A 125,839-nucleotide genomic window follows, 5' to 3' on the forward strand; every position below is an offset into this window, starting at 1 on the left:
TAGGATATTAGGAGGAAGTTGTTGGCAGAGAGAGTGATTGGCATTGGAATGGGCTGCTCAGGGAGGTGGTGGAGTCACTGTCCCTGGAGGTGTTGAAGAAAAGCCTGGCTGAGGCACTTAGTGCCATGGTCTGGTTGATTGTCTAGGGCTGGGTGCTAGGTTGGACTGAACGATCTTGGAGGTCTCTTCCAACCTGGTTGATTCTATGATGCTATGTAACAGGCAGCAATAACATTGGTGTTACTAACCAAAATGGTCTGCAAAGCTGTTTACTCAGAGTGGTATATTTTATTTGACTGACTTCTGATTGACAGATTGAGGGAGCTTTCAGGTTTTAGGCCTGTGGAGTTTCATGGATGTTAGTTCATTCAAGTGCTTTGCAGTCTCATAGAGACAATGTGTTGCCAATTCAAACAAAATCTGTAGTTCAGAAGCGTTTTTTCCACCCTTTAGCTGTATAAACCAAAAGCAGTTTTGAGGGAGAAAGCCATGAGCCTGTAACAAGGCATGGATTTTTGTGCCAAATTCCATGATTCTGCAAGTGGATAATATTTGAAGTCCCTTTTTAATGTTCAAAGCAGGAAAGAATGAGTGAGACCTCCTGCCCCCACCCCAATCACTCCATTTTATTTTATTTCCTAGGGAGATCCAAAGTATGTTGGCATGGAATAAAAGAACTTTGAGAGGACTTTATAGGTGCTGGATTCTTCTGCAAAGGATACCTTCTAGTATTTCATTGCAGCTGCTTGGATGTGAATCCCTTCTGCGTTAGTCAGAGGTAAATATATTGTTTCATATAGCCAGCAACATTATTTCTCTGTTGATAGACTGGGAAAGAGCAATCTTGCAAAGCAGTACAGGCTTGGGAACTGGGGTTGTTTAGCCTGGAGAAGAGGAGGCTCAGGGGTGATCTCATTGCTATCTGCAACTACCTGAAGGGAGGATGTAGCCAGGTGAGGGTTGGTCTCTTCTCCCAGGCAAGTAGCAACAGAAGAAGGGGACAGAGTCTCAAGTTGTGCCAGGGTAGGTCTAGGCTGGATGTTAGGAGAAAGTTGTTACCAGAGAGAGTGATATGCCTTTGAAGAACTGGGAAAGTGAAGAGTGCTTCTAAAGCAGGGCTGGGGGAAGGTTTGGGATGACAGTGGTTGGGGAGAGGATGCACACTGTGTGCACAGAGAGCCTTGTGGCAACAGTGAGGTTAACAAGCAGGGTTTGAGCACTGAAACAGAAAGGAAATTACTGTTAGCTTTTGACAGTGCAGAAACTGGTGGTGCTCAGCTGTGTCTTTGAAATCTTTCCATGATGCAGCTCTGCTTCACAAATCATTGAGCCCACTCCCCAGGTGACTAAGGTGACATGGTATGTGGCAGAAACAAGCCCACCCTGGTGATGCTCTGAGCCAGCTGAGAGCTACATCACTGGATAAGTGTGGTACTTCTTGGTAAGTTCTGAAGAGAAACAAGTCTATTAGTATGGGCTCTGTGCCATGCTCGTGCTGTCAGATAGCTTTTAGATCAGGGCTGGCTTGTGTCTTGCCACTCCAGGGCCCAAGCAGAGCTGGCTTTGAGTGCTACATGCTGGTAAAAGATGATTTGTTTATCAAACTGTAAAAATGATGGGAAGCTCTCAGGTGTCTATATATACCTTAATTCTCCTGAAGCAATTGGCTGTGTAGTTCCTGCAAACCCCTTGCTGTAGGAGTTTGGCTCTTGGCATATCATAAAGAGTTGCAATCCAGGGTATCTAAAATCTTTAACAGCACTAAGGGATGAAAAGCCAGATCCTTGTAGCATGGGAAGTAAAGAAAGTGCTGTACATATTAATTTCACAGAGTTCAGAGTTTTCATTTCCTTCTGGAATTTTCTTTAAGTGGAATTTTTCTTCAAGCAGAGGAAGAGGTGCCCATTTTCAGGTGCTTAAATAACGTGTCAGAAGAGCACAGGCATATGGATGGAGTAGGGGTGTGATTGATGAGTGGGTGGGGGTCCTAACTATTACTCTGATGTTGCAATACAGGCTAGCAGAAACCAGAGATGGATGATTTCATTACATTTTCTATCTTCCAACGATGGTAAGTTAAGGATGATCCTAGACAGCAAGGTGCTTTTCAAAAACAATCAAGGGAACAGCACTGCTCTTGATGTATTAGTCATTCCTTGTGCTCTGAGCAATGAAAATGCAGCATGCTGCATTATGAAACTCTGCTTAGGGTGGAATTTGTCATGAAAAAACTGTTCTTCCTTTCTCCACCACCTTTGTTAATAATTGATACCTATTCTAAGACCTAAATGCTCAGCATTTGTGTAGTGACAGAAAATAAAGCCAGCAGTAGAGAGCCATAGATAATAAAACAACCTTTCCTTATGCCTTTTTTTTTTTCCTTTTTAACTGATTTTGATCAGAATTGTCACTCCTGGAGGAAATCCTTACAAAAACATTTTCGAGTGAACAGTTAAGGATGCAATATATCTGGGAACAGTAACTACAGTGAGCAGGTGATGTTCCCAGGTTGGAGACACAGCAGTATAGACAGCCCTTTATAGTAGCTTTGCCATAGTAGTTCAGAATATCTGCAGGGTAGGGCAGAATCATAGAATCAAGCAGGTTGGAAGACACCTCCAAGATCATCCAGTCCAACCTAGCACCCAGCCCTAGACAATCAACCAGACCACGGCACTAAGTGCCTCAGCCAGGCTTTTCTTCAACACCTCCACAGACAGTGACTCCACCACCTCCCTGGGCAGCCCATTCCAATGCCAATCACTCTCTCTGCCAACAACTTCCTCCTAACATCCAGCCTAGACCTCTCCTGGCACAACTTGAGACTGTGTCCCCTTGTTCTGTTGCTGGTTGCCTGGCAGAAGAGACCAACCCCACCTGGCTACAACCTCTCTTTGGGTAGTTGTAGACAGCAATGAGGTCTGCCCTGAGCCTCTTCTTCTCCAGGCTGCACACTCCCAGCTCCCTCAGCCTCTCCTCATAGGGTTTGTATTCCAGGCCCCTCACCAGCTTTGTTGCCCTTCTCTGGACACATTCCAGCACCTCAACATCTCTCTTGAATTGAGGAGCCCAGAACTGGACACAGGTGTAGCCTGACCAGTGCTGAGTACAGGAGAAGAATCCCTTGTCCTACTGGCCACACTGTTCCTGATCCAGGCTAGGATGCCACTGGCTCTCTTGGCCCCCTGGGCACACTGTTGGCTGATGTTCAGCTATCTGCCAGCACCCCCACGTATCTCTCTGCCTGGCTACTTCTCCAGCCACTTTGTTTCCACCCTGTAGCACTGCTTGGGGTTGTTGTGGCCAAAGTGTAGAACCCTGCACTTGGCCTTGTTAAATCTCATTCCATTGGCCTCTGCCCTCCCATCCAGCCTGGCAAGGTCCCTCTGTAGGGCTCTCCAGATCCCCCATGTAGTCTCTGTCATGCAGAAAAGGGCCTGAAAGTTCAGACACCCTGGTAATTCTCCTGGCAAAAAGATTTTTGCCAGTCAAAGGGATACAGCAAAAGTGCTTTGAAGAAAGGTTTGGGATGATGCTGTTGCAGTCATTGGCTTTCTCTCTCTCTCTCTTTCTTTCTGTCTTTCTCTCTTTCTTTCTGTCTTTCTCTCTTTCTCTCTTTATTTCTCTCTTTCTTATCTCTCACCACCATCTGAGGCTCAGCATCCTGAATTGGCAATCAGTACCAGAGAGTAGAATAAACCCTTGCATATTGCACCTCTGTAGGCTGCTCCTTTTACTAAGTCTTTAGCTATATATTATTTCTCTTCCACATTTCATCCACACAAAGTGTCACAGCAATAATGATCAAGAGGTCTCTATATGCCCACTGTAGAAAACAAGCAAACAAAGAACTAAAAGCCACAAAAGCCAAACACCTCTGTCTTGCTTTCTTTATCAAGCCAGAACACAGCTCTCAGATTCTGTGTTTGGGGCAGCATGTTGTCTTGCCCTCCTGAAAATCTCCACACCCCTTCATGTATCAATGTAATGGTTAATGCTTTCATTTCAGTTGGTGTGATGGTTTGGGAGTTACCTGCCCCCCCTCCACTCTTATAAAATCACCCAGACTAGACTCAGCCAGCTGGAGGTTAAGGAATGAAGCTTTATACTTACAGCTTAGCACAATATGCAAGCAGATATCTACAATATCTGCCCAGGGAGGTGGTGGAGGCACCATCCCTGGGGGTCTTCAAGAAAAGACTGGATGAGGCACTCAGTGACATGGTCTAGTTGATTGGTTAGGGCTGGGTGATAGGTTGGACTGGATGATTTTGGAGGCCTCTTCCAACCTGGCTGATTCTATGATTCTATGAATATTTACAGCTATATACAGAAATAGACAAAAGTAATACAGCCTGAAACTAGCACAGTAGTTCAGCCTAGATCTTCAGGGTAAGCAGGGTGCTGCACATTCTTGTAGGACAGCTTCTCCGTGCTCCTGCTCTGAGCCTACTCACCCCAGCACAGTAACACAAGTAGCAAACTTCTGCTCCCATTCCTGGCTCTGATGTGCCTTTGCTCCTGTGCTAGTTTGAAGCAGGCTAGAATGTTTTGGTGAAAAGAACTAGATTACAGGCTGTGGAAAGAAAACAATGGTGATGCCTACTGCACTCACAGCCTTGCTGAGAAGTATAGGAACAAGAAATAAAAACATTAGATAACCACTCTCACTCGGGCTGCTGGCTGAGCTGCATCTCTCTAACCTCACCCTCCCACCCAAAGTGGGCTAACCCACTTTGCTTCTTAACCTCTGGCCGAACCTCCATTCTTCCTTGGGACTGGGGTAAGGTTGAGAGGGGTAGGGGGAAGGTGAAGGGGTGGTTGAGAGCCCCTCCTGGGGACTCAGGTTTTTGTGAGGGCTGTTGTGTTTCTGTATTACCTTTTCACTTTGTGTATTTCTGTCTATAACTGCCTATACTGTAACTATCTGCTTGTTTATTGTGCTAGCTGTAAATATAAGCTTCATTCATGCTTCCAGAGCTGGTTGAGTCTAGTCTGGGTGATTTCTAAAGTGGGGGGGGGAACACCCAAACCATCACAGCTCCTGATCACTATTTCTAGCACATTCCACTACCTGCATAGTGAAAGAAATACTTTAATTTTTGTAACTGGCTGCAACCTCAGGCATCCAGAGCCTCAGAAAGAGAGAGTTCCAGGCTCTCTGATCTGATTCCTCAGCCTTTTAGAATCTAGTATAACTAACTCATTTCTCATCTCCTCCTGAGTCAAGTTTTTCAGCCTCCCAAAGGATCTAGCTCCAGGCTGTGGTCAGAAATTATGAAGACTACAGGAACCTTTTATGCAGCTGCATTTGCTCAACTACTATGAGTACTGAAAACCACCTGCATTAAACACTACAGCTGATATGTTGCCCAAATTACTGAACCTCAAACCACACAATTCTCAAGCTGTGACCCTTGTCACCTAGTCCTCAACATACAAGTACTCTTGGCTAACTCCACAATTCAAAATCATAATCCCATGAGTCCAATGTTCCTCAGCACTTAGCTGTGCAATACAGCTTGGGAAGAGAGACATGAAGAAAGAAAAAAAATAATCAGAACTACTATCTAGGAACTTTGCCTTACTCACAACATGTTCTTGTTGGCCACAAGTCATTTAGGGCAACTGCAAACCAGCAACCAATGCAACCAAGCACAAAGTCTGAGTGGATGCAGATGACACACCACTGAACAGCCACAGATCTCTAAATTAGCTAATTCATAGAATCACAGAAAGGTTTAGCTTGGAAGGGAACTCAAGGATCATCCAGTTCCACCCCAGCCATAGGCAGGGACACCTCCCACTAGAATAGGTCACTCAAGGTCTCATCCAACCTGGCCTTGAACACCTCCAGGGAGGGAGTGGCCACAGCCTCCCTGTGAAACCTGTGCCAGTGTCTCACCACCCACACTGCAAACGACCCTTTCCTAACATCTCCACCCATTACTCCTTGTCCTGTCATTGCAAGACCTTGTCAGTAGTCCCCCCCTAGCATTGCTGCAGGCTCTCTTCAGATACTGGAAGGCCACAACAAGGTCTCCTTGAAGCCTTCTCTTCTCCAGGCTGAAGAGCCCCAACTCTTGTAGCCTGTCCTCAGCAGAGCTGCTGCAGCCCTCTGAGCATCCTTGTGGCCTCCTCTGGACTCGCTCTAACTGTTCCATGTCCTTCTTGTGTTGGGGGAACTGCACACAGGACTGCAGGTTGGGCCTGAGGAGAGCAGAGCCAAGGGGCAGAATCCCCTCCCTTGCCCTGCTGCCCACACTGCTCTTGCTGCAGCCCAACACACAGTTGCTGTCTGGGCTGCACTCACACTGCAGGCTCCTGTTGAGCTTTTCATCAGCCCAGACCCCCAGGTCCTTTTCCTCCGGGCTGCTCTCAGCCATTCCCCACCCAGCCTGGATTCCTTTCAATGCATTGATTCTTAAATTAGTAAACCTTGCACTTGCTTCGGCAAAGGCTGCTGAGTTGCAGCTCCGGGTCGCTGTTGCCCTCCAGTGGGCTGAGGAAAGGGAGAGGTGAACTTCTTCACACCTGCACTATGTCGAAAGAAATATGGGCACAGTCAGCTCCTCTCCAGCTGAGATGAAGTAAGCATAAACAAGCAGAATCCTAGTGAGTCATGCAACTATAACTCTGCTCTCCAGCTTTAAGCACTTCTGGACTACTTTTGGTACAAGTCTGTCCCAAATCAGCCATAGGAATAAACATCAGCACCGTGACAAACAGGCAGAGTTTAAAATGAGGTATCTATTCTTCACTGAATCCTGATCTGTTGGGGGTTGGAAGGGACCTCAGAAGTTCTTCTAGTCCAACCATTGTGCTAAAGCACGATCACCTATAGCAGGTTGCCCAGGATCACAAAGTCCAGGTATGTTTGGAATCCTTCCACAGTTGGAGACTCCACAATCTCTCTGGGCCATCTGCTCCAGGGCTCCAGTACCCTGACAGCAAGGACCAAATTAGAGAAGCCCAGTTTAAAGACCTGTGAGATGTCTTCTCCACATCAAAAGAAGCAGTGAAAAATTTGTGAAAGGAAAACAATGGTGATGTCTACTTGGCTCACAGGCTTGCTGAGAAGTATAGGAACAAGAAATAAAAACATCAGATAACCACTCTCACTCTGGGCATCACTCTTGCTGGGGCTGCTGGCTGAGCTGCATCTCTCTAACCTCACTCTCTATTTTAGGCTAACCCACTTTGCTTCTGAACCTCCATTCTTCCTTGGGACTGGGGTAAGGTTGAGAGGGGTAGGGGGAAGGTGAAGGGGTGGTTGAGAGCCCCTCCTAGGGACTCAGGTTTCTGGGAGGGATGTTGTGTTTCTGTATTACCTTTTATCTTATATATTTCTGTCTATAACTGTATATACTGTAACTATCTGCTTGTCTATTGTGCCAGCTGTAAATATAAGCTTCATTCATATTTCCAGAGCTGGCTGAGTCTAGTCTGGGTGATTTCTAATGCGTGGGGGAGTGGGAAACACCCAAACTATCACAGCTGGTTTGGTTTTATCCTTTCTTTCCTGCTAGTATGGATGCCTGAAAATGGAATCTTCACTCTTGAAGGATCCCCAGGCATAAACCATTTTTTTTCCCAATCTGATGAAGGCCTCTCCCTTCCTTAGGCTGGAGTGGATTTGTGTGCTACAGACACAGTTAAGGGTTTGTCACTCATGGGACACTTCCCATGTTTCGGTCACTTGGGGACTGTAAGTTCCCATTGCTCTAACAGACTGATTTTGGGACCCGTCTGAGTTCTCTGTAGTGGTTGAATTGATTTGGGGATGACATGTAGTTACACTGCTCTCCCCTTAGTTTTACACTTCCCAAGCACAGGATAAAGGGGAAGATTCCCTACCAGGAGGAGGAAGGACATGCTCCAAAACCAGTGACTTGTGAAACAGACAGCACTTAAAGACTGGGAAGCTAATAACTGATCTCTTCATGCCTAAAGCAACAGCCAGGAGTACTCAGAGGAGATGAGAGTAGGTGAGTTGTGTAAGAAAAGGCCATGCTCCTTTTCTTGGCCATACTCAGAAACATATAATCATCAGTCAGGGTTGGAAGGGACCAGTTCAAATCCCCCTTGCCATGGGCAGGGGACACCCTACCCTAGATCAGGCTGCCCACAGCCTCAGCCAGCCTGGCCTTAAACACCTCCAGGCATGGGACCTCAACCACCTCCCTGGGCAGCCCATTCCAGCCTCTCACCTCTTTCATGCTGAACAACTTCCTCCTCATGTTCAGGTTGAATCTCCCCACCTCCAGCTTTGCTCCATTCCCCCCAGTCCTGTCACTCCCTGACAGCCTAAAAAGTCCCTCCCCAGCTTTTTTGTAGCACCCTTCATATACTGGAAGGCCAAAAGAAGGTCACTTGAGAGCCTCCTCCACACTGAACAGCCCCAACACTCTCAGTCTGTCCTCATAGCTGAGCAGCTCCAGCTCTCTCAGCATCCTCACGGCCCTGACTTCTTTCTTTGTGTGTGATACCTGAGTAGTGAGAGCTGTGAGGAACACAGTGTAGTAAAGCTTATTTTGTTATTTACCTTGTCAATTACTTCATCCTGCATCAAAGCCTCCAGGGAAATATTCATAGTGTTGGCACAGCTGTCACTCCAGCACAGGTTGACTCCCTTGAGACTTTGCCAGGACCTGTGCAGTGCTAAGGGAAGGCACAGATGTTAGAGGCAGCCACAGGCAGAAAGTGAGCTTCAATTCCTCATAGCAGAGCAGCACATTTCAGGTCTGTGCCAAGGTTACTGCCGACCTCAGAGAGTGATGGTCTCACTTTCAGCCTATGAAGTGAGACTGCTCTGATTCCTGAGACAATATTTATGGCACTCTGGAGCAAAATTACATCAAGCTGAGATTTCCAGGTCATTTATTTTTACTGGAGATGAAAACTGCCCACAACTTCATTCCAAATAAAAAAAGAGGGTTAAATCTTTAGCAATAGTTTGACTCCACACGTAGCCAACATGAAGCAGTAAGTTGTGTAGTTTTGCATCACTGGTAAAAAAACCAAAATCAACCTCCAGATTCAGGAATGAGCTTTGTGGCTAGGCTTGACTGTTGCCATAGGCCAAAACAACATCTCAAATCCAAGCATAACCTCAAGCTGAGGAAGCGGAGATCAGACAGTTGTGGCTTGGGTTCATGTCTAGTTGCTACCAAGTCAAAGGCTTACCTCTCTAAACCAGAGTGCTAATGATCAAGTGACACTCCAAATGCAAACAAGAAAGAACCACACAGAAAACATCTGGAAGCAATATTGGTAGGAAGAGAACATAGAGACGTGGCCAAATGCTTCACTGACAAAGAGAGGGGGGGAAATAAAGTAGGAGTTAATGACAAGGAGCTTTTCCCTGCCTGCATTCAAGGATCATCAACAGAGCATCTGTGTAGATTAAAAGACTAGGGAAGAGAGTACATATGTGGTTGGGGAAAGAGGAAAGAAGAAACTGCTAGAAAAGCAACTCCAGAGTAGCTAAAGAAAAGGAGAGCTTATTAGAATGCAGTCTGCTGAGATCTACACAACAAACAGCATAGTGGCCATTCACATACATCTGTGCAACACAGCTTCTAAGACTGTGGTGGTTTGGCTCTGGCTGGTGGCCAGGTACCCAACAAAGTCACTCTATGACTCCCCTTCTCAGACAGGGAAGAGGGAAAATGTAGGAAGAGGCTTGTGGCTCAAGATAAGAGCAGTTTAAAAGCAAAGGCTGTGCACAGAAGCAAGAACAAACAAAGATGTTATTCTCTACCTTCCATCAAAAGACAATGTTTGGTCCCTTCCTGGGATGCAGGACTATCAGTAGGCACAGTGGGTGCTCTGGAGGACAGATGCTATCTGATGGTGATCACAGGCTCACAGGATATTAGGGGTTGGAGGGGACCCAAGGAAATCATCAAGTCCAATTCCCTGCCAGAGCAGGACCACACAATCTAGCATATGTCACAGAGGAATGCACCCAGACAGCTCTTGACAGTCTCCAGAGAAGGAGACCCCACAACCTCTCTGGGGAGCCTGTGCCAGTGCTCTGTGACCCTTACAGGAAAGAAGTTCCCCCTTGTGTTGAGGCAGAACCTCTTGTGCTGCAACTCACACCCTTTGCTCCTTGTCCTACCACAGAGAGCAAGTGAGCAGAGCCTGTCCTCCCCTTTTGACCAGCCCTCAGGTGTTTATAAACATTTATTAAATGCCCCTTTCATCTTCTCTTCTCCAGACTGAACAGCCCCAGGTCCCTCAGCCTCTTCTCATCAGCCACGCCCTCCAGTCCCCTAATCAGCCTTGTAGCTCTCCACTGGACCCTCTCCAGCAGATCCCTGTCCCTCTTAAACTGGGGGGGCCCAAAACTGAATGCAGTATTCAAGATGAGATCTCAGCAGGGCAGAGTAGAGGGGAAGGAGAACCTCCCTTGATCTGCTGGACACACTCTTCCTAATAACACCCCAAGATCCCCTTGGCCTTTTTGGCCACAAGGGCACACTGGAACAGGCTGCCCAGGGGGGTTGTGGAGTCTCACTCTCTGGAGATATTTGAGCCCCACCTGGATGCATTCTTGTGTGATCTGGTATAGGTGATCCTGCTCTGTGGGTGATTGGACTGGATGATCTTTCAAGGTCCCTTTCAGCCCCATACCTTCTGTGATTCTGTGACTCTGTGATCAAGGAATGTTCCCACATTGCCTTCCTTCTCTTAGCCTTTATATCTGAGCTGACATCATATGATATGGAACACCCCTTTGGGCCAGCTGACCCAAACTGACCAGTTGCATCCCCTCCCAAGATCTTGCCCTCTGCTTGGCTTACTTTTGGAAGGGAAATGTTGGAAAAGCACAGCCTGGGTGCTGTTGTGTGAGCACTGCTCAGCAGCAGTCAAAAGCACCAATGTGTTACCAACACCCTTCCAGCTACCACTACAAAACATAGCACTATTGAAAGGTGCTCAGTGGAGAAGTAACTGTCTCAGCCAAACCCAGATACAAAGACTCACCATTTTTTCTTAACAGTCAGTAGGCTTGCACCACAAAGTTCTGAAATCTTCCTTGCCACAACCCATCTGTTGGTTAAGAATCAGAATAATGCAAGAAGTGAAATTAATGAAAGCCTTTGGAAACCTCTTTCATTAATGCTTAGCCCACAGTAGTTGCTGACATAGTTTAAATTAATTTGAAGACTGCTTGGCCAAGAAAAGGAAGGGGAAGGAAAAAAAATTAAATAAATCTATGCATTTCTTGACAAGTTAATTTTGCTGGGGCTTGTTTCTAAAAGTAAAACAAATAAACAACCCCAAACAACCACCAAAACACCCACAGAAGAAAAACAAAATAACAAAACTCAAGCATCCACCAAAACCGAGCCACTTCTCACTCTTTTGCAGCAGCATTAACTTCAACAGAATCATTGTTCCTTATTCCCCTGCCAGTTCTTACACACATGGCCATTCAGAACAGAAATTCCAAACAAAAGGAGACAAAAATGCAGCCCAAATATTTATTCCACAAGGTAGAAAGTGAGAGCAAGCAAAATACAGGTTTGCTATGTCTTATAAAGAGAGAGATAAGTCTTGCCAAGAGCACCTATCTCTAGGTTTCCCTTTTACCCAGCTCCCAACACCTCTCTGCTGAGGCTGAGGCCCCCACCAAAGTAAGGAGAGTCCACTTGCTCATCTGAAGTCAGGGCTTATGGTCTGTGTTCATAGAATCAACCAGGCTGGAAGAGACCTCCAAGATCATCCAGGCCAACCTAGCACCCAGCCCTAGCCAATCAACTAGACCATGGCACCAAGTGCCTCAGCCAGGCTTTTCTTCAACACCTCCAGGGATGGCGACTCCACCACCTCCCTGGGCAGCCCATTCCAATGCCAATCACTCTCTCTGGCAACAATTTCCTCCTAACATCCAGCCTAGACCTCCCCTGGCACAACTTGAGACTGTGTCTCCTTGTTCTATTGCTGGTTGCCTGGCAGAAGAGACCAACTCCAGCTGGCTACAACCTCCCTTCAGGTAGTTGTAGGCAACAATGAGATCTGCCCTGAGCCTCCTCTTCTGCAGGCTGCACACCCCCAGCTCCCTCAGCCTCTCCTCACAGGGCTGTATTCCAGGCCCCTCACCAGCTTTGTTGCCCTTCTCTGGACACGTTCCAGCACCTCAACATCTCTCTTGAATTGAGGAGCTCAGAACTGGACACAGCACTCAAGGTGTGGCCTGACCAGCGTTGAGTACAAGGGAAGAATAACCTCCCTTGTCCTACTGGCCACACTGTTCCTGATCCAGGCCAGGATGCCATTGGCTCTCCTGGCCACCTAGGCACACTGCTGGCTGATGTTCAGCTACTATCTACCAAAACACCTAGGTCTCTTTCTGCCTGGCTCTCTCCCCAGCCTGCAGCAGTTCTTGGGGTTGCTGTGGCTAAAGAGCAGAACCCTGCACTTTGTGTTCACAGGGTAAGCTTTGGCACATGTGTTTGAGGCAAGCCTCCTCCTCGAAAGGTACAAATACAGGAGTCATCATCCCTCACAAAAGCTAGGATTCAGGGAACTCTGTTGTCCTTATGAAGTATTTGTAGAAGAACTGTTTCTGCAGATGAAAGCACTTTTAACCTGTCAAACTAGGTAATGGAACAAGGGACAAATTACTGCCTCTCTTCAGCCCTGCTCAAAGGGAGTTTCACATGCTTTGTTCTCCCTCTGAATCACTTCAGCTCTAACACAGTCTTCCTCTTAAAAGGCCATTTCTGAAAGTGCCTTCATCCAAATGACAATTCCAATAAAATATACCACATGCAGACATTTATTTGTCCTTAATAGCACCTTCCTTGATGGATATATACTTTCCATACATCTAGGAAATGAAACCTGATGAGAGATGCAAAGAATTTGTGAGGAGGTGAGATCCGATGAGTAAGCAACTGCTTTATCATCAGCTGTAGAGCTCTTGATTTAGTGGCTTCATTCACTCAGAGCTGAGAAACAGCTTCTGTGCCTGACACTATAAATGCCTGTCGGGGCTAAAAATGGCAATGGGACATTTTTGTTGCTGTACAAGCCAAGAACCACAAAGCTGAATGGATGATAAAAGAAGCAGATGCTCCAGCAGCAGGGTAGCAGTCCTGCAGGAGGGACAGTTGTGGAGGGAAAGCAGAGGCATGAAAACAAATGGGTCTCCCAGTGACCACCCAGCAGCCTCATATGTGCACAGAGGCTGCTCTGCATCTCTAGACTTTCCACCAGTATGATGAAAGCCTGGTCTCACCACAACTGCTCCACACTTTCAAAACTATCTGGACTGTCAGATCTGTAGTCACTCCTGGCCAAGTATGATCTCTTAAGATAAATACAGCCTAAGTTACTCAGCTGGAGTGCCATAGAATAACCAGGGGGACACTGGAGAAGACAAACACTGTGGTACTCACGTAAGAATCCTGAGATGTGGCACAAGAGTAACTCCATGAACCTTCATATTTCCAGCAACCTGTTTTCTTTTAAAAGAAGGCTGTTCCTTCCCCCTCCCCCCAGAAATCTGCTCTGCCTCTGCACAAGCCAACTACCTAAGTCCCTGGGTAAGCAAACAGATGCTTGCTACATTTTCCATTCTTACAGGAAAGAAGGTTCTTAACATTTCCTGATCCTTCAGCTTTTCACAGTATCACAGTATCAACAAGGTTGGAAGAGACCTCACAGATCATCAAGTCCAACCCTTTACCACAGAGCTCAAGGCTAGACCATGGCACCAAGTGCCACGTCCAATCCTGCCTTGAACAGCTCCAGGGACTGCGACTCCACCACCTCCCCGGGCAGCCCATTCCAGTGTCCAATGACTCTCTCAGTGAAGAACTTTCTCCTCACCTCCAGCCTAAATTTCCCCTGGCGCAGCCTGAGGCTGTGTCCTCTTGTTCTGGTGCTGGCCACCTGAGAGAAGAGAGCAACCTCCTCCTGGCCACAACTACCCCTCAGGTAGTTGCATTTAGAAGGAGCAGAAGCATAAGTAGCCACAAAACAACATGATTTTCACCCCCTGTACTTATCTGTAAGGTTAGTTTAGGAATTTATTTCCAGTTACTACTTTAAAACCCCTCTTCCCTCTCACCACACCTAGAAAGGAAATCCCACAGCATGAAAAGACTTCATGTGGTTCAAAACTGCAACGGTTCAACTCACACAGAAGTTAATAACCTCTAATAGGGAAACAGTTCTGCAGTCATAGTCTGTGATCTGTCACCCCCATGAATTCCAGCACCAATCCAAACAACTCAAACTGCTTTACTTACTAAGAAATTGCCTCCTCTGATAATGACTTCCTTTGACAACAAAATTACACTGAAACAATTGAACTTTGCCAGCAGAGAATTTATGAGCTAGAAAGGGAGTTCTCTATGCTATCGGTCAGCAGCACAAGATGTAGTCCAGAGTTTTTAAGGGAAATAGAATTAACAACAAATATTTACAAAACATAGCAGCCTTAGCATTTTAGTTTTAAGGTGTGACATGCAAATCCTTTCTCTGTCTCTTCCTTTGCAGCCTACAAAAACCCTATGAAGAGAGGCTGAGGGAGCTGGGGGTGTGCAGCCTGCAGAAGAGGAGGCTCAGGGCAGACCTCATTGCTGTCTACAACTGCCTGAAGGGAGGCTGTAGCCAGGTGGGGTTGGTCTCTTCTCCAGGCAACCAGCAACAGAACAAGGGGACACAGTCTCAAGTTGTGCCAGAGGAGGTCTAGGCTGGATGTTAGGAGGAAGTTCTTGAGAGAGAGTGATTGGCATTGGAATGGGCTGCCCAGGGAGGTGGTGGAGTCTCCATCCCTGGAGGTGTTGAAGAAAAGCCTGGCTGAGGCACTTAGTGCCATGGTCTGGTTGACTGGCTAGGGCTGGGTGCTAGGTTGGACTGGATGATCTTGGAGGTCTATTCCAACCTGGTTGACTCTATGATTCTAACTAATGAACTTGCTGAAATATACAGATTACTTCAATTTATTATTTCCTATTTGACTAAAAACAGTAGCTTTAGAGCAGTTTGGTTTGGTTTGTGGTTTGTTGGCATTGTGGGGACAGGGAATTAACCTGGGCAAGTCATGAAATATAAAAAATAGAATTAATTTGCATTCCTGGAACCCTGCCCCCAAAACTATATACAAAGTTAGTTTAGTTTATTAGCAGACTCAGTTTGATTTGGAATATCTTAAGAAAAAATAGATAAATTCAGATATTTAGGCAGTCAGGAAATGGAAAAGGCTAAGCTATAAACACAGCTTTACCCCACAGTCAATCAGGCTGAGCAGAAGATTAAGGGAAAAGCTACTCATGAAGGTGAGACAGGCTGTGCTAGTTTGAAGCAAGCTAGAATGTTTTGGTGAGAAGAACTAGATCATAGGCTGTGAAAGGAAAACAAAGGTGATGGCTACTCCCCTCAGAGTCTTGCTGAAGAAGAAACAAAAACATTAGATAACACTCTCCCCATTTTGTCTGGCACTCTGCCTTGGGCTGCTGACTGAACTGCATCTCCCTAACCTCACCTGCCATTTGGACTAACCCACCTTTGCTTCATAACCTATCGGCTGAACCTCTATTCTTCTTTAGGACTGGGGTAAGGTTGAGAGGGGTAGGGGGAAGGTGCAGGGGTGGTTGAGAGCACCTCCTGGGGACTCAGGTTTCTGGGAGGGCTGTTGTGTTTCTGTCTTACTTTGTACCTTGTCTATTTCTGTCTATAACTGTATATATACTGTAAATCTCTGCTTGTCTATTGTGCCAGCTGTAAATATAAGCTTCATTCATATTCCCAGAGCCGACTGAGCCTAGTCTGGGTGATTTCTAAAGTGGAGGGGCGGGGAGGGAAGGGAACACCCAAACCATCACACAGGCATTCGGCAAAGACCTTTTACTGAACTCCTCTGCAGGAGCAGCCTTCTGACGCTGCAGCCTATATTCAACAACAGAGATCCCCTCCACAGAAGTCCAAGACGAGTCACAGAGCCACCAATCTTGGAAATATCTCAATCACTTCTTCCCGAGTGGGATGGTCACGGGATGATGCTGCCCTCACAGTGGCAGGGGAGGGCCAAAACCTGCTTAGGGTCCCCCAGTCCAGGAAGCAGACCAGGACATTAGCTACTGATAGGGTCTGAGAGCACACAGTCTGCCGGTGGCTCTCTGTGCTAGTTTGAAGCAGGCTAGAATGTTTTGGTGAGAAAAAGTAGATAATTGGCTATGAAAGGAAAACATTGGTGATGTCTCCTTCCCTCAGAGTCTCACTGAAGAAGAATGTAAACATTAGATAACACTTTTTGCCATTTTGTCTTTTCTCTTTCTGGCTGGCTCCTGGACTCAGCTGCAGCTCCCTAACCTCACTGCCACTAACCTTGCTTCTTAACCTCTTGGCTGAACCTCTTTTCTTCCTAGGACTGAAGTAAGGTTGAGAGGGGCAGGGAGAAGGTGAAGGGGTGGTTGAGAGCCCCTCCTGGGGACTCAGGTTTCTGGGAGGGGAGTTGTGTTTCTGTATTACTTTTTACTTGTATATTTCTGTATATAGCTGTATATACTGTAACTATCTGCTTGTATATTGTGCTAGCTGTAAATAAATAGATCATTTATACACCCAGACTCCCACTGAGTTAGCTGGGGTACCTTCTAAAGCGTGGGGGGGTGGATAACAGCCAAATCACCACACTCTCTAAGGACCCCAGGCTTCACACGCCTGCTGGTTTGCAGAGAAGAGAGCAAAAGTGGGGAGAGCTGTCCAAAGAGGGACAGGATAAAACCAAGAGCTGTACAAAGGTAGGAGCCGTCCAAAAGTGGGGATGGTCCAGACTTTTGCAGGAGTCTTTTGCAGTGGCAGAGGACTCACAAGACAGGAGCTATCAAGGCAGGAACCCAAGCTCTATTGATCTTTGTGTTTTCTAGGCAAAGTGTCCAATTTACCTTTTACACTGGGCACAAAACCACAGCCAATCGCCAGCCCAATTTCAGTGCAGGCATCTACACAGGTCAGCCTGTGTGCAGCAAGAGAGCCTTTTGCTGCCCCGCTTCAAGCCTGCAGGGCAAGGACAGGAGGAAACAGGTTTTTGTGCCTTTCTTCTCCCATGGAGAGGAAGAAGTGGAGAATTTGTGGTATCACAGGACAGTTGGGTATTTTGTTGTTATTTTGGGATTGGGTTTTTTGGGGTTACAGGAGGAGGGATTTTTTGGAGGGCAGGGGAAGGTGTTGGGGGCATTTTTTTTCATTGTTTGGGGGAGTGGGGAGTTTTGTTTTTTGTCAGTTTTTAACCTGACTTTGACAAGCAACCAAACATTGTCATGGTCACTTCAAACACAGTGTTTTTGTAAGGACTGGAAATGCTAAGCTAAAACAACCCCACCAAAGCCAAGTGTAAGGTCCTGCACCTGGGTCAGTACAATCTCAAGCACAAATCCAGGCTGGGTAGGGAATGGCTGAGAGCAGCCCTGAGGAAAAGGACCTGGGGTGTCTGGGGTGATGAAAAGCTCAACAGGAGCCTGCAGCGTGAGTGCAGCCCAGACAGCAACTGTGTGCTGGGCTGCAGCAAGAGCAGTGTGGGCAGCAGGGCAAGGGAGGGGATTCTGCCCCTTGGCTCTGCTCTCCTCAGACCCCACCTGCAGTCCTGTGTGCAGTTCTGGAGCCCCCAGCACAAGAAGGACATGGAACTGTTGGAGCAAGTCCCGAGGACGGCCACAAAGATACTCAGAGGACTGCAGCAGCTCTGCTATGAGGACAGGCTACAAGAGTTGGGGCTCTGCAGCCTGGAGAAGAGAAGGCTTCGAGGAGACCTTATAGTGGCCTTCCAGTACCTGAAGTGGACCTACAGGAAGGCTGGGGAGGGACTGTTGACAAGGACTTGTAATGACAGGACAAGGGGGAATGGGTTTGAACTGGCAGAGAGGAGACTGAAAGTAGATCTTAGGAAAGGGTTCTTTGCAGTGAGGGTGATGAGACAATGGCACAGGTTGCCCAGGACAGTTGTGGCTGCTTCATCCCTGGAGATGTTCCAGGTTGGATGAGGCCTTGAGTGACCTGCTCCAGTGGGAGGTGTCCCTGCCTATGGCAGGGGGTTGGATCTGGATGATCCTTGAGGTCCCTTCCAACCTAAACCATTCTATGATTCTATTAATCAAGCAAACACCCAAAATAACATCAGGTTTCAATCTTTAGAACAGTAGGTTATATCAACAAAACAAGATGCAATTTCCCTTTTCATTCCAGGAGGTAACAGTGTCTCAGATCCAAACAGCTAGCAGCAGGGCTTGCAAAAGGGGCCTTGCCCCTCTGGGTACTACATACCATGTGCACCACACTGAACTGGCACATCCAACCCACAGCTAGGAAAGCAATATAGAATTTATCTGCTCCATCATGCATTAACGCACCTGCTGTACATCAATATTCAAACCACAGCCTGAGAGTCACAAGAGAAAACATACACCTGTGGCACTGCATTGGCTGCTGTTGCTCCTGGCTCCTTCTGCCTGGGAGATTTTGGTTTCATACCAGAAGACATTTTTAGGAAGGCAGAGAATAGGAGCAGGAATGAGATCCTGCACTAGACATCAGCTTGTTGAGAGAGTTTTGTCTTACTGCTCTGCACGTGGAGCTGGCAGAGAGCTTTGTCTGGAATTCGAAGCATGTCCCTCCTCACAGACCCTTCCTATCCTGCCATCCCCAGCCCCCAGACTTCGGAGGAGCTTCCAGGAAGGCAGTCAGATGAATTACGGGTGCTTGCCTGGCTACTGAGTCACTCAGCTGGAGGTTAAAGCCAAGAGTGCAAGCTGAGACTGCAATCTTTTCCCAGACCTGTTGCCAAGCAGGACGAACGAAGCCATTTTCCTGAGCCTCGATTTTCCCACCTCCTCATAAACTACTTTGAGAAATTTAAAAGAAAGGTTATACAAGCTCTGCTCTATTCCCAGACACCATTTCACCCCTTCTCAGGTTTTAATTTGCCACTGCAACCTAAAAATGTGAGCATGAAGTTATTTCCCACGGGGCTTTTTTGGGTGTGTGTGTACAAATGCACAATGCCCAAACACGAACATATCGCTGGACTTGAAACCTAATACTGTATCTTAAGCACTAAGTAACTGTGTAGTTGTTATGTCTAGGCTAATTTCTATTATCCAGGCTGCATCCTGTCCTTAATAACCATGTGTAGAATTCAATTCTGGCCACAGGATGGCAGGCAGAATATAATGGGACTGGTGAAAGGCCTGGAACACAAACCCTATGAGGAGAGGCTGAGGGAGCTCGGGGTGTGTAGCCTGGAGAAGAGGAGGCTCAGGGGTGACCTCATTGCTCTCTACAACTACCTGAAGGGAGGCTGTAGCCAGGTGGGGTTGGTCTGTTCTCCCAGGCAAGCAGCAACAGAACAAGGGGACACAGTCTCAAGTTGTGCCAGGGGAGGTCTGGGCTGGATGTTAGGAGGAAGTTGTTGCCAGAGGGAGTGATTGGCATTGGAATGGGCTGCCCAGGGAGGTGGTGGAGTTGCTGTCCCTAGAGGTGCTAAACAAAAGCCTGGCTGGGGCACTTAGTGCCATGGTCTAGTTGACTGGCTAGGGCTGGGTGCTAGGTTGGACTGGATGATCTTGGAGGTCTCTTCCAACCTGTTTGATTCTACGATTTCATCTTCAACTTCTACTCATCAGGGTAAAGGTACATACATGAGGTAAAGCTCTTCTTTCCCCTCTCTGTGTTTGCTTATACTTTAATTAACAAGATTAAATGCTTTGACCTCTCCAGCAAATTAAAGAAGAGAGTTTATGGAACAAAGATAGGAACTTAGCTTTGGAAAGGTTAATTGCAGGAAGAAGCTTAAGTCAGATGCGTGGCGATTGAGCAAGTTGCAGGCATGGCTCTAAACACAGAGATCCAGTTCTAGGGCCTAAAAACAGGCCTTAGGTATTAGTATTTCAATGCTCATATATAAATATTGCTATTTCAGTTGTGTCAAAATTACCATTACTGCCCTTTTATTTAAAAGATGCTATAAGATTAATCTTGAAAGCAGCCTGTAATTACATTTCTTACAGCGTACGTGCTTGAAACATACCCAAGACAGCAGATTAAATTAACAGCAGACAGAAGGATCTTCTGGAACTACCCAAAAGTCACTCCTGAATCATATGTGGTTTTCCTTTTTTGTTATTATTCCTGGCTTATGTTTGATGAATTTGAGATTTTTAATAGCTTTCTGCCCTGACTTCCCAAGAATATCAGCACCATTAGAGTCATAACATCAACCAGGTTGGAAGAGATCTCCAAGATCAGCCAGTCCAACCTAGCACCCAGCCCTAGCCAGTCAACCAGACCATGGCACTAAGTGCCTCAGCCAGGCTTTGCTTGAACACCTCCAGGGACGGTGACTCCACCACCTCCCTGGGCAGCCCATTCCAATGCCAATCACTCTCTCTGCCAACAACTTCCTCCTAACATCCAGCCTAGACCTCCCCTGGCACAGCTTGAGACTGTGTCCCCTTCTTCTGTTGCTGGTTGTCTGGCAGAAGAGACCATCTCCACCTGGCTACAGCCTCCCTTCAGGTAGTTGTAGATAGCAATGAGGTCACCCCTGAGCCTCCTCTTCTCCAGGTTGCACACTCCCAGCTCCCTCAGCTTCTCCTCACAGGGCTATGCTCCAGGCCTCTCACCAGTTTTGTTGCCCTTCTCTGGACATGTTCCAGCACCTCAACATCTCTCTTGAATTGAGGAGTTCAGAACTGGACACAGGACTCAGGGTGTGGCCTGACCAGTGCTGAGTACAGGGCAAGAATAACCTCCCGTGTCCTACTGGCCACACTGTTCCTGATCCAGGCCAGGATGCCATTGGCTCTCCTGGCCACCTGGGCACACTGCTGGCTCACGTTCAGCTACTATCTACCAGCACCCCCAGGTCCCTCTCTGCCTGGCTGCTCTCCAGCCACTCTGTCCCCAGCCTGTAGTGCTGCTTGGGGTGGTTATGGCCAAAGTGCAGAACCCTGCACTTGGCCTTGTTCAGTCTCATCCCATTGGCCTCTGCCCACCCATCCAGCCTGTCAAGGTCCCTCTGCAGGGCTCTCCTCCCCTCCAACAGATTGACACCTGCTCCTAACTTGGTGTCATCTGCAAACCTACCAATGATGGACTCAATCTTCTGGTCCAGATCATCAAGAAAGATATTGAACACACAATTGAGTGCTCTCCTTGAGCTTCATGGGTTATCCTTTCACCACAGCATAACACTGCAACTTGCAGAGGACAGCAATTCAATTCAAAGAGTTACAATGCTTCGTTCAAATAATTTCCTGTGCACAAGATTCCTGAGCTGTGAAAAGCTGTTGGCTCATTACCTGTGAAAATCTTTAGACAGACCTAAACCTTTTCCTATTCTAAAACAGAAAAGGCATTTTTTTCTTTGGTGTTTGCTTTAAATGCATTTACTTCTGAACTAAAGGAGGGATGGAGTCAAAGAGAGAAACTGGAGCCTGGAGAAGCATTTATATTGCCAATAGTACTGGCTGCATCCTTGGAGTATTTTCTCCTTTACCAATCCCTCTACTAGAAAGAAAAACACACATAAATCAAAACTTTGGAGGCTGGCAAGCTAGCTGAAAAGGGTGAATATTCTCTTTATCAAGGTTCATTTTAAACAGAAGGCTACCAACATGCTTAACTAAAGCCAGATGCAGATGGAGAAAGAAGCCCTGTATCTACATCCATTTCTCAGGAATCTGTGAGGAGAAGAGAAATGTTTCATGAAGTAGTAAGGAAGGACCACAGGTATCTCTCTATTTGCTTTAGCAGCAGACCACAGGCAGTTAGGAAAATACTGGATTCCAGAAAGAAATTAGCATGAAGCATGGAGAAATGCCACATTTTAGCCCTCTGCTTGTACCATGAGACACTTGTTGTGGAGGCAGGGAATTAACCTGGCTGAGTCAGGAATACATACATAGAGAAATGGAATTATTTTATTTTCCTGAAAGCCTGCCCCCAAAATTATATACAGAAATTATTTTAGTTTAATTAGCAAACTCAGTTTGATTGAGAAGATCTAACAAAGGATGCTATAGATAAATTTGACTGTTTTAAAGTCAGAAAATGGAAAAGGCTAATCTATAACCACACCTTTCCCAGTGGCAATCAGGCTGAGCAGAAAGTTCACTATTCACAGGTGAGTTGGGCTGGCAGAGGGGAGATTCCAAGTAGATGTTAGGAAAGGGTTGTTTGCAGTGAGGGTGGTGAGACACTGGCACAGGTTGCCCAGGGAGGCTGTGGCTGCTCCCTGCCTGGAGGTGTTCAAGGCCAGGTTGGATGAGGCCTTGAGCAACCTGTTCTAGTGGCAGGAGGTTGGAACTGGATGATCCTTGACATCCCTCCCAACCTAACCATTCTATGAATGTAAAGAACACTGAAGCCCTAGACACAACTTCTGGCTGGCATTACTGCTTACATCAACAACCAGCATTCACAAATGCAGTCAGTTCCAGTTGGAATCTCTTTCTACACTTGCTAAGGGCATTTTTCCTGTTAACTTAGAATAACTCCCTTGTCATGCAGTCTTAAAGCCAGGCATCACAATCACACACATTATACACTGGTAACTTCTCAGCTAAGGAATGATGTCAAGGTTGAAAGGTCAGCTGTATTTTGTTATACATATGCTTTATACTGATATCTCAATTTTGGTTGTACATGATGAAAAGAGTCAGGAACACAAACCCTATGAAGAGAGGCTGAGGGAGCTGGGGTTGTTTAGCCTAGAGAAGAGGAGGCTCAGGGGTGACCTCATGCTCTCTACAACTACCTGAAGGGAGGTTGTAGCCAGGTGGGGTTGGTCTCTTCTCCCAGGCAACCAGCAACAGAACAAGGGGACACATTCTCAAGCTGTGCCAGGGGAAGTATAGGCTGGATGTTAGGAGGAAGTTCTTCACAGAGAGAGTGATTGGCATTGGAATGGGCTGCCCAGGGAGGTGGTGGAGTTGCTGTCCCTGGAGGTGTTGAAGCAAAGCCTGGATGAGGCACTTAGTGCCATGGCCTAATTGGTTGAATAGGGCTGGGTGATAGATTGAACTGACTGATCTTGGAGGTCTCTTCCAGCCTGGTTGATTCTATGATTGTATGATCAGGAAGTCTCGTTTTGGTTTTTGGAGTTTGGTTGCTTGGGGGAGAGGGGTTGTAGGGTTTTTTGGGGTGGTGGTGTTATTTTTAAGGAAAGTTAACTCTATATGCATTAAAATAGGTCTGCAGGCTGCAGTATTTTGATGCCATTCCTCAGGGTCCTGGTCATAAACTACTGCATGTAAGAAGCAGTTTTGTTGTCGTAATGGCTGCAAAGTTTCCCTCTGTTCTACAACAGAATCAGAATTTATTTTTATGAGCTTCTGATTCCCAGCATTGGACTGTTGATATAGCTTTATAAGATGCTTCTGCTCCCTTCAGACTGAAAGTAAATAAGAATGAGAAAACCTTGCCAAGAACAGATACTTCTATTTGCTCAACCAGCATTTCAGCAACACCTGCATAGCTATTTTGGAAACATCCCAGTATCTCCACTCTGCCTTTCATGCCTCTGCTATTCAGCTTCAGACAGATTATGCCTACCCAATGATGAAAAATGCACAGCATTTCCCACAGTGCTGTGTTCAGCTAAAGAACATCTCATACTCTAAAGAACAGCTCATATTGTTTTGGAATTCAAACAACTAAAATGGATCAACTAATTCACGGAAAGGTCACAGTCCCTTCGTGTCAGCAGTATTCAGAGAAAAAATAAGCCTTGCAATGTACTCTTCTGTGCACTATAATTTCCTGAATCCACTCTGGTGAGACCCCACCTGGAGCACTGCATCCAGTTCTGGAGCCCTTATTACAAGAGGGATGTGGAGATGCTGGAGTGTGCCCAGAGAAGGGCCACTGTGATGACCAGAGGGCTAGAGCAGCTCTGCTATGAGGACAGAGTGAAAGAGTTGGGGCTGTTCAGTCTGGAGAAGAGGAGGCTCCCAGGTGACCTTCTTGTGGCCTTCCAGTATATGAAGGGGGCCTACAAAAAAGCTGGGGAGGGATTTTTTAGGCTGACAGGGAGTGACAGGACTGGGGGGAATGGAGCAAAGCTGGAGGTGGGGAGATTCAGCCTGAACATGAGGAGGAAGTTGTTCAGCATGAGAGAGGTGAGAGGCTGGAATGGGTTGCCCAGGGAGGTGGTTGAGACCTCATTCCTGGAGGTGTTTAATGCCAGGCTGGATGAGGCTGTGGGCAGCCTGATCTAAGGTAGTGTGTCCCTGCCCATGGCAGGTGGGTTGGAATTAGATGATCCTTGTGGTCTCTTCCAACCCTGACTGATTCTACGATTCTACTAACAGCTTTCAAATATGTTTGACTTCAAAATCCTGTTGAGACAAAGCTCTATGAAGTTAAAAGCAATTAGCTGCCTGATTCAGAGAGCATCCAGCAGCAGAGTTGTGGTCCCTTCCAAGCCTGACTGATTCTATGGATAAACATTCTTTTTTCCAAGTCTGAGCAGAACAATGAAAAACCCTATTTGTAAAACAAGCCAGGCTATGGAAAAGACCAAGGATGGGGTTGTAACAATCACACACACAAATGCATAACAACAATGAAGACTAAATAGCCTTCACCAGATACTCATCGCAACAGTAAATCACTGTAGTGGTCACCTGCACCAACAGCCTGCAGCGATGATGCAGGTCAGGATGAAAGGCTCAGCCACAGGGAAACTGCACTTGCTCTCTGTATCCATTTCATCCTGCTGGCTGTATAAACTGCAACAAAAAAATCCCTAGGCAAACATCTTCCACGCTTTCCTACAGACCACATACCTCGGTTATATCCCTGGTGTACAAACAGCTCCCTGGTTCTGGCCCTGTGGCACCTTTCAGCACCATAGATGCAGGAGTCAAAGATTTACACTTCAAGAATGCTTTAAAATAACGATTCCTTGTCTCTGCCTTTCTTGCCCCAGCCTGTACTTATGCAAAAGCCATCGGCCACCCGTGCTCTTTATTCTGTCCCTGCTGGAAAGCTGACATCTGGCAAACACATGAGATGGGAAGGAGGCACAGTTTAGACAGAAAGTGACACGCACATGGGTGTCTGAAGGATAGGGGGGGGTGCAGGCAAGGAGTCGAAGAGAAAGAAGAGTTCATACCTTGTATGGCCAAAATGTAGTCATGCAGATTAATGCATGTGGCTGAAGTACAAGAACAGAGCGTTTAGGCCTTCTGCAAATAGAATCAACCAGGTTGGAAGAGACCTCCAAGATCATCCAGTCCAACCTAGCACCCAGCCCTAGCAAGTCAACTAGACCATGGCACTAAGTGCCTCAGCCAGGCTTTTCTTGAACACCTCCAGGGACGGTGACTCCACCACCTCCCTGGGCAGCCCATTCCAATGCAAATCACTCCCTCTGTAAAGAACTTCCTCCTAACATCCAGCCTAGACCTCCTCCAGCACAACTTGAGACTGTGTCCCCTTCTGTTGCTGCTTGCCTGGGAGAAGAGGCCAACCCCTACCTGGCTACAGCCTCCCTTCAGGTAGTTGCAGACAGCAATGAGGTCTGCCCTGAGCCTCCTCTTCTGCAGGCTGCACACCCCCAGCTCCCTCAGCCTCTCTTCATAGGGTTTATGCTCCAGGCCTTTCACCAGCTTTGCTGCCCTTCTCTGTACATGTTCCAGCACCTCAACATTTCTCTTGAATTGAGGAGCCCAGAACTGGACAAAGTACTCAAGGTGTGGCCTGACCAGTGCTGAGTACAGGGGAAGAATAACCTCCCTCTTCCTACTGGCCACACTGTTCCTGATCCAGGCCAGGATGCCACTGGCTCTCTTGGCCACCAAACAATTCCTGGTGACACAGCAGAGACGAATTTGAACATTCTAAGGCAAAACATTACTTTATATACCAGAACATCTTTTAAACAACAACCAAATGCTTGAAGAGGCTCCCTGGTGTTATCAGTTTGCACAACTGACTCAGAGAGGAGTCTCTAAATTTGGGTGTGCCAGATGTTGCCTGCTGCATTGTGCATTCACAGTATTCATTGTGCATTCAGTATTTCAAAGATAAAAACTAGCCTTTAGTAGCTTATACTTAGCATTTTCTGCCTCAACTTCTCACACATTTAATTTATGCTGAGGAACTTTCCTTTAAAAAGCTGCAGTAGCCTCATTCTCTTGAAGCTCATTAAGGGGTACCACTCATTACAGAAACACCTTCAGTTAGCACCATGACAAAGTCAGAAGCCTTTGCATGAAAAAAAGTTAAATCTGACATATCCTCATCTCCTGTAAGCTTAGAGACTTATTAGAATTCAGGATCTGAAACTCAGGAGTTTATCCTTACAAAGCACACTCTGTTTTCTTCAGGCTCTTTATAAACATCGTGGGGTAACTGAGAGGGATCCAACTACAGCAGCAAACCCAAGATATCTATAAACAGTGTGCTCAGGGCAGCCAGCAACTGGAGCAGGATACAGTTCAGCCTTTCAGGTATCCTCACCAGCATCATCTCCCCATCCTCACCATTGCCAGAGGAAGGAGAAAGATCAATCACTCGAATACTAACAGCAGTTGGTCACTCCTTCCCTTGAAGAATAACAATTATTACCAGTCATCAAGTTACTTCAGGAACAAAGACTTGACAGTTATTTTGCTAGCTCTGCTGCTACAGTACATAGAGAAGAGAGTTAATTTTATATGCTTGGAAGAATTAGAACTGAGAAATCAAAAAGAGTGGAAAACAGTAAGGTTGTGAAAGCCTTTTCACACAGTGCATGACTGCACATTGTGAGAGGGTAGAAACTCAAGTCTGAGAAAGATTAAAGCCTGAAGTATTAATCAAGGCCAATGTGAAGGGTAGGTCCTCACTGTCTTGACATTTTCATGCTTTCCCTGTACTAGAGATATAGTAAGGAAGTAGCTTATATTAAATTTGCTCTACTACTTTCCTCCTCTGTCTCTGCTCCCCACTCAAAAGACTGCACAAAGAAAATGGTGTAAAGTGATTGGTAACTGAACAAGTCTTTTTACAACTAAGCAAAATCCTTGGAAACAGGAATTCTGGTTTCAGGCCAAAGGACTTTGGCTTGTCACTATGCACCACCCTTGTTCTGAGACATGCAACAATGGTAAACCAGTAGTAATGGGAGCAGGCAATTGCAAAAGGAGCAATATTCTGGACCCAAACACAAGTGAACCTCTTCAAGAACACACTGATATTGACTCCTTAGGTGCCATGGCATCACCCCGATGCACTGTTTGTGATATAGCCAATACACTTCACTCTGGTCAGGCTTTCAGCTTTGCTATTGGGGTACTGATAGATAGTAGCTGAAGATGAGCCAGCAGTGTGCCCAGGTGGCCAAGAGAGCCAGTGATATCCTGGCCTGGCTCAGGAACAGTGTGGCCAGTAGGACAAGGGAGGTTATTCTTCCCCTGTACTCAGCACTGGTCAGGACACACCTTGAGTACTGTGGCCAGTTCTGGGCTTCTCAATTCCAGAGAGATGTTGAGGTGCTGGAACATGTCCAGAGAAGGGCAACAAGGCTGGTGAGGGGCCTGGAGCATAAACCCTATGAAGAGAGGCTGAGGGAGCTGGGGGTGTGCAGCCTGCAGAAGAGGAGGCCCAGGGGTGACCTCATTGCTCTATACAACTACCTGAAGGGAGGCTGTAGCTAGGTAGGGGTTGGCCTCTTCTCCCAGGCAAGCAGCAACAGAAGGGGACACAGTCTCAAGTTGTGCTGAGTGAGGTCTAGGCTGGATGTTAGGAGGAAGTTGTTGCCAGAGAGAGTGATTGGCATTGGAATGGGCTGCCCAGGGAGGTGGTGGAGTCACCATCCCTGGAGGTGTTCAAGAAAAGCCTGGCTGAGGCACTTAGTGCTATGTTCTAGCTGATTGAATAGGACTGGGTGCTAGGTTGGACTGGATGAGCTTGGAGGATCATAGATAATTTGACTATTTTGGAAGTCAGAAGTTAGAAAAGGCTTGTTGAGCTATTAATTGAAGAGCGTTTCCCACTTAACAACAAAGCTGAGCCAGAATAACTCACGGTCAGGCTGGCTTGCTCCAGCGGCCTGTGCTCTCCCTCTCTCTTCTGAAGCCGTGGAAGAGTCGTTAAGAGGTATTCAGGTCTGCACAAAAGGTGTGAATGGGTGAAGCAACCCTTCCGAACACAGCGCCAGGGGCTCCTGCTGCAGAATCTATCCAGGCAAGGGGGGCAGAAGTCTCAGGCAGGCAGGAACGCTCAGGCGGGGGCAAACTCCAAGGCGGGAACCCCAAAGGCGGGGAGTCCCCCAATGTTTACACCCTCCCTAGACAAAGAGCAGAGTTAGCCGTGCCTGGGCCCGAAGCGCACAGCCGATCCCAGCGCAGGCACTGCACGGGCACCCCTCCTGCCGGCAGGGCCCTTTGCCGCCCCCCTCACGCCGGCAGGGCAGGGGGGGTGACAGGTCTGCTCCTGCCTTCTCCTCTCCCATTCAAACCACGGAGGGAGAGGGATTCAGGGGTATACCGGACTCCAGGACACCCTGAAAGACACTAAGATAGCAATCATAGAATCATAGAATCAACCAGGTTGGAAGAGACCTCCAAGATCATCCAGTCCAACCTAGCACCCAGCCCTAGCCAGTCAACCAGACCATGGCACTAAGTGCCTCAGCCAGGCTTTGCTTGAAGACCCCCAGGGACGGTGCCTCCACCACCTCCCTGGGCAGCCCATTCCAATGCCAATCACTCTCTCTGCCAACAACTTCCTCCTAACATCCAGCCTAGACCTTCCCCAGCACAACTTGAGACTCTGTCCCCTTGTTCTGTTGCTGGTTGCCTGGGAGAACAGACCAACCCCACCTGGATACAACCTCCCTTCAGGTAGTTGTAGCCAGCAATGAGGTCACCCCTGAGCCTCCTCTTCTCCCGGCTAAACACCCCCAGCTCCCTCAGCCTCTCCTCATTCTGCAGGGGAAATGGCAGTCTGACCTTACTGCTGCTGGCTCCTGCTGGCTGCTCTCAATCTCCAGGTGCAGAGGCAGGATTCTGTGCAGCCTGAGCACGGGTCCAGGCCTGCTCCTCAGGCCAGTGGAACGCAGGCAAGTGGGTCTGCTCCCGGCACCCCACGGCAGTGTGCACAGCAGGCGCTCATACAAAGGCAGGCAGGGCAGCATGCGGCAGAGCTGCAAGCAATGTGGAGAAGGCCTCCGCGTGGGCCTGTGCCCCCTTATTTATCAACTGCAGGCCGAGAGCCGATGGCCTCATTGGCCACTGGAATGAACCAATCGGGTTGAGCCCTACCACACTGGGTACAGCCCCCAGGCCTGGAGTGCAGGCAGGGCAGGCACAAAGCCGCCTGCTTTCGGCCTCCACACCACACTGACCAAAGCACTTCTTCCCAACGCTGTTTAACACTGGATTTGCACACAGCAGCAAGGTTCCTCGGTACTTCTGAGCAAGACCATCTGCTTTGTTAGACCCAGAGTAACTTTTTGTATGAAGGCACAGAAAGCAGTTAGGAAAGCATTCTGGAAAGTCACTTGGAGTGGCACTGCCACCGCTTGGAAGAGGAGGCTCAGGGGTGACCTTATTGCTGTCTACAGCTACCTGAGGGGAGGTTGTGGCCAGGAGGAGGTTGCTCTCTTCTCTCAGGTGGCCAGCACCAGAACAAGAGGACACAGCCTCAGGCTGTGCCAGGGGAGATTTAGGCTGGAGGTGAGGAGAAAGTTCTTCCCTGAGAGAGTCATTGGACACTGCAATGGGCTGCCCGGGGAGGTGGTGGAGTCGCCGTCCCTGGAGCTGTTCAAGGCAGGGTTGGACGTGGCACTTGGTGCCATGGTCTGGCCTTGAGCTCTGTGGTAAAGGGTTGGACTGGATGATCTATGAGGTCTCTTCCAACCTTGGTAACACTGTGATACTGTGAACAAAATCCTGCGCCATCACTTCTCATTTCATTTTTACTGTTGGCTTGAAACTAGTTTTCTGTCAAGACCATCTTTCTTGGCAGCAGCTAGAGGGAAGAAATAGAACATCTGGGACTTCTTTGCAGCCATAAATTTCTTACTTACTCCTGCAGCTCTACAATTAACTCTGCTAGTAGAGATCTCAGCTGCAGGAACTACCAGTACCAATTCCACAAATCCATTTTACATAAAGGTTCTGCCCTCTAATTCATGCTCTGCTATGGAATAAAGAAAATATCCCATAATTAAAAAAAAAATAGCCCTGTTCTTCGTCTAGTTGACTGGATAGGGCTGGGGGATAGGTTGGACTGGATGAGCTTGGAGGTCTCTTCCAAACTGGTTGGTTCTATGATTAATCCTTTGAGGGAAAACCAATGATATGACAAATGCATATTTGTCATGCAGGGCTGTTAAAGAAGATTGTTATGTATAAAATACTACCAAATGCCCTGAGCATGTTTTTTTTTGAGGAGTAGAGTTAGAATCTAATTCATGGATACAAAACAAAACCAAGCCACATTCAGTCACCTTTTGGTTAAAAACATTAAGACATCTCTTGTCCACATGCTGCTTTCCTACCTCTTACCCACAGTCTCTCATGTATTTAACAGGTACAAAATAAAACCAAGCCACATTTAGTCACCTTTTGGTTACAAACATTAAGACATCTCTTGTCCACATACTGCTTTCCTACCTCTTACCCACAGTCTCTCATGTATTTAACAGTGAAAAATGAAGGTGGATGAAAGCAGAACAAATCAAGTACTTTACAGCATCTCATCTGTTGCAGAGCACCTTTATGTCCCTGGACTCCTGAGGTTTCTCATATGCTGCTGGAATGAAGGTTGCTGCTTTCCTCCTCATGCATGTGTCTTTTATGCCCCCAAACAAACTTTGCTAATAGACACAGAAGTCCCTAAGCACTTTTAAAAGTATTGAAAAGTAAAAATCATATCCTAACAGGGAGAAGTCTGTTTATGTTGTACGAGCTTGAGTACTTGCATGCTATGGGTACAGCAAAGCTTTCAGAACTAATTCAAGTGCATTAAGAACAAACTTTTCCACCTTGTCAGTTCCTAAGTTAATGAGGACCCTTCCTTGCACACTGCAGCCACCTGAAAAAGAGTTGTTAGCCTTTGCAAAGAACTTCATCTAAAAAAGAGTGAATGTTAGCAACGTGAGCATGGCAAACACATTTTCCCTTCCAGTGAACAGCACAATAAACAGCTTTGTGTCACTACGTGAAAGAGTGAATTGATAGCTGCAAACACAGACATTTAACCTCATATGCTGAGGGGAAAAACACACATTTGGAAAAGAAAAAAAAAGGACTGTGTTAAAAAATGCATTATTAATGTACAAGTTGAGAGAGCAAAGGATCACAGGATGTCAGGGGTTGGAAGGGATCTCCATAGATCATCAAGTCCAATCCTCCTGCCAGAGCAGGACCATAATCCAGTGCAGGTCACACAGGAATACATCCAGAGAGGTCTCAAAACCCTCCAGAGAAGGACACTCCACAACCTCACCAGACAGCCTGCTCCAGTGCTCTGTGATCCTTACAGTAAGGAAGTCCTTCCTCATGTTGAGGTGGAACTTTCTGTGCCATAGTTTATACCCATTGTCCCTTGTTCTATCACAGGGCACAACTGAGAAGAGCAAGGTTATGGGAGGGGGGGAAAATAAGTCTGCAGAATTCTGTGTGTTATAGGTCTCTATTCCCATGGTTTTCTCCAAGAAAGATCCTCCTAATAGTAAACTATTACTGACACAGTGCTAAAAGCATCATTTGGTTCTGAGTGACAGAACAAGAGGACACAGCCTCAAGCTGCGCCAGAGCAGGTTTAGGCTGGACGTTAGGAAAGTTCTTCACAGAAAGAGTGATTGGCACTGGAATGGGCTGCCTGTGGAGGTGTCCCTGGAGGTACTTAAAAGGAGACTGGATGAGGCAGTCACTAACATGGTTTAGTGAATAGAAGGTGTTAAGTTAGACTCATGATCTTGAAGGTCTTTCCCAATCTGCTTGATTCTGTGATTCACCTCAGAGACCACAGAAAAAGGTGATTAACACAAAGGCTGCTTTCATTTTGAAGTCCTGTTTTTTTTACTTAGCTGTAAAGTTAACTTAAGCACAGCCTATATAAAAAAGAGACAATAAGACAGAGATGCTCAATGCCTGCCCATAAATAAATTTGAGGCACATCAGTCTCCAAATATTGGCCTGAAATGGAGAAATGTTGACAGCATAAAGCAAAATTAGATGAAAGCAAAGAACTTTCTGTGAAGTTCCATTCATTTTCAAACCTGTCCACTTGGGGTTACCACATTTTGATGCGTTTGTCTCAGCACAACATAGCAGGGTTACAACTCACTTCTCGAAACAGCAGAATGGGGAAATAAGCAAACACAATTCTTGCTTAAAGAACAACATTTGAACTTCTCTCCCAATCCTTTCAGCTCCAAGTACATCTTCTGTTTATGAAATGTAACATAAAGCTTCTTCAAATGCTGGAAGGGGAATTACCACTGGGATCATAGAAAAGCTTCTCTACAAAAAAAGGAAGGTTGGTACAGAAAACAAGAAATATCCATCCTGCTGGGGTCATGCTGAAAGGGTAATGCAAGCTTTGGTAAACAGGCATCAACTCACTGTGCCAGTTTGAAGCTAACTAGAATGTTTTGGTGAGAAGAACTAGACTACAGGCTGTGAAAGGAAAACAATGGTAATGTCTACTGCACTCATAGGCTTGCTGAGATGTGCAAGAACAAGAACCCAAATATAGATAAGGCACTTCTTCCTGGGGCACTGTCTGAGCTGCATTTCTCTCTGGCCTCTCTGCCGTCTCTCTGATTAATCCACTTTGCTTCCTAACCCCCTGGCCAAACCTCCATTCTTCCTTGGGACTGGGGTAAGGTTGAGAGGGGTGGGAGAAGGTGGAAGGGCAGTTGGGAGCCCCTCCTGGGGATTCAGGTTTCTGGGAGGGCTGTTGTGTTTCTGTATTACCTTTTACCATGTCTATTTCTGTCTATAACTGTATATACTGTAAATATCTGCTTGTATAGTGAGCTAAGCTGTAAAAATAAGCTTCATTCATATTTCCAGAGCTGGCTGAGCCAAGTCTGGGTGATTTCTAAAGTGGGGGTGTGGGGAACACCCAAACCACCACACTCACATAAGAAATCACAGTATCACCAAGGTTGGAAGAGACCTCATAGATCATCCAGTCCAACCCTTTACCACAGAGCTCAAGGCTAGACCATGGCACCAAGTGCCACATCCAATCTTGCCTTGAACAGCTCCAGGGACGGAAATCACTTAAATAGTAACAGAGTTAACAAGCAAAAACCTGACAGTTAAAGAAACCTCCAGTGTACGTCTATCAACAGCCCCTTTAACATCATTCCTCAGTGATGGGTAGGTTCAGACTGGGTGTGAGGAGGAAGTTGTTCAGCATGAGAGAGGTGAGAGCCTGGAATGGGTTGCCCAGGAAGGGGTTGAGGGCCCATCCCTGGAGGTGTTCAAGGCCAGGCTGGATGAGACTGTGGCCAGTCTGATCTAGGGTAGGGTATCCCTGCCCGTGGCAGGGGGGTTGGAAGTAGCTGATCCTTGTGGTCCCTTCCAACCCTGACTGATTCTACGATTACGATTTCTCTAAGAGCAATGGCAACATGCAAAGAAACGAATACAGCCAAGTGAAGTCATTACATTAACTTAACATTACCCTTTATTTTTCACAAGTTTGTTGGTTTTTCTTTTTTTCTCCCAAACACACTGTGCATTTTGGCATGGTAGACTTCGAGAAAGTTAGCTTCAAGTTTCTTTAAGTTACAAACAGTAGATACAGTAGGAATATTTTAACTCCATGTTCTCTAAAATAAACGGCAAGTTCAGACCCTTCCGACTGTCATCGTTTCGTTTTTCCTGATACAAAAGTCAAGTCATTTCAAGTAAGAGTGTAGAAAAACTGTTTTGGTTTTGTTTTACAAAAGAGGACATTATTAAAATTTACCAGCATTCTGAAAATAAACAGCAAATTTCCAGTATCAGTCGGGTACAATTACACACTTAGAAAAATAACTCATTTTAAATGAAGGTCACTTGGTGAAGAGAAGTTAATTTTCAAGAGGATGAGTTCTCGAAACAAATCATCAGCCAAGGTAATATTTAGCTCCACCTCCAAAACTAATTTCTTTTCATCTAAAGGTGTGCATTTCTGTGTTGATAGAATTCTTCACTGGGAGGTGGGGAGATTCAGACTGGATGTGAGGAGAAAGTTGTTCAGCATAAGAGTGGTGAGAGCCTGGAATGGGTTGCCCAGGATGGTGGTTGAGGCCCCGTGCCTGAAGATGTTTAAGACCAGGCTGGATGAGGCTCTGGCCAGCCTGCTCTAGGGTAGGGTGTCCCTGGCCATGGCAGGGGGGTTGGAACTAGATGATCCTCGTGGTGCTTTCCAACCCTGACTGATTCCATGATTTAAAATAGGCTGCTGAGATGTTCTCTCTTCGGTGTAACACCAACTTACCCCAACAGCTCTGCATTAAAGATTTGCTTGATTTTGGCTTCATCATTTAGTTGCTACCAAACATACACACCATGAAAAACCTCAGCTGTGTCCCTTTACTGAATAAAAACCACAAAAAGCTTTTAGACAAATTTGTATCTAGGGCTGTTTGTTGCCTTTTAAGATATGTTTTCCAACACAGAAACAGATTCTTTATAACATGTTTTTCCATTCTCCCTCCTTTTAAATCTGCAGAACAAAAAACCAAGCAGGACATGTTTACTTTCTGACTCGAGGCTCAGAGCAGACAATATGAAATCTTCAATTTTAGACCATTTTCCTTTTCTTTTAGCCCAAAGTGAGTTTGCTACCTAGAAACAGTAACTCAAATTTTCTTTTATCACCGTCTTCCAGAAGAAATCTATAAATAAATGTTGAAGTAAAGAACCAAACACTGTTGTTGAAGAGGGAAAATAAAATTAAGGGTCAATAAATGATACTGCAATGTATCTTGTGCCATTCAAGATAGGAAGTCCTTCATGTAAATGAGTGAGTCTTCCTGGGTGCATGAAACTCCATCCTTTCCTGGGAGACTCAATGGAGCAGTTGTACCTAAGAAATTTACATCCACCTCCCTGTAGTAAAAACACAACAACACAAAAACCCAAACATGTACATTGTGTTTTAATAAGCTTCCTTTTTACTTATCAATGACTTAAGATATTCTGCTATTATTAATAGATCAATAATTCAGTTTTCTTTTAATATCCCTACTAGCAATATTGTTTAAAAGTCACCATCTTGTGCTAGTTTGAAGCTAGAATGTTTTGGTGAGAAGAATCAGATTACAGGCTGTGAAAGGGAAACAATGGTGATGTCTACTGCACTCATAGGCTTGCTGAGATGTGTAATATAAATATAGATAACAGAGTCGCTGTCTGGGCTTTGGGCTGCATCTCTCTTTCTCTAACCTAACCTGCCATCTGTGTGACTAAATCCACCTGCTCCCTAACCCCCCTGGCCGACCCCCCAAACTACCTTGAGTGTAAGGCAAAGTCTGGGGTCAGGTAGAGGGGTGGGGAGAAGGTGGAAGGGCATTTGGGAGCCCCTTCTGGAGACTCAGGTTTCTGGGAGGGCTGTTGTGTTTCTGCATTACCTTTTACCTTGTCTATTTCTGTCTATAACTGTCTATACTGTAAATATCTGCTTGTATATTGTGCTAAGCTGTAAGCATAAAGCTTCATTCAATTTCCAGAGCTGCTGAGTCTAGCCTAGGAGATTTTCCTAAGTGTGGGGGGTGGGTGGATAACACCCAAACCATGGCACATCTTCAGAGCAATGCATCTTCAGGCATGCATTTGCAGTCAAAGATTTCCTTTTGCTTCGCTTTAGCACTCCCTAGATAACAACTCATTCAAGCAGCAACTCTGACAAACATCTCTTCAATAACTTTATGTAGATGATACCCAGAGAGAAGCAAATCATATTCACAGGTTGTTTTGAGGACTGCATCCCCACCTAAGACAGCATTTAAACAAAAATTAATCTGGCCATTCCTTCTAAATTGAAGATATGGGTTCTAAAGTAATAGCAAGTTTGATGTACACATTTAGGGATGTATAGAAATGTTATTTCTAAGTCTATATTATTCCCAAAGTAGATTAAATTTCTCTGCTAGTGAAAGCTGAATGTGACAGCCACTGCCCTACTTATCTTCATGCTCTGGGGACTGCTTTATTTGAATCAATATCGGAGCAGAAAATAATCTGTCTCAGGAAAACAAGCAAAAGAACAGGAGCAACAGCTGCAATTTCTTAATTCTGTGGCTAACCTAAAACTGAATCATCAAAAAAGACTTAAAGAAAAAGAAGCCATTTGACTATTCTGTGATTCTATTTCAAGTGTTTGGAAAAAACGACTGGAAAGAAACAAAGCACTTCAGAAATGTTAGAAATGAAATAGCTAACCCCCTCCAGTGTTTTTCTTTGAATCTCTTCTCCCTCACCACCTGAAATAATTTTGATTAATTCAGCTTGACTGCATCCAATAGTTCCAGATCCTCTAATCAAGCAAATGCAGTGATTGCCAAAAAAGGCCAAGTGATAATACATCTCACTTTGTGACAATTGCCTTTGCCTTTTCAGCATGACCTTTAAGTATATCCACTGGGGCTGCAGTTTAGAAGTGTTATTAGACACACAAAAGACAAGATGTCTTAATGAAGTGTGACAACTTACTTGAAAGTCCTCTCCTACTTTGTTGAGAGCGATATTGATTGTGAATGTAGAGGAGTCATGATGAGGTCTTAGGGATCGTTGTCTGTCAGGGCTGTATTTTACAACAAAATTCAGTAAGGCAAACCCCTGAAACAAAAAAAAGCAGTCAGACTTCAACATAGGAACTTCTAAGTCACACATAGGGTGTTGGGAAGTGGCTAAAAAACAGGGAGCAGGAGCCCCTAGAAGCTTGTACTTGGATGTGAGGTCTGAATATTGGAACTGCAGTAAACCACAGCGCTGTTATGTGAAGAAGCTCAAAGGAATTTGTCCTTGAGCATTCTGATAAACAGCTTCTGTGGGACTGTGTGCAGATTAGGTGGGAAATAAGAGGAATATGCAAATTCCAATATTTAGATGCACTAAATGCTATAGCAGTAACCACAAGTAGGGAGGATTATGCAAATCCCAATATTTAGATGCACTAAATGCTAAGGGCAACAAGGCTGGTGAGGGGCCTGGAACACAAACCCTATGAGGAGAGGCTGGGGGAGCTGAGGGTGTGCAGCCTGGAGAAGAGGAGGCTCAGGGCAGATCTCGTTGCTGTCTACAACTACCTGATGGGAGGTTGTAGCCAGGTGGGGTGTGTCCTCTTCTCCCAGGCAACCAGCAATAGAACAAGGGGACACAGTCTCAAGTTGTGCCGGGAGAAAGTATAGGCTGGATGTTAGGAGGAAGTTCTTCTCAGACAGAGTGATTGGCATTGGAATGAGCTGCCCAGGGAGGTGGTGGAGTCACTGTCCCTGGAGGTGTTGAAGAAAAGCCTGGCTGAGGCACTTAGTGCCATGGTCTAGTTGATTGGATAGGGCTGGGTGCTAGGTTGGACTGGCTGATCTTGGAGGTCTCTTCCAACCTGGTTGATTCTATGATTCTAGTGAACAGTACCACATTGCATGCTGTGTGCGCTCACCTTTCTCACCCTAACTGAAAAGTATGTGCTTTGTAACTTGAAGTCTGATGCTCTCAATAAAGAGTGGATTGCTTGGATCACTAGCTCATATTGAGCTGTCTCCTGGCTTTCCCTTCCTGTGCACGATAGGGTCCTTGGAGCTGTTTTGATCAAAGCTGAGTTAGCAACTCAGCCATATTCATCTGAAAGACCTCCTACCTCACATATAAATTACACCTCGTTGTCCTGGTAGGGCATAAATCCTGCCAGGCACATTTAACCCTTGCTCCCCTCCTCCTGCTGTGGGTCTGGGAATAGATGAGCAAACAATGGAGGGTCTGGCCCCAGCAAAGCCTTGAGGGCTAGGGGCTTAGTGCCACGTGTGCTGCCCCTCAATGTGCCTGCGTGGTCAAACGAGGCGTGAAGCCTTGCATTCATTGACTGGAACAAAGATGCTAGTGCCTATTGGCCAGATTCATTTTCAAACTGATGTATTTAATTGGGGGGGTGATTTAGAAACTGCCTTTTTACCTTTTCTGCACTGACCCTCCACTGGGAGCAGCATCCCATTCATAGCCTGATAACTGGGGATCACAGCAGTGATGTGTTCGCAGCTTGCACTAGCTCAGCAGCAGCGACTTAGTTCTTTTCTCCTTCCTTCTGCCTGGAATATTTTGTATTTTATCCCAGGATCATTATCACAACTTTTTGAAGTTTCTCTGTACAGGAGACTTCCTCAGAGACCAAAGCATTGGAGTACATCTGCTGGAGTTAATGCTAAGGCTCCATAAGCAGAGTTAGAATTTTTCCTGTTCCTGTTTTTCCAAGTTCTGATTGTTTAAACTGTTTAATTCTGTGTTCATAAATACCCTCTGTGCAACTACTTCCTGTTGACTGAAGATTCAAAGAATCTCTGGGAATTTTTCTGATTTTTTTAATATTAATTAAAAACCATAGTATTAATACAGAAATTAATCTTCACAATCCATAAACAAATATTCTTTTCCAGCAAAACACTCATAGAATCAACCAGGTTGGAAGAGACCTCCAAGATCAGCCAGTTCAATCTATCACCCAGTCCTGTCCAGTCAACTAGACCATGGCACTAAGTGCCTCAGACAGGCTTTCTTTGAAGACCTCCAGGGACAGTGACTCCACCGCCTCCCTGGGCAGCCCATTCCAATGCCAATCACTCTCTCTGCCAACAACTTCCTCCTAACATCCAGTCTGTACTTCCCTTGGCACAACTTGAGACTGTGTCCCCTTGTTCTGTTCCTGGTTGTCTGGCAGAAGAGACCAATCCCCACCTGGATACAGCCTCCCTTCAGGTAGTTGTAGACAGCAATGAGGTCACCCCTGAGCCTCCTGTTCTCCAGGCTGCACACCCCCAGCTCCCTCAGCCTCTCCTCATAGGGTTTGTGTTCCAGGCCCCTGACCAGCTTTGTCACTCTTCTCTGGACGCGTTCCAGCACCTCAACACTCATCACACACAAACTCTCCAACCAAACCAAATTCAGTGAAATACTTGGAGTCATGCCAGGCAGTAATTACCTGCAGGATTGATAAGCCCATACCTTGGTATAATAGCCAGCAAACACTTTGAGCGTTACCGGTGCAATGAACTCCCTTATGAAGTGCAGCCATTCATTATCCAGCCCAATTTGCTTCATGTGAATATCATCCGTGGGGACATTTTCATAGCCTCCAGAAATACGGCTGTCCTAAAGGAAACAGCATAAAGAGCCTTGAAATGTGGACATGGAATACTTCTGGCACATCTGTAAATATTGACTTGAAGTCAGCAGGCTCACAGAACTGCACCAAAGCAATGTTTTTAGTGGGCATGTGAGCTTGCTCTAGAGTAATTTCACAGCTAACTGCTGCAGAAGAAAAAACACTGAGCAAAGACTGGAAACTTCTTAAGGTGAGTCAATATTTGGATGTGTTGCTTGGAATAAAGCCTTCCTGGGGCAAGAGTTTTATTTCTTGAGATGTAGATGCAACTGAAGTAGTATCAGATCAAGAGAATATAGGCCTCAACTTCACATGATATAAACTTGGAAATAATCTGAAGATACAAGTATGTTAAAATCCCTTCTGGAGGCTCTTCCCTGAAGGAAAATAATGACTGTAATTTGTCTTTGTTTCTGCAGAAACATTCTTCTGATTGTAGGGGATGAATACCTCTATCTTTTGCACACAAACACAACAGCTCACAACATTTGTATGACAAACATTCTTCTGATTGCAGAGGATGAATACCTCTATCTTTTGCACACAAACACAACAGCTCATGACATTTGAGTATGACAAACATTCTTCTGATTGCAGAGGATGAATACCTCTATCTTTTGCACACAAACACAACAGCTCACAACAGTTGTGAGTATGACAAACATTCTTCTGATTGTAGAGGATAAATACCTTTATCTTTTGCACAGAAACCCAACAGCTCACAACATTTGTGAGTTACTGCCTAGGGGAACCAATCTGACAAATTAGTACTAAACAGGTAACAAGTAAAACTTCTCTGAACAGTTAGCAACAGCTAGCCAAGATCAGCCATGGGGAACTGTCATCATTGTCACTGTCTGAATTTGCTAGTTCAAGGTTTATATTGGGTTTCTGTGGCAAGATGTTGGTCATGAGGGGATACAAGAATGGCTTCTCTGAGAAGCTGCTAAAAGATTCCCCTGTGAGGGATAAAGCCAATGCCAGTTGGCTCCAAGATGGACCCACTGCTGGCTCAGTTATCCTTCTCTGTCCTTATCACAAGCCAAAAGCCTCTGTGTTTTCTCTCCTGTCCAGTTGAGGATGGGAGTAATTGAGCAGCCTTCCTGGACACCTGCCCTCCAGTCAGGGTCAACTCACTACAAGTTTAATTGAGGAATGTCTCTAAATCTACTGAACAACAGGCTGTGTGGTAAACTAAACCAGGCATTTTACACCATGAAGCAGATGTCTCAGGTCATCAGCAATTGTTGGAAGTTGTGTTCATTGCAGTACACTGAGACTCATTATAAAGGTACTCACTCATTAAGGTCACGTTTATGTAAGTTGACACTTACTTGGTGTTTTCCACCAGACCACTGTCCAAAATGTTCCATTTCTTCTACCAACTCATCACAGGCTGTGTCAGATAATATAGGAAACCAAAACACATCTGGACATGGCTACAAAGGCACACCAAAATAAATCAGTTAAACAAAATTACACTCATCTTTTTCATTTAATTTCAACTTTTAACAGCTATCTTTCATTTTCAACTGCTGAAAAAGAACAGTCATATATCTTAGTCACTAAAGACTATCAGCTGTTCTTATCTCAGCCATAATTCAGATACATTTAAATAACTGAGTTTTGTCTAGGTCTACAAGCACATTCTCAGATGTGCTAGTTTGAGCCTAGCTGGGATATTTTAATGAGAAGAATTATAGGCTGTGAAAAGGAAACAATGCTGATGTCTGCTGCACTCATAGGCTTGCTGAGAGGTATAAGAACAAGAACACAAACATAGATAACAGAGTTGCTCTCTGGCTCTGCCTGCCTCCCTTCTCTCTCTCTAACCTGCTGCCTGTGTGATTAATCCACCTGCTTTCTAATCCCCCTGGCCAATCCTCCAAACTCACCTTGAATGTAAGGCGAAGTCTGGGATAAGGTAGAGGGGTTACCCACTAGAACAGGTAACTCAAGGTCTCATCCAACCTGAAACATCTCCAGGGAGGAAGCAGCCCTAACTGCCCTGGGTAACCTGTGCAGTGTCTCACCACCCTCACTGCAAAGAACCCTTTCCTAACATCTACTTTCAATCTCCCCTCTGCCACTTTAGACCCATTACTCCTCATCCTGTCATTAGAAGACCTTGTCAATAGTCTCTCTCCAGCCTTCTTGTAGGCCCCCTTCAGATACTGGAAGGTCTCCTCAAAGCCTTCTCCTCTCCAGGCTGCAGAGGCCCAACTCTTGTATCCTGTCCTCACAGCTGAGCTGGTGCAGCCCTCTGAGCATCTTTGTGGCCCTTCTCTGGACTCACTCTAACAGTTCCATATCCTTCCTGTGCTGGGGGCTCCAGAATTGCACACAGTACTCTAGGTGGGGTCTAACAAGAGCAGAGTAAAGAGAGAGAATCCCCCTCCCTTGCCCTGCTGGCCATGCTTCTCTTGCTGCAGCCTAGGAGACATGGGCTGCACGACATTTGCATGGAAATAGCTCTGAATCACAATTTATTACCAGCCAGTCCCACAAATATTAAGAAAACTTCTTCTACCCACCTGTTCTACTATGTTATCAGTGAAGATCTTCGAGTAGTTAGGATTTATATAAGTTTCCTTCCAGTCCTAAAAATATTATTACAAAACATTAGAACACAGCAAATTAATTTCTCAATAACAAAACTTAATTACAGTAATTTGTTCCACTGAAAGCACTGGAAACAGTTTCTTGTATAACAAATTACTTTTCATCATATCAGAAATCACAAAACCTGTTACATCAGGGACATATCTTCCAAGTCTTTAGTCTAGGGATCAGCTGGCTTGTTGAGACTGTGTAATGTCATTTGATTAAGTGGGTGGTAGAGAACACCATTTAGTATTTAGTGCATGAGAAGCAGACATTCTACATATAAAGACTTTAAATCTCAAATCAAATAAATGAATCATAGAATCAACCAGGTTGGAAGAGACCTCCAACATCATCCAGTCCAACCTAGCACCCAGCCCTAGCCAGTCAACCAGACCACGGCACTAAGTGCCTCAGCCAGGCTTTTCTTCAACACCTCCAGGGATGGTGACTCCACCATCTCCCTGGGCAGCCCATTCCAATGCCAATCACTCTCTCTGCCAACAACTTCCTCCTAACATCCAGCCTGTACTTCCCCCAGCACAACTTGAGACTGTGTCCCCTTGTTCTGTTGCTGGTTGTTTGGCAGAAGAGACCAATCCCCACCTGGATACAGCCTCCCTTCAGGTAGTTGTAGACAGCAATGAGGTCACCCCTGAGCCTCCTCTTCTCCAGGCTGCACACCCCCAGCTCCCTCAGCTTCTCCTCAAAGGGTTTGTGTTCCAGGCCCCTCACCAGCCTCGTTGCCCTTCTCTGGACACGCTCCAGCACCTCAACATCTCTCCTGAATTAAGTGGTCCAGAGCTGGACACAGTACTCAAGGTGTGGCCTGACCAGGGTTGACTACAGGGGAAAAATAACCTCAATATGCTGCTTACCACAGGATTTTCAAATATCTGCCAGAGGTCATTGTTGTAGTGGGAGGTATTATAATTGGCTGTAGAAAGAAGTCTTCCAAACTCATGTCTGTTGGTAACGTACATGAAAACCCCCTACACCAAGCAGAGAAAATGTCATCAGCAACACTGTCCCTCCTAGCAAAAAAATAATGTGCTTTAAAAAAGTCTTTTTATGCCTGCATCTTCATAAAAGATAAGACATTAGACATGTGCTGTTAACTTGGAAATGGTAGATTCTAATAACCAGATAGTGCTCTTCATTTGAATTTGTTTTCTAAACACATTGAACCAAAATATATATGGTTCTTATATATATACATAGTACATGTAACACACAGTGGTATTATAGTATATATATACACATTATACATATAACATCTATTGTTATACACAATAACCCACACACAGTTGTAGAAAGGAACAGGGAAAACACACACATACAAGAAAAAGAAGTGACTGGTTGGTTTATTTTCCAGACAGCCTAAGTAAATTTCACTGGAAGCATCTGTTCTCAAGAAAACCAGCAGCTAGGACTTGGGTTTCTGATTAAAACCTGGAAAGAATAAGCTAATAATGAAAGAGCTAATGGAAGTCAGAACAAGGAACTCAGTTCAGAGTATTCACTACATGATCCTTCTGGTGAATGGGCCTGAAATAAAATGAAAAGATACTGGCAAATACAACCTATAAAAGTATTCAGATCAGGTATACAACAGCTGAGCACTTTGACATATGGTCACCTAAGAAATCACTGCAAAATATGTGCAAGATATCAAATGTGTTAATATAGAGCTTTATTATAGAGCTATTAAGAGAAGATATTAACAAAACCTTCTGGATTAGAACTAGTAACAGAAAATAGTCTTTGGTAAAAGAAACTTGGCTTCTGTGAAGGTTTCTTTTTTTGGCTTACTGTTTTTCAGACTAAAACTTCATTTTTTTTTTTAAGTGTTTGGGACTTTTGGATTTGCAGCAGATATAGACAATACCCGTTTGGATACTTTGGTATTTCTGCCTGGTTTTGTCTGAAAAAGAGTTAAACTGTTAGAAAGAATTATTATGTTAAACACATGCCCAGTTTGGGCACTCATCAAATCATAAAATGGCTGCAGCAGGGAGAATAAGGAGGATCTGGGTCAAGAAAAACAGCTTCAGAGTGACACTGATTTCACAGCTGCCCTGTGTGATCACTGAGGAGTCCTGAAGATTCCTAATGCTTTTTCTTTACTTCTTCCTAGGACTGCTGAACCAATTTTAGCTGCAGAAGCACAGCTTCAGCACACCTTGACCTCAGAATCATGGAGAAATCTGCCTGCACTAAAAAATTAACCTCTTTAAGATGCTTTTAACTGGTCATGGACAACATGTCCCTGGCAAAAAAAAAAAAATCTGAACCTCAGGAAACTGAAGAGAAAGGTAGAGCAGTATTTCATTAGAGTAAGTGGACAGAGAAGAAGTATCTTCTTGTGGTAGAATAATACTGCATGTAATAATAACTAATGAATAAAAAAATAAATCAACACCTTTGGGGGTCTGAGCATATGGAAAGTTTCCGAAGAAGGGGAGTCTTTTTCCCTTTGTAAAGTCTAAAATGAAGGAGAATCATCACATCAGTTTTCTGAGACATCATCTTTCTCTTTTTCTGACAGCTATTAGGTTTCCACAGTTACATCAGGGAAATAGCAGCCTTTGGTCAAGAGCTGATATGCCTTTACAGACAACATGCATCTCCAAGCAAAGCTGATGATAGACATGTCAAAGCTGTTTCCACCAGCCCCTTCTTATCTGCTGCAGCACAAAAACAAGCAGGTACCAAACCATCTTACAGCACGGACTGACAGACAGGAGAAGAGAAAGCCATTTTCTGATGAGCCAGTCAGATTAGTTTAATGAGTACAAGGGAAGCATAAGTTTGCCATAACTGACACTGAGGAGGTTTGAATACAACAGGGCTGGAATGTTCTGAAGAATCAGTAGAAATAAAGGAGATCATGCCTTGTTATGAGGGAAAAAAAAAAAATGAATACTTGCCAACTTTTCTTGTTCAACTCAGCAAAATTATTTTTCAATGCTATAGTGTCTGGAAATAGGTCTGGTTTAGGTCTTATTTGTTTCTGTGCTGGAACTAAGTGTAAATATCAGTAGAAACGTGGATTTACATATTCATAACTTTACAGTATAAATAAGTTTTCTCTCATTCCTTACAGCTTAATGCAAGTAATAAATTTCTGATACAGTTATAATCTACCTGGGAAAAAAAAAATTAATCATTCATGCTCCCTAAGAATCATAGAACCAACCAGGTTGGAAGAGACCTCCAAGATCAGCCAGTCCAACCTAGCACCCAGCCCTAGCCAGTCAATCAGACCATGGCACTAAGTGCCTCATCCAGTCTTTTCTTGAACACCTCCAGGGATGGTGACTCCACCACCTCCCTGGGCAGCCCATTCCAATGCCAATCACTCTCTCTGTGAAGAACTTCTTCCTAACATCCAGCCTAGACCTCCCCTGGCACAACTTGAGACTGTGTCCCCTTGTTCTGTTGCTGCTTGCCTGGGAGAGACCAACCCCACCTGGCTACAGCCTCCCTTCAGGTAGTTGTAGAGAGCAATGAAGTCACCCCTGAGCCTCCTCCTCTCCAGTTTCAACAACCCCAGCTCCCTCAGCCTCTCCTCATAGGGTTTATGTTCCAGGCCTTTTATATCAACACTGCCCATCATTACTTTCAATAGGAAACTGCAAAATATTCCAACTGAGCCTGCCAGAAATTTCACTGCATAAAAATGTGCATCATAGAAATCCTTGAAATACAGTGGTAAGTTTGAAGTCATATACAGCAGAGAAGTTCAGCCCTTTTTCATCTGCTGAGGCTGTGCTAATGAGGTGGCTATTACATTGACTTCAACAGGAATTGTCAGTGAATTTAAATCAAATCCATCATGCAGTCAGTGCACAAAGTGCCACAGCCTTGTAAAACTCCTCTGCTCGCAACAGCTTTGAGAGACACACCTGAACGTCATAAAAATTGGCCAGTATTTTGAATTAGGAGTAAAAATATAACATCCCAGACTAATCAAATGAAGCAGCCAGGTGCAGCAGGATACAAAAGTCTTATGCATATTTCAAAGCAAGCTGTTAGATACACCTTACCATTTCCCTGGCATTCCTGCAGAGAGCCATATCAGGATCCAGCTTATCACGCATGAAGTAGTTCTTCTCTTTCATCTCCGATCTGAGAGTTTGTCCCTTAATCAAGTAGACATTAGCCATATAAGGAATATTCCATACTCCTCTGTTAGAAAAAGAGGAAGAAAAATTTAAAAAGGGAAAAAAAAAAGAGAAGCAAAACATAAATGCAAACCATTTAAAGCTATGAAAACCGATTTGTTGTCTATTACATCGAATCAACATCCCTGCGTTTGCTGACCAGACCAAGGAAGCTTCATGAAAATGAAGATGAAACATTTCCAAAACAGTTTAAAAACTGCAGCTGGACATCATGGAAATCTCAGATGTAGACACAGGCAGCCATTCAACTTTTTTTTAACTAGAAAGTTGGGGGAAAAAAAGAAGTTATTGAAAAAAAGAAAGAGTCAAATTCTCCACCAAGTTCTGGCTACAAACGTCCTTTGTTTCCATAGTTAAAGCAGTGTAGTATTCTACACTACCAGATAGAATAAAAGTAATTCTAAACTAGATTTTGAACTGAGTCAAAAGACTTCACTGAGGCTTCACAGAGCTGCTCTGACCTCCTTACATAAATACCCACCAACTGCAGCAGACACTTATTTATATATGAGCTGGGCAGTATCAACAAAACAAACATTGCTGCTGCGATGCTCACTCTGCAGATTTCCTCCCTCTGACTGTCACAGGCACATCTTTCAGTGTAACTGAAAACCAGCCAGTCCTATTCAAGCAAAGTGGTTCAGATACTTTTATTCTTCCAGGACAATGAAAAGGCTTCACCACATGGTAAAGTCAGGCTATAGAATAATTTACAGTACATTCAGGAAAAAAGGCTATGTGACAAAAGCACTTCTCAAGACCTCCTTGAGGTATAGCTGACATAATGAACAGGAAGAAATACATGAAGAAATTATAGCTGTTCAGTTCATCTGCCCCAAAGAGATGAAAGAGTAATTCAATGAAGACAACAATTGTTTCTTTTGACTGAGGTTCCTGAGACACAGAGGTTCAGGGTTGCTATTTGCTTGCCTTCCCATTTTCTGGGTTATGCATTGCTACAGTAACCAGACACAATCAGAGTAGTAATGACTGCCCATTACTAATACCAGCTCATCGTGCCAAGTGCTTTGGTTTCTCATCCAAGCCATAAATGGAGAACAAAAAATAGGGGGGGGAGAGAAATGCTTTTCCACTCCATAGGAAAAGCTAAACAATATAACTACCCCAGGCTCTTCAGGAGCAACAGCATATTGCGTGACAAAGCTAGAATGTTTTGCTAATAACCACACAGTCAGTGTATTGACTTTCCAAATTAGCTTCCAATTACTTACACTCTGTTCCCTTGAACAATATCAACATAATCTTCTGATCGAGCATAATAGCCATCTGGGCTCAAAGCACCCCAGAAGTTGGACCACAGCTTCCCGTGACGAGTTACAAGTGGAGCAATTATCTTTCTGTGAAGTGACATATTGAGTAAGAAAACATCAACTGTTACCTAGACTGCACAGCAAAAATATATCAACTTTACTCAGTCTGGAGCATAGCACAGTTAAAACAGCTGTCAAATTTTGGAACAGCTCTTCTGAACTTCAGCTGGAAGAAAGAGCATGCAAGCACCTACTGGTCAGAAATAACATCAGTGTAACAGAAGCAGATTTCTATCAATCACAGGTGGCTTGATTTTCAGTCAAACCTTAATGACAATGGGTCAGTCCTGTTCAATATCTTTACTGATGATCTGGACCAGAGGATTGAATCCTCCATCAGTAAGTTTGCAGATGACACCAAGCAAGAGGCAGGTGTCAATCTGTTGGAGGAGAGACCTGCAGGGGGACCTTGACAGGCTGGATGGGTGGGCAGAGACCAATGGGATCAGACTAAACAAGGCCAAGTGCAGGGTTCTGCACTTTGGCCACAACAACCCCAAGCAGCTCTACAGGGTGGGGACAGAGTGGCTGAGAGCAGCCAGGAAGAAAGGGACCTGGGGGTGCTGGTAGATAGTAGCTTAACATGAGGCAGCAGTGTGCCCAGGTGGCCAAGAGAGCCAAAGGCATCCTGGCCTGGATCAGGAACAGTGTGGCCAGTAGGACAAGGGAGGTTATTCTGCCCCTGTGCTCAGCACTGGTCAGGTCACACCTTGAGTAGTGTCCAGCTCTGGGCTCCTCAATTCAGGAGAAATGTTGAGATGCTGGAGCGTGTCCAGAGAAGGGTGACAAAACTGGTGAGAGGCCTGGAACACAAACCCTATGAGGAGAGGCTGAGGGGGCTGGGGTACGTAAGGGTTGGTCTCTCCTGCCAGGCAAGCAGCAACAGAACCAGGGGACACAGTCTCAAGTTGTGCCAGGGGAGGTCTAGGCTGGATGTTAGGAGGAAGTTGTTGGCAGAGAGAGTGATTGGCATTGGAATGGGCTGCCCAGGGAGGTGGAGGAGTCACCATCCCTGGAGGTGTTGAAGAAAAGTCTGGATGAGGCACTTAGTGCCATGGTCTGGTTGACTGGCTAGGGCTGGGGGATAGGTTGGACTGGATGATCTTGGAGGTCTCTTCCAACCTGCTTGCTTCTATGGTTCTATGACAAAAAGCATTACAAAGTCTAAGACATGAAAACAAATACAATAGGAACACAGGGAGATTTGGCTTACCTAAAATTTAATAGTCAAAAGAGGAAATCTAAGCTCATCAGAATAAGAAGACTGAAAAAAAGACACTCTGCTTTAGGGAGCGCCCATTGGTAGACAAATTTTGCAATGCTTCTGTTTCATCTACTTTGTGTACCTGATTTTTGGCCTCTCTCTACACTAGTAAATGTTACAATGTAAGGCACTGGCAGCAGAATCTTTACTTGAGCTCCAACCCCTCTCACCAAATCAAAGTAATCATTGATAAATCATCTTTTTGCAATACAATTGAGATTGTCCAACTTATTATGAACAGGCAAACACTACCTACCTACCCAACATGCCAATCTACAAATTGGCAGGAATGGAAGTGCACAGCATGCACAGTGGGCCCACTTGGACAAAAGTGCCTGCTAATAGTCACATCTTTGTATAGCTTAAGAGATCCAATTAATACAAGGAGAAACTGGTCGTTAGAGCTGCTTCATCAGCAGTACCTTTCCTCTGTATTATTGCAACTATGATTTTAAAAGAAAGTAGTAATACTGCAATAGCAGAGTAGTAAGCTCGAGGAAGCTTTGGTTTGGGGTTTTAGCTTTTTGGTGGTGGTGGTTAGAATAGAATTAACCAGAGACCTCCAAGATCATCCAGTCCAACCTATCCCCCCAGCCCTATCCAGTCAACTAGACCATTTTGTTTGTGTGTTTTGGTTGTGGAGGATGACATTGTCTTGTTCGGTTTGTGGGGTATCTTTTATATTTTGTGGGGGACCAACCTTGAAATCACTGCTCAGTGAAATCTTGGTTTCATAAAACTTGCTTACATTATACCATCCCCTTCAGGGATCTCTCAAGAGCTCAAAATTCACATCAGGAAATGCCATCAGACAGGAGCAAAACGCTTTGTGAATTGTTTGCCTCTGAGCCCATGATGAACTGCAGCAATCAAATACCACACATAAACAAAGAAGATTTAACTCTGCAGAACCAGACAAGATCTTATTTTCTGTGGATGGGCCCCAGAGAATTTGAGCTTGAGGAAGAAAGTACAAAATCAAGAGACATACTACACCTGTTCTGTTCCATAAGGAGTCTTAAAGTTTTCGGGTTTGTCAGCACCACATCTGCATCTACGCTGAAATAATATTCACATGCTTTATCCTGGCGACAAAGGTCCCTAAAGAGACAAAAAGGAATGGTTAACTCACACATGTCCAGAAAAGATTCACAATTTATCACACAGTATCAAAGTATCATCAGGGTTGGAAGAGACCTCGTAGATCATCAAGTCCAACCCTTTACCACAGAGCTCAAGGCCAGACCATGGCACCAAGTGCCACGTCCAATCCTGCCTTGAACTGCCCCAGGGACGGCGACTCCACCACCTCCCCGGGCAGCCCATTCCAGTGCCCAATGACTCTCTCAGTGAAGAACTTTCTCCTCACTTTGAGCCTAAATTTCCCCTGGCATAGCTTGAGGCTGTGTCCTCCTGTTCTGGTGCTGGCCACCTGAGAGAAGAGAACAACCTCCTCCTGGCCACAACCACCCCTCAGGTAGTTGTAGACAGCAATGAGGTCTCCCCTGAGCCTCCTCTTCTCCAGGCTAACCAATCCCAGCTCCCTCAGCCTCTCCTCGTAGGGCTGTGCTCAAGGCCTCTCCCCAGCCTCGTCGCCCTTCTCTGGACATGCTCAAGCATCTCAATGTCCCTCCTAAACTGGGGGGCCCAGAACTGAACACAGCACTCAAGGTGTGGTCTAAGCAGTGCAGAGTACAGGGGCAGAATGACCTCCCTGCTCCTGCTGGCCACACCATTCCTGATGCAGGCCAGGATGCCACTGGCTCTCTTGGCCACCTGGGCACACTGCTGGCTCATGTTCAGGTTGGGTATCAATCAGCACCCCCAGATCCCTCTCTGTCTGGCTGCTCTCAGCCACTCCGACCCCAGCCTGTATCTCTGCATGGGGTTGTTGTAGCCAAAGTGCAGCACCCTGCACTTGGAGCTATTGAACACCATCCCCTTGGACTCTGCCCATCTGTCCAGGCGGTCAAGGTCCCGCTGCAGAGCCCTTCTGCCCTCCAACCCAGCCACATCTGCCCCCAGCTTGGTGTCATCTGCACACTTGCTGATGACTGACTCCATGCCCTCATCCAGATCATCTATGAAGATGTTAAAGAGGATTTAAAGCCATTTCAGTGCAGCAATTAACAAAAATTCAGAAGATGACAAAGATTTCCTGTTGGAGTTGTGAAATGAAGCTCAGTGGAGCAGTTTAGAGTGTTTTGCAATCAGAAGGATGTTTAACTTTGCTTTAAAGCCATAAGCCCCATCTGGAAGAGTGACCTCATCTGAAAAGGGAAAGTTCCACTGCTCTGCTCTTCAAGCTTTCCACTGAGATATTCCAGGGGGCTAGCTGTTTATAGTAGTAAGACAGATGGCCTATCCAGTTTATTTACCACTGAGTCACCCTTTTAGTTTTCAGACATTGCTTGAATTTGCAAGTAATCTATTTATCATTTTTATACTGCTCAGAGTTTGGAAATAATTCCAAATGAGGACTGTGAACTCGAAGAGAGAGAACTTTTGGACCATCTGACAGACCTAGGAAAAGTGTCCTACACCCAAGCCTGCAACACACATTGAAAAACTGGCTGCCATTGCCTGCCTTTTGCTGCACTTGCCATTTCACAGTATCACCAGGGTTGGAAGAGACCTCATAGATCATCAAGTCCAACCCTTTACCACAGAGCTCAAGGCCAGACCATGGCACCAAGTGCCACGTCCAGTCCTGCCTTGAACAGCTCCAGGGACGGCAACTCCACCACCTCCCCGGGCAGCCCATTCCAGTGCCCAATGACTCTCTCAGTCAGCCACAACAGTAAAAGAAACTCTTATCAGCCATCGCTGCAAAACAAACAAGTGTAGCCACAGAACAGATAAAGCACTAATGTTTAGCTTTGCATCTCAGGCTTAAGTATTTGTTATCGTTAATCAGACCCCGAAGCTACTGAAGTCAGATATGGGTGGGAAAAGTCATTTTTCTTCTGCAACACCCAAAGCTCAAAACGCTTCTCCTTCACCTAGGGCTGAAACCCAAAGCTGCTGAAGTGTTCAGAAGAAGCAGGTCCAGAAAAGTACAAGATTCCAACAGAAATCACTTGACAGCTGACAGATTTAGTCCTTGCTCTTGCTTCAACCACAGAGTAAGGCAAATATTTGGACCAAGGACTAAATTGGAGTCCTCCTCTGTCCATGTCATAGTTTACTGATACTAAATAGGAGCTTAGAGAATCATAGAATCAACAAGGTTGGAAGAGACCTCCAAGATCATCCAGTCCAACCTAGCACCCAGCCCTATCCAGTCAACTAGACCATGGCACTAAGTGCCTCATCCAGGCTTTTCTTCAGCACCTCCAGGGACAGTGACTCCACCACCCCAGCCAATCACACTCTCTGGCAAGAACTTCCTCCTAGGAAGGAGGAAGGCCTTTTGGAGCAAGAACCAATATGGGTCAAATCATATTCAGGCAAAGGATAAGACAGCAGCACAGTGTAGTGTACCAGGTGGTACACATCACAACTGTGACTCTCTCTCTGCCTTACACTAATAAAATTGGAAATAATTTGGCACAAATATACCTTTAAATTACTGGGTTTTTAATCCACAGGTTAAGCAAAGACCATACATCTGTGCCAGTTTGAGGTTAAGTAGGAAATTTTAGTGAGAGAAACTAGATTGTAGGCTGTGAAAAGTAAACAGTGGTGATGTCTACTGCACTCATAGGCTTGCTGAGAAGCACAAAAGCAAGAACACAAACAGAGATAACACAGTCACTGTGTGTTTCTAGATGCCTGCACTTTTCTCCCTAACCTGCTGTCTTGTACAACTAATCTTTCTCCTTTCTAGCCCCCCTGGCCAACCCTCCAAACTCACCTTGCACATAAAGCAAAGCCTGGGATAAGGTAGAGGGGTGGAAAGAAGGTGGAAGGGTGGTTGGGAGCCCCTCCTAGGGACTCTGTTTTTTGGGAAGGCTGTTGTATTATTGTATTGTTTTTAACTTGTCTATTTCTGCCTATAGCTGTAAATACTGTAAATATCTGCTTGTATATTGTGCTAAGCTGTGAATATAAAACTTCATTCTTAATTTCTAGCTCAGCTGAGTCTAGTCTGGGTGATTTCATAAGAGTGGGGGGGTGCTGGGGGGGCAGGTAACACCCAAACCATCACAATATAACAAAACTTCTGTCCCAAATCTGCAAGCTCCCTCAGAAGATGACAGGTCTGAAGAGGTTTGGGTGAGAGTTAGTATCATCGAATCAACCAGGTTGGAAGAGACCTCCAAGATCATCCAGTCCAACCTAGCACCCAGCCCTAGCCAGTCAACTAGACCATGGCACTAAGTGCCTCAGCCAGGCTTTTCTTGAAGACCTCCAGGGACAGTGCCTCCACCACCTCCCTGGGCAGCCCATTCCAATGCCAATCACTCTCTCTGTGAAGAACTTCCTCCTAACATCCAGCCTAGACCTACCCCAGCACAGTAGTAGTAACAGAGAAATTAAAGGCCACTCCAGAAATACCCACCTCAGTCACACATAACAACACTAGCTCAAAAAGGTTACAAAATGTGGTACATTAGTTGCAAAGACTATTGGAAGCAAGAAGGAATGATTTATGAACATGTAAGAAGCTGTTTACACTGACACTGGCCATCTGCAGTGTTTCCTAGAAAGGCTATGGGAGAGGCTTGGACCTCAATCAAATATCAGTTCCCAACGGCTTCAGCACAACAAAACCCTGTTCAAACAGATTTCCAAGAAGACCACATAGGCTCAGGACTAGACCTTCATCCTTTCAGTTTGTGTCATGAACAGACTATGCTACGGTCTTAACATCTGAACACATACAAGAAAAAGGCCTTTTGGAAATCATTTCTCTGCTCTGACACTCATGAAAGACCTGGGAACATATTCTTCTCTTTGAACTACAGAAAAAAAAGCAATCTTAATTCTCTCACCTCTATATCCAGGTCAAGCTTTCACCATGTCCTTATTTAAATGTCATGTTAATAAAAAGAAATAATGTTAAAAAGTAAAAGAGAAATAGGAGAGGGACAAAAGAGCAATTCTTAAATGCATATCCAGTACAGGTGTTGATCTCTTGGAAGGTAGGAGAGCCCTGCAGAGGGACCTGGACAGGCTGGATGGGTGGGCAGAGGCCAATGGGATGAGATTGAACAAGGCCAAGTGCAGGGTTCTGCACTTTGGCCACAACAACCCCAAGCAGCACTACAGGGTAGGGACTGAGTGGCTGGAAAGCAGCCAGGAGGAAAGGGACCTGGGGGTACTGATAGTAGGCTGAAAATGAGCCAGCAGTGTGCCCAGGTGGCCAAGAGAGCCAATGGCATCCTGGCCTGCATCAGGAACAGTGTGGCCAGTAGGACAAGGGAGGTTATTGTGCCCCTGTGCTCAGCACTGGTCAGGGCACCCCTTGAGTACTGTGTCCAGTTCTGGGCTCCTCAATTCAAGAGAGATGTTGAGGTGCTGGAAGGTGTCCAGAGAAGGGCCACAAAGCTGGTGAGGGGCCTGGGGCACAAACCCTATGAGGAGAGGCTGAGGGAGCTGGGGGTGTGTAGCCTGGAGAAGAGGAGGCTCAGGGGGGACCTCATTGCTGTCTACAACCACCTGAAGGGAGGCTGTAGCCAGGTGGGGGTTGGTCTCTTCTGCCAGGCTATTGTTCTATTGTTCACCAATAGAACAAGGGGACACAGCCTCAAGTTGTGCCAGGGGAGGTCTAGGCTGGATGTTAGGAGGAAGTAGTTGCCAGAGAGAGTGATTTGCATTGGAATGGGCTGCCCAGGGAGGTGGTGGAGTCACTGTCCCTGGAGGTGTTGAAGGAAAGCCTGGATGAGGCACTCGGTGACATGGTCTAGTTGACTGGCTAGGGCTGGGTGCTAGGTTGGACTGGATGATCTTGGAATTCTCCTCCAACCTGGTTGATTCTATGATTCTACAAGAGGTGCTTCTATTCAGCAAAACCAGTGCTGATTTAGTTGGAAAAGATTAAAAAAATACCCAAAAACATTTGTAGATTGGAAAGTTCCAATTACAATTTCCACTAACACTTGCACCTGCTTCAGTCTTTCTTTCTTTGATAACTGCTACATATTTCTGCACAAACTTTAAACTTTGTTCTATTTTACCCAAGAGATGCACCCCAAGAGATGCACACCATAAATACTAAATCTATTTCATTTCAATAGATGTTTTTATTATTGAAGCTTAACAGTTTATGCTCATCATGTTTTAATATATGCCCATGTTTGAAATACTTCTAATGTAAACAAAAAGACTAACACTTCTTATTTTACTTTGTAGCCTGCTGTTGTCTATACCCCCCTTAGAAGACAAGATGACAGCCTACCAGAGCAGTCCAAAGCAGGGATGCTTTCATACTGACCAACATTAATATATGCTCATGTTTGAAATATCTCTAATGTAAAAAAAGACCCTAATATATCTTATTTTACTTTGTAGCCTGCTGTTGTCTATACCCCCCTTAGAAGAAAAGGCAGCAGCCTACCAGAGCAGTCCAAAGCAGGGATGCTTTCATACTGACCAACATTAATATATGCTCATGTTTGAAATATCTCTAATGTAAAAAAAGACCCTAATATATCTTATTTTACTTTGTAGCCTGCTGTTGTTTATGCCTCCTTTAGAAGACAAGATGACAGCTAAACAGAACAGTCCAAGCCAGGGATGCTTTTATAATGACCAACATTAATATATGCTCATGTTTGAAATATCTCTAATGTAAAAAAAAAAACCCTAATACTTCTTATTTTACTTTGTAGCCTGCTGTTGTCTATACCTCCTTTAGAAGACAAGATGACAGCCTACCAGAGCAGTCCAAAGCAGGGATGCTTTCATATTGACCAACATTAATATATGCTCATGTTTGAAATATCTCTAATGTAAAAAAAAAGACCCTAATACTTCTTATTTTACTTTGTAGCCTGCTGTTGTCTGTGCCTCCCTTAGAAGACAAGATGACAGCCTACCAGAGCAGTCCAAAGCAGGGATGTTTTCATAATGAACAACAGCTTTTTGTATCAGACAGAAACCATAAAACACTCAACAGCTCATACCCTGTATCTGAATCTTTTTAAACAACAAAAGCTCTCCCTCTTCTGTGCCTTAAGATGGGAAGTTGTTAGTGCTTAAAAATGCAAAATACCATGCATGAGAGGTAACTTTTTGAGTGCATGCATCATTTTAACAGCTCAATAAATAAGACTTTACATTCCCATGTTCCGGGCTTCTGCTTGACTCAGATTTTCTTCAGGTCCAACAATTTTGATACTTTTTATAATATTCTTGGCTTTTTCCCAGAATTTCTTGATGTGCTTTTCATGGTAAACCTCCTGCAATCACATTAACATTGTTTACAGTGAATGAAAAGTTGCCATGACAATAAACATATTGTCCAAGAACATTGTATTCTAGCCTGAGCAAACTGATGGTATACAATATTTGAAGCTACTCAAGCAAATCTGTCATTTAAATGAAACTCTTCTATCTAAACTGTTAGCAAAGGAACCCAGCATGAGAGCAACAGAAAGCAAAGCTGAATCTCCAAACCAATGCTGTAAGATTCACAGACTGTTTGTGCAGTAGTTTTTCAGGATATTTATTTTACAATCTTCTATCCTACAACACCAGCAGCACACAGGAGTTTATTTCACTCCAGAATGGCTTTAGAGAAGGAGCTGTTATCTGTACCTAAATGGACAGTCACAGTTAGTGTTTCTTTAAAACACAGTCACCATGATTGATTGTTTAATTTCTAATTACCTTGCCTGCAATTTAGGAGATTTGAACTGCATGCAATGCTTCCAACCCAGTATCATTTGTAGCCTTTCCATATTCTGGCTGACATTAGAATAGTTAATATTGGGTAGGGTTTTCCTTCCCCTCTATCATAAAAAATAGCTGATTTCAAATACCATATGAGTTCTAGCTGAAGCAACCAAACCTAGCATAAGCCATGTATCATATATATCTCTTTAATATCCCCTTACAACAGGGACACTGAAGACTTAAAAGCTGATTTCTACTCTATGATTTCAACTGTAATGCATGCCAAGGGAAAAAGGGCAGGATTACACTTTCCACCCATTTCTCTTCCAGATCAGTGCTTTTTTTTCCAGAAGACACACACCTTACTCATAAAATCAGGACTACTCAAGTCACTGGTGAAGTCTCAGCAACACCAGATTACAAATGAGCAAAAAGCAGTGTAAAATGTAATTATTGTTAAAAGACAAATAAAAAAGCAACTCATCTACACTGCCATTCAAAATATAAATGGGGCACACCAGTCTTTCCCATGGAAGCCAAGAGGAGCACTAAATATATATATATATATATACACACATATAAATGCATGTGCTTTTAACTTTCGGTCAGTCCTGAAGTAGCCTAGCAGCTGACCTAAATGACCATTGAAGGTCACTACTTCTGCATACTACATTCAGAAAGATTTGTTTTCTTAGTCTAGATGTGTTCATGGAATCCACAGGCTGCCTCACACACTCATTCATATCATAATATCCCAAACTGAAGCTTTTGCACAAGAGTGCACTCATAGGCTTGCTGAGATGTACAAAAGCAAGAACACAGATAACACAGTCACTGTGTGTCTCTAGATGCCTGCACTTTTCTCCCTAACCTGCTGTCTTGTACATCTAATCCTTCTCCTTTCTAACCCCCCTGGCCAACCCTCCAAACTCACCTTGCACATAAAGCAAAGTCTAGGATAAGGTAGAGGGGTGGAAAGAGGGTGGAAGGGTGGTTGGGAGCCCCTCCTGGGGACTCTGTTTTTTGGGAGGGCTGTTGTATTACTGTATTGTTTTTAACTTGTCTATTTCTGCCTATAGCTGTAAATATCTGCTTGTATATTGTGCTAAGCTGTGAATATAAAGCTTCATTCTTAATTTCTAGCTCAGCTGAGTCTAGTCTAGGTGATTTCATAAGAGTGGGGGGGTGGTGGTGGGGCAGGTAACACCCAAACCACCACAATATAACAAAACTTCTGTCCCAAATCTGCAAGCTCCCTCAGAAGATGAGAGGTCTGAAGAGGTTTGGGTGAGAGTTAGTAATAACAGAGAAATTAAAGGCCACTCCAGAAACAGTAACACCATACTCACATTGTTATGAATGAAGATACTGAGTTGCTCCTTTGGGTAGTCCAGAGTCAACAGTCTGTCTAAAAATTTAGGTAGGAAAGGAGTGGGTTGTTCAATGAAAACACCAATTTTTACTCGTGGATATTCCTAAAAACAAATAAGCAAGAAAAAAAACAACAACAAACAAACAAATACAAAACACTTTGGGACAACCAATAAGATTTGCTTCCTTCCTAAGATTAGTTATATTACAAAGCAACTGCATGTCATTGTCACAGTATCACACAGTATCACCAAGGTTGGAAGAGACCTCATAGATCATCGAGTCCAACCCTTTACCACAGAGCTCAAGGCTAGACCATGGCAGGAACTTTGGCCACATAACTTTCAAACAGTCCAAATCAACTATCTCTAAAGTGCTATGGCCCCTGTTACTCACCAAATGAGGACAATGGAGTTGATATTGCTAGAAAACTGGGAATTGCAGTGACAGAAATTGGATGTAAAAATAATGTACTGAGGAATTTAATTTATTTTATTTAAAGAGTAAAATCAAAACAGAAAAAAAAAGGAAGTGCACCTAGAACTGCATCACAAACACATTTTTTGTAAGCATCCTATAAAAATATGGTACATCTACATGAAAATACAGGGAAGACCAATTTTTTAGAGGAGTTCAGTATCACCAAATAATTTACTCATCTGTACTTTGAAATGGTATGGGCTGTTTCCCCCTGACCACTGTTAAGTGTATTCTGCATCACTTCTCCACTCACTGGTTTTATCCTTTGATGAACTAAATAGAGCTTCTCCCATACATCCAGGGATACTCAATTTTCACCCCCATTGTTTCCATGTGAATTCACATCTTTTGAACAGTGGCATTAATTCCAGGTTTCTATGTGCTGAATAGAATTATAGAATCAACCAGGTTGGAAGAGACCTCCAAGATCATCCAGTCCAGCCTAGCACCCAGCCCTAGCCAGTCAACTTGACCATGGCACTAAGTGCCTCATCCAGGCTTTTCTTTTTTTTCCTGTGAGAGTGACAGAACACTGGAACAGGCTGCCCAAGGAAACTGGAGTCTCCCTCTGGAGGTGCTCAAGACCTGCTTGGATGCATTCCTGTGTGATCTGGTATAGGTGATCATGCTCTGGCAAGAGGGTTGGACTGGATGATCTTTCAAGGTCCCTTTCAGCCCCTAACCTTCTGTGATTCTATGGCAGAGCCTGATAAGATGCAGCATCAAAGGAACAGATCTAATTAGACAGAAATTTTCTCTGGTCTTGTTTCTTGTAGAAGAGAGAGACGATGACAGAATGTCAGGGGTTGCAAGGGACCTCCAAGATCATCCAGTCCAACCTACCTTAGGTGTGTTACAAAGTCTTCAGGAAATGTCTTTGTGGCTCTTTTGAATCATAGAATCAACCAGGTTGGAAGAGACCTCCAAGATCAGCCAGTCCAACCTAGCACCCAGCCCTAGCCAATCAACTAGATCATGGCACTAAGTGCCTCATCCAGGCTTTTCTTCAACACCTCCAGGGACAGTGACTCCATCACCTCCCTGGGCAGCCCATTCCAATGTCAATCACTCTCTCTGCCAACAACTTCCTCCTGATATCCAGCCTAGACCTGCCTTGCCACAACTTGAGGCTGTGTCCCCCTGTTCTCTTGCTGCTTGCCTAGGAGAAGAGACCAACCCCCATCTAGCTACTGCCTCCTTTCAGGTAGTTGTAGATGGCAATGAGGTCACCCCTGAGCCTCCTCTTCTCCAGGCTGCACACCCCCAGCTCCCTCAGCCTCTCCTCACAGTACTGTGCTCCAAGCCCCCCACCAGCATTGTCACCCTAAATATACAGAGCCCATGACCTCTAAAACAAAGCCAGACAGCCTTTTGTCCATTCCTAAATTACATTACACTATGTGAGAAAGAGAAATTTAATCTTTGAAGGTCTTGACTCCTGCACAATTTTTCTCCACCTCTATAAACAGACAATACAAGTTTTGGAGTGAAACTTGACAGGAGTATAGAAGGCTGCAAGACAGCTTTCCTTAGGCAAGCCAACACCCACTTGAAAAGGGTCTGGATAAGCCATCAGTGCATGTTGAGTTTTAACATCCCCACTCTCTGTATCTGAAATCCAGGAACACGCTGGCAAGTGCACCAGACTGGAAACATTAGGCACCAGTGTTTACCCTGACTACCTCTTATTCACAACTGTGTCTGCAAACCTAATGCACACTCAGACAGGCATCCTAAAAGCATCAGGACAGCTAATGAAGACAAGTACACTGACATGCCATCAGAAAAGCAACTGTGATACTCTCTGGCAGCCACTCCATCGAGGCTGATGTCATGGCAACTAATACTGCTGACTGGGAGTGAGAAGGAAAACAGCCTGTGCCACTGGGCTTGCTGTGCTGAACATGCACAAGTGCTACCACAACAAGAAATGCTGCAATTATTTCTTTAGCATATCTCTCTAATGCTAAAGCATTGGCCCCTTACTCTCCAGGTCAAAGAGAGGTAGGTCTATATTAGATAGAATCATAGACTCAACCAGGTTGGAAGAGACCTCCAAGATCATTCAGCCCAACCTAGCACCCAGCCCTATCCAGTTATCTAGACCATGGCACTAAATGCCTCATCCAGTCTTTTCTTGAACACCTCCAGATCAGCAAAGGTCATAAGGACAATCACAGACCCAAGTGTGAACTGCCTGGCTCCACATTAAAATTTCAAGGAGCCATGACTAAAGCAAAGTTCTTTGATGTATCTTCCACTGCATTGCCTCAACGTCAAGTTCACCACTCCAGACCCTGGTTCACCATACTATGAAGAGTTGTCACTGCATAATCTGAATCTAGGTCACAATGAATAATTTTAGTCACCGGCATTTTGAGTGTATCAAGCCCAAAGTTTTGGTTCATCCCAGTTGTGTCTCAGCAAAAAAAGTGTTGCAAATATCCAGTCTGCACTGCAGTGTCACAGATTCTCTGACAGATTTTTGCCATTTCAAGTTTACTTTCTTCCACAAGCAGGAGTTGATAATATGGGGAAGACACTCTTCAACTTCTTTTCCATCACCCTGCTTTGGGTAAGGACCCAATTTAGGGGTGGTGCAGGCTGCTGCCATTAGCAGCAGAAACAGTTACTGTTCCCATACATCAGTCAAGATCAGAGCACAGGAGGTTCTGATAGTGTGAAAAAGCTCCCCAGTAACCCTGAAGCTCAGCTTGTTACAGGCCACGCACCCAGTACCTTCTTACACTGCCCCTTGTAGTGTCTCAGGTCCTTCTGCTCATTTGTCACAGACCAACCTATGCTACCCAGGATAATGCTTCCACTCATCTGCCTTGCATGCACCTACCCCAACCATCACAGAAGGAATGAAATAACCTATGCCCACGAGAGAAAGCACAATTATTTCAGGCCCTCATTCTGCAGCAGAGCTTATCTTGCATGCAATGCTAAAGTCAAGGTCTGCAGGTAAGTCAAGCCTGAAACACCAAATCAACACCACTAGGACCTACCCATTCATGTCAGAACTCTCCAAAGGAATTGTGCTAGTTTGAAGCTGGCTAGAATGTTTAGGTGAGAAGAACCAGAGTACAGGCTGTGAAAGGGAAACAATGGTGATGTCTACTGCACTCATAGGCTTGCTGAGATGGATAAGAACAAGAGTAAAAACACAGATAAGGTATTCAGGCACTGCCTGGGCTCTGGGCTGCATCTCTCTAACCTCACCTACTGTCTCTCTGATTAACCCACTTGCTTCCTAATGCCCTGGGCTGACCCTCCATTCTTCCTTGGGGCACAAAACAATGTCTGGGGTAAGGTTGAGGGGTGGGAGAAGGTGGAAGGGTGGTTGGGAGCCCCTCCTGGGGACTCAGGTTTCTGGGAGGGCTGTTGTGTTTCTGTAGTACCTTTTACCTTGTCTATTTCTGTCTATAACTGTATACACTTTAAATATCTGCCTGTATATTGTGCTAAGCTGTAAATATAAGCTTCATTCAATTTCCAGAGCCAACTGAGTCTAGTCTGGGTGATTTCCAAAGTGGGGGGGGGGGGGGCAGGTAACACCCAAACCACTGTAGGAATTCAAAGTCCAAAACATAGCTAGCATCAACAAATCATCATCCACTACCTTACAAGAAGAACAAATAAAATCTGCAGAAGACATTAGTGTGTCAATGAAGAAAGCTAAATGAAGTAGTGTTAGAAGAGTGATTAGAGACACAGAGTTGGCATTGCTCTTTTCACTGAAGATTTCTTGTTAAAAAGCAACCAGCCAGATCTGAACAGAAAGCACATTCAGAAAATTAAACACTGCTTGTGCTTAAAAATGCTGGAAGTAAACATATCCACTGAAGCCAAGGAAAAGTCTTGCTATTTCTGCTGGCACAGTGAGCGAGGTACAAAGTCCAAAGAATGAATTGCAGAAAGGAAGACACATTCCAAGTAAATGTACATAAACCGTAGCAAGCTATGCAGTAAATCGTTGTCAGTTACTTTCCACCATTGGCTTTAAGATTTAACTGCTCCTCGAGCACAGTTTAACTACTAACACCATCAGGAAAAACAAAAATCACAGTATCAGAGTATCACAGTATCATCATCAGGGTTGGAAGAGACCTCACGTCCAACCCTTTATCAAGTTTGGGTTTTTTTTTTTCCAGGTATGCCCATATTAAGATTTCACCAGAACACAATTTGAATGTTGTATCTTTAAATCAAAATTGAAATTAAGTATTAGAATAATCTGAACATTATTAAAATCCCAGCAATAAACTTCATTTATACTCCAGCTCATAAGGTAATTACTGCTCAGAAACTCTTACGCTTTGTCTGCTCATTAAAAAAGATTACAAGCCACTACTCTTTCATGCTATTATCAACATGACCTTCTAAGACCTATTCTTGTTCAAATCTTCAATAAAGAATGGAAATGAAGCAGCTTGTTAACAATGATCAGAATGTTCTTTTAAGTACAAGCCTTACATTTCCACATGATAAACCTTAGCATTTGTTCTGCCTAAACTTTATGGAGTACAAGCCAAAAGATTCATGGAGACACTTAATGCATCAATCACACTTGGAGCCAAAGAAAATGAGTTCCCAAATATCAGATATTCACATGCCACATTTACATGTATGTTTCTCCTCTAAGAATTCTCAAGACTGAACTGACATTTTGATCTCAATTCCATGAGATATATTATACAGAAACTCATTTGCATATATAGTACTGATATAAGAAAAATCAAGGAATGCTGGCAAGAGGGTCTCTTGGCCCAGGTGGCTAAGAGAGCCAGTGGCATCCTGGCCTGCATCAGGAATGGTGTGGCCAGCAGGAGCAGGGAGGTCATTCTGCCCCTGTACTCTGCACTGCTTAGACCACACCTTGAGTCCTGTGTTCAGTTCTGGGCCCCCCAATTTAGGAGGGACATTGAGATGCTTGAGTGTGTCCAGAGAAGGGCGACGAGGCTGGGGAGAGGCCTTGAGCACAGCCCTACGAGGAGAGGCTGAGGGAGCTGGGATTGGTTAGCCTGGAGAAGAGGAGGCTCAGGGGAGACCTCATTGCTGTCTACAACTACCTGAGGGGAGGCTGTGGCCAGGAGGAGGTTGCTCTCTTCTCTCAGGTGGCCAGCGCCAGAACAAGAGGACACAGCCTCAAGCTATGCCAGTCCTGGGGACTCAGGTTTCTGGGAGGGCTGTTGTGTTTCTGTAGTACCTTTTACCTTGTCTATTTCTGTCTATAACTGTATATACTGTAAATATCTGCCTGTATATTCTGCTAAATAATAAGCTTGTATATTGTGCTGTATACTGTGCCAGCTGTAAATAGAAGCTTCATTCATATTCCCAGAGCTGGCTGAGTCTAGTCTGGGTGATTTCTAAAGTAGGGGGGGGGGGGGGCAGGGAACACCCATACCATCACACTGACTCCAGTCTGGTTGATTTCATAACAGTGGAGGGGCAGGTAACACCCAAACCTTTGCAATATCATAACAAAACTTCTGTCCCAAATCTGCAAGCTGCAGAGCTGCAAAAGATGACAGGTCTAAAGCACTTTGGGTGAGATTTAGTAACAACGTAGAAATTAAAGGCCACTCCACAAATATCCAAAACACCCAAACCATCACAAATTTCTAAAGAGAAAAAAATGAAGCTTACAAGGGGACACAGTCTCAAGTTGTGCTGGGGAAAGTATAGGCTGGATGTTAAGAGGAAGTTCTTCACAGAGAGAGTGATTGGCATTGGAATGGGCTGCCCAGGGAGGTGGTGGAGGCACCGTCCATGGAGTTCTTCAAGAAAAGCCTGCCTGAGGCACTTAGTGCCATGGTCTAGTTGACTGGATAGAGCTGGGGAATGGGTTGGACTGGATGATCTTGGAGGTCTCTTCCAACCTGGTTGATTCTATGATTCCAATTCATTCACCCTCAGTATAGAAGTAAGGATCTGAGGGTCTTTTGATGGTGAGAACATATTCAGTAATACTGGTGAGAGCTACATTTAAATTCATGGATAAAAACATTTTGAGATCTATACTGTTATATCTAACACATTTTAAGTTCCACATTTACACAGTTTCATACACCAGAAAAAGAAATGTCTTAAGATGCATACAAAACATAGTACTGCATACTGAAGCCATTCTGCCTCAAAAAATCACTATATACATCTACTAACTACACCCAAAGGGGTTTTCTTCTAGTGAAAAGTGTTCTTACCGTTACTGTTGACAGGTCTAGTAGGTCTAAATCACAAACACTGCAACCAGTTTCCCGTGTCCAGGCATTAGGAATGTAGTTTCCCAAATAATTCAAGTGTATCTGGTAAATGAATAAACAAATCCAATTAATTAAGGGTGCATGCAAATGGTTATTTGTATCTTTCAAGGATTTCAGGCTTATCTATTGAATCTCTCATATCTAAAGGACATTGACAGTCTTTTTTTTACCTCATTGCTGTCTACAACTACCTGAAGGGAGGCTGTAGCCAGGTGGGGGTTGGTCTCTTCTGCCAAACAACCAGGAAAAGAACAAAGGGACATAGTCTCAAGTTGTGCCAGGGGAAGTATAGGCTGGATGTTAGAAGGAAGTTCTTCACAGAAAGAGTGATTGGCATTGGAATGGGCTGCCCAGGGAGGTGGTGGAGGCACCGTCCCTGGAGGTGTTGAAGCAAAGCCTGGCTGAGGCACTTAGTGCCATGGTCTGGTTGACTGGCTAGGGCTGGGTGCTAGGTTGGACTGGATGATCTTGGAGGTCTCCTCCAACCTGCTTGATTCTATTATTATACAGAAGTAGCTGGTAAAAACTTTTCCTCCTTTTTAGTTATAAACCCAAGATCATATTCTCCTAGCATCCACATTTATTGCTTCAGCTAAACAAAAAGTTGGTGCAATGATTTTCAAGACACAAACTCTACAGGCCAGGTGGGGTTGGTCTGTTCTCCCAGGCAACCAGCAACAGAACAAGGGGACAGAGTTGTGCTGGGGGAGGTCAAGGCTGGATGTTAGGAAGAAGTTCTTGCCAGAGAGAGTGACTGGCACTGAAATGGGCTGCCCAGGGAGGTGGTGGAGTTACCATCCTTGGAGGTGTTCAAGCAAAGACTGAATGAGGCACTTAATGCCATGGTTTAGTTGATTGGACAGGGCTGGGTGCTAGGTTGGACTGGATGATCTTGCAGGTCTCTTCCAACCTGGTTGGTTCTACGATTCTATAAGGGGGGACAGTCTTAAGTTGTGCCAGGGCAGGCAGTTCCTCAGAGAGAAAGTTCTTCACAGGAGGAAGTTCTTCACAGAGAGAGTGATTGGCAGTGGAATAGTCTGCCCAGGGGAAGTGGTGGAGTCACTTTTTTCAACTTGTATATTTCTGTTTATAGCTGTAGATATTGTAAATATCTGCTTGTATATTGTGCTAAGCTGTGAATATAAAGCTTCACTCTAATTTCCAGCTCGGCTGAGTCTAGTCTGGGTGATTTCATAGGAGTGGGAGGGTGGGGAACACCCAAACCACCACAATTACTAACTAGGGAAAACTCTTTACAATCTTATTGTTCTCTTAATTTCATTCTATGTTTAAAATAAAGGACTCACACATTGACAAAGTGTGCCAACAAGAGGCACACAACAAGAGGCACACAACAAGAGGCACACAACAAGAGGCACACAACAAGAGGCACACAACAAGAGGCACACAACAAGAGGCACACAACAAGAGGCACACAACAAGAGGCACACAACAAGAGGCACACAACAAGAGGCACACAACAAGAGTTTGCCCACAATAAAATCCTTTTCTCCTTACTATTTAACAACCAGAAACACATTCTTCACAAGCTTCAAGAACTGTTTTGTGCCAGTGAGTAAATTAATCTGAGATTACTAATTTCCAATATCCCATGCTACAACGGCTCTGGGAGCAGAAAGAGTTACATCAGCAGCAATATCAAGTTACAGCAAGAGGAGAGTAATATGATTGAGACAGCTATCAGAACAGAGCTTTTATCCTTGCAACTCTTCATAGCATTAACTGAAAATGAGCAGTTTTGATGTGCTGTTGCTGTTTCAGACTCTACCACTGGTTTTGCCTCCAGTAAAATTGCAGTCTTTGCACAAAAATAAAAGCAGTTTGTCACTCACTTTAGTTGGGCCATTTCCATGAACAGTGATGGGTAGAGTGTCATACATTGAATTCCTTGCTCTCACTTTCCCTTCTTCAAACTTCAAGAGGACTTCATCTGCAAATCAAGGATGGCACAGTAATAAGGGTTTAATAAAAGCTAAAATGTCAGACTACTTCAAGATATTGCTCATGCAATATACCTTTGCTGTTGCTTGTTGCTATCTTTGTCAGTGTTTCTTATCTGGAAGCTTTGGTTCATTTTTTTTTTTTACCTAGAGCTTGAATTCAGAGGTCTTTATGCTAAATACAGTTACATCAAACTTCTGAGTTCGCCATCAGCTGCCCTCATTATTTCAGCAAGATCTCTGCTTTTAAAATGAAATTGGTTTGTGCAAACACTATTTGTAAAGAAACCATAATTACTTCACGTACAATCTGACTATACAAACATTGTTCCATAATTGGAACATAACTGGAAGTCAAAGGTAAGAAAGGATGTTTGCATAAATGCCATTTTCCAATTGAAATTAAGGACAGTCAAATAAGGGAAATTCTATATTCTTCCCCATTCCACTTCCTTATGTGTAGCCAACTCCTCAGGAGTATCTAAAATGCAATTTAATTCACCAGTCTTACTCCTGTAATTTTGTTTCTGAAAGACAGAATCATAGACTGGTTTAGGATGGAAGGACTTCGAAGACCATCTAGTTCCAACCTCCTGCCATAGGCAGGGACACCTCCCACTAGAACAGGTTGCTCAAGGCCTCATCCAACCTGGACTTGAACATCTCCAGGGAGGGAGCAGCCACAACCTCCCTGGGCAACCTGTGCCAGTGCTTCACCATCCTCACTGTAAAGAATTTCTTCCTAACATCTAGTTTAAAATTTCCCTCTGCCAGTGTAAACCCCTTAGTCCTCATCCTGTCATAACAATACTCCTTGTCCTGCTCAATGTCTTTACTGATGATCTGGACCAGGAGTTTGAGTCCAGCATCAGTAAGTTTGCAGATGACACCAAGCTAGGAGCAGGTGTCAATTTGTTGGAGGGTAGGAGAGCCCTGCAGAGGGACCCTGACAGGCTGGATGGGTGGGCAGAGGCCAATGGGATGAGATTTAACACAGCCAAGTGCAGGGTCCTACACTTTGGCCACAACAATCCCAAGCAGCACTACAGGCTGGGGACACAGCAGCTGGAGAGCAGACAGGCAGAAAGGGACCTAGAGACATTGGTAGATAGTAGCTGAACGTGATGCCAATGGCATCCTGGCCTAGATCAGGAACAGTGTGGCCAGCAGGACAAGGGAAGTTATTCTGCCCCTATACTCAACACTGGTCAGGCCACACCTTGAGTGCTGTGTCCAGATCTGGGCTCCTCAATTTGAGAGAGATGTTGAGGTACTGGAACATATCCAGAGAAGGGCAATGAAGCTGGTGAAAGAGCTGGAGCACAGCCGTGTGAAGAGAGGCTGAGGGAGCTGGGGGTGTTTAGCCTAGAGAAGAGAAGGCTCAGGGGTGACCTCATTGCTATCTACAACTACCTGAAGGGAGGCTGTAGCCAGGTGGGGTTGGTCTCTTCTGCCAGGCAAGCAGCAATAGAACAAGGGGATAGAGTCTCAAGTTGTGCCAGAGGAGGTCTAGGCTGGATGTTAGGAAGAAGTTGTTGGCAGAGAGAGTGATTGGCATTGGAATGGGCTGCCCAGGGAGGTGGTGGAGTTGCCATGCCTGGAGGTGTTGAAGAAAAACCTAGATGAGGCACTTAGTGCCATGGTCTAGATGACTGGCTAGGGCTGGGTGCTAGGTTGGACTGGATGATCTTGGAGGTCTCTTCCAACCTGGCTGATTCTATGATTCTAATGGTGCTGATATTCTTTGGAAGTCAGGGCAGAAAGCTATTAAAAGTCTATGATTCTATGATTCTACAAGACTTTGTCAATAGTTCCTCCCCAGCCTTCCTGCAGACCCCCTCAGAAAATGGAAGGCTACCAGAAGGTGTCCTTGAAGCCTTCTCTTCTCCAGGCCAAAATTCAGTTTTTGCTAACTGCACTGATTTAAAGTAGAAAAAATTAGTTTTGAACGAAGTACTTTACCAATGGGAGAGGTCAGTATTAAACCCAGAAGATCTCTAACTAATCTGGTAATCAGGTTAACCCATTCAAACACTTCTTTCAAACAAGTACACGTTTAGGAAACACTACTCACAGTGAAGTAAAGTAGAAACAGGTAATAAAATATTGAATATGCAAACCATGCACTTACCAACAGCTCCATTTAGGGTCTGGAAAATTGCACATTTGTGGTCCAAGGTAATGTTAATGCGTTCCTTAAATAAAAATACCAAAGGTGTTGTTGTTATACCTGCAGTGGCAGCAAGTAACCAGGCAAGACTAAGTATACAGGTCTTCAATATGAGTCTTAATTTTAGATTGGTTTTCCTATATTCCTGCATTGTGCAGCTGTGTAGTGATCAGTTCTACACACAGAACGGTTTAGGTTGGAAGGGACCTCAAGGATCATCCAGTTCCAACCCTCCACCATAGGCAGGGACACCTCCCACTAGAGCAGGTCACTCAAGGCCTCATCCAATCTGGCTTTGAACACCTCCAGGCAGGGAGCAGCCACTACCTCCCTGGGCAACCTGTGCCAGTGTCTCACCACCCTCACTGCAAAGAACCCTTTCCTAACATCCACTTTGAATCTCCCCTCTGCCACTTTAAACCCATTCCCCCTTGTCCTGTCATTACAAGACCTTGTCAATCATCCCTCCTCAGCCTTCCTGTAGGTCCCTTTCAGATACTGGAAGGCCACTACAAGGTCTCCTCAAAGCCTTCTCTTCTCCAGGCTGAAAAACCTCAACTCTTGTAGCCTGTCCCCATGACAGAGCTGCTGCAGCCCTTTCATCACATTGATGGCCCTGAAGGAATAAAGTTCCTAATTCTCCAAGAGAAATTAGAGTACGGCAGAAGTTGTCAAATAAAATTTCATTAAACCAAATGTAAAACTTCAGAAGTCTTGTCCAAGCAACAAATCATACTATGCTTCAGTTTCAAAAATACAAAAGCCAAACTGGAGAAACCACCAGCACTCCCAAAATACTGTCCTAATATTGTATTTCCTACTTAGATTTTTCTTCTAACACGTTGAGCAAAGTACACAACCCTTAACACTTAAAAACCCTTCTACAGATCATATTGATTCTGTGATTCTATATACTATGTTTGGGTCTTCCAAGATTTTGTTACATAGTCTACTGCACTGCACATCACCATATAGAGAATTAGTGCTAATGGATAGTGCAGTATCCCAAACTAGGTGCCATGGAAACGTTTTGAATCATGGGGCAGGAGGGGATTTTGCAGAGGTATATGTTTTTTTTGTCTAAAAGACAATCTATTTAGGCAGCTAATTACATTACATCTGACAGCGGTGCAGAGTCAGCTTTAATATCTCTATACCCTGGCCTTTCAGTTGCCTATCTAGCATCTGACAACTTCCATAAAAATCAATTTGAACACTGAGGACTGCAAAGAATGTCCTATGGTTGTGGGAGTTTGGGCAATGCTGAGTGATTTGAAATAAGAGAGCAAGAGAGGTAACATCAGGACACAGAGGAGGATGTGAGATAAGGAGTACAGCTTCAGGGAAAACAACCTGGAAAAGTTGGCAAAGAAGCTGCAAAGTTAACTGTGCAAGGGGACTAAGGGGGGCCAGTCAGTCTTGCTCCTAGGGTGTGTGGACAGCCCATACCCTGTTGTGCAACCTATCAGAATTATACATGTTGCATTAGCTCTGCAATAAAGGTTTGACTTAGGCATCACATTGATGTCTCAGCATCGTTCCGGTCCCTGCAGGATCGAGGCAACCCTGGCATATTATAAGCAGCTGAGGACACTATTGGTTTTGTTTAAAGAAAAGGAGACTGAAGAGTGCCCTCATTTATCTCTACTGCTTCCTGAGAAAGGGAAGTGCAGAGAGAGGTGCTGATCTCCTCGCTGGTATCCAGTGATAGGACATATGGGAATGGTTCAAAGTTGTGCCAGGGCAGGATTAGAATGGACATCAGGAAGTGTTTCTTTACCAAGAGGGTGGTCAAATACTGAGACAGGCTTCCTAAGAAGGTGCTCAAAGGCCCAAGCCTTTCAACTGTTTAAAAGGCATTTAGACAATACTCTTAAATAATATGCTTTGACTTCTGGTCAGCCCTGTATCAGTCAGGCAGTTGGAAGAGATGATCATTGTAGGTTCTTTCCCACTTAAGTAGCCTATTTCTGTACCTGTATCTAAACACATCTGACGTTTCAGGCATAACATAATGGAAACACAAATATGTGCTTCAGAAACTTCTCTGCCTTAAGCATACAAATGCTCAAAATCAACCTCAACATTCTGCAGTGTGCTTCTAAACCATTAACTTTTCTCAGCTCTCTTTTTCCAGCATCAGGGCCATGTCTCTGACATCTATCATGCTTTAATGCTGCTAATTCGTTAAGCTAGGACACAGAGACTTCACCAAAAATTTATGCATCTTTATTGAACATATCTGCTCAAAAGCTGAAGAGTCAGAGACAGCTGCAGGCAGGATCTGAAATGGCAGCAAGCCAAAAATATAAAACACTGGATCAGCAAGTAGTGCAGTGACACCCTGGAAAAATGCCACATTCTCTGGCCATCAAGTTGCCAAATATATGGGACCATCATTAAGATGAATGTGACCGATCATATACCTCGGAGCTATTATTTCTAACAACGAAGCACAACCTGTCTGGATCTGCAGACAGACTGGAATGATATATGAAATCATGACTCTTTGGAAGCCTGTTCATCACTCCAACAGCAGGAGCCTCCAGAGAACAAACAACTGTCAATCCAGCACTCAGGAATAAAGAGACAACATTCCTTTTATTTTGATCCCCCCGATGTTTTAAGAAGAGCAGCATGCTATTTCAAGCAGAAAGAAATGAGAAAGACAGTCACTACCTACCCTTGCCAATGGGTCAACATAGATCTTGGTGTAAAACAGCTGGTCATCATCATTATCCTGCAGATTCCATTGCTGCACTATATGATTTATGTTTGGAGCATAACCAATAAATCCTGCAATATCACACACAAATGAGTTATTTCCACAAAAAGCACTACTCTGGCCAATGCTGTCCACCAGTCAGGAACTTCATTTGGACTTTTCCAGGCCAGCAAAGTATTAAATTCATACAACTTGGATCAAAAAAAGAAACACCTCAGTTTTCTTCCTGTGATAACTACCAGTTCTGTTTTAAGAAATTCATAATTGAGAATTATTTTTGCAGCTATGTTATTTTAATGGAAAAAAATAGGTGTTGGAGAAATTCTTGCTAGCAGAGGACACAGAAATCATAAACATGAGCAACCTGTGCTGGGAATGTCCTTGAGTCCATCCTGGGAGTTAGATACCAGGCACAGGGTGGCTTCCCACCACATGCAGCTGCAGGGGGTGGAGTGCAGCTGCAGGTGGGCAGAGTTTAGCCAGCCCCAGAGGCTGACCCTCAGATTGTTATGGTATGCTGACCTATTGATGCCTTACAAGCAACCCTGTACCCTCTGTAATCAATCTTGGTGGAGCATGCCTCTTGCTAGAATGAATATAAGTCACTGTATCACAGAAATAAAGTGGATTATGACCATCTAACCATATTGGTGTAGAAAGAGTCATTTTACCCAGGTGCTCCACCGGTTTAAATGCTAATAAATAGGAAACAGATCAGTTCCTGAGAAGTTCAAAGCAGGAGCTTCATTTTCAACAATCACTTTTTGCTGGAACAGAAGCCTGAACCTAATACTGCCAGAGCTACTAAGAATTCAACTGAAAACCAATGTATGTTATGTTTAAGGCAAAAAAAGAGGGCAGATAGATGAGGTAGAGAAGCTGGGGGAAGAAGATCTGCCCGCTGCGCAGCACCACGTGCTTAGAAGTGACAGTATGTGCTCACTAGCAGAGAGAAACAGTACCACTGGCAGTATACATCACCTGCAAAATGATTACCAAAGCTGACATTTGAAGGAGGATTCCAGAGTAAACAAGTCATTGAGACTAAAAGAAGTAACATACTATTTCCTTGCAATGCACTGCTGCCATGGATTAGACCAGGTGGGCAGCTGAGCCCCGCACATGGCCTCCTCCCCACCTCCATCCCCTGTTGGGATGGAAGGGAAAATCAGAACCAAAATGCATAATTCTGTGAGTTGAGCTAAGGAAAGTTCACCAGAACCATACAGAAGGAAGACACAAGAGGAATAACGATAATACTACTAAAATAAAATATGAAGTGAGCAATATAAAACATCACCTGCTTGCCAGACCCCACTGGCACCAAACGCTGCCACCTCTGCTCTGGGCCAGCCCTTTCCTTATGCAGTGGGCAGTAGGGTATGAAATGCTCGACTGGCTAGTTCAGATGGCCACCCTGAGTGTGGGCCCTTCCAGCTTCTTGTGAGAAAATTAACCCTGTCCTAGCTGAACCCAGGATGATGGCCTGAGCCATGCTGATGGGCCAGGCAGAACACATCTACACGGTATGCAGAGATCCCCCAACAAGCAGACTGCCAACTCAGGAAATTCTGTGACCCAGCCAAATTGTGCCTTGAAGTAGCATGTAGAGCTTTGATTGGGCTTGTACACTAGATTGTTTCTGAAACAGATTCATCTGATGGCAATTGGGTCATCCCTGCACAGCAGTTCCCTGCAAGGCACAGTTGCTTGCTTGGGCTGTTAGTTTATTTATCTGCTTGCTACAAGTTACTGCCAACAAATAGTACAGAAGTTTGAATGAAAACTATTTTGAGTGCAGAAGAGGAGCTGTTCAAGTGTCAAGGAGAGGGGAAAAGGGCATCGAATCCAGTCCTTGACTTTATGCTTGGAAAGTTCAGGAACAGTTCCATACCCAAAACAGACAAACAGAAGAGAGACACGTTCAAGACCTTCATGTGCTCAAGAATCACACTTGCCTCCTGAGTTCAGGAATCGTTTTCCAGTCCGGACAACAGGATACTTATCAGCTAGCCTTTTATCTGGCCAAATCAGTCCATCTGCTGCAAACACCACTTTATGATTAGCTTCTTGAAATTTCTTTAGCAGCTCTTCAGGGCCTCCCGCAAAGATAACATCATAGCTGAAAACAGAAACAGATCCATCAGATTAACGCTTCTGCGTTCCAAACAAGGGGTTGGACGACTCAGATCTTAAACACAGAGACAGCTCTTTTATTCTGAGAAACGACTCATTAGAGCATGTTTTACATCATAGAATCATAGAATCAACCAGGTTGGAAGAGACCTCCAAGATCATCCAGTCCAACCTAGCACCCAGCCCTAGCCAGTCAACCAGACCATGGCACTAAGTGCCTCATCCAGGCACTACCTTCAGGTAGTTGTAGACAGTAATAAGATCACCCCTGAGCCTCCTCTTCTCCAGGCTAAACAGGCCCAGCTCCCTCAACCTCTCCTCATAGGCTTTGTGCTCCAGGCCCCTCACCAGCTTCGTTGCCCTTCTCTGGACATGTTCCAGCACCTCAACATCTCTCTTGAATTGAGGGGCCCAGAACTGGACACAGCACTCAAGGTGTGGCCTGACCAGTGCTGAGTACAGGGGAAGAATAACCTCCCTTGTCCTACTGGCCACACTGTTCCTGATGCAGGCCAGGATGCCATTGCCTCTCTTGGCCACCTGGGCACACTGCTGGCTCATCTTCAGCTTACTATCTATCAGTACCCCCAGGTCCCTTTCCTCCTGGCTGCTCTCCAGCCACTCAGTCCCCAGCCTGTAGTGCTGCTTGGGGTTGTTGTGGCCTAAGTGCAGAACCCTGCACTTGGCCTTGTTAAATCTCATCCCATTGGCCTCTGCCCACCCATCCAGCCTGGCCAGGTCCCTCTGCAGGGCTCTCCTACCTTCCAACAGATCAACACCTGCTCCTAGCTTGGTGTCACTGTATAAAAATCCTAAACCCTTCTAGGACAAAACCCTTCAAATCAATAGTATTGATCAAATAGTTTCCCCTTCTAGCTACATTTTTTTTCACCCTCCCACATTTTGGACATTCTTTTTTTCCTTCAGAATTTGTCTACCTGAAACTGATTTTCACACTCCATGCATTTTGAATAAGGTAATAGATTTTCACATGCAGGAAACTGTGTATGTGTTTAAGAACAACAGAAAAAAAAAATCATTTTATTCTCTTAAGAGAAGGACTGGAAGAAAATTATATAGGCAATTCTTATTGGGAAACTCTAGATGATGTTGTTCCAAATACAAGACCACTGACTTTCTTCTGAATATCTTCTGTATCAAGAATATACTTAGATATTTCTTGGTAAGGTTTATTTGCTCATGAACTTAAATATGGGAATGACATATTTCAGCTCAGTATTGATGAAACAATGCTGTGCTATCTAGGTGTAGATGGTAGATAAGATAAATGAAAGCTTGAAGGGAAGAAATGTGAGGGTAGGTCTGACCACAAATTCAGTCAGGGTTAGAAGGGACCACAAGGATCATCTAGTTCCAACCCCTACCCTAGATCAGGCTGGCCACAGCCTCAGCCAGCCTGGCCTTAAACACCTCCAGGGATGGGGCCTCAACCACCTCCCTGGGCAACCCATTCCAGCCTCTCACCACTCTCATGCTTAACTTCCTCCTCACCTCCAGGCTGAATCTCCCCACCTCCAGCGTCGCTCCATTCCCCCAGTCCTGTCACTCTCTCATATTGGCCTTTTTTGTAGGCCCCCTTCAGATACTGGAAGGCCACAAGAAGGTCACCTGGGAGCCTCCTCTTCTCCAGACTGAACAGCCCCAACTCTTTCAGTCTGTCCTCACAGCAGAACTGCTCCAGCCCTCTGAGCATCCTCCAAGCCCTTCTCTGGACATGCTCCAGCATCTCCACATCCTTCTTGTAAGTAGGGGCTCCAGAACTGGATGCAGTACTCCAGGTGGGATCTCAGCAGAGTAGAGAAGAATCACCTCCCTCACTCTGCTGGCCACACTTCTCCTGATGCAGCCCAGGCTCTGGTTGGCTTTCTGAGCTGCAAGTGCACACTGCTGGCTCATGTTGAGCTTCTCATCCACCAGCACCCCCAAGTCCCTCTCCTCAGGGCTGCTCTCCAGCCACTCACTGCCCAGCCTGGATTTGTGCTTGGAATTGCCTCAACCCAGATGCAGGACTTTGCATTTGGTCTTCTTGAAGCTCATGAGGTTGGCTTGCGCCCACCTCTCCAGCCTGTCCAGGTCCCTCTGGATGGATCCTTTCCTGCCCTCCAGCCTGTCTGCTGCACCACACAGCTTGGTGTGCTCAGCAAACTTGCTAAGGCTGCATTCAGTGCCTCTGTCCATGGCACCAACAAAGATGTTGAACAAGACTGGTCCCAGGACCAATCCCTGAGGGACTCCACTTGTCACTGGCCTCCACTTGGACATGGACCTATTGACAGCCACTCTTTGGGTGCAGCCAGCAAGCCAGTTCTTTATTCATCTAGTGGTCCGCCCAACAAACCTATTAATTAACCAATGCAATTAGTATGCATGGGTGGTAAAGGGTGTGATCTGAAGCCTATCTGTAGATTACCATATGAATAGAAGTGTATATGAGAACAATAAATTCTTCAAATACATGTCTTCACAGGGGAAAACTCTCCTGGAGTCCATGCCTGGCACTGCCCCAACAAACTGCTACACTTACAAATGATGATACATAAATTACTTCTTCTACCCATTTAGTGCATCAAAGACTTCAGAAGCCTTCATAGTATCTACTAATGCAAAACTTCATCTGCCTTTATCTGCTCATCAGATTTGCATCTCATCTTATATTGGACAAAAGACTTAAAGGTGGAGGCCTCATCTCTAGAACCAGCCATTGCCCACAGTCAAAGATCAGTGCTCTCAGAACGGAAATGAACATGCATGGGCTTGGCAAAGGTTATGTGAGAATGCAGTACCACAAGCCTTGTGGTTTCTTGTTTTTGAACCATATCCAAATCAATGCCTCTGGAAGTTAAAAACAAACAAAACCAGAAATAAAACCCAAAACCAACCAAACAAAACCCAAAAAATGAATCATAGACTCAACCAGGTTGGAAGAGACGTCCAAGAGCATCCAAAGAATATATATACACGTTATTGAATTAAGAATATAAAGTTCTTCTGTTTGGAAGAGGAGGCTCAGAGAGGACCTCACTGCTGTCTACAACTACCTGAAGGGAGGTTGTAGCCAGGTGGGGGTTGGTCTCTTCTCCCAGGCAACCAGCAAGAGAAGAAGGGGACACAGTCTCAAGTTGTGCCAGGGGAGGTCTAGGCTGGATGTTAGGAGAAAGTTGTTGGCAGAGAGAGTGATTGGCATTGGAATGGGCTGCCCAGGGAGGTGGTGGAGTTGCTGTCCCTGGAGGTGCTGAAGAAAAGCCTGACTGATGCACTTAGTGCCATGGTCTAGATGACTGGCTAGGGCTGGGTGCTAGGTTGGACTGGATGATCTTGGAGGTCTCTTTCAACCTGGTTGATTCTACGATTCTACTTAAGATCTACATATAAATGTGCAACACATTCACAGAATCACTGTTCACACTGTGAAACTATGACACAGTAATACTGGAATCATGTCACAGATTAGTCTCTGGGTGAAGAAAGAATATTTGGATTCAATGGCAGCACCACAACCTCACAGCTTCCTCATCTGAATGCAAGTATATACTTATTGCCCACACTTACTTTAGTGTCTGACAACCATCTTTGACACAGGGCAAAGGAGTGGTACATCTAAATCAAAAAGGTCTAAGCTGCAGTACACAGCTTTTCACACTACAATGTATTACCAGCAACAGTGCCAACAGATCAACCACTACCAATTTCTGACATTATTACAGTTCTGAAATTGAAGAAGTCTCTTCTTCAGAGAGGATTTCATACAATTGGCCTAAGAACTGAAGCACAGCTGGCATACAAACGCAGAAGAGAAGATTTCCACTGCAAAGCAAAGTATGAATGCTGGAGAGGGAGTGTGCTATGTAGTCTATATAAAGTAAATGGGTTTCTGAAACTTCCCAGTGTTTTGGTTTTCTGTAACATTGGCAGCACAACACATGAAAAAGAAAAGCAGTGTACACTTTGGATCTTCCCCAGCTTTGCAGAAACTGCCTGTTTCTGCCCAGATATACAGGAATACACTTCCCTCCCTTTTCCATTCACTTGGAGTAGCCCAATTCAAAACCAGAATGAGACTGAAGGACAAGCAAGAAAACAGGAGACAAGCTGAAGACAGACAAAACCAGAGATTTGTCTGAGACTTTAGCTTAATAGCTTATGGCAGGCTGCGCTTCTCTTCTTTGATCAGGTCAGTGCTGCTGCTGCAATAACTTACAGCTGCAGGAAGGAACCAAACACCCCTGGAACATTGCTTCCAAGAACTGTCATTCTGTAAAAGAAAGCCAAAGTTGAGCAACATACTGGGCTAGCCACAGGCTCTGGTTGTGAACGGGATGTACTACTTCAGACAGCACAGGTCATAACGTGAAGCACAGAGATGCTAAACTGCATTGTCAATTACTGTAAACTTTACACACCAACAGATACTATATAGGAGTGGGAATCCTGCATGGACCCACATCATCCACTAGTTTTCATGGCCTTCTGTTTTGTCGAAAGATGACCAATTTACTGGCACCACACCTCCGCCTGAGCAGGACCTCCACTAGCCTTCCACCCTTCACTGTTTGTCTGCCCATCAGCTGTTTTGAGCCTCTCTTGCTTTTCTCTCAAGGCAATAGGAAAACTCCTGGAGTCATAGAATCAATCAGGTTGGAAGAGACCTGCAAGATCATCCAGTCCAACCTAGCACCCAGCCATATCCAGTCAACTAGACCTAAAACCTATAAACCCATGATTTGTCTTGCTTACATGCTATGCTAGATTACACTCACTCTATCCTGCACTCAGGTCCTACTGTAAGGGAGAATTCACCTCAGATCTACACCACTAAAGACCACCAAAAAAAAAAAAACAGGTCTCAGCACTATCCTTGATAGTTAATACTGTTATTATGGGTGAGACACATGATTTAGTTACAGGGCTTCAAAATCTAGCAGGGAAGGAAAAAGCATGTATACATCCAGGAAAAAGCAGGCTGTCTTGGCAGGCTGGGAAAATCTCAGACACTCATATTTCTTCTTCACAAATCCTTCCAATTAAGTAGAAAACAAGAAGGTGGGAGGGAGGAAGGCAAGAAACTCAAAGTTTCCACAACTCCAATTCCAGTTCCTAAAGCTCTCAGATGGCAGATACTTGGGGCTGAAATCATACAATGGTCCAGTTTGGAAGGGACCTCTGAAGGTCTCTAGTCCAATACCCTCTGCAGAAATCTACTCAGCCCTTCTCTTTTGCACCAGCACAGCACCCCAGCTGTGCATGCAGTACTCCCAGCAACACAGGGAAATGGAAGCTGTGGCTTGGGTCCTTTAGATTGGACTGTACAATTTTGCATCTATGACTTACATGCAAATGAAAGAGGACTTAGTAGCAACCTGTCCTGTACCTCATCTTGTTTAACTGCACTGTTCAGTCACACACACGTTTCATCATTTACACCACATCCCCACGAGGACTACATCTTTGAGACACGTATAAAATGTAACTCTCCCTCACTTTCTAATGGAAACAATAAATAAGAGCAGAAATGTTTGGGGTTTTCTTTTTCTTGTGTGGGTGTTTTTTAGTTTGGGGGGAGTGTTTGTTGTCGTTTTGTGTGTGTGTGTGAAGCGATTCATCTCCCATAACCTGCATCTCTATAGAGACGCTGGTTGCCTCTCCCAGGCAACCAGCAACAGAACAAGGGGACACAGCCTCAAGTTATGCCAGGGCAGGTCTAGGCTGGATGTTGGGAGGAAGTTCTTGCCAGAGAGAGTGACTGGCATTGGAATGGGCTGCCCAGGGGGGTGGTGGAGTTGCCATCCCTGGAGGTGTTGAAGAAAAGTCTGGCTGAGGCACTTAGTGCCATGGTCTAGTTGACTGGCTAGGGCTGGGTGCTAGGCTGGACTGCATGATCTTGGAGGTCTCTTCCAACCTGGTTGATTCTATGATTCTAACAACTGCTTTAAAACAAGAAACAACAACAAAACAACCACCAACACAACAAACAACCAAAAACACAACCAAAAAAAACCCCAAACAAAACCAAACACCAAAACTGTAAGCCTTCAAAAGTCTTCTAAGACACAAATAGAAGGCTGTGAGAATTCTGGATGAATAGTACCAGAATCAACAACTTTATCCAGTCTAGGCTGGCCATTAGCCAGTTCAATCTGAAATGATCCAAAGTAAACCACTACTCAGCTTTTGCAAAACCATATCTAATTTAAATAGCTTTCCATTGGCAGGCAAAGCATTTTACTACCTGTACCTAGACACAAGCTGTCCACAGAAGTTCAAGGTATTTCCAGAATTGTGATCCATATACAAAAACTGCTCAAAACAGGCAAAAAGGTAAACAGTTCACTAGAAATTACTTGCCTAGTTACAGTAAGAAAAGCAGACACTTCCTTTCCCCATCCCCAAGCCTAATATTCCAACTATTTTACAATGAATATAATGAAAAACACCTGAAAGAGAAAAGATGTTGACTGCATTTTTCTTTTCCAAACTTACATTGATCAACATTTGAATTGCAGGGTTTCTGGGGATTAAAAAAGCTCATTAGACTTCAAATACAATGCTAGAATCAGCAAACTATCTTTTTTTTCTCCTATCTGGAATCCGTTCCACCAGCTTTAAATCAATAAACATTTGGGATTAAGGACTACAAGAACTTGGGAGGCCTTAAATCCTGTGATTATTCATGGCAAAAAGGATTATGGCATCTGCACTTCCACACACATGGTTCTCTGTACTCCCTCACTCATGCCAGCAGACAACTCACCCTTTGAGAGAATAAATTACATTGGAGAAGAACTTGATCTATACTCAATTCTGGTGACAACTTCAGATATTATCATAGAATCAAGCAGGTTGGAAGAGACCTCCAAGATCATCCAGGCCAACCTAGCACCCAGCCCTAGCCAGTCAACCAGACCATGGCACTAAGTGCCTCAGCCAGGCTTTTCTTGAACACCTCCAGGGACGGTGACTCCACCACCTCCCTGGGCAGCCCATTCCAATGCCAATCACTCTCTCTGCCAACAGCTTTCTCCTAACATCCAGCCTAGACCTTCCCTGGCACAACTTGAGACTGTACATACAGGACTGCCATATAGGGAGAAAAAAAAATAGTAATGAATGAGAACAATGAATCTGAAAACAGAAGTTCATCTTCATAATTGCTACCAGTTAAATAGGCTACTTCAACTTTCCTAAACCAACTCATGCAAAACAACAAATGACGTTTCCGGTAACTACCACTGTCAAACCACTCTCTCTTGGGATGTCTGCTGTACAAATCCCAACAAATCCTGGGCTTCCTAGCAGTGATTCTTTTAGAGTTGTAACCCTGCTTTAGTTAATGCTAGTATAGAAGAGCTTGGTGGTTACTGTGAGCTGTATTCTTAGCTGCTCTGTTCACAGTCTTGTCAGGGGAACAAAAGAGAAGGAGACAGAAACAAAAATAAAGGCGGGGGGGGGAAGGCAGATGGAAACAAGGAAAAAAAAAAGCAGGATTTGAACAGGTTTGAGCAAGCTCCCTCTTCCCTCTGACACGGAGAAATCTATCTGTCCTCCAGCAAGGATGTTTGAGCATAACTGTGCTATGAGCTATAATCTGGCACCGGCAGCAGCACTGCCTCTCCATCCTTCCATCACAGACAGCACAGACACAGGGATATATCTGGCACCAAGACTCATCTCACTTCTCTAAAACATAAAAAGTAGCTCTTCTAAGGTTCTAAATGTTTTTCTCTAGGGTCCATTTTCCAGCTTCCTCCATATCACTTACTTCATGGAACATCTTCACACTCTAGCCCTTACCAGACGCTTTACTTCTGGAGCTACTTTTGTTCCCCTCCCATTCTACACTCCCAGCCCGCGGCCACGTCCTGCTCTCACCACAACTAAACAGGCAAGAGACAAATGTTTGCCTAAAAGCTTCTTAGTTCCAAATAAAATTTTTTCACCCCCTTGAGGAAGCAGAACTATGAACAACCCTTCCATCAGTAAATCCATTAAAAGAGTAATGATGGCTCCAGGAGCAATCTACTATTTTAATGAATGGAGAAAAATGGAAGCAAACTCTCTCAAATAAACCATGAGGGGGAAAAGCAGCATGCAATTCTCACCACGTCACAGCAGCTCCTTTTGCATGTCTACACAGACTAAGCAGCTACTTTTGCAGGTCTACATAGACTGAAATGTAAAGGCAACAAGCCAGGTTTGCTCACCATTCAACAAACATTACAACTAAGTCCTCTTGGTCAGCATAGCCTTCTACGGCTTCTTTCAGCAAGCGAACTTTCTGCCCTCCACCAATAGAGTTAGGCAGCTCACCACCTTTCCACTCTTCACCTTTCCCAAGTACCTGAAATAAGGAAAAGAAAAATGTTAAAAAACACACACAACCCCCCCAGACTTTTTTCTAGTATCCCCAAAACAAGAGGCTTTTTAAAGCAGATCCTTATTAAAAGCAGATGTTAAAGCAGAAGTAACACATTAAAGCATAGCAAGCCAGCATTTCCAGCATTGCAAGTTTTCCATGTCTGAAGCAGCATTCAACACAATGACATCACTGCAAAAACATGAGACAGACACTTATTAACCAAGAATTGAGCAACTGGCTGCTACCACCATGATGTGTCTCCTTCAAAAGAGACAAAAAGCTGATAATTGTTTCAAAACTTGTATTGGAAAAAGGTTCTAAATGAGATTTTTAGAAGTCAGTACAAATACTTTAAGCACAGAAGCCATAAGAGACCTCAGTGGAGCAGAGTTATTACTACTACAAATTGCAAGCTCCAGCCATTCTGAAATTTCTCCAGAACACTTTTGTACAAGGAAAGGATGGGTCTCCCAACATACAGCTGGCTGCTAGAAATCAGCTAAACAAAACTACTCTGAAACCCTTAAGCTTTTGATGGGTCTTAAACATACTGCTTTCAGAACATTTAAAATGTGGAAGAATGATATTGCATGATGATTTGGACAAATTTGCAATGCTAAAAGATGCATCCAGGGTTTAGGCCTCTCAAGTGCTTTAGTACAGCATTATCATATTAAGAAAGGTTCTCTCGGTCTGCCAGGTTCAGAAGTCAAGCTTCAGAGACTCGAGTAATTTCCTATTTATAGGGTAGGCACTATGGCAATCGAGCAGAACTTTCATAATGTCATCTGGATTCCTGGATTTTCTGTGGCAGAATCATTCTGGAGAAGGATTAGAAGGTTGGTGTCCTCCCTTTTAAGGTCACACAGAGGACAGTTTCAGTACGTGACATACCCAGGCACCGATCAAGGCGGAAAATGCTGGCAAGAATGATGGAAACGTTTTGTCCTCTGAGAGAATTTCAGGTTCCTGGGAAAGGCTGTGCAACTTTCAGTTGTGAACCTCCCTCCTGTCCTGCAGCAGGGATCTAGGCTTGGTTAAGGAGGAACTCCAAAGTGCCATGCAGCTTCCAGAAACACTCACACATATAAAATCAGCCATGCTGAAAAGCGAGGTTATGTGATAAATCATGACAGAACCTCTAAGTGACTGAAGATGCTGATCACAATTGCTGCTCATCTTAAAACAGCTCCTGAGGCAGTGGAACAAGCACCCTTCTGAGATCTTTCAGACAGGGCCAGCACCAGAGCCATGTACAAGTGCCCTACCTGCCTCCAGACTCTGTGTCTTACTTTGCCCCAGCATGCAAAGAAACCAATGCAATTTCAGCTGCTACTGCACCGTTCCTGCCTTACAGGCTGTACAGGGTGAATATTTGGTCTGAAAACATACAATACCTTTACTGTGTAGTTGAAGTACTTTGCAGTTTGCATGAAACGGTGGAAGCCATCGGTTTCTTTAGTGGCTACAGTAAAAACGAGTAGTTTATCTGAGGGAGAAAGAGAACAAACATGTATGCTTTCAGGCCAGAGTTTAGAACAAATAAATAACAAACCCCACTGCTCAGTACATTTATTTTCTTGCCTGCAAGTCAAAGAAGAGGCAAACACACTGTCATGTAACAGGCATAAGCCATTAGCAAACTGCCACAGGAAAAAAAAGGCTGTATTTAAAATTATCCTCAGGAAGATGAAGTAAAGAAATCTATCTGTTCTGTACCCAGCTAGCTCAAGACATGAAAATAAAGCTGCTGTGACTACTGGACAGCAAAGAATCTTCAACACAAAAATAACATTCCTTTTTGGCCTGAGCTAATGCTATAAGCTTTTAACATAGGACTAAATCATAGAAGCAACCAGGTTGGAAGAGACCTCCAAGATCATCCAGTCCTACCTAGCACCCAGACCTATGCAGTCAACTAGACCAGGGTACCAAGTGTCTCAGCCAGGCTTTGCTTGAACACCTCCAGGGATGGTGACTCCACCACCTCCCCGGGCAGCCCATTCCAATGCCAATCACTCTCTCTGCCAACATCCTGCTAACATCCAGCATATACTTCTCCTGGCACAACTTGAGACTGTGTAATCTTGTTCTGTTGCTGCTTGCCTGGAAGAAGAGACCAACCCCACCTGGCTACAACCTCCCTTCAGGTAGTTGTAGACAGCAATGAGGTCTGCCCTGAGCCTCCTCTTCTCCAGGCTGCACACCCCCAGCTCCCTCAGCCTCTCCTCACAGGGCTGTGCTCCAGGTTCTCTCACCAGCTTTGTTGCCATTCTCTGGACACCTTCCAGCACCTCAACATCTCTCTTGAACTGAGGAGCCCAGAACTGGACACAGCACTCAAGGTGTAGCCTGAGCAGTGCTGAGTACAGGGGAAGAATAACCTCCCTTGTCCTGCTGGCCACACTGTTCCTGAGCCAGGCCAGGATGCCACTGGCTCTCTTGACCACCTGCTGTATGTGTACTAAATGGTACCACAGAACTTCACCCAATCTCAGCAGCTCACCTGTAAGAAATCTGTTCAAACTTGTCACAAAAACAGGAGGAGGAAAAAAAACAAAACCACCACCACAAAACCAAAAACAACCACACCATGGAAACGAGTCCCCCAACAGGTAATATTTAGTGCTTTTAAGCCCGTGGGCAGAGACAAAAGAGCAAGGGTTGCTGTTTATTTATTCAGAGCCTCTGTAAATTAAGTTCTCATTTTACCCTCTTACTGCCCATAGGCAAATGACCACATAACTGATTTTCTTTTCATATCCAAGGGCTTCTGACATAGTTGAAATGAGGTTATCAGCTTCCTGACTATGCTGAACAACATTCAGCGCACCCCCGCAATACGCTGCAAAATCAAGGCACATAAATCAAAGCTATGAGAAAGGCAGAACCCCTGCCCAACATCAAATACTTCCTCAAACCAGCCTGGATCCCAGAACACACTGCAGTTCCTCAGTCTGGTCTGAGTTCAAGCAACACCTGCACTCACCACCAGAGACTTAGCAGCTCTTAGACACCTTAGATGACATCCTAAGAATACTCAAATCAGTCACCACTTGCCGCTTGGTTTGGCATGCAAGGTGATGATCTGCTTCCCACTTCATAGAGGCAACATACCTCACAGATCACACATGCACAAGCATTACAGTATCACAGTAGCATCAAGGTTGGAAGAGACCTCATAGATCATCAAGTCCAACCCTTTACCACAGAGCTCAAGGCCAGACCATGGCACCAAGTGCCACGTCCAATCTTGCCTTGAACAGCTCCAGGGACGGCGACTCCACCACCTCCCCGGGCAGCCCATTCCAGTGTCCAATGACTCTCTCAGTGAAGAACTTTCTCCTCACCTCGAGTCTAAATTTCCCCTGGCGCACCTTGAGGCTGTGTCCTCTTGTTCTGGTGCTGGCCACCTGAGAGAAGAGAGCAACCTCCTCCTGGCCACAACCACCCCTCAGGTAGTTGTAGACAGCAATGAGGTCTCCCCTGAGCCTCCTCTTCTCCAGGCTAAACAACCCCAGCTCCCTCAGCCTCTCCTCATAGGGCTGTGCTCAAGGCCTCTCCCCAGCCTCATCGCCCTTCTCTGGACATGCTCAAGCATCTCAATGTCCCTCCTAAACTGGGGGGCCCAGAACTGAACACAGTACTCAAGGTGTGGTCTAACCAGTGCAGAGTACAGGGGCAGAATGACCTCCCTGCTCCTGCTGACCACACCATTCCTGATGCAGGCCAGGATGCCACTGGCTCTCTTGGCCACCTGGGCACACTGCTGGCTCACGTTTAGGCGGGTATCAATCAGCACCCCCAGATCCCTCTCTGTTTGGCTGCTCTCCAGCAGGGTACCTCAGGTGTACCTCTGCCCACTCTTGCAGAGGGACATAAGAAACATTTATTCTAATAAAGCTCAAGTCTGTCAAAAATAGCCAGAGTAACTAAATTACAGAGACTAGTCTCTGGAGCCACTGGTATTTCTCCCCCTGGAACATCATCTGGACTCAGCCCTGGTCCATAGGTCACTTCCAAGAACACTTCTAACAGGTCAGACAGTGGTTTGGCTAGTCTACCTTCAACAGCAGCTGTACATCAGGAAGAGTAATTGTGATGGTTTGCGTGTTACCCACCCCTCCCACTCTTGTGAAATCACCTAGACTTGACTCAGCTGAGCTGGAAATTAAGAGTAAAGCTTTCTATTCACAGCTTAGCACAATATACAGGCAGGTATTTACAATATATGCAGCTACAGACAGAAATAGACAAGTTAAGAGCAATACAGAAACATAATACCTCTCCCAGAAACCAGAGTTCCCAGAAGGAGCTCCCAACCACCCTTCCACCTCCTTTCCACCCCTCTACCTTATCCCAGATTTTGCCTTATGTGCAAGGTGAGGTTGGAGAATCAGCCAGGGCAGTTAGGAAGCAGCAGTATTAGTTACACAGACACCAGGCTGGGGAGAAAAGTGCATGCACTGGATGCACTCCAAGAGCAACTGCATTATCTGTGTTTATGTTCCTCTTTTTATACATCTCAGCAAGCCTATGAGTGAAGTAGCCATCACCATTGTTTCCTTTTCACAACCTATAATCTCATTTCTCTCACTAAAATGTCCTAGTTGGCCTCAAACTAGCACAGCAATGATAAGACAAACATATATGATGCTTTCTCTGCTTTTCTCTATCGGTCCCCAGCGTATAGTTTTCCTGACCTGGATGGAGTTTCCATACATTCTGAACCACCCAGTCCACTTCATGACTTTGCTCCTACCTGCTCATTCCTTGAGGTAACCTTTAAGCAGAGACAGTACTACATGCCTCGAATGTACTACAAACCCTAACCCTAATTGAACAAGAGGACACAGCCTCAGGCTGCGCCAGGGGAAATTTAGGCTGGAGGTGAGGAGAAAGTTCTTCACTGAGAGAGTCACTGGACACTGGAATGGGCTGCCCGGGGAGGTGGTGGAGTCGCCGTCCCTGGAGCTGTTCAAGGCAGGATTGGACGTGGCACTTGGTGCCATGGTCTAGCCTTGAGCTCTGTGGTAAAGGGTTGGACTTGATGATCTGTGAGGTCTCTTCCAACCCTGATGATACTGTAATCATCTTCTGTGCCTTATACAGGGCTCCTACATTTTTTAACTGACACAGCCCAAGTTTTTCACCTACAGATACAGACATCTCCCACATTCTCCTACAGTTCTGTTCCTGGCAGTTTTGGGTTTGTGTGTTTATTTCTTTGGGGGGAGGGCAAACAACTAATTTTCCTCAACAGACCTAGTAAAGACTTTAGCTGCCTGCTCTTCTGAACTAGACAACACTCACAGCAACTTGAAAACCCAAAAAATGTGGAGCAGATGGCTTTGGAAGGTAATTGCTGTAGTGTTTTCCCACTTAAGTGCTGTGCTGGCAGTCTTTTGTACCCAAAAATCAGAAGGAAAATACCACAAATACATCTCAGAAGGCCAGACAGATCTCCAGAGAAGACTCTGGTGCAATGCATTCACAGAAGCACTGACTCACATCTATCTGTGACATAGATATAATGGTTCAGTCCCTTCAAAATCATTTACTCTGAGTGTCATCCAACCTAAAGTAATTCCACAGAAGTCACCACAGAATGAATAAAGAACAGGATCTCTCAGACTATGGCTACACCACACCTTGAGTGCTGTGTCCTGTTCTGGGCTCCTCAATTCAAGAGAGATGTTGAGGTGCTGGAAGGTGTCCAGAGAAGGGAGACAAAGCTGGTGAGGGGCCTGGAGCACAAACCCTACGACGAGAGGCTGAGGGAGGCTGGGGGTGTGCAGCCTGCAGAAGAGAAGGCTCAGGGCAGATCTCATTGCTGTCTACAACTACCTGAAGGGACACTGTAGCCAGGTGGGGGGTGGTCTCTTCTCCCAGGCAACCAGCAACAGAACAAGGGGACACAGTCTCCAGTTGTGCCAGGGGAGGTCTAGGCTGGATGTTAGGAGGAAGTTGTTGGCAGAGAGAGTGATTGGCATTGGAATGGGCTGCCCAGGGAGGTGGTGGAGGCACCATCCCTTGAGGTGTTGAAGAAAAGACTGGCTGAGGCACTTAATGCCATGGTCTAGTTGACTGGATAGGGCTGGGGGATAGGTTGGACTGGATGATCTTGGAGGTCTCTTCCAACCTGGTTGATTCTATGAAGACAGAGGATAGGATTTTTCTCTATGGAACAGATTAGGTTATGATTAATTTTTGTTCAAGCACTGCATCTTCAAATTAGAGGGAACTGGAAGAACTCAATCATATCAAACTGCATTGCCAAGCCAAGCAAATCCATTATTTAAAGTTACCTAGGTGACCAGTCAAGCACTGATTGTAGCCACAGAATTTGGTTTGGGATAAACATATTCCACATCTACTCCTTCCCAAGAAATGCTAACAGCAGAGTTTTCAAAATTCATACCTGACAAGATGATGTAAATGGCAGTGTAGGCTGTGTCATATCCCTTTCATAGTCACTAAGTCAAAATATCCTGCAAAGCTTTTGACACATTTGACACATTCTTCTCTCTAAGCTGGAGAGATATGGATTCGAGAGGTGGAGTGTCCAGTGGATAAGGAATTGGTTGGATGATCACATCCAGAGCATAATAGTCAATGGCTCAGTGTCAAGATAGAGACAGGTAGCAAGTGGTGTCCCTCAAGGATCTGTACTGGGACAAGTGCTGTTTGATATCTTCACCAATTATATCAGCAGCAAGATTGAGTGCAGTCTCAGCTAATTTGCAGATGATACCAAGCTGAGTGGTGCAGTTGATAGGTCTGAAGGATAGGATGTCATCCAGAGGGACTTGGACAGGCTAGAGAGGTGGACTAAGGAGAATCCCATGAGGTACAATAAAGCAAAGTGTAAGGTCCTGCACCTAGGTCGATACAATTCTTAGCAGCAGCACAGGCTGGGGGATAGAATGTCACAGAATCACAGAATGTCAGGGGCTGGAAGGGACCTCGAAAGATCATCTGGTCCAGCCCCAGGTTGATGAAATTGAGAGCAGCCCTGTAGAAAAGGACTTAGGAGTACTAGTGCCTGAGAATCTGGACACAAGCCAGCAGCCTGTGCTTGCAACCCAGAAGGTCAATCACATCCTTGGCTGCATCGAAAGAAGCACAGCCAGCAGATTAACAGGTGATTCTGCCACTTCACTGTGGTGACACCTCACCTGAAGTACTGCATCTAACTCTGGCGCCCTCAACACAGGAAGGACATGGACCTGATGGAGCAGATCCAGAGGAGGGTCAGGAAAGTGATCAGAGGGCTGAGGGAGCTGTGGCTGTTCAGCCTGGAGAAGAGAAAGCTCTGGAGAGACCTAGTAGTGGCCTTGCAGTACCTGAAGGGAGCCTACAGCAAGACTGCAGAGAGACTGTTTACAAAGGCCTGCAGTGATAGGATGAAGAGGAATACTCCGAAATTAGAGAAGAGCAGACTTAGGTTGGAAGTCAGGAACAAATTCTTTACCAGGAGGGTGGCAGAACACAGGGCCGGGTTGCCCAGCCAGTTGAGACCCCATCCCTGGATATATTCAATATCAGGCTCAACAAGGCTCTGAGCAACCTGATTCCAGTGGAGAATGTCCCTGCTTACTGCAGGGGAGCTGGACAAGATGATCTTTGGAGGCCCCTTCCAACCCAAACCATTCTAAATGAATGCAGTGATAGTGTTTCTGTAAGCAAAAACAAAAACCCAGTCAGCTGCCATTTATGGGGGTATTATTACTCTCTTTTATGGGGTATTATTACTCTCTTTTAATGGAAGCTGCAGCAATTCCACCTACACCCTGTTCATGTAGTTCAAGATTCACTATGAAGCCAAGCATGTTACTTGAGTTTTGTGGAATAAGAGGATGTGCCAAATCATAAGGGATTTCAGCCTAAGCCATGCAAAACACAGAAATCCAAGCAGACAAATAACACAGATTATATTTGCGTGAAACTGCAGAAGAACATATATTATACAGCCCAAGAAGCAACCTAAGCAGGCTGCCTGAGTCAGGTTTGCAATCACAAACCAGGAAGCTAACATGAACATAATTCCTGTAGGCTCCTGTGACTTGATTTAGATATAAGTGACAGCTTGCACTAGTTTTACTGGTAAAGTTCCATTAGGTGTAGCATGGGAGATACTTCTTTCTCCTTACCAAAATGAGTGAAGAAAATACTTCTGACCAAGTACTCCTGCTCAGTTCTTTTTAACCTTTTAACTTCATTCACTTTGAAAAAAATCTATTTCTTGTTTCATAGAATCATAGAATCAACCAGGTTGGAAGAGACCTTCAAGATTATCCAGTCCAACCTATCACCCTGCCCTATCCAACCAACCAGACCATGGCACTAAGTGCCTCATCCAGTCTTTTCTTGAAGACCCCCAGGGACAGTGCCTCCACCACCTCCTTGGGCAGCCCATTGTATAAAAACCTCTGGTAACAAGTCCAGAGTGACTTCCATGAACTCAAGGAGCACCAATGTGCAAGTACAACACAGATTCCAAGGGAGTAGTTTCCATTTCAGGATGTGCTCAGCTACATCTATTTTAGCCACAGCCACCCACGTGTCCCTGCTGTGCAAAGCAGGTTTGGTCCCACAAAAAGCCTTGCTGGTGGAGAGGTTCAGTGCAGCAACAGAGCCCTTATCACAGGCTGAGTCACATCTAAATATTGCACAGACATGGAGTGGCCTGCCCAGAATCCCCAGCAGCACCACTGTGCTGGCTGCTGAGCTCTGCTGGTTCAAAGATGGTCTAGGTGTAACAGCAGAAAGCTCTCTGCAGTTACTCAGATCCTGAGTTTCTCCTGTGGCTCCAAGTGCAGGGTTCTGCACTTTGGCCACAACAACCCCAAGCAGCGCTATAGGCTGGGGACTGAGTGGCTGGAGAGCAGCCAGGAGGAAAGGGACCTGGGGGTACTGATAGATAGTAAGCTGAAGATGAGCCAGCAGTGTGCCCAGGTGGCCAAGAGAGCCAATGGCATCCTGGCCTGCATCAGGAACAGTGTGGCCAGCAGGACAAGGGAGGTTATTCTACCCCTGTACTCAGCACTGGTCAGGCTACACCTTGAGTGCTGTGTCCAGTTCTGGGCCCCTCAATTCAAGAGAGATGTTGAGGTGCTGGAACATGTCCAGAGAAGGGCAACAAAGCTGGTGAGGGGCCTGGAACACAAACCCTATGAGGAGAGGTTGAGGGAGCTGGAGGTGTTTAGCCTGGAGAAGAGGAGGCTCAGGGGTGATCTTATTACTGTCTACAGCTACCTGAAGGGGCATTGTAGCCAGGTGGGGGGTGGCCTCTTCTCCCAGGCAACCAGCAATAGAACAAGGGGACGACACAGTCTCAAGTTGTGCCAGGGTAGGTATAGGCTGGATATTAGGAAGAAGTTCTTCACAGAGTGATTGGCATTGGAATGGGCTGCCCGGGGAGGTGGTGGAGGCACCGTCCCTGGGGGTCTTCAAGAAAAGACTGGCTGAGGCACTTAGTGCCATGGTCTGGTTGATTGGCTAGGGCTGGGTGCTAGGTTGGACTGGATGATCTTGGAGGTCTCTTCCAACCTGGTTGATTCTATGATTCGATGATTACTCTCCAGTGACTGAGGTGCAAAATTCTCAGTCTGCAAAAGTACTATGATGAACTCTAGCTGCAGGTAGCATCGTGTCTGCTTCACCATCCAAACCCTTGCCCTGACCTCTACCTGGGTGTCTACCTGAGGAGCTCTGCTGTATAGGCTTACACATAGACTTACACCATCCGGTTTCTCAAGCATAACTATCCCCCTCACATGAGAGGGACGAATAAACACTCTCAGCAATATTTTCCAAACAGTAACAGCATCCTCAAAATGCAAACATACACGAAGCCAAGAACACAGCAGGTGGTCAGAGCCCTCCACACTTGCCGGGTGCTGGGACACCGCAGAGGGTATGGGCTGCCGCAGGGCTGGGCTCCCCCAGCACACTGCCTGCCAGAAGCATCTTGGCAGTCACTGGAGGGGATTACCAAGCTTGGCATTTACTTCCACAAGTCAATTCAAGTTTATGTACAAAGGAAATGCAAACCATACACTGAAATTTGACAGGAAGGTGTGAAAAAAAAAAACAACCCTCTGCAGAGCTTCATGCCAGCTCTGAGGGTCCTGAAGTTTACTAGAGTGCAATTATTTCAGACAGCTTCCCGATAGCTACATTCAGGAAACAGCTGTTCTGTTTTGAAAGCAAGCCCAAGAGAGCACGTGTTTGGCCAAGAGAAGTATATCCAGTGACAAACAATTCATTCTTACATGCAAATTTGGAAACTCTTTAGCACTCAATTTGTGCAAGACAACACTGCATGGAGAGCACACACAATGCATCAGTTTTTATTACTCATAAAAACTATCTCCCTCTTTTACTCAATCTTTTGTGCTGCTACTATCAGGAATCTGACGTCATCATAACTGCTTATTTCCAGAAGCAAGAGCTATAAACTAGAGCCTTTGTCTCCAAGTGATTTGCTTGGCAAGGTCTCAGCCAGGAATTGCCATGGCAGGATTCCTTTAAGTAGTGGCAACCCCTCTCCTTGTGCCTTGGCAGAGAAATACATCAAGAACTAACTGCAGTCATTCCAGGCACACCCACATGGTTCTCACTTATCTTGAACAAAGGCTGACAGAGATTAGTACATAATTTCTACAAGGGCTTGCAGCCATTATCACAGCAGCTTTAGGGCAGCCAAAACTGAGGATAATGCTCAGTCACACAGGAGCTCACATTTGGGCCTTGGATTCAAGTACTGTGGACTTCAAGAATAAGAAAGGAGGTGCAAAAATCAAAGAGTATCTGTGCATGGCAGCACATTATGCTGGGCCTTGGATTCAAGTACTGTGGACTTCAAGAATAAGAAAGGAGCTGCAAAAATCAAAGAGTATCTGTGCATGGCAGCACATTATGCCATCAAAACACACCTCTGACTTTCAAAGTGGTGGTCTATAATGGTAAACAAATGACTGCTGGTTCCTGGAATACATGTACATAAGACAGTCTAATTTTGGGGGGTTGGATTAAAGTTATCAGTATGTCTATTTTCAAGGCAGGTAACCTACCCCATGTATCATCTCAAATTTGTAACTTGGCCATGCCACCTTCACTGCCAACTTCAGTACTCAGTCCATAATGAGATGGTGAACTAGAAGAATAGTCCTCAACACAATCTGTAACTGGGATTGGAGATCACAGGCTCACAGGATGTCAGGGGTTGGAAGAGACCCAAGGAGATCACCGAGTCCAATCCCCCTGCCAAAGCAGGACCATACAATCTAGCTCAGATCACAGAGAAATGCACCCAGGCAGCCCTTGAAAGTCTCTAGAGAAGGAGACTCCACAACCTCTCTGGGGAGTCTGTTACAATGTTCTGTGACTCTTAAAGTAGAGAAGTTCCCCTTTGTGTTGAAGTGGAAGCACTTGTGCTGCAACTTACACCCATTGCTCCTTGCCTGATCACAGGGAGCAAGTGAGCAGAGCCTGTCCCCCTCCTCCTGACCCCCAGCTCTCAGAATTTTATAGACATTTATTAAATCCCCTCTCAGTCTTCTCCAGACTAAGCAGCCCCAGGTCCCTCCTGCTCTCCTCATAAGGCAGTGCTCCAGTCTCCAAGTCATCCTTGTAGCGCTCCACTGGACTCTCTCCAGCATATCCCTGCCCCCCTTAAACTGGAAAGCTCAAAACTGAATGCAGTACTCAAGATGAGGTTTCACCAGGACAGAGTAGAGGGGCAGAAAAACCTCCCTTGATCTGCTGGACACACTTTTCCTAATAGACCCCAGGATCCTATTGGCCTTCTCAGTCACAAGGGCACATTGCTGTGCCAGATCTACAGTTTCTCCTAATGTCAGGATAAAACTGGTAAATTCTGGAAGAATAAAACTTTAAAGACTATTTAGGAATACAACTAACCTCCTGTAATATCCTTAACTGGAAGGCATCCTGGAAAACATAAAACACCCTACAGTGTCTTCTGAATAAGACAAACCTTACTGAGAACTAGAAAAAGATAAAGCCTGTTGGAAAATATCTTAGTTGTAAGCTCAAGTGCTGTTTCCTCCATAGAAGTCCACAAGGCACTGCAAAACTTTGAAAGAGCTTTTAAAGAGAATGCACAGGCTACCCAATACCATATGGAATCAATACAGTTAGGATAACCATCTTCCCACACACTTTTGATGACTTTACTAAAACTACTTCTTCCATATGTTTCCAAGTCATGTGAAAGGTCTGCAGATAGCTAAAGGGTCACCAATGCTGCCAACAACAACTTTCCTTCCCTATTCATACAGACTCAGACCACATGTTCAAAACCCAAAGAACTGTTAAGCCAACTAAAAAGCTGAAATACTGAAGAGTGCTTTCAAAAGCCAGATTTTTAGCACAACACCAACTTCCACTTATCATTTAAGAAGGCAACATTAGACTCTTCAAAAGGAAATGTCATTTTTTCCCCATATATGCAGGAGTTCCTAAGAGTCTATGTAAAATCCAAACAAAGAAAAAACCACCTTTTGAAAATCTGCATACTCTGAAAAGATGTCAAACAGCTGGAGACAGTAAATGTAAGGATACTATCCAACTATCACTGGAAGAATGATTGACAATTGGAATGGGCTGCTCAGGGAGATGGAGGAGTCACCATCCTGGGAAGTGTTTTAAAGGAGACCAAATGAGACACTTAGTGCAATGGTTTAGTTAATTAGAAGGTATTGGTGATAGGTTGGACTCGATGATCTCAGAGTTCTCTTCCAACCTGGTTAATTCTGTGATTCTGTGAAATGATGTCAAACAGCTGGAGACAGTAAAAGCCCATCACATGCAATGCAATCATGATTATAAGTTATACCTACATACATAGACTTGGTTAATGCAATCCAGCAGCAAAGAAGGATCTTAAGTGCACAACAACATGAAAAACACAAACTTTAAACATATGTATCTACCCAGCACCAGTTTATATGACGTACATATGGTCAAAGAAAGCAGTAATCCAAAAGAAGAGTTTCTGGTTAAATAAAGCTTTTGGCATAAAGAGAGGAAAAGTCAGAGACATCCAACAACCATTTGTTTTCCCCCAGGAAGCTTTAGAAACATAACCATGTGCTGAAATAGTAAACATGGTCATCTTTCCTCAGGAATCATAGAATCAGTCAGGGTTGGAAGGGACCACAAGGATCAGCTAGTTCCAACCCCCCTGCTATGGACAACGACACCCTACCCTAGAGCAGGCTGGCCACAGCCTCAGCCAGCCTGGCCTGAAACACCTCCAGCCATGGGGCATCAACCACCTCCCTGGGCAACCCATTCCAGCCTCTCACCACTCTCATGCTGAACAATGTCCTCCTCACGGCCAGCCTGAATCTCCCCACCTCCAGCTTTGCTCCATTCCCCTTCGTCCTGTCACTCCCTGATAGCCTGAAAAGTCCTTCCCCAGCTTTTTTGTAGGTCCCCTTCAGATATTGAAGGCCACAAGAAGGCCACCTGGGAGCCTCCTCTTCTCCAGACTGAACAGCCCCAACTCTTTCACTCTGTCTTTATAGCAGAGGTGCTCCAGCCCTCTGAGCATCCTCGTGGTCCTTCTCTGGACACACTGCAGGCAAGGAATATACACTGCACTGCAGGAGGAGGAAAGATGACTGGTGCATAAACACTACTACTTCATATCTGGGAAGTTCTGGAGATTTTCTTTTATTCTGATATTTGTATTACACAGTCAATTTCTGTTTCACACAGAACACTTTGCTATATGCCTTTGCTCATCCCATAGCTTACTGCTTCCCAGAGGGGCAAATCAAAGTCCCAATAACATTAGCCATGATGACCTGTAAGATTGGATCCTCTGCAATTCAATGCCACAAATACTGCTGAAAAAAAAAATGAAAATCCATGCTTGAAACACCCATGAAAGGCTGAAAAGTTATGAGATTGAAAATAAAAGACTAATTAACATTAACAGATAGCAAGTTAAGAAGAGTCATGGGGTGCCAAACACACAGTGCATACTGATACACACTTGTGTGAGAGAGATGGATTTCTAAGCAGCAATGCTTTAAACACATCTTAAAGGATGTATTTAAATCCATGATAAAGGATGGATTTTGAAGAAGCAGATCTTCTTGTACAGACCTCTTCTGAAAGTTTGGTCCATAGCACAAACCTGTTAATCACTGCACTTCTATACACACACACTTCACTGCAACAAACAAAGAGCAGCACAAACGTTCTTCATTTAATTTCCAAAGGCATGAAAATCTTCTTGGATAGCTATTAGTAGACTTGTACCTTTGCCACTTTCAAGTAGGCATGTTAAAGCCAAGTAAATAGAAGTCTGTCTTTTGATGCACAGTTATTGCAGAACTAATGTAATTACACAGCTATCGACCCTGCTACAACCCAATCCTCAAAATGATTCAACTTGCCAAAATAAATTACTGCTGCCTTTAAACTGCTGCAAACAGTTTAGGACCACAACTGGCATTTGTGGTTATCAAGAAACACTGACTGAATGGGCTGTCCATGGATAATCCTTCCTCTATCCCTCTAAGAGTTGGGGCTGTTCAGTCTGGAGAAGAGGAGGCTCCCAGGTGAACTTCTTGTGGCCTTCCAGTATCTGAAGGGGGCCTGCAAAAAAGCTGGGGAGGGACTTTTTAGGCTATTAGGGAGTGACAGGACTGGGGGGAATGAAGCAAAGCCAGAGATGAGTAGGTTCAGGCTGGATGTGAGGAAGAAGCTGTTGAGCATGAGTGGTGAGAGGCTGGAATGGGTTGTCCAGGGAGATGGTTGATGCCCCATGGCTGGAGGTGTTCAGGGCCAGGCTGGATGAGGCTCTGGCCAGCCTGATCTAGGGTAAGGTGTCCCTGCCCATGGCAGGAGAGGGGTGGAACTAGATGATCCTTGTGGTCCCTTCCAACCCTGACTGATTCTAAGTAGACCTTGCTGATGTTAAAGGCAATAATCACTGGTGTCAAAAGTCCTGACAGTGTCCTGATCCAGGTATGGAACTAGTAAAGTCAGGAACTTTTCATAAACTGACTAGGGAAAGTAATAAAGAGGGCATAATTTGCCACTATCAGTTAGTTTTTAATAGCTGCTAATGTTGCAACCTCCTCAGACACAGCAAATGTTATCTGTTAAAGGGCCCTCCATCCATCTTCTGCTGTGTTTTAAAGAAGCTGGGTTAGCAGAAATGTATGCTTGTATTAAGCAAGAGGTGCTCTGAATTCTTTCACAATATACCATTTATGACAGATTAGTGTTTGCTAACATACAGGCCTTGGACAGGACACTAAAGTTTTCAGTTTTGCTTAGTTTAGGACTTGCATTGTGCCTTCTTTTTTTCTGCTAACTGAATCCAATTTGAAGCTTTCCAGGCAATGTCTCACTACTGTTAAATATCATCTACAATCTAAACCCATTTACAAAGGAGGGGAACAGTGCTGCAGCAACTCTGCATTTTAGAATCTAAAGTATATGAAACCACTGAGGACTTCTCATGCTAAGAAATTCTCATGTGCTTTCCTTTCACAGCCCATAGAGATGTGAACAAGCATTTCCTTCTTCCACGTGTACTGACTCAAACAGCAAGCCTACAGAGCAGCTGCCTAATGCCTGCCTTTTACCACAGCATTACTATTTCTAATCTCACTTAGACACAGCACCTAAAATGATGACATGGAAATGATCAGCTGTTGAGTTGAGCCAGTCCTAAAGAAAAAGGAATAAAATCCCACTACCCACAGGCTATATCTATCCAACTACTTTTTGTATATGCATACATACACTTCCAGACAAAGATCAGCAGTTGCTCCCACTATTAAATACATGACTGATTTCAGAAGGCATTTCAAAGTTGATTCAGTCTCTGCAATTAAATTACATTCTTTTAATTTAGTGGTATTGAATATACACCCAACAAGAGCTCATTAAGACCTGTATGTGCACTCATCAATCACCCACATCAGTCCTGGGTGCAGCACTGGCCAGTGCTCAGGCCTGCACTCATTCTAACACATGATTTCCCTCATTTTGATAACTGAGCAAAACCAGATTGTAAGCAGCAGTCAAGACTTTTTCAATCAGCTTCACTGGGTTTGGATGAGACTCTGCTTTACTACAGAACAACATATTCTTTGAACAAAGACATGCTCCTTATTTCCCAGATAAGATAAAAAGTTTAAATCAACTCTTGGGCAGTGACATCATTGCCATGCACAAAGCAACTCCATGAAGGAAAGCTGCCTAACTTCCTGACAAGTGGGGAAATGGATCAGGTTACAGCTGTTTATGAGTGCCTAGATACCAATTCAAACCACAAAAATCTTCCTGAGAGGGAGAGTGGATGGAGTCATGGCACAGACTGGTCTTGCTTGAACGCGCCAACTGGATGGCCCTGCTATAAACTGTCATCGGGGCTGCGCGGCTGAGAGCGGGACACAATTAACATCAGCTGTCTAAGTGAGAAAGTTTACTCAGCTTCTGCCTTGTCATGGACTTGCCCTCTCTGTCTCGCTCATAAATATGTATCTGGAGAAGAGCATGCTTCTTCTTAAGCTATTGTTTAGCAAACCCAGCTGTTTAAACAGAAGCAGTCACACACAGCACCAGGCACTGTTTCCTAACAGCCGATCAAGCCATCGATGAAACTCAGCAGTTAGGATTTGCAGTAACAGTTTCTCCTTAAACTAGTCTTTGCTTTAAAACAGAGGCAGAACTGGAGTTATCCTGAAGAAGTGTAACTGTCCTCCATGTAGATACCATGGTTCATGTTGTCAGTAGATACTAACGTCCCAATTGGTCAGCTCATTTGAAATATCTGTCCTACAGTTTCACGTCTGAACCTGTGTCCAGATACTAGACGTGCAAAAACCTCTAAGCAGAAACTCAAGCCACACAAACCTTGAAAGAGGAAAAAAACCTGTCCTGCTCAAAGATCCCTTTTCTGTGTGAGCAAACAACTTAAATTCCACATTTGTGAGGCTCAAGGCAGTGCCTTACTTGAACAACTCGATCCTTCACGCAGCAGCAACATCCTTCCTACTTCTGGAATAGGATACCATGATATGTCATGTAAGACACACATTTAAAGATGCTTTTAATGTCAAACACTTGACTCAGAAACTTCAGATACTAAGTTTATAGACCTAGTTCTGATCCAAGACATGTACAATTGATTCACAGTACCATAAAAAAATAGAATTAATGAACTACTTGCAAGGATAGCCTAACAAAACACTTCTGCTATATAAGTTTCATGTGAACTACAAAACTGAAGGCAATTATTCCATTTTTACTTTTTAGGAAAAGGAAAAAAAAAGTATAAGGCATTTAAAGAGCAATTCTATCAGATATTGATTACTTTCTGCATAGCTCAATTCAACAAGAACCCCTGATGGGCTCTTTCTGTGCATGAATACTTAGCTTTGCAGGTACATAATTCATTCTCAGAGCAATGGCACTTAAATCCCAAAGCTATTTTTGGCCAGCATTTTTCTGGCTTTTTTTTTTTCCCCTTACAGTTTGTTTCTATTAATCATACATACTGCATATGTCAGCTTGAAAACTCAACAAACTAAACACTTCACCATGAAAGGATCAACTCACTTTTGCTTAAGAAATCAGTAGTGAGGTAAAAAAGGAACAAAAAAAAAAAAAACAAACCAAGGAGCTCAGAAGCAAATCAAGACTCTGCAGTATATGCTACTGTAGAATCATAGATTCAACCAGATTGCAAGAGATCTCCAAGATCATCCAGTCCAACCTAGCACCCAGCCCTAGCCTGGAACTAAATGCCTCATCCAATCTTTTCCTGAACACCTCCAGGGATGGTGACTCAGTTTAGATTCTTGACAGGAATGTGTCTCACACAAAATTCTTCCTGGGTCAGAGAACCTTGGTGGTTATTCCACTGTATCTTATACTTCAATTTACAGCATCAAATAAAGGTCACAACTGCTTCACTTTTTCTTGCTTTAATTAGAAATGTACTTCACAGTCAAAGCTGCAGTGATCTTATCCAATCCCACTGTGTATTGCATAGAGAAGCAACATGGCATCCACCGCTGTGGTCTACCTCCACAGGCTAATTATTCCCTTCCTATTTCCTTAGGAAAGATAGAACAGCCTGGCCAAAAAAAAGTCTACCTTCTTTTTTAGCTTTTACAACAGAGACTGGCATTGTGCAGCCTCTAAACCAGGTGCTAAGGAGAACTCAAGACAGCCAACTTTGGGTGTCTTCAAGGAGAAGTATTTTCAAGGGATAAAAATAAGTGACAGAACAACAACTTTGCTTCTTTGCACCTCCACAGCCATGTTTGCTTATTTGCAAGTAATTTGCAAACACACACTGCACCTACCACACACTGCTTGCTATTCCCCATTTATTTCAAAAGAGGAGTCTGAAGTATGTGGCACACACAAGTGCTAAATGCATTCCTGGATACTCCCCAGAGAGCCAGGGAGATGGTGTCTCTGGGACATGGGTACCTCAAATGCTGCTTCCTTCTCAGTTAAGCGCCAGGCACATTATTCTCTGGCTTTACCTTTTACCTGAGGCAGGCACCAACTTTTTCACATAGTCCTCACAAAAATGGCATGAAGTTCTGAAGAGACCTAAAGGGGCTCTTTCCCCAGCACAAGTTTATACAGCAGTTTTAGATAATGTAGTGATAGATGTGATAAAGTAGCACCAGTAAAGAAGCAAGAAATAGAAAATTGGCCAGACACAGAAACAGGTAATTACCAACCTCTCCTTCACCAAGCAGGTCAAGTCTTATCCCTACCTCTAGTAACTTTGATGAGATAGTTACATGACCAAATTCCCTTGTTTGCGCTCCACAGGTGCTTAAGAGGAAAATACCTATTGTGATGGTTTGGGAGTTACCCACCCCCCTACTCTTATGAAATCACCCAGACTAGACTCAGCTGTCTGGGAGTTAAGGAATGAAGCTTTGTATTTACAGCTTAGCAGGGTATACAAGCAGATATTTGCAACACATCACAAATATATACAGCTATCTACAGAAATATACAAGTTAAAAGCAACAGAGAAACACAACACCCCTGCCAGAAACCTGAGTCCCTAGGAGGGGCTTTCAACTACCTTACACCTTCTTTCCACCCCTCTACCTTATCTCAGAGTTTGCCTTGCATGCAAGGTGAGTTTGGAGGATTGGCAAGGGGGGTCAGAAGCAGAAGGATTAGTTACACAGAAAAAGCCCAGAGAGAAACACAGACTCCAAGAGACACACACTGTCTTATCTATGTTTTGTGTTCTTCTTTTATACATCTCAGCAAGCCTATGAGTGAAGTAGACATCACCACTGGCTCCTTTTCACAGCCTAAAATCTAGTTTTTCTCACTAAAATACTCCAATTAGCCTCAAACTAGCACGCCTATCAATCACTGTCACAGCATCCATTTTGGTTGAGCTCAGAAAAGTCAACAGAAATGGCAACACTACATGCCACATTTCCAAATGAGTCCTTGCACAGCTAGACCAGAGAGAAATTACTGCTTGAAGCATTTCTGACCAGCATTTAATGGTCACTGGGGTGGAGGAAAGCCTGCTGGCCGGCCGCACCTTCCAGCCAAGCTGGCTCTGTAAAGCCACCCACATCGCTGGGGCCTTCTGTGACAAACCCCCTCATGATCCATCCTCCCACCCCTGACATTTCAGGAGCACGCAGAGCCAGCAATGAACCCTAATGGCTCACCTCAAAACCTGCCCGTTTGACACCGTTAAAACCTGTGTCTCCAGCATCTCAGCACAGCCACACACCAGCCTGCCAAGTCCCTACAGCTGCTCTAGGGAACAAACTCAATGGTGATGAAAACATTCCCACACGAACAAATGATCAATAAAATATTTTAGGTGGGAACATCATTAACATCTGTTGCCAAGATCAGCATCTTCTGCTACAGCAATGACAAACACCACTTCCACTTGCTCTCTGCACGTCCTGGGCTGCGTTACATGACAAGCAACATGCACGCAGCAAGTACAGTACACCAAAAGTATTTTAACTGTTGCTTTAACACTGAAACTTTTCTATCTTCAGAGCTCAACAATGCTCTTCTCTGACTGAAAAGACAAAGCTGAAGCAAATGAGGACAGGAGCCGTTTCTACAAAGATGGTTGGCCACAGGGTTGTGCTGGGCTCCCTGCTCAAGTAACAACCGCTGTGCAACAGGCAGTTCTCTTGGTATAACTTTTCCAAGCCCTTATAACAGTAAAGTCCTATTAAGAAATAAAGATGCAGCTTGGGAATCAGTTCCAGGCACTCTTGTTACAGCTTACTTCCGAAGCAAGCAACGGTAAGAGACTGCTTTGAAATCTGACAAGCAAATTAAGTCTTTGAGTACACCAATCTGCATTAAGTGCCAAGAAACTCAAGTCTGGTATTTATCAACACCTTCCTTTAAAAACAGAACAAAAAATTCAGACTAGACATCAACCAGGTCAGTAGCTTTCCTATTAGAAACAGAACTTGCTTCTCAAACAAAGGGGGCTTCCTTCTGCACACTAGAATGAAATTAAGCTAGGCATTAAAAATAACTTGATTACACTCTCGGGTAAACAAGCCAAGAAAAGAAACTATTCTGGATTTCATGTGCTAATAATCCAGTGGGATGAAGTATCTTTGTATGCCGAAAATAGAAGTCAAAAGTAGATACTGTAGAACACTACTTGCACAAGAAGTAGCATGTTTTGGCATACTGTCGGACCTAAGTGTTCCCTCTCTCCGAGGGAACGATCAGAGGATCGTATTTTACATGCTGGAGAGAAAACTTCTGTCCTCCTGAAGCTAAAGTGACTATAAAACACAACGAGCAAAAAATAAGCAAGCCTCTGTGGGGCGAGAACAGGCACTGAAGTCTTCAGCCAAGTTCTGCATTAAGCAGAAAACTTGTATCAGTAGCTGCTACACACCAGGGAAGAGGCAAATGACGCTAGATTTTTCCCAGCCTTAGAAGAACACATTCATCACCACCTAGTATCAGGAAAAGCAAAGCGGGAGGGGAGGAGGGGGTAATGAGAAAGTCAGGACTCATTTCCCATTAAGGAATATTTCCTTTTTCGGGGGGGGTTATGCACTTATGTCTGTATGACTCACTCCGTCGGGTTAAAACACATTCAGCCAGCGCTTCCTTTCGAGAGCAACCTGGAGAGCCCTGCTCAGGCCAGCGCCGCAGCCCACTCCCGCTGCGGCGCCCAGAGCGGCATTTGAAAGTGATCAAGAGGGGGATGGGGGAATCAGTAACGGGGGCAAGCGGCGGTTCCCGGCCTCCGCACAGCAGCCGGCAGGGTTTTCCCCTCCTGACGGGCGTCACCGAGCCGGCAGGCACAAAGGAAACGGTACCGGCCGGCAGCGCATCCCCGCCGCAGCCACCCATGCCGCGCCCAAATGCAGCTTCCACAGGCGGCGGAGCCGCGGAGCTCCGCCGTCGCGCCCCCAATCCCCCACGCCGCCCCGTGCCTCACCTGCGGGCCCGGACCCGGGACGCCGCTCCGGCTCCGCCACCGCCAGCGGCGCCACGGCCAGCAGCAGCGGCAAGAGGAGGCGCGGCGGCCGCCCGCCGCTCCACGCCATGTTCCCCCTCCACACCCGCGGGCCTGCCGCCGCTCCCCGCGCCGCCAGCCCCCGAGAGCTGGGCGGGGGAAGCGAGAGTGAAAACCGGTGCCTGGAGAACCGCCGCACCCGAGGGCCTCTCCTCCTTCGCTGCGGGCAGGAGCGGAGGGCGCTGGCGCCTGCCCCAGGCTTTATACGGCAGTGGGAGGACCCGGGCAGCGAGGGCACTCAGCGGCGCAACAGGAGCTGCTTGCGGCCACTGCTCCCGGGTGCACGCTGCTGCTGCCGCCGCCGCCGCCGCCGCCGGGGGAGGAGCGGGTGGCCAAGCCCCGCCTCGGCCTCCGCCATAGGTGTGCGGCGCTGCAGCGGCTTGCCTGCTCCTGCCGCAGCGGAGGCGAAGCGGGGCGGCAGTGTGGGCCGGGCAGGGACCTCGGGCCGAGTCTGGCTCAGCTCAGCGCGGACCATCCGTCCTCGGTACCCGCCCGGGCGGGGGGCCGAGTTAGCATTAGCTACCCGCTTCTGGAAGCGCTCCGCCGGTGCTGGCCGCATAGGAAATTGTGCTCGCCGATCCCTCGAAGCATATCGGTGATTTCGTTGGCTGCCATTGCGTCCCTACTAAAGAACTCCTGCAAATGTAATGTCCTTCAGGAGACTCTGAGCAACTGAAGTCCTGACTCTAGCAGCCAACAAAACCCCTCTAATACTTCCAAGTATAGGCATTGGGGCCACGCTGCACATCTGACCTGCCTGTGGACAATGTATCTCTATCCCATCGTTTTGCCGCTCAGATTTCCGTAGAGAAACACTGTATGTTTGTCTAATCTTAACACACAAAACTATCACACTTCTGTCGTTAAAGAAACACAGAATCAATCACCGAATTACTGTAGGAGAGATACACCTCCACTCTTTTTCCTATTGCAATGCAGAGTATATTAGAAGCAATAGCTTCAGTGGTTAAAAGTCATGTAAAATTATAGAAGCAGATGCCAGCCTATTGGAACCAGTGTGGATTTACACCTTGGATATATTATTTGAGGACCAAAGAACCAAAAATTGCTGCTGAAAGCAGGATTCGTGTATCTGAGATCTACCTACACAATCATCAAATAGGCACCTAATATTTTACCCTAAATGTCTCTATTGGTCTAACAGATGTGCTTTCTTTGGAGTCATATTAGAGGGGAAAAAGAAAGAGGGGGGCAGGGAAACTTGACATTGGCTACAGCAACTGTAAGAACTGCCTGCTTTTGTCTGTCACCCAGAGCAGAAATTAGATCCTCCATTATGTGCCCAGATGCTTTTGTGGTTGATTGGGAGAGCTCATTCTGGACCAGGGAAAGCACAAACAGCAGGGAGAGAAGTAGAGCAAACCAAAGAAAGGACTGGGTTCTCAGTCCCAACAAGGTCCTGGATGAGGTCCTAAACTCAGGAAAGCAGCAACTGGAAAATAGTGAAAATGCAGTGGTGAAGCTGCAGTTGTCAAGTGTAGGAGAAACAGACTCTTCCATTCATGGTCAATTACTCATGACCTACTTTTCCCCTGACACCTCCATCAGGAATACTGAGATTCACCAGAGAACAAATACCTTTTGAATGCAGACAGTGTGAACACATTTATGCACATATGCTCATTCTGAGAACCAGTACTATTGCTACTAATCAACTTACATAGGTATGTAGATTGCACGAGCTGAAAAGGAGCAATGCCATCATTGGGATGATACTGTGACTGCTTCTGTCTTCATGGGTTTTTTTAGAAACAAGTTCAAGTTTGGCCTGTGAAAATGAAGATGGGGGAAAAAAGGAGTTACTATACGATAGCTGTAGTTTTAAGGTAGAAAACAGGCAAATATTTCAAAAGAGATGCTCAACAGATCAAGCCCCATCAGTATATCAGGGAGTGACAGGACTAGGGGGAATGGAGCAAAGCTGGAGATGGGTAGGTTCAGGCTAGACATGAGGAGGAAGTTGTTCAGCATGAGAGTGGTGAGAGCCTGGACTGGGTTGCCCAGGGAGGTGGTTGAGGCCCCATGCCTGGAGGTGTTTAAGGCCAGTCTGGCTGAGGCTGTGGCCAGCCTGCTGTAGGGTAGGGTGCCCCTGCCCATGGCAGGGGGGTTGGAACTAGATGATTCTTGTGGTCCCTTCTAACCCTGACTGATTCTGTGATGATTCTATGATGATCCAGAAGAGGTTAACAATAACACCTGTACATGGAGATACAAAGAAAGCATAATTACAAAGCTGGAAAAACTAGAACTCATCAAGAAGAAATTAGGCCACCACAGACATGTGGAACACAATAACATTAAACCATAAAAGAAACAACAGATTACTCAAAGTATGAGAGGAAAAAGATTGAACTGTTGAGCATCATTTCAGAATAACATGGAGGTGATGTCACAGCTCCCACAGATGGGAAGCAAATGAAAGTTCATCCCTGAGAACTGAGGGTAAAATCAGAACTGAGTGTCACGTACAGACACCTCTTTCAGAAGCAGCAGCTAGTTCCATCAGAGACTAACATACAACACTGTTAGGTGGCAACCAAGGGGCATAAAGGGGAGGGAACATCCAGTAGAAATTCTAAGAGGTATTTTGTTATCAAAAAGTACATGTAAACAGTAACAGGGAAGAATGAAAAGAATTAGTGAAAGTTGCAAATATGCAATAACGAGAGCAGAGGAAATAGCTGGCAAAGCCAGATTTCTAATGCATGAGGAAAATGGGTTGAGAAAACAGTGATAAAAGCACAGCTCATACCTAGAAGTGCAAGCCCTGACTCTGACTAGAAACTTTTTCATTTTCATGAAGATACAGCCTGAGATACAGGCTGGGGTTGCAGAGATACAGGCTGGGGTCAGAGTGGCTGGAGAGCAGCCAAACAGAGAGGGATCTGGGGGTGCTGATTGATACCCACCTGAACATGAGCCAGCAGTGTGCCCAGGTGGCCAAGAGAGCCAGTGGCATCCTGGCCTGCATCAGGAATGGTGTGGCCAGCAGGAGCAGGGAGGTCATTCTGCCCCTGTACTCTGCACTGGTTAGACCACACCTTGAGTCCTGTGTTCAGTTCTGGGCCCCCCAGTTTAGGAAGGACATTGAGATGCTTGAGCGTGTCCAGAGAAGGGCGACGAGGCTGGGGAGAGGCCTTGAGCACAACCCTACGAGGAGAGGCTGAGGGAGCTGGGATTGGTTAGCCTGGAGAAGAGGAGGCTCAGGGGTGACCTTATTGCTGTCTACAACTACCTGAGGGGTGGTTGTGGCCAGGAGGAGGTTGCTCTCTTCTCTCAGGTGGCCAGCACCAGAACAAGAGGACACAGCCTCAAGCTACATCAGGGGAGATTTAGGCTGGAGGTGAGGAGAAAGTTCTTCACTGAGAGAGTCATTGGACACTGGAATGGGCTGCCCGGGGAGGTGGTGGAGTCGCCGTCCCTGGAGCTGTTCAAGGCAGGATTGGACGTGGCACTTGGTGCCATGGTCTGGCCTTGAGCTCTGTGGTAAAGGGTTGGACTTGATGATCTGTGAGGTCTTTTTCTACCTTGTCGATACTGTGATGTCTTGTCCCCTAGCCTCCTGAAAGCTAATTTCATTTTCAACTGTTCTTAGAAAAATGCAAGCTTTGCCCAAGGAACAGATCTGAAAGCTATCCAAAACACTGCTTTCAAAGTGACAAATGTAGCCAAGACATCTCATATCCCCAGAGGCTTTGCTCAAACACTGGCTGATGGAAGGGAAAGCACTTCTGAAACTTCAGAACTGAGGTGTGCCAGCTGCACAGCACCCTGCCTCCGTAGGCACTTGGGTTAGAAATGCTGCTTTTGTCCAGAAATACCAACTTCAAGGCCTGAACCCGTGGTTGCAGTGTCTTCAGCTCTGGTGCTGTTGCAAGCTATTTTAGTATTGTATTAAATGTAGTGTACACAACACTTTCATCATAGAATCAACCAGGTTGGAAGAGACCTCCAAGATCATCCAGTTCAATCTATCACCCAGCCTTATTTAATCAATTATGCCATGGCACTAAGTGCCTCATCCAGGCTTTTCTTGAACACCCCCAGGGATGGTGACTCCACCACCTCCCTGGGCAGCCCATTGCAGTGGCAAATCACTCTGTGAAGAACTTCTTCCTAACATCCAGCCTAGACCTCCCCTGGCACAACTTGAGACTGTGTCCCCTTGTTCTGTTGCTGGTTGTCTGGGAGAAGAGACCAACCCCCACCTGGCTACAACCTCCCTTCAGGGAGTCGTAGACAGCAATGAGGTCACCCCTGAGCCTCCTCTTCTCCAGGCTAAACAACTATATCTCTGAACTCCTATATAAGAATTAGCTATCAAATCAAGATAAAATACTAACATGATGTGTAATATAATGTGCATGTATGCACACTGTACTACAGAGTTTAACTCAGTAAGCAATCCCTACAAACGTCCCAAGAAACAGTCTCATATTCTTGCTGTTGCCACTAATTTCTTCTTTGACTTGTGACTTTCATAAAGGATAAAACCTTCCTTTTCCTCTGCCACAAGGAGAAGTCTTCTTGAGAAACGATTCTGTTTAGCAGCCACAGAGGAAGGGAAAGAGTTCATTACTGTCAGTTGTGGGGCTCGGAACATGGGAGCCCAAGGAGCTTTCTTGTCCTGCAATCCCAGCAACAGTGAGCAAATTTAGAAGGGCAGCAACTGCAAGCTATCCTCGCTTTAGAAAGTCTCTATCAGAACTGATTTTCTGCAGCCTCACAATCTGTCTGCAAACTTTTTTTTTCTCCAGACCCAGCACGTTTTCAACAGATCAGCAACACTGTATGGAATTCAGCTGGCAGATAGTTGGGTGAAATTCTACAGGATGTCTGCAGGAGACAATAGCTTCCTGAATTGTTAGCAATCTGCAATCCTTCAGTGCCTTCTCCTTGGATATCTAGGTAGTTCTCTTGCAGCTTCAGTACCTCCTGGTCTGTATCTCCCTAACCCCCTTTTCCTTGTCTCTTTCCTAATGATCTACAAGAAGTCATAATGGGGTTGGCAACTTCCATCTTCCCCAAACCACTAAGAGTTTTACGTTTTGGACTGGACATGAGGAGGAAGTTGTTCAGCATGAGAATGGTGAGAGGCTGGAATGGGTTGCCCAGGGAAGCAGTTGAGGCCCCATGGCTGGAGGTGTTTAAGGCCAGGCTGGGTGAGGCTGTGGCCAGCCTCATCTAGGGTAGGGTGTCCCTGCCCATGGCAGGGGGTTGGAACTTGATGATCCTTGTGGTCCCTTTCAACTCTGACTGATTCTATGATTCTATGCATATAGCTAGTGCCACATGGAATGGAAACAGATGTAGTTAATTGCATTACTACCCTATCTCTGCAACCAGACAGAGCTAGGTCCTGTCATAGGAATTTTCTTTCTAAGCTACAGAAGCTTCTTATGAGACCTTTTTCACATGCTCTAACTACTCCTCATTTCATTGTCTTTAAGGACACAGCCTGCTATGCTTTGCCTGTCCTCAAACTAAACCTCACTTTGAAGCTAGGCCTCAATCATAGAATCAACCAGGTTGGAAGAGACCTCCAAGATCATCCAGTCCAACCCAGCCCTATCCAGTCATCTAGACCATGGCCCTAAGTGCCTCATCTAGTCTTTTCTTGAACACCTGGATCTTGGAGGTCTCTTCCAACCTGGCTGTTCTATGATTCTGTGATGTATTGGTTATATCACTGATCTAATTTATTATGTCAAAATAGAATGCCTGAGTTCAGCTTTGAGGTTAAGTTCGTAAAACACTTTTGTCTTCATAAGTTTTACTTTTTGTTTTCAATTCAGTGATTTGTCTAATTAATAAATATAAAATACTGCTTCTGAATCACAAAGATACAGCAGTATTTTATATGTCATCTGTACCTGAAAAGAAAATTTTGTTACTATGGAACAATACTAACAGAAATTGACATTCCAAAGTAACAGAGAGCTTTAAATCCCTTTTCAGGCATAGGAAAAGTGTTCTTCAGATATATTTTGTTTAGATGCTCATGGCTGTTTTAATTTGATCTCAAGCCAATCAAACTGGAATTAAAGCAAACAAAAAAAAAAAAGCAGGCATATTTTTTGCAAGAATACATTGTGATGCTTTAAAGCTCACTGGAAAATTCCAGTAAGAAAATCATTCCTAAACCCATCACATACAGCAATATTAATGTGAAGGCCTATTTGGCAATAATACATCATTAAAACATGCATCACTTTGCCTGACTTAGTAGGTGTATAGGAGCCTTTAATAAGAACATCTTAAGAAGTTCAACCTTAATAAGATATTTGATTACCAAGAAATCAAGCTACATGTTACTGAAACTCTACTCTGGCTGTCTGAAAATAGTTTCTCTTTGGCTGCCTCCCTTTAATTTATCCTCAAGAAGAAGGTTTCTTTGAGCTACCGCTCAAAGAGTCTTGTTATTATGGGTGCGATCCAGCCTGTTGCCAAGATGTGCAGAGCACTCCTCAGGGGTGTTGAGACCCCACTGATTACAATGGGTGCTCAGCACCTTTCGCTAATGGGAGCTGAGTGAATGTTTTGGGCTACAGTCATACTTTCTTCCCCAAGCCACCCAATCAGAAATTACTTTGCTTCATTCATTCATTTATAATTAGAGCCATAAACAGTCCATACGAGCAAGAGATTAATAGTGTTAGCAAGCATTTCCAGGGTATAATCAGCTGTCATCCCATAATTGCTCAAGAGATTGACTGAGTGGCTTTGAAATTACAAGGAGAGTTACATTCCTTTACTGAGACTAAGCAGCAAGACACATGAAAAGCCATATGAAGTTTTTTTTGCCTGTGATCCATCATTTGGCATTTATGACATGATTGTCCCAGCCACAAAGTCCCATTCTGCACTATGGAAGTCAGGGAGCATCAGAAGAGAATAAATACCACTGATTTGGCCTTAGACCCTGTGCTTTAGACCTCCATCGCTGCTTCTGGTGGACATAAAGGTCAGATCTCCACTATTTTTTTTTGCTTTCACTGTATTCATTTTCACAAAGATTCTTCTAGGCACAAGAAAATGAGACTTAAATCCTGCAGAATGTATCTTGTAAACCCTGATGATCAGGCTTGATCTTGTAAAGATTTCAGTCCTATTGCCCAATAAACTATAAAGAGCCTTAGATGAGAGCTGTGGAAATGGACACTTAGTCAAAATGACTGATTTAAAGTCTTGCTTTTCTTGTAGTTTAGGGGAAGAGTATTTAATGTAAAAAGAACTGATATTGAAGAAAATTGGGTTAAAAATATTATTTTGACTATTTACTGGAGGATTAGTAGGCTGGATGTTAGGAGGAAGTTCTTCCCAGAGAGAGTGATTGGTATTGGAATGGGCTGCCCAGGGAGGTGGTGGAATCACCGTCCCTAGAGGTGCTCAAGAAAAGACTGGATGAGGCACTTAGTGCCATGGTCTGGTTGATTGGCTAGGGCTGGGTGCTAGGTTGGACTGGATGATCTTGGAGGTCTCTTCCAACCTGGTTGATTCTATGATTCTATGAACTAGTGGGAAAATATGTTTATGAAATTGCCTGAAGCTGGGAGCCTCTGTGAGCATTTGCATCTATGACAACAAACCATGGTAATGTGCGACATGCTCCTCTGAAGTCAGCCTGGGGTATTAAACAGACTGAAACGTGTCATGTGTATGACCAGTAGAGATGGAGAGGGCAGTTCCTGTTTTACAGTTCCCCTAAAGCCTACAATTTCTGTGATTTCAGAAGCCTAGTGGAGACTCCTAGAGTGGCAATTTGGGAAAACCGCTGGAGCGGAGAAGCAAGTCCCACAAATATTCCCCTAAGGGAAGACATCAGATTTCATATTTTCTGTTACTGGAATGGTTTGGATTGATGTTTCTTTTCCTGTCCCTGCTCTGGGAGTTTTATGACTGTTCTGTCTGTCCACAATGATCTCATTCTCTCCACCCTACATGGTAAATATAAACTGCTGTCTGACAAAACCTGATTTTGACAGGTAGATCTTTTTAGTAATTTCATTTGATTTACAGCAAAACTGTCATTAAATTGGTCTTATTTCCTACTTCCTGTAAGATCTAAATGAAGAATCCCAGATGGCCACAGAACAACTCCTGGAGCACTGGATTTGAGAGAGAAAGGAGATGGGCCTGGGCATTATTTTGCTGTTGCTAAAGTCCCCTTGCACAGAGCGTCCTGAGCTCCAGTTTTCATCAGGCATTGCATGAAAGGGTGGTCACAGGAAAGGTGAGGAAAAGCTGAGCCATAAATGTTACTTAATTTAGTGGCTGTCTGGTTGGTCAAAATACCATATGGCTCTGCAACACCTAACTATTTTGCCTCTTGACAAGAAAACCTTTTACAGGCAAAAAGAGCTGGCAGCCAATAAAAACAAGGCATGGAAAGTAAAACTGCTACCTTTAAATGAACAGTTAAATACAGTTACCAGGAAAGCTGAGGTTGCAAGCAACGTCCCTGACACAAGCAAGAAAGGAAGAAAATCTCAGGAGTGAGTCGGGAGGAGAATGTGCTCAATTCAAGCTTAGGAGTATTTTAGGAGCTAAACACTGCCTTGACAGTTTGTTGTTCGTTTGTGGTTTGTTTTTTTCTCCTTGTCCTCTTCTCCATCTTGCATTGCATGTGCACGTAGTTCTATTAGGTAAAAAGAGATGTGGAGGTGGTTACATTCATAGACTCATAGAAGCAAGCAGGTTGGAAGAGACCTCCAAGATCATCCAGACCAACCTAGCAACCAGCCCCATCCAGTCAACTAGACCATGGCACTAAATGCCTCAGCCAGACTTTTCTTGATCACCTCCAGAGGTGGTGACTCCACCACCTCCCTGGGCAGCCCATTCCAATGCCAATCACTCTCTCTGCCAACAACTTCCTCTTAACATCCAGCCTATATCTCCCCCAGTGAAGCTTGAAACTGTGTCCCCTTATTCTGTTGCTGGTTGCCTGGGAGAAGAGACCAACACCAACCTGGCTTCAACATCCCTTTGGGTAGTTGTAGACAGCAATGAGGTCTGCCCTGAGCCTCCTCTTCTTCAGGCTGCACACCCCCAGCTCCCTCAGCCTCTCCTCATAGGGTTTGTGTTCTAGGCCTCTCACCAGTTTTGTCACCCTTCTCTGGACATGTTCTACTATCTCAACATCTCTCTCAAATTGAGGAGCCCAGAACTGGACACAGTACTCAAGGTGTGGCCTGACCAGTGTTCAGTGTAGGGGAAGAATAACCTCCCTTGTACTCATCAATGGCCACTACTACTAGTGATTCAGATCACTACTAGAAACTCTCTTCAGAGGAGGGCTCACAACTACTAACCCACAGTAGCAGATTTAATCACTGAACTCAGCGACTGGTAGGGTGTGAGATGAGATCAGATTCATACCTTTAACACTAATATGGCCAGAAGTTATTGAACCAATCAAAAAGTTTTCAGCTTCAGGCTTTGTATTGTGAAAACGAAATGCATTCAGTCTGCATGCTTCTTCTTGGTTGTACTTGTTAAACCAATGAGTAAAAGCATGTGTGCCTTTTTCCAGGCTGGAAGTTTGACTGTTCTCAGCTCATACAGAAAGAGGCACAGAGGAGGCAAGCTTTGAAAAGCAGCAAAATTGTTATGACTGATGCACTCTACATTCAAGACTCGCCTATCTGCCTGTCAGGGAGTAACTGGAACAAAGCAGATCTTTCAACTGAGCCTCAGGAGGGCTTTTCTCAAAATACTTTGACATTTAATTATTTTTTAGCACATCACTCAGCAGAAGCCAGAAGGATGGCTACTTAGAACATTTGAAGTGATTTCTCAGAGACTGCAGGTTTCTACTTCTTTAGTTTGGATGCTCAGAAAGATGAAGCCTCTAGCTAAGAAAATTCTGATGACTTGTCAAGCTTGGCAAAACCTGACATTGGCAGTACATCTTGCTCCGGTAGTCTGGGTGTTAGGAGGGTAGTTTCAGAGGTGATCTGGCTGCTTTGCTTCCAGATAATCCAAAGCCTCTGCTGTTTGAGGCAACATACAGACTGATTCTACATCAGGGAATGTGATGGAATGAAATTCCTTCCTGTTTGAAGAAAACTAAACAAACTCGATGTATCGGAAGGCAGCAGTGGCAGTGACCTCCTCCAGAATGGGGAGGAGCATCACGATGAATAAATATCAGGAATCACAGCAATGCTCCAGCACTGTGAATGGCTGCTCATAAGATTCCAAGCAGAACTAAGAAAGTGGCCAAAACTGTACTCAGCCTGAGCATCACATGTTGACAAGCCTGGGTCACTGTCTCATTCTGCTCTTCCCTCTCCATAGAATCATAGATTCAATCAGGTTGGAAGAGACCTCCAAGATCATCCAGTTCAACCCAGCCCTGTCCAATCAACTAGACTAAGGCACTAAGTGCCTCATCTAGGCTTTGCTTTAACACCTCCAGGGATAGCAACTCCATCACCTCCCTGGGCAGCCCATTCTTCTGGGAAGAACTTCCTCCTAACACCCAGCTTTTTATGTGTTCTCATTCTCAAGATGCTGCTGCTTCACTTCTACCAAAACATGCTCATGCAATATAGCCAGCACTGTATTAGCTCTGTAGTAGCCTAGGCTCACTATAAAAGCTCTGCATCTCCACACCTATTTCTCTGTGTTTCGTGACAGGACCATGTGGCTACCTTGAGCTCAGTCCCCTTTTTTGTGTGGAGAATTTTTTGTTCAGCCAGCTCTGTACGGAGATGACTCAATCATCCCTAAATCCATCACTCTGCTCCATCCTGGAATAGCACTGAGCACATCAACACATCTTTCCAGCCCTCTAGTAAATGCATTGAGCCATGAGTACAATATGTTCAGCTATAGAACAAGGGGACAAAGTCTCAAGTTGTGCTGGGGGAAGTATAGGCTGGATGTTAGGAGGAAGTTCTTCACAGAGTGATTGGCATTGGAACGGGCTGCCCACGGAGGTGGTGGAGTCACCGTCCCTGGAGGTGTTCAAGAGAAGACTGGGTGAGGTACTTAGTGCCATGGTGTAGTTGACTGGATAGGGCTGGGTGCTAGGTTGGTCTGGATGATCTTGGAGGTCTCTTCCAACCTGGCTGATTCTGTGATTCTCTGATTTCCAGTCATGTGGCCTTTGTCGTTTTTTTTCAAGATCCTTTTGAAGCTGTTGGTTCACGAGATTGAAGAATTAGATCCCAAGGCTGAGTCATAGATTCATAGAATGGGTTGGAAGGGACCTTAAAGATCATCCAGCTTCAACCCCCTGCCATGGGCAGGGACACCTCCCACTAGAACAGGTTGTTCAAGGCCTTTTCTAGCCTGGCCTTGAACACCTCCAAAGAGGGGGCATCCATGACCTCCCTGGCATCACTTAATTCTTTCACTTTACATGCAGCCAGGTAGAGTGTTTCTACCTAAAGTGAATGCAGACCAAAGGAGTTGTTAGATCAGGCCTCTGGAGCTTGGTGTCACCTGAAAGATTTAAAGCCTCCAGACAATATAACAGCCATGCTTTCCAGTTCTCTGAATAGCATCCATGAGAGTGATTTTGAAATTGCACTCTGTGCAAGAGACTAGCAACTACTACAAACATTATTAGTTTTTCATCCAAGGCATTTTTCTCCAACCTTGCCTTCCTAAATAGCACATCCATATTGTAAACACCTTTGAAACCTTTTAAAGATAAAAAGAGTTTAGTGAGCACTGCTCCTCAGACAGGAAAGCTCAGTATATTATTAATAATAATTTGATTTTTATTACTGTTATCAGTTTAGTGAACTTGGTGTTGTATGACAACAACGCAGAAGAAAACTCCTTCCTAAATCACAGATACTCAAGAACACTCAAACACTGCTAAAACCAGGCTTCTGCAGAATCTGACTTACCTCTTTCTTTTATTGGTGCTTGATGCATTTTTTCCCAAATTAAGGTCAGAGTGGGTTGGATGAAGTTTCTTGTTCAGTAAGGCTCCACCACTTAATCCTGCTCTTCATATCTTCTTTGTGCCATTCAGCAGCAGCCCAACTTGTATATCAATATGCATATGTTCTGTTGAATTATTACAAATTAGTATCTAGTTCTTAAACATAATTCTGGTGGTTTATCCTCCTTATGCTCTGGGAACATAATTGAGACAGCTGATGGTGCAGCTGAGCCTAAGCTTCCATAAACAAACGCTGTGCATTTGAATTCAACTGCACGTATTCCTCCTACACATTTTTTCCACTCTGGCTGTTTCTCCCTGCAGCTAATTGGGGAAGATGTTTTGGCCATGCCTCTGCTGTAGATTACTGCACATCAGATCAACATGTGACTGGAGTAAGGAAAAAGCTACTGGTTAAATATCTATAATTTTCAGCCAGCATGCCAAGAGTCTGGTCTGAAGTACTCCAAATTCCTTTCTTCTCCCCCTCACTCTGTGAGTTTCAATTGAGAGAAGGCACGAACACTGCTTCCCCCCCACATCCCCCAACCCTGCAGGCTTAGCGGGGGAATAGCAATAGGTGCCTTTCCTGCACATGTGCTGACCCATGTGGAAGCCTGTGCTGAAATCAGGCTGGTGGCTGGCTGGGTTTTTGCACCCAGTATAAAATGGTAAATGGACACTGTCTAGAAAAGCATAGAGCAAGGGAGAAGGGAAGAGGTTCCTACCTTGAGATTTCCCACCTTGAGGTTTCCTGCCTTGAAAGAGTTCCTGCCTTGACAGAATGCCCAACAGGACAGGTTCCTGCCGTGACAGAATTCCCAGTTTGGACCGTCTCCGCTTTTGGATGGCTCCCACCTTTTTGCACGGCTCCTGGCTTTACCCAGTCCCTCCTTTTGGATGGTTCTCCCCACGTTTGCACCTTTCTGAGCAAACTTTCAAGCTTGGCAAGCCCCGGGGTCCATTTGAGAGAGCTGCCAGCGGCACCCAAACTGGCCACATTCAGACCATATCTGAACTGGGAAGACACTATTAGTTTGTCCCTCCCTGTCACTGCTGAGGCAACATCATTCCACGATCATCCCACTCATGGAAGAAGTGCTCGAGACGTTTCTGAGTTTGGCAGCTCTGCCACTCACCTTGGGCTTCTGCTGTGTGGCTCTATACTACTGGATAATGTCTGCAGCATCAGAAGGCTGCTTCCGCAGAGGAATCCAGCAAGGGATCACTGCTGAATACCTGTCTCACCTCCATGAGCAAAGCCTGCTGTTGCCTTAATTCTCTGCTCAGCCTGATTGATAGTGGGGTAAAGCTGTGTTTGTAGCTTAGCCTTTTCCATTTCCTGACTTCCTAAATCTCTACCTTTGTCTATAACATCCTTTTGAAGAAATTCCTGATCGAACCGAATGTGTAAATAAACCTAAACCAGGTTTGTATATAGTTTGGTGGCAGGGTGTTCAGAAAATAATTCTGGTTTTATAATTCCTGACTCATAGAATCACAGAATCAACCAGGTTGGAAGAGACCTCAAGATCATCCAGTCCAGCCTGTCACCGAGCCCTAGCCAATCAACTAGACCACGGCACTAAGTGCCCAATCCAGGCTTTGCTCAAACACCTCCAGGGACGGCAACTCCACCACCTCCCTGGGCAGCCCATTCCACAGACTCCTTGCTTTTGAAAAGGGATTAGTGCTTCCATGCTGACCTTTTGAGTTGAGCCCTGTTTTGGGGAGTGTGTACTCTTCACCCCTGAAAGGCATGGAATTGATTGCAGCACTTGAAGTGTTACTGCATTTGCTTTTCACATAACGCAAATAGGGGATACATGGCAGGGATTTGCTTTACAATCACCATTTATATAATTTACTCTTTCACTTTTCATCCCAGAGAAAGATTAACTTTTTTTCCCCTGGAATTTCTCTGAAGTGAGCCAGAGAAATCAACTGTTGCCCAGGCACTTACAGGAAAGCTGGATTTACATTTTATGTGCATTTTTAGGAACACTTTTCTGTCACACCGTACATCTCAATGACTAAATTGGGTCATTCCTTTGCTTTCTCCTTTTGCTTTGCATTGTAGAGGAAACAGATGCAATTTATCAGTCTGTCATTATTCAGGGGGTTTGATTCTGAGTTTGTCCATCCACCTCTAACTCCACACAAACCTCAGTCTGTGACTGCCATCACTTTTGGGCCCCATAACAGAGGAGCATGACTGGGCAGGGAAAGGCTCTCATATTTTGGTGATTAAGCATTTAGAAAACACCTCATTTAGATGATGGATGGGTGACAGCAAGGAAGCAGCATCTCTGTGAGGTTGTTCCCCCCTAATCCACTGAAAAGTATTTGTCCATCAGCAAAAATTCAGAAAACAGGTACTAGAAAATATGCTTTGTTTCTGCACATATGCTGTGCCTGAAGTGGCTGCTCATGACAAAGCACTGAAGGACAGCTTATGTCACTGGTAACAGGACCTACAGCCACTCTACACAACACCTTGGTCCTCCTCAGCTGCTGCAAGATTGCATCCTATAGCAGTGCTACAGGGAATCCTGAGCCTGTTCAATGGTGATAGAGGAAGCAAACATTGCTTTTAAGCAGATTATTCATGCAAATGCATTCCAGCCACATACAGATGGAAAAAATTCTTAATCTTACACTAAAACTCATTCAGGAGTTGCAGATGTAAAGATGAATCAAAGTAAACTTTGGCAAGGAACTGATGATACTTAGATGAAAGTTACTGCTCCACAGGCATGGAAACCTCCAATGAAGAGGGTACTGCCTAACTAGATCTAATGCAGTCATTAACTCAAGTATCATTACTTAGAGAATTCCATCACAGAATCATAGAGTCAGGTTGGAAGAGACCTCCAAGATCATCCAGCCCAATCTAGCTCCCAGCCCTAGCCAATCAACCAGACCATGTCATTAAGTGCCTTATCCAGGCCTTTCTTGAACACCTCCAGGGACAGTGACTCCACCACCTCCCTGGGTAGCCCATTCCAATGCCAATCACTCTCTCTGGCAACAACTTCCTCCTAACATCCAGCCTAGACCTTAAGCATGAAACTGGTAGATCAAAAAAGGCATCTTCATAATCATAGGATCATAGAATGGTTTAGGTTGGAAGGCACCTCAAGGATCACCCAGCTCCAACTCCCTCGCCATAGGCAGGGACACCTCCCACTAGAGCAGGTTGCTCAAGGCCTCATCCAACCTGGCCTTGAACATCTTCAGGGAGGAAGCAGCCACAACCTCCCTGGGCAACCCATGCCAGTGTCTCACCACCCTCACTGTAAACAACTTCCTCCTAACATCCAGTCTAAATCTCCCCTCTGCCAGTGTAAACCCCTGACCCTTGTCCTATCACAACAAGACCTTGTCAATAGTCCCTACCCAGCCTTCCTGTATGTCCAGGGTTAACCCTCCAGGGGGAGTGACCTTGAACCTGACCCTAGGTGGTCTGGCCCCCTCCCCAGGGGTGGGTCTGAACACCAGCAGGTGATGGTTAGCTCACTCCCCCTTCCTGCCTCAAGGTCCATAAAAGCAGGGGGACTCCCTGTTTCACTCTCTCTGCACTCCCTGCCTCCCTGCTCACCAGCATCACCATCCTGCTCCCCCTTCTCTTTGTTTTACCATGTGGCCATCACCCACGAGGTATGCAAACCCCATTACCATCAAAAAATTTGGTTGTATTTACACATTTTGTGTTTTGTTTTTCCCTTCCCTATGCCTTTTGTAACTTCCCTACCTCAGATACATTTTTAATTTACTGTTAAACTTTTCTTCTTCTTTTTAACTTCCAAATCAGAGTGAGATTATTTATTTGGCTGTGCTTAACTTTTCCTCTCTCCACATCTAATTCCTTTCTTTTGGGAAAGAAGGGGGAAGAGGGAAGGGCACTCTAAAACACTGTTATTGGTTCTATCAAATCTATTTGGGTCTCTGGGAATTTAAATTAGAACTGAGATACTGTAGGCCCCCTTCAGATACTGGAAGGCCACTGTAATCCTACCTGGCTACTCTTTTTCCACTTCTTTTGGAAGGAGAAAAAAAAAAAAGGGGGAGGGAAAACAAAGGAAAAAAGGGGGGGAAGAAAGAAAAAAAAGAGGAAAAAAAGAAGGAAAAAAGAAAGTAGAAGTTCTTATATTTTAACATGAGAAGAGACATTTGATCAGCTGTCACACTCATTGCATTCCTTGTATGTACCCTCACATTACAGCCAAGGACACGAGTTAGATTTAAACATGTTGGTGCTCAGCAGAGCAAACTATTGCTGCCATGCTGACAGCCTGTTAACAGCACCCAGCTATCAGTGGCATTGCTGTGGGAGTCTGTAGGAAGGCATTTGCAGATGCTTTGTCAATACAGATTTAACACAGCAGCAAAAAGGACAGACAGCATCAGTCGTTGTGCTCTGGGTGGATATGCACTATTCTTCCTCCTACCTGAAGAAAAAGCACTTGAATCCCTATGAATTGCAGGTAGATGGCTCAGATGTAGCAGAAGGTGATCTCAGGGAATGGATGAAATTTCAGGAAGTGCAGCAGATTTCCATGTACATGATTACAGGATCAATCTGAATTGAAGCACATCTCCAAGGCAAGCACTCATAATGCTTTCTTATCAAGCCACTCCAGGCTGTAGCATGGTTAGGATGAGATTCCAAGATCTGATGTTTTTAGCACCCTTGTCTTGCATTTTCTCCATTGTCAGCAGGTATATTTGTCTTTTCAAGTGGGCAAATTCTAAACTTAAATGTACATGAACCAAAAATCCCCTGACCTTTGCCTGGATAGAAACACTGATGTGGCTGTATCTGAGCTGAGATGCAACTCTGCTGCTAGATGCTCTCTGATCCAGGCAGCTAATTGCTTTTAACTTCATTGAGCTTTGACTCAACAGGATTTTGAAGTCAAACATATTTCAAAGCTGTTAGAATCATAGAATCAGTCAGGGTTGGAAAGGACCACAAGGACCATCTAGTTCCAACTCCCCTGCCATGGGCAGGGACACCCTACCCTAGAGCAGGCTGCCCACAGCCTCAGCCAGCCTGGCCTTAAACACCTCCAGCCATGGGGCCTAAACCACCTCCCTGGGCAACCCAGTCCAGCCTCTCACCACTCTCCTGCTCAACAACTTCCTCCTCACCTCCACTCTGAATCTCCCCATCTCCAGCTTTGCTTCATTCCCCCTGGTCCTATCACTCCCTGATAGCTTAAAAGGTCCCTCTCCACTTTTTTTGCAGGCCCCCTTCAGATACTGGAAGGCCACAAGAAGGTCACCTGGGAGCCTCCTCTTCTGCAGACTGAGCAGCCCCAACTCTTTCAGTCTGTACTCATAACAGAGCTGCTGCAGCCCTCTGAGCATCCTCATGGGGTCTCAGCAGTGCGCACTAGAGGGGGAGGATCACCACCCTCACCCTGCTAGCCAAACTTCTCCTGATGCAGCCCAGGAGCTTACTACATCATTTTGAAAAGATAAAAACCTGACCAGTACATACTTCTGTTAGAAACATTTGGCTTGAGTTTATCTGATAGTGAAAGCTTTTGCTAAATCTCACCACATAGTCACTAAAGTACAGCACCCCAGGAAAAACAAAGGACTGGGTTTTTTATATGCAGCTTAAGAGACATTGATTAGTTGATGCTGTAAGCTGCCATCAGATTGTAGTAGCTGCCTCAAAGCATACTTAACCACTGACATGTTTATAACTTCTTTTTCATTACTTTTCTTTAACGTGCACTATTGCATAAATAGTTCCTCCAATTAAGCTTATTGCTTAGTAAGTTGAACGGCGTAAATGGAGCACAAACAACATCCCAAGCACAAAGCCAGGCTGGGCAGTGAGTGGCTGGAGAGCAGCCCTGAGGAGAGGCACTTGGGGGTGCTGGATGAGAAGCTCAACGTGAGCCAGCAGTGTGCACTTGCAGCCCAGAAAGCCAAGCAGAGCCTGGGCTGCATCAGGAGCAGTGTGGCCAGCAGGGCCAGGGAGGTGATTTGCCCCCTCTACTCCACTCTAGTGAGGCCCCACCTGGAGTACTGCATCCAGTTCTGGAGCCCCTGTGACAAGAATGATGTGGAGATGCTGAAGTGTGTCCAGAGAAGGGTCACTGGGATGCTCAGAGGCTGCAGCAGCTCTGCTGTGAGCACAGACTGAAAGAGTTGGGGCTGTGCAGGCTGGAGCAGAGGAGGCTCCCAGGTGACCTTCTTGTGGCCTGCCAGCATCTGAAGGGGGCTACAAAACAGCTGGGGAGGGACTTTTCAGGATATCAGGCAGTGACAGCACTGGGGGGAATGGAGCAAAGCTGGAGATGGGGAGATTCAGACTGGATGTGAGGAGGAAGTTGTTCAGCATGAGAGTGGTGAGAGGCTGGAATGGGTTGCCCAGGGAGGCGGTTTAGGCCCCATCCCTGGAGGTGTTTAAGGCCAGGCTGGATGAGGCTGTGGGAAGCCTGATCTAGGGTAGGGTGTCCCTGCCCCTGGCAGGAGGGTTGGAACTGGCTGATCTTTGTGGTCCCTTCCAACCCTGAGTGATTCTATGATACATACAATTACTTGATTTACTCAGCTCTTTACCTTCCTCTCAGTTTCTCTCTACCATTTAAACAGTAACTGATTGCTCTTCCTCCCCCCGCCCTTTCTTTTCTCCATGACAAAGTGTGTCCTGCAACACACAGGTAAAATCTTGTTCACCTCAGTGGCTGGCTTTAATCCTTAGAGTCACAGAATGGTTTAGGCTGGAAGGACCTCAAGGATCATCCAGATCCAACCCCCCACCACAGGCAGGGACACCTCCCACTAGAGCAGGTCACTCAAGGCCTCATCCAACCTGGCCCTGAACACCTCCAGTCAGGGAGCAGACACAACCTCCCTGGGCAGCCTGTGCCAGTGTCTCACCACCCTCACTGCAAACAACCCTTTCCTAACACCTACTTGGAATCTCCCCTCTGCCAGTTCAAACCCATTACCTCTCATCCTGTCGTTACAAGGCCTTGTCAATAGTCCCTCCCCGGCCTTCCTGTAGGCCCCTTCAGACACTGCAAGGCCACTACAAGGTCTCCTCAAAGCCTTCTCCTCTCCAGGCTGCAGAGCCCCAACTCTTGTAGCCTGTCCTCATAGCAGAGCTGCTGCAGCCCTCTGAGCATCTTTGTGGCCCTTCTCTGGACTCACTCCAACAGTTCCATGTCCTTCTTGTGCTGGGGGCTCCAGAACTGCACACAGGACTGCAGGTGGGAGTCTGAGGAGAGCAGAGCCAAGGGGCAGAATCCCCTCCCTTGCCCTGCTGCCCACACTGCTCTTGCTGCAGCCCAGCACAGGGTTGTGTCTGGGCTGCACTCACACTGCAGGCTCCTGTTGAGCTTTTCATCACCCCAGACCCCCAGGGCCTTTTCCTCAGGGCTGCCCTCAGCCATTCCCCACCCAGCCTGGATCTGTGCTGGGAATTGCCACCGACCCAGGAGCAGGACCTTACACTTGGCCCTGTTGCATGTCATGAGGTTGGCCTGGGCACACCTCTGCAGCCAGGTTCCTCTGGATGGATCCCTGCCCTCTAGGAAGTCGACTGTGCCATTGAATGTTAACTCACTGCCTCTCACAGCCTTTCCAGACTTTGCTCACTGGAAAAACAGGACAGGGCACAGTGAGCCCTTGTCTGTGCCGAACAGCTTTGCTTGTATTTTCTGTCCTCATCTGGCCACAAGCAGAATACAGACATAAACCGGGTCAGCAAGCTCAGGCTCAGCTCACTCAAAGACTGCTATTTTCCAGGAGCCACAAATTCTTCTCCCTGAAAAAATCCAAACTTTGCTGACACAATAAAGCAGTGTGCCCTGGTTCCCCTGCCACACTCAGTGGGATAAAACAAATAGTTTTATCCCAGTAAAAGGCAGGACTGGCTGCAGGAGTTAAAGACAGAATTTAACTGCTGAAGTGTAGGTCTCTGGCAAATGTACAGAAGCCTTGCAGTATTAGGATTAATTTTGTTCAAATGCCTCAGAGCCAAGTGTTGCTCTGAGTCCTGCTGTGTGGCTGGAGAGAGCTCCAAGTAAACCCAGGAGATGGCCTCTGAGCTGAAGCACCATAAAGAGCTGAAGGAAAAACTTACAGAGTGAAGGCTGTTGGAGTGAGCTCATCGCTGATACACACACAACAGCTCAGTCCTAGAGCAGGGTATAACTAAAGGGAAAGCTAAGCAGAGTGAAGCACTGTTTGTGCAAGGTCAGCTACTTTGGGAAGTTGTGCTGTTCAAATTGTGCCAAGAAACAGGCTCAGCACTCAGAAGGACCTGTGTGCTTACACTAGAGGGGTTATACTTAAGAGCAGACACACAAGCAGGATCTTAAGTGCAGAACACAGACGTGCTGACATGCTGGTTGTGCACAGTACAGTAGAACACTGCTGTAAGGCACATGATTAAGGCAGGCCCAAAGCCTTCAGTGCCTTGAGAGTCAAACCTGTGGCTGGGTCATTTAGCATGTTACCTTTTGTTTATACTTTTTTTCTTATGAATATCTTTAATTATAGCCTTCATCACAAACCTCAGCTCCCCCAGTTTGAGTAGGAGTAACTACGCAGCATCTGGAGAGCAGCCAGACAGAGAGGGATCTGGGGGTGATGATTGATACCCACCTGAACGTGAGCCAGCAGTGTGCCCAGGTGGCCAAGAGAGCCAGTGGCATCCTGGCCTGCATCAGGAATGGGGTGGCCAGCAGGAGCAGGGAGGTCATTCTGCCCCTGTACTCTGCACTGCTTAGACCACACCTTGAGTCCTGTGTTCAGTTCTGGGCCCCCCAGTTTAGGAGGGACATTGAGATGCTTGAGCGTGTCCAGAGAAGGGCAACGAGGCTGGGGAGAGGCCTTGAGCACAGCCCTACGAGGAGAGGCTGAGGGAGCTGGGATTGGTTAGCCTGGAGAAGAGGAGGCTCAGGGGAGACCTTATTGCTGTCTGCAACTACCTGAGGGGAGGTTGTGGCCAGGAGGAGGTTGCTCTCTTCTCTCAGGTGGCCAGCACCAGAACAAGAGGACACAGCCTCAAGCTACGCCAGGGGAAATTTAGGCTCAAGGTGAGGAGAAAGTTCTTCCCTGAGAGAGTCATTGGACACTGGAATGGGCTGCCCGGGGAGGTGGTGGAGTTGCCATCCCTGGGGCTGTTCAAGGCAGGATTGGACGTGGCACTTGGTGCCATGGTCTGGCCTTGAGCTCTGTGGTAAAGGGTTGGACTTGATGATCTGTGAGGTCTCTTCCAACCTTGGTGATACTGTGATACTGTGATCTGTCACCCACTGCTCGCTACTGGGGCTCAGTGCCAGCTCACAGCATCACCACACTGCCATAACCACAATGATAAGCACCATCTCCCAGCTCTGTATGCAGTGCTATGACACTGTTGTAACCCCTTACCCTTTGACTCCTTACCTTTTGAAACGTGCTGACTGTTTCTGTGCCACTCTCTCTCTGGTGCAGGCAATGCAAACCAGGAGACTCCTGGCCTAGGGCCAGGCTAGTGGTCTCTGCATTGCACTTACCCACTCCCAAGTACTTTTTGACATGCACTTGGAATCCAGGGCCTGATGCTGGTTGTGAAGAAGGGCCAAGGATACTCTGAGTTGCTTCCCAGCCTTGTACTAGTTTCTATTTGCTTCTCAGTAAATGGCAGCTTTCTCAGCTGCTACCAGCTGTCCTGCTTCAATAACTAAGTCAGCTGAAGGTTAAACCAGCCAAGACATAAGCAGCAAGTTTAAATTAAAAAAAAAAAAAAAGCAGAAAGAAAAAAAAAGAAAGCAGAAAGAAAAAAAAAAAAGAAAGCAGAAAGAAAAGAAAGCAGAAAGAAGGAAGAACAAAAAAGAAAAAAAAAGAAAAAAAGGAGAAAGGAAAAAAAGGAAAAAGGGAAAAAAGGGGAAGGGAAGGGAAGGGAAGGAGAAAGGAGAAAGGAGAAGGAGAAAGGAGAAGGAGAAAGGAGAAGGAGAAAGGAGAAAGGAGAAGGAGAAAGGAGAAGGAGAAAGGAGAAGGAGAAAGGAGAAGGAGAAAGGAGAAGGAGAAAGGAGAAAGGAGAAGGAGAAAGGAGAAAGGAGAGGAGGGAGGAAGGGAGGAAGGGAAGGAAGGGAAGGAAGGAAGATAGATAGATTGTTCCTTCCATATTCCCAGGCCTATGTGACCTTAGCTCTCCCATCCTCTGCCTTCTGTCCCTTGCCCTCTCCTCCACTGCCATACACACAGAAGCTATCTCATGTCTAGAGGGCTAAACTAACTTCAAATGTGAATTAGTGGTATTAAGCCTGGGAGTAAATTAGCCTGTTTGCTGTGATGCACCCTGCTGTGATGTGTTCATAACTCTGTAA

The 125,839-nt window shown here is 45.2% G+C and overlaps 1 protein-coding gene across 2 annotated transcripts; it reads right to left on the reverse strand.

Annotated features, from left to right (window-relative positions):
* Positions 1-33,637: 33,637 nt before the first annotated feature.
* Positions 33,638-103,863, reverse strand: PLOD2 (procollagen-lysine,2-oxoglutarate 5-dioxygenase 2). Of its 2 annotated transcripts, XM_064152831.1 has the most exons (20): positions 103,493-103,863; positions 83,391-83,482; positions 81,839-81,975; positions 73,442-73,605; positions 71,442-71,554; positions 68,720-68,783; positions 66,481-66,578; positions 64,568-64,669; positions 57,854-57,979; positions 55,947-56,068; positions 49,719-49,823; positions 47,360-47,485; positions 45,990-46,131; positions 44,363-44,425; positions 42,819-42,932; positions 41,871-41,936; positions 40,671-40,775; positions 39,177-39,323; positions 36,675-36,800; positions 33,638-35,072 (listed from the first exon to the last, which is right to left on the reverse strand). In XM_064152831.1, the coding sequence occupies exons 1-20, from the start codon at positions 103,599-103,601 to the stop codon at positions 34,917-34,919; spliced, it is 2,277 nt and encodes a 758-aa protein (XP_064008901.1). In that variant the 5' UTR covers positions 103,602-103,863; the 3' UTR covers positions 33,638-34,916. The 2 variants fall into 2 exon arrangements, with proteins under 2 accessions (XP_064008901.1, XP_064008902.1); XM_064152832.1 differs by lacking the exon at positions 44,363-44,425.
* Positions 103,864-125,839: the final 21,976 nt, after the last annotated feature.

This window comes from Pogoniulus pusillus, chromosome 13 (genome assembly GCF_015220805.1).
Source record: "Pogoniulus pusillus isolate bPogPus1 chromosome 13, bPogPus1.pri, whole genome shotgun sequence".
Lineage (NCBI taxonomy): Eukaryota > Metazoa > Chordata > Aves > Piciformes > Lybiidae > Pogoniulus > Pogoniulus pusillus.

Excerpts from the sequence above, each read along its gene's own strand:
- PLOD2 (XM_064152831.1), bottom strand. The coding sequence starts at position 103,601 with ATGGCGTGGAGCGGCGGGCGGCCGCCGCGCCTCCTCTTGCCGCTGCTG. Across the intron at positions 57,980-64,567 it reads TAGACCTGTCAACAGTAACG|GAATATCCACGAGTAAAAAT; the intron begins GTAAGAACACTT and ends ATTTGTTTTTAG. Across the intron at positions 40,776-41,870 it reads CTGATAACATAGTAGAACAG|CCATGTCCAGATGTGTTTTG; the intron begins GTGGGTAGAAGA and ends GTGCCTTTGTAG.